A 144179-nucleotide genomic window follows, 5' to 3' on the forward strand; every position below is an offset into this window, starting at 1 on the left:
ATTAGGCATTTTTGTTTTAGCGGTTATTTATTATTGAATATCTAATTCTTAATTCTATAAAAAAAGGTATAAGCTTGTCATAGGATCCAGGGGCCTCAATATATAAGCAGTCACCAGCAGAAACAGTATATACAGTGCCAGAAATCATGTTTGAGTGCTTAATTCTGTAAATATTTCTCCCTACTGAAATTTTGACATCACCCTCAGGAGTTGTAATAAATTGCAATTGCCCACCTACAGGTAATTGGTAATGATTTAAATTATTGTTAAATATGTACAATGTTTTGCCTGTTTCATCATCAATATCTGTAAGTATGCTGTTCAGATGAATAATTAACAAGCCACTCAGTTTAGACAGCATATCAGAAGAGGGTTGTGGTGTCGGCAGCTCCATAATAGCCTGTTTTTTGAACCCAAATAAGTTCATAGGCATGTTTATTTATTTCAAATCATGCTCTGTGCTTGTGCATTGATTTCCATTTTTCAAATCACAATGACCCCATGGTAAAGTATGTATGCCACATGACAAAATGCATCTCTTATCATCATGTGGGTCCAGAGCCACTTTTCTTACAATATTTGAAGTCAGCAAGTGATCCACACTCTGAATTCTGGATTCTGATGTTTTGATTGTGGTACATGATTTGATGCAATTTTCATAATCTTCAAATTTAAGCTCTTTGTCAACAGTCACTCTGCCAATGCCCTTGGCTTTTTTGACAACAGCACTACATGTTTTAAAAGTGTACATCTTGGCACTTAACCCAGCAAATTTCACAATAACATCACCAAGTGTCTCATCTTTTAACTTGCCAGGCACCTTTTTGTTGTGGTGGTGTTGAATCTTTGTATGTTCACTGGTATCAAAGTATTGAAACAATTCAGGTTGTAACATATCTTGATAAACATCTTCTGTTTTAATATCAAGAATAAAACTATCCGTATCCATGTACATCAATTTTACACGATCACCATAAAAAGGTTTCAACACATCATAATACAATGTTAACATATGTAATTTGGACGATTCCAATATTGCAGCCCCTACATAAATAGGTTTATCAAACTTAATCTTTGTTTTCTTCATGTTGAAAAGTGCCATATTCTCATCATAAATTCTTCTGTAATTGAAGTTGGGCTTTGCAATCAATTTTTTGCTCCGGCTGGGGTCAGTAATTATTTTAACATCAATATGTTTTCTGACATTTTCAATTGTTTTGCCATATACAGAATTCACCATCAATTTAAACAAGCCCTTATCAAATTCGCTCTTTGCAGATGTTCGAAGCTCTGTATTTGTATCAATGTATGACTTCAACCATTTTGAGTTCCTGAACCTTAAGACTTTGCCAATTTTGGTCACTTGAACACCATGATGCATCAGGAACTGGAGGTTTTTGTAATATATGACATAACCCTCTTTTGGCTCCAGAGTCATCATGAGCTTCTTCTGTTTAGAGCCAGGTGAGCACTGAACCTCGGGAATTGGGGGCAGATCAGAAAATTTGTTGTGCAAATCATCAGGAATTGTCAGATCAACCTCTAAGAAGAGGCCATAGTCACTGTCATCAAAGTCCTGAAGATCTTCAATATTGAAATCTTCGACCCACTCAAGCCCTGCATATGGCAGTTTTTGCATCATGGCGTGACCATAGAGGTTGTTGGCATCTACATACGCTATATAATTTGATGGCCGTGCTGGATCATAATCAGGCAGCATAATATGCTTGATATTTGATCTGGCATATCTCTGGGAACATTGCACCATCCCTCCTCTTATATCTTTCTCCATAAACAGATACGTATCTTGATCTTGGATCAGATCCAATTGCATGTTGGTGTTCAAAAACATTGCAGCCCATGCTAGGCCCGGGGCACTGTAAAAATACACTGGGTCCAGTCTATAATTTTGCATGGAAGATTTTCTGAATGCCTGCATTATATCAGCTAAGAGGGTCACATCAAGTTTCGAATATGCCTTGTGATAATCACCAAATGTCTTGCATTTTAAATTGTTCCACACCAACTGGGCATGGTGATAATCTTCATCAGTGATTCCAGATCCTCTGATTCTGCTGTAAAACTCTTCTTGCGGTGGCAAAGAACACTCATCAAATTTAGAAAAATCTGTAACATAGTCATATGGATATACACCCTTCCGCCTAATTAATTGCAGGTCCTGATTTGGAAACGAGGCACGTGTAATTTTTAAGTCATCATCAGGTAATTGACTGGCTAGTGTAGCCAGGCTAGCAGATAAAAATCTGTGAGAATCAAGAAATCTTAATTGAATAGGAACACCATCAACTTTAATTATCTTGGTAATGGCAATATATTTTTCATCATTTTCAGCTAAAATATTTAAATTCTGCTTGTCAAAACCCTCGTATCTGATCAGATGATGGAAATCATAATTGGATGCTCCATGGCAAAATATGGGGATAAATCTTGGTCTCTTGATCTGAATATTGCAGCTTTTACACAGGGCCATTAAGAATTTACCATCTGTATGAGAATGGTGATGTACCTTGATATTTGCATCTGAAAATTCAGAATCACATACCGGGCATTTTTCTGCATTGTTGAAATCTTCAATCTGTTCCTCTGTTAAAGGCAACATAGGTTTTGATTTTAATAAGATGTTAGATGCTATGTCACGGCACTCATTTTCTATTCTTTGTGCAAATTCTTTGACGGCATTTGGTCCCATGTATAAGCACAGCTCACCAGCTACACCACCCTGTACAACCATATAATAAAAGGTGGAAGGTTCATGTAACTGGTATGGTGTAATTGAGGATTCTTCAGGATCTGGATTGCAGAATGCAAGAGGTTTGAGGTTCGATTCAAAATCATAGACAATAAATGCTGGGTGTTCCAACAAGGCTTCAAACTTTTTGAATTTGCAATTTTCACTTGGATTGGGCATCACCATATGAACAGGTTTATGATTCCCACAGTATTTCAGATGCTCAATTAACTTGTTTTTGGCAATTTCTGCACTCTTTTCACGAACCCCCTTCACCATTTTTTGACCATCAAATACAGTTAAACATCTTCTGCACAACTTGAATATTGTATGAGTTTTGTCTAGTTGTGTTCTGACTAAAGCTTGAAGATTATGTATCAGAGTGTAATGATATGTACCACCCCCCTCAATTAAGAGCAGATCAATCGGAACAGCAGATTCATCATCAAGTGTACTGATTCTGAGAGGTGCTATCGAGCAATTGCCAGTGGAACAAATAAATACATTAATATATAATTGTTTACCGTTGATGTGCCTGGCCCTTTTTTCAAATTTATCAATATTCTGGACAGACATTGGATATTCTAAACCCTCCATTGCATCGTCAAAAAGATGTTCATGTTGTTTGTAATAACTTATTCTCTGAGGATTCCTTGAAACTGGAAACAAAGCAGCTAATATACACCACAAAAAGCATTTCTGGTCGGTATTTTTTATATTAACCACGGCTTGTTTGTTTTTGATATTGTCAGGTAATGGCAGATAAGTGGAACCTTGTAATGGAGTGAATTCTGAAATATTAACATATAACTTGTGTGAAGATCCGCATAGGCTCCATCCTGACTCTTTTGCTGCAAATTCAGAGTGTTTAATATTCAATTGATTTATCAAGCTACTTATTATTGTGTCTGAATTTGCGTTTGAATATACAGGTACAGTTTCTGTTATGTGGGGCTGTGTAAATTTTGTGCCATTTGGTTTCTTATATTGTGTAAACAATTTGAGGGAGAGCTTATAAGAACCATTTTGTGCATTTAGAATTGCCTGGAGATCAGAATTTATACTGTTCAGAAAATTCTCAATCCCACATCTTGGCTCTGATACAAAGCGATAATCCCTAAGTTGGCCGTCAAAACTGCTACGGATGGGTTCATAGCGTGGCTGCTTTGCTGCTCTGGCATTATGAGGTGCTTCGTGCTTTCTTTTCAGACCAGATGTAGATGGTTGTGTTGATGATTGTGCAGAGCAAGTATCTTTATGTTTATATGTGAAATATTCCATGTTATATTTTCTATTGCATTTGGGGCAAGTTTTTGTGGGAGTTCTATATTTGTCTGGGTTACAAATCTTTTGGTGTCTGGCCCAATTAGGGCTGGATATATTTTTATTGCACTGATTACAATGTTTTTGAATCGGCATTTTTGTTGTTGTTTATTATATACAATTTCCTGGGATTCAAATCAAAACTTTATACTGAATCAGTTGGGTTCAGCACTGTGCTTTGTGTGTGTGTGTATGTGTGTAGGTGTGTATACACTTAATATTTTTAGCTTTGGTATTTATATACAATTTCTTGGGGTCCCCCCCCTGCCAAAAATTGGCTTTTATTGCATCAGTATATATTGTCTCTATGACCTTACTTGGGTTATTCCGCCAAATTATATGCTTCAAGTCTCCTATACTTTGGTGGAGCCTGTTCAGGTTCTGCCCCCCACTTGTGGGTTCCACTGCCGATCCAGCAATGGTGAAGAATCTGCACTGTGCCCTGGCTTATATAGATTTACAGAGCCAATAGAAACACTGCTTATTTAAACGTAACACATAATCGCATTATGTCATAAGCAACCAATCAGAAAACACCACATAATCACATTATGTCATAACCATTTAATCAATTAATATTGTACAACATGATGCAATAGAAGTGGACCGGGAAGTAAATATGTATGGATGTGGGTGGGTGGGTGTGTTGGGGTGGGTGGGGGTGTATTCAGAAACATGAGCTATTCTCTAACATTTTTGCCGAAGTACTTTCTTCTGAGTGTATCCCGTTTTTCTGCTGAGCGTACATGCAATCCCTACCGCAGCGCCATTGCCTCCCGGCGCGGCGGTGTGTGCGTCTGGAACTAATCGATGTCAATAGGGAGAACCGCGCTGCGGCGATCATTTGATAGGGAGAAATTACAGTCAATAGAACTGCCGCTCCAAATATTGATCCCATTGCTTTGGGGCCGTCATGCGCACATATTGTTCAAGTATTGATCTTATACCCTCTCGGTGCTTGATTTTATATATGAATAGATTACAACAAACAAACTGAATGTAACAAATGCAAAATATCCCAGTTTCAATTCAATCCATTTATCTGAATTGAAGAAACCGACAATTCACATATCCCCATATCATTGTATGCTTGCCTATTAGCCTCTTTTGCTGTTGTGCTCAATTAATTTTCACTAATTGGCAATTTTTTTGAAGAGGCCTAATAGAACAAGATACGGCGGTATGAGAAATATGTGAATTAAAGATATTTTAGCAATATACGACGTCTTAAGAAAGGCATATTCAGCTCCAAAGTACTTTGTTTAACACTTACTACCAATCCCTATTACTGGCAAAGAGAGTATAAAATGATGTAGTATTGAAAAAAAAAATTGACTTGTTCCCAAGTGTTCACCGAGTTCAGACATTTGCACATAGATGGCCCCTGTTGTTGTTGCTGCTTATCTCTAAAATTCTAGAAGAATTGAAGCTGGTATCCAATTGAACTTAAACCAGAAGTAAATATGTATGTGTGTGTGTGTGTGTGTGTGTGTGTGTGTGTGTGTGTGTGTGTGTAGGCAACAAGAGGGGCATATTTTTAACAAATTTATGGACAACAATCTCTCAGAAGTGCCTTTTGTAAGTGTAGACAAATTAATCTGAGGGGAGCTCTTCCATTCCGAAAAAGCTCTTCCTTTCCGAAAAATATTTGAGGGCATTTTTACAAAATTCTTGGGTTATGCAGAGTACTACACTTGAGCAAAAAGCTCATATGCTCATGTTGAGCCTGTTTTAAGTGTAAGCAAATCTGCTAGAGGAGAACTCTTCCTTTCCGAAAAATTCTGTTCTGGTTGTAGCATCAATACCCACTACTCCGGAATTTGGCCAAGGCTCGTTACGCGATTTTCGTCCGAGACCAGAATGACGCCAAGCCAGGAGTCTGAAGTGGCCGTGTGGTGGGTTGGGTTTAGGTGACAGATTGTAAGATTTAAGGCCGAGAACGTATCGCGGAATTGCATAGCCTCCTCTTTGGTGGTACACAGGTCGACATTCATGTCTCCCAAAACAATTGCGTGAGAATATTTTGGTAGAAATGTTGCGATATCGTTTTCGAAGTTTTCGAGGCGAGTGGTAGGTGGTCGATAGACTACGGCAAGGAGGAGTTTCTGTTGACAGACGGTAGTTTCCATAATTATATATTCGGAAGATCGGTCGTAGTCGCCGGGTGATTCCGAAAGGATTTTGGCAGGAATATCTTGGCGTAGATAAATTGCCACTCCCCCGCCCTTCTACCCGATCCTGTCTCTTCTGAACAGACGAAAACCTGGAAGGTGCACCAGTTCACTCGAAAGGCTCTCCTTCAGCCACGTTTCCGACACGAGCAGAGCATGCACGTGTTTGTTTATTTGGGCAATATTTTGGACTTCAAGGAGATGCGCGAGAATGCTTTGTGCATTGACGTGGATGACGTTGAGACTGCCCAAGGGGAGGTTCAGCTGCGGTCCAGAAGGTGGGTCGCCCATTTGTGGCACCGGGGTTGGGGAGCGAAGGTCGTTGTCGCTTGCTGGGGAAATGCAGATATTTCTTAATTGACTGAAAAATGCCGACGTCGGTGTTGCCGGGAGGTTACCGGCGGGCAAACAGTTTGAGGGGTTGGGAAGCGAGTTTACGGTCCGCCGCTGGAAGTGGGTAGGGGGAGGTTAATGGCAACTGAATAGGAGGGGGGCAGGTTTTCAAGTTCTACAGAAGCACCGGGTGGGGGCGTTGCCAGATTTACATCCACCAGAATATCAGTTTGAGCCATTGGGAATGAGAAGATAATAAATAAATAAAATTAAAATTTGTCGCTACGTATACTGAACACAAATTATTGGAAATTGGAGATTCACTTACCAAGCCAGCGGAAGTGATGTATTTAGAACCTGCAGGGCACCGAAAACTGGATTCTATATACTTACGCACGCATACGCACACGCACACACACAAACACAAACACAAACAGACACGACCATAACGGTTAACGTAGTAACATAAATACCAATAACTAACATAATGTAGTCACAAACACTAATACACAAAAATAACTGAGTTTACGCAATAACGTGGCGGAATTTGATGCGCCCTCAGTAGGCAAAATAAACGTTCTGAGTGGCTGCTTATTCCCTGCACGTCCTCTTTTTCCCCTCGCGTTCACTCCACTTTGTGTAGTTCCTCCAGCGTGGTGACGGAGATCTTCCGATTGTTCTTTAGTATGACAATTCTGCCATCCTGAGTCCACACGTTCCTGGGGCCATGCTGCTCCTTGGCCTTCTGCAGCACTTGCTGCCTGGCTGCAGTCAGGGATTCGGTGATGAGAACTCTCGTTCCCTTCAGCGCCTTCTTGTTCTTCCAGATGGCGTCCCTGGTTCGGTAGCTGCAAAGCCGAAAGATGATGGGCCTCTTCCCAGTTTTGATCGCATCCGCCGCTGTTCTCCTCCGGGGGCCGATGAGGTGACAGCGCTCGATGTGGTCCAGGGTTACGTGCTGCAGATAGAGGTGTTTGTGCATCGTCTGGAGGACAAGCTCGTCCGTGTCCTCGTTGGCCGTCTCAGGAATGCCGTGTAACAGCAGGCAGTTCCTCCTGGAATACATTTCTATGTCGTCGATCAATGTGAAGTTTCTTTCTGTGGATTTCTGGAGTTCCTGGATATCCAGCCTGACAGACTTCAGCGTGTCCACCGCCTCCCGTTTAAATTCTAGGAAGGCCGCGCTGAGATCCTGCAACGCCGCCTGGAATCCCTTCTCCGTGCTTTCAGCGGGTGGTTGCTGACCGGTGACGTTCAGAAGTTGGCTCTCGAAGGCCAGAAGCCTCTCCTCCACGCTTTCCACGCGGCTGGCAACTACGTTGATCGAAGCTTTAGGCATAATTATGCGATTTAGTAAGATTCGTTAGCTGTTAGATCACCACCGAGGTGCTGGAAGTGATGCTTTCCTATGCTGACACTAGTTTGTTCTGGTAGTAATGTATGAGTAATGCATGTGCCAGCGAGACTGGGGGGGAAATCGGGAGCTCTTGCTACACGTCCGCTACTCGTCCGCCATTCACTTAAAATTTCAAAATATGAGCATCAGAATTTATTACAGAGGCAAGGTATAGAAATTTGAGGAGAATGACGACGCAATCAGTCATTTTTCAATTACGTTTAAAAATGTGACAAAAGACGTAAAATATTGCTTTTCCAATTTAGTGTCGCTATTGGATTAGTCAAATATTTATAAAGCTCCAATTCCACATCCCTGTGAAGTTGATCCGACCCATTTTCGTTGCCCACCTCAAACCTAATCAGGACGTTAGTTCTTCGTTAATGGTGAGAATGCCCCTTTTCATGTCCTTAGCAACCCGTTTCCACGGGCATTTCTTTTGCTCACATTGTCTGAATCTATCTTCATTATTAAGCTACATTATTTCTCACAGATGAATTAACTTCTGGTTTTCTAACGGTGCTTCAAACAAGAGTTACATCTACTTAAGAAGGAGATTCAAACCAGATACAAATAGATATTGCTATACTCAATGCGAAAATATTATCTACATTGTGGTTGATTGATTGAGTTGGTGTTTTAAGTCCACTTTATGCACAATAAGGCTAATCGGGACTGAACCTACAGTTTAAAGTGGAATCCGAACCACTATGAGCCTCCTCCGGGTATCGAACCCGCGACCCCTTGATTACAAGGAAATGACGCTACCACTGCGCCATGGGGGAGGCCCTATATCTACATTGTACTAATATTAAGTAAATGTTTAGAGGAGGTATTATAACAAACAATTCTTTAGAGTTTGCCGTGTTTGTTGTTTACCATGGAAACGGACGTTGCTAGGAAACTTAAAGACAGTATATTTTCACCCCGATAACTACGGTAATTGATTTGTACTAGACTTTTCCTATTTCAAAATATGGGCGGCAGAATTTATTACAGAAGCAAGGTAGGAATTTGAGGTTAATGACGGATAACAACTATTTTTCAATTACGTTTAAAAATGTGAAAATGGCAAAAGAAGTAAGTATTGCTTTTCCAATTTAATGTCGCTATTGAATTCGTTTAAATAAAACATGAAACTAACTATCTTGAAACGGTTTACCCAGTTTATTATTAAGATAATGCACAATATTTTGAATATTTGTACCATATTTGAGCCCGTACACACATAACGTTACGTTCAAAACTTTTCAAACAAGCGAACCACGTTGGCGAGGGCCACGACGAAAGTGTATGAGTCAGAAGGTCTGTGCATCCCTGTGTATCGTTATTGATTGATTGGAAGAAGATTGACAGATGTGTCAGGTTTATGTCCCTATTCAATCACCACGGTTTCCCTTACATGTGCAACAAGTGTTGCAAAGTATTGTCGACTCAATCAATTGCAAATGTACTCACTTGCCTCCCACTGGAAAGCGTTTTCATCGCTGAATTATCTCATTGCTATTTTTTTATAAATATAATCCACATTTGTGCACAGAAATTAAGTAAAGCAGTTTCAAATATTGCTTGGAAGAATGCTTTGAAAAATCTACATTTACAGTAAATAACCTGTACTTATTGTTGACTAAAGTCAATATTCAAAAGTGTTTTACACATAGACTAACATTTTTTGGTTTCAAAGAAGTTGATATATACTGTATTTATCGTAAACGTAAAGTACATTTATATTTAAAAATGCATAAAAATCTGCAAATGGAAAACAATCTCAAATTTCTTGTTTTAGGATAGAAGTCCTCTTGATATAATATTAGGTAAGACATTTTATTAATCTACAAATTTCACAATAACCTCCAATTTGCTCTTTTCGGTGCTATCCGTACATATAATATTGTCAAATTTAAAGAAAGTGCCCTTACAAATTCCTACACTTCAGTGGCACCTATTTTTTAATATTTTTTTTCAGTACGAACATCAAATTGGAGTCTCAAGGATTAGCTCATTATATCCGTTCTGTACGCAATAATTAATTAACTTTCTGTGAAAGTCAGATGTAGTGTTCAAATTATCTTCTTCATTTTTCATTAGCGGAATATTTTTTCAAGATGCCTATAATGGACGCTGTATGCATCCCCCACCCCCAAATAACTCCCTATTAGGTGCTACTATCTGGTGGTAACGTGTGGAATAGTTGTTTCAAAAATTTAAATACTTAGTACACTTCATTTCAAGGTGCTTCTGTAATATCACCAGCAAGGGAGTATACAACTCTACCCAAATGAAAATGTTAATTAACTGAACCGTGTAAAATGGATTGGTGAAGATTTAATGTAATGAATGAGAGTTTATTTTGAGAAATCCTGTATCTAAGTATTGTAATAATAACTCCCCCAAGAACAATTATTTTATTTTTGTTTATGGTATTATTATTTAAACTTTATGTGTGTAACTTTTTCTTCATACTACTGTCTGCATTTATATTGCTACACAGTTCTAGTAAATGTACGTTTGGGTAAGGATGTCGAATCGACCCTTCCTAATAGAAACATGTATCATACATCCTTGGAAAGTGTATGAATCAAGGATTCCAGAAATGTAGGATTTATGGTGAGGAAATTATTGGAAGTGGAAAAAAACTACTATGAAGTTTGTGGAACCTCCATTATAAATGAAACACAATGAGCCTAATTTACGTTCAAATGAAAGGCTAGATGCCTAATTTGTTATTTTGGGCTTGTTGGTTTTAGTTATATTCGCATAAATAATACATTTACAGTGTATGTATGCTAAGAGAAGCAAACCTAACGGACATAACCTAATAACGAAAGCATTCCTAGAGTGACGTAACAATTTTCAAGTATGTTCTTACTTGGTGCGATAAGGGAGACAAGTGAAGTCAGGATCTCCCTTATCGCACAACGCTAGAACATCTTTGGAAAATAAAATCACCAAAAACCACTTATTTCCCAAACAAATTGATGAAAAACAATTTAAATGAACGAATATAATTTACAGCTATTAAAAAATAAAAACTTCAATATCCAAAAATAAAATGAAAATCATAAAGACGGATAAAAACACGAAATAAATAAAGTTGAATCCTAGTGGAAATTGGAATACATATCCAGGTTAAAAACCAAAGTTCGACCTGGCAATACTGTGTGTTTACAACATGAAAATACGATAAAGGAAAGCTCGTATGGTAAGTAATGTAAGAAAGTTTATATTATTTAACAGACCAGGAACTTCTAATTGAAAAATGCACAGCGCTAAATCGAAGCACGAATTGAGTGCTACCAGCGAACATATTTCTTTTTGACGGCGAAACTGTAAAACACAAGGGTCGATTGTGCAGTCTAGCGAAGTAGTAGAGGAATGAGATAACGTCTGTCGCTATTTAATATTCGCAATTCATTTGTATGTATTTATAACTAATTTGCACGGGTTTTAATTAATTTGCACGTACTTAGAATTCAATTACAAGTACTTAGAATACTTTATATTTATGTATTTGCATGTTTATAACTTTTTATGAATATATAATTATTTATTTTATGAAAAATATGTATATAAAAGGTAATTAGAGGTACTAAAGACTATGCATATGTTTTGATATTCATTACTGCAAAGTATGTAATGTATAAAATGTTAATATTAATGTTTATAATATTGAAAATAAGTTTTCTATGGTTTATGAACCGCTATGAAAGGTGGTAATGGCTGTAGGTACAGGTTCAATTACGATTGGGGACGGTCCCGGTACTCGAACCCGCGATATGTAATATTATTAATTAGTACTATGTAATAATGTATGTTATTATGTTATAAAACACGATGATCTCAGACGCTAGACAGAATACTGTTTCGACTCGGCGGTGAAGGTAGACGAGAAAGGAATTTCGACTCCGCTCTGATCCCAGACAGAGAGAATGAATTAATATTCAGCGCAGGTAGCCGAGAAAGGAATTTTGGGGAAGCGCGTTCAAGGTCAAATGACGTCACAACGTCAGAACAAAGAAGGAACCCGATTGACCAATCAGAGATCGCGTCGGTAGGTTTTCAGAACCGGTTTTTTTTTTTTCAAGGTTAACCAGTACGCAAGAACAGGGGAAAGCTATGCAACCCTGCCAGGGAGGGGAGGGATTCAACCAGACAACAAAGAATGTCTGAGAATGCGCAGCAAGGGTCAAATGTTTTGAAACTGTGCCTCGCTTGCATGCTACGACATGTTTCTGTCAAAGTATGCCAAGGTTACCGAGAACACTAGAACAAAGGATGATGGGAAGGAGTTCAAGGTGAACTAGAACGCAAGAACAAAGAAAGCGTCGATTTTATTTCAACCAATTAGAAAACGCGTCGGTTTTATTTCAACCAATCAGAGAACGCGTCAGTTTTGTTTATGAAGTATAAAAAAACGCGTAAATGCGAGAAGATGTTAGTTTGAGAAGAATTTCTGAACCATTGTGTCAGAAAAGATATCAACTTGTGATTATTGTCTGAGATTTGAAGACAAAGAACTCAAAAGAAGCTATAATTAAGGTAAGTGTTTTTATTATATGGTGCGTTTTAAATAATGCGTAAATGCAAATATTGAAACCAAGCAAGAAACAAATATGCGTAATGTGAACAAGTACTACAACTAGTTTTTCTATTTTTTACAGGTGATTCTATTGTCTGTGTGCGTGCGACTGGAAGAATCTATTAGTGAAAATGGCGTCTACAAGCTCCACAAACGAGGCTAACCACACTGCGGTGAGTACTTCGAACGAAATTATATGTAATTTTCATTCTGGAAAGTATACTTCCCCACTTGAACTCGTTAATGCATACTATGATATGTGTGACAGAGTTATTTTCCACGACGATATCCCCTCATGTGATCCGACTTTTTTCTGCGAGACAGTGCAAACAGCAATGTGTCAATTAGGGGTGGGGGCAAATCAGTTTTCAATTGTGGATGAAAGAGAAAGATATTTTAGGCGGTTCGGAATGCTAGGGCGGGAGGTATCCATTGAAATACCTAATCAGGTTGTGGGGGACCCTGAATATTTGGTGGGGTCCATGTTTCAATTTTTGATGAAAAAGATTTTCTTTGATGTGGCACCGGACAGTCAGGTTGGTTTGATTATTTTCGGCAATGAAACCAATAAGGATATTTATATCCCTTGGCGCCCACTTTCGGCATTAAATCCTAAAATTATTCAACACTATGTGACCAAAGTGCTGAACAGCAATGAATCCTTTTTTGTAGATAACTCTCTGAAATGCATGGCGCATATTGTCGAACCCAAGCGCGGTAGAGGGAAGAACAAGTACCCCCTTTACAGAAAGTACGCCCCTTTACTATCAATAAACAACGCGAACCAGAGACAGCGGGCTATCACTGTTCTGACTAACGATGACAATTTATGTTTGCCGCGCGCTATTGTATTTGCCCAAGCCAAAGTCGACAAGAACACAAACAACATCCAATCGTTTCGAAGATACGATAATAAACTCAAAGAAGCCGCTATGCGCTTATGCCATGAAGCACGCGTTGATCCATCCAATGGGTGCACTGTAGAGGACATTGTTAAATTTCAGAATCATTTGGGACCAGAGTACCAAATTGTTGTGTTTTCAATGAAAGAGGGAGAAAGGGAGTATGAAGTTATCCGGTCAACACCGTTCGCCCCTAAACAGATTAATTTATTGTATCACGATCAACATTTTGATATAGTTAATTCTGTCCCCAAACTTATTGTGAAAAATTATTACTGCCCAAAATGTCAAGTCGGATTTTCTAAAAAACCTGAACATACTGAATGCACTAGGTATTGTTCATTGTGTGAATACACTCACGGTGATGAATACAGTAACACTATCCCCAGAAAATGCACTGCATGTAATAGGAAATTTTTGTCCCCGGAATGTTATGAAAATCATTTGCGCACCGAAGGGCGGAAATCAAGTGTTTGCCAAACTATACACCAATGTAACGTTTGTTACAAAGTAGTGAACAAGAGATTGCGCAAAACACCACACAAATGCGATGAATTTTTTTGTAAAAGCTGTAATGCTTTTGTTGACCCAGCACACAAATGCTATATTCAGCCTATTAAGCCTGAACCAAGTACAAAGTTTCTTTATATTTTTTATGATTTTGAGTGTATGCTGGTAGAAAGAGAAAATGACCAGAAACACGAAGTCAATCTGGCTGTTGCTAAGCAAGCTTGTCATGTCTGTAAAGACACTGATGTAGATTTCTGCGAGACGTGCGGTCCCCGTGTCCATATTTTCCCCAATATTCAAGAATTTATGCAATACATACAAACTCCGAGGGAAGGGTTTGATAAAATCGTGTGTATTGCACATAATGCAGGACGATATGATTCACATTTTGTTTTAAATTACCTGATTACTAAAGAGAATATTACCCCCTCCGTAATTATGCAGGGTAGGAAAATAATAGAGATGTCTATTACCAAGAAAATAGTGTTCAGGGACTCCTTGAATTTCATGCTCATGAAATTGAAGGACTTGCCTGCAAGTCTGGGACTAGCGGAAGATTTGCAGAAAGGCGATTTTCCGTATTTGTTTTCAACCCCTGCAAATCAGAATTATGTAGGTCCATTCCCAGATATTCAATATTATGATATAGATTCCAAGTCCCCCAAAGAAAGAGAAGAGATGCTAAAATGGCATGAGGAAACGGTGCAAGCAGGGAAAATTTTTGATTTTCAAAAAGAGTTGCGCGAATACTGTATTAAAGATGTGGAAATTCTTGCTGCTGCATGTATTAAATTCTCTAATCTGATCGAAGATCTGACTGGAATACAGTGCTTTGTTCGCAGCGAGACTCTTGCGTCGTTAGCGTCTTTGATATTTAGAAGTAAATATCTTAAAGAAAACACTCTTATTAAAGTTCCGCCATTTGGATTTCGGGAACAAGACCATCAGTCTCTAATTGCATTAAAGTGGTTAAAGTGGGTAGAAAATACTGAAAAGATCACTCTAAGACACGCAGGGAACCTGGGGGAGGCTAAAATAGGACGTTATAAGTTGGATGGGCTCCATGAAGAAAGCAAAACTGTTTATAGTTTCCAAGGCTGCTACTACCATGCTTGCCCGATTTGTCTTCCTGAAAACAGAGATAAGCCTCTTAACGAGACTGGCGAGACCCTAGACCATAGGTACGAACGTACTGTTACCCGTAAAGAAATATTAGAGCAAATGGGGTACAAGGTTGTAGAAAAATGGGAATGTGAATTCAATGAGGAAATTAAAAAAAATCCAGAATTACGCAAATTTATTGCTGAGAATTGTTATTCCCTGAATAACCCACTTATCCCAAAAAAAGCTTTTAATGGGGGACGCACTGAACTTTTCAGGGCAGTCTATGAAAAACAAGAGAATGAAAATACGAGCATGAAACTGCTAGACGTAGTTTCCCTTTACCCTGCAATGATGAAGCAAAGAAAAATGCCTACAGGGAAACCAGTGATTTACACGTCAGAGTTTCCTACCTTGGATAATGTGTTTGGGGTTGTAAAATGTGATATTCTCCCCCCTAAAGATTTATATTTACCAGTACTGGGCATGTCATGCAATAACAAATTAATGTTTGCTTTATGCAGAACTTGTGCACAAAGCGAGAATCAAGAACAATGTACACACGCAGATAAAGAAAGATACTTACATGGCACCTGGGTATCGGAAGAACTGAAACTAGCTGCAAAAAAAGGGTACAAAATACTCAAAATATATGAAATTTGGGATTTTCCTTCAGCTAACCAGAATGATAATGTGTTCAAAGACTATGTAGACACGTTTCTTAGACTGAAACAACAGTCTTCAGGATATCCTTCCGGCTGCAGTTCAGAAAATGACAAAGACAAGTATATTCAAGATTATTTCGATCGTGAGGGAATTCAACTTGTAAAAGATGAAATTACACCTAACCCTGGACTTCGTTTTATTTCCAAAATTCTGCTGAATTCAATTTTTGGTAAATTTGCCCAAAATCCTTTAAAAACTAAGTCTATTTTCGTAAATACTGAACAGAAATTCCATGATATAGTGTTTAATCCACAGTATGAAATCAGTAATGTTGTTCCTATTTCCGAATCTTGTTTATTAGTGAATTATATTGATCTGGAAAGCAAAAATGAACCGTTAGTACTTTCAAATGTACTTGTCTCTGCGTTTATTACTGCTTATGGAAGAATGCACTTATATTCTTTTATGGACAAAGTCAAGGAAAGTATTCACTACGTGGATACGGACTCTGTGTTCTATGTAGAAAGAGAACATGAAAAACTTATTCCTACAGGCTCATTTCTTGGTGAAATGACGGATGAGATTAAAGAGCCCTACCAAATTACATGCTTTTTGGGTGGTGGTCCCAAAAACTATGCATATAAAATGGTGAACAAACATGATCCTCAGGATGAGAAACATGTTATTAAAGTAAGGGGCATTACCATGAATTACAGAACTCGACTCCAGATTAATTTTGATTATTTTAAGCAACTGGTCAAAGGGGAAATTGAAAAGCGAGTTGTTGAGAACCCCCGTAAAATTAAACGAAAAGCCAATTTTGAAATTGTTTCTGAATCTGAGCAGAAAACACACCAAGCAGTGCACACAAAACGAAGAAAAATTGAAAATTTTGAAACGGTTCCATATGGTAGCTAAATAAAAAAACGAGTGTTTTTTATTTTTTTATTGTTTTTTTTTACAGTCCTAAGACCCTTCTTAGTGCCTCAATTTGTGTATTTATCCAGGGGCACTCCCCCTCGATTCTCCGTCTTCTGCAGACACTACATCTCCCCTCTCTTCTTCGCCTCCGGCGCGACGAGGGAGGGGAGACCGGTCGAAGTCGGTGAGCGGTTCTGATGTGGTTCATAAGGGCCTTCTTCCCCCTGAACCCCACCTCCCAGCAGATATCACATTCGCGTTTAATTTCATCCTGAAAAGAAAAGATAAAATTAATTTGTGGTATATATTTGGGCCATTGTGTGTCTGCGCTTCAAGCAGAGAACGTGTGTTGTTCAACATGGAACTGCGTTTTACACACCCGTTTGCAATGATGGTTTGCGGGCCCTCACAAAGTGGAAAAACCACTTTTGTGGATAAGCTTCTATTTTATAAACATAAAATGTTTACACAAGTTCCAAAAACAGTAATATGGGCGTATGGTGCGGTTCCTCCCAGATTAAAATTAAGCCAAAATACAAATATTCAGTTTATTGAAGGAATCCCTGATGTAGCAAATATGGATATTGAAACTCCTGGATTAATTGTCATTGATGATCTAATGAATGAAAGCAGCAAAGATTCCGCTGTTGCAGATATATTTACGAAATATTCTCATCACAAAAATATAAGTGTTATTTTTATAGTACAAAACTTATTTCACAAAGGTGCTAAAATGAGAGACATAAGCCTCAACTCACACTATCTTGTGATATTCAAAAATCCACGTGACAAACACCAAATATACCATTTAGCACGACAATTCAAACCTGACAATAGTAAAAGTGTTTTGGAAGCTTTTCAAGATGCAACTGAAACAGCACACAGTTATTTAATGTTTGATTTAACACAAAATACACCTGAAATTTTACGTATGAGGGCGCATATTTTCCCCGATGAACAAATGGCTATTTATGCCACTGGAAAGCATGTCAACAATCCATTTCTTGTGCGAACGTCAGAATGACATCACAACTAAAAGAACATGCTCCGGCACTTAAATTATTGTGTAAATTAAAACCTATTCAACGGAAACGCCTTTTGCAACGAGCAACACCAGGACTAGTTCGTGTACTAGGACAATGTGCAGCCAATACAGTACGCGGTAATATTCCGCTTTCAGGGGTACAAAAAACTAAGCTTCAAAAGTATAAGGCCAGTTTGCGTAAACTAGCGGCGAAGGGCACTTCGCTCAAAAATAAAAAGAAAATATTAATTCAAAAAGGCGCCGGCTTTTTGCCATTTTTAATCGGTCCTATTATATCAGCGTTAGGTAGTGCTTTGTTTTCACAATGAGCGTGAGAAAAATGATTCTTGTTCCCGAGGACTTTGCCACTAATATGCATGCCTCCGTTGAGAAAGCTCAGAGACACGAATCAAGATTAGATTCTAATATTCGTACAATATTAGCACGTGAAGATATAGGGGAAAGTGAAAAATGGAAACTTTACCAACAGGCACTTCGACAATTTGTTAATTTTACTAAGCCTATTCCCACACACCTACCATTGATCGAAGAAGAAAATAAGCTGCCACAAATAAGTGAACCAGTGCAACAAGACGACCCCCCTCCTAGTGTTACTCTCAGGGAAGAAATTCTTGCTTCAGTACCGAAAACTGTTCAGAAGAAAACAGAACTTTTACTTAAAAGACTATTCTCTTCTCAATATATAAATTGGGACACATATGGAACAGTGTACATAAATGGAAAAAGAATTCAGGGTTCAAATATCATAGATCTGATTAATGATTCTGTTCGCCCCCGTAAGAAAAGTAGAGATCCTGTCGGGAGAGATCAGTTCCAATCTATCCTTCATTCTCTAAACATACCCAAAGAATATATAGTTACACGCACGCCCCCACCCCCTTCAAGAAATAGGAAAGCTGAGTTTATATGGGAAGATATATAAAGTATGGATCTTAAAACATTGTATTATACACATGAACTACCGACTTCATTTTCCAATACTGAAAAATTATCCAAACATTCTACGCAATCACGAAAGAATATTTCTGAGTGGCTATCAAAACAAGATGCATATACTTTACATGTTCCAGTTAGAAAAAAATTCCCACGTAAACGTTACGAAACCACTTTTCCCCTGGAACTTATGCAAATGGATTTGGCAGATATGCAGAATATCGCCAAATACAATGAGGGTATGCGCTATATACTTTGTGCAATTGACGTGTTTTCAAGGCAAGCGTTCTGTATACCAGTGAAAAGCAAAACGGGTGAAATTATGGCAAAAGCAATCACTAAGATTATAAACATGTTAGAATATCCTCCTGTTTACTCCCAGACAGATCAAGGAAAAGAGTTTTATAACGCCCAAGTGAAAAAAGTGTTTGACAAGTACAATATTATTCATTATAGCGTTTATTCAGAACTAAAGGCAGCAGTAGTGGAACGATTTATTCGTACTTTAAAATCAAAATTGTATAAACACTTCTCAGCCAATAATACATATCGTTATGTAGATATTCTCCCACTTGTAGTAAAATCATATAATCACTCGTATCACCGTTCTATAAAAATGGCTCCTGTTGAAGTGAGCGAAAATAATGCGCTGCAGGTTTGGTCTCACTCTAGAAACAATACAAGTCAAAAAACCAATAATATCAAATTTAAATTTAATATCGGTAACTACGTAAGGATAAGTAAAGCCAAAATGAAATTCGAGAAAGGATATCTACCTAGTTGGACAGAGGAAATTTTTATAATTAGTGATCGTATGAGTACTGATCCCCCTACATATCGTATAAAAGACTGGAGTAACGATCCTGTCAAAGGCATTTTCTATGAACCAGAATTACAAAAAATTACACTTGATCCAGACAAGTCATTTACTATCGAGAAAATTCTAAAACGAAAGGGAGACTTTGTTCTAGTAAAATGGAAAAACTACCCCCTCGCATGTGCAAGTTATGTACATAAATCAGATATTACGCGTGTTTAGGTTAGTTGCCATTATGCCGCTGGACGAATTCTACGTTACATTACCTTCCAATGTAAACTTGAACTTGTTTCCTGATAATAAAATAGCACATTACCGTACTAAGCTGAGCGAACCAATAGAATTAAATGAACAATGGGTGGTGGCGGCCACAGAGCTTCATTTAACTTGGAGTTTTTATAATATTGTTTCCGATACAAATAGCATTTCATATCAATTTAAACCGAAAAAGAAGGACCAGATTTTTTATAGTAAAAGTATAGTTCCTAAAGGTTACTACTCCAATATTCAATTATTATTAAACAATATTCCCCCTTCAAAAAGAAAACTGCTTGCTCAACATGTCCGATTTGGCTATACTTTGTCCACGCATAGTATGTATACACAAACAACGCTAGAGGAAGATGAAATTATGAAATTGTATATATCTCCACAATTAGCTCCAGTGTTTGGTTTTTCGTTGGATACTCCTAAGTCAGAAATATCTATACATTCGGTTATTGGTCCAGGTACGGCAAAATCAAGTTCTATTTATCCTTGTAATTTAGATTATCATATCCCCCGTGAAATCAACATATGCACAGATATTGTCAAATATCAAGCAAATATAGGTCCCGTAATACGAACGGTTAGTGTGGTTGATTATGAATATGGAGCAATAAAAAGTTATATATTTGAGCCCAGGCAGTATCTAAAAGTAGAGAAGCGTTACTTTGAAACAATTGAAATTATATTAAAAACAGAGCATGGAACTTTGCTTCCATTTGAGTTTGGAGCGTCAAGCGTTACATTACATTTTAAAAAAGTGGAATAATGATTTCTGAAGGCAGTGATAATGATTACTATGTTACTTTGGTTTCAAATGCATCCAAAAATATTTTTCCGACTAATACACCTTCTCATTTTTTAACTAAACTTTCTAATGCTGTTAAGCTCGAGTCTGGAGGCTGGTTAGTGGGTCTGTCTGAAATTCATTTCACAAACAGTCTGTTTAATATTCAAAAAGGACAAAATGAAATTATGTGGACTTATTATAACCAAGACTCGGATCAATCAAGTAAACAGAGCGGTAAAACAATCGTTCCCCCTGGATATTATTCAAGTGTGGAGTCTGTTTTACAAGTTTTAAATCAAGATCATATTGGAGAAGGGCTTTTTCGATTCGGTTATAACCCGTCCAGCAATATTGTTGAGGGAAAATACAATGCACAATTATCTACACTGAACTTCTCTGATATTTTGGCTCTGCAGTTAGGATTCGAACCAAATAGAAATCTTGTTAAACAACAGCATAGTTCGAAACAAACCAACCTAAATATTGGTTATCCCCAGCAGGTTTTAGTATACACTAATGTACTCAGTTACCAGTTTGTAGGAGATACAAAGGCACCTCTTTTAAGAATGTTTACATTTTCTTCGGTGCCTTATGGCCGGTCACAATCTATAATATTTAACCCCGTTCATTATATGCCTGTATCGAAATATTTATTTGATACAATAGAAATAGTTTTAAGAGACAACACAGGTCGTAAACTCTCATTTGCCTTCGGAGATCTGAGTGTTAAACTACATTTCAAGCGACAATGAGATACGATAGACGACAGTTGTATCGAGATTATTATCTCAACCAGGCGGGAACAGGTTTACCTTATTTTTCCGGTCCTCCCTATCAAAAAGGCCACGGAGCCCTCGGTTCAATATTTAAAAGCTTGTTTCGTTTTGCGGCGCCTTTATTAAAACAGGGTGCTAAAGCAATTGGCCAGCAAGCTTTACATTCGGGAATGGAATTTGTTGGGGATGTTTTACAAAACAGGCCTCTCAAACAATCTTTCAGAGATCGCGTAAATCAGGCGGGAGAAGCTCTTCGTGAAAAAGGCGAGAGAAAAATTTCTCAGATTCTTTCAGGTAAAGGCAGACAAAAAAGAAAAGCTAAAAGTATAAAATTCGAACCACCCTTTATTACCTGCCAGTCACGCAAAAAAAGGCGAAGGGTACACAGAGATATATTCGCTAATTAACTACCATGTCGTTAGTAAACTGTAACTCATCGGAATGCACAAATACAGAATTGGATTTGTTTTCTCTACCATTAACTCAAACTAGCATTGAAAATTCTTGTTTAGTGGAGTATCGTCCCATTTCATCTTTAACTAGTAACAGTCCAGTCGAGTTTGCCATTACTGGAGACAGTGGGGAATACATTGATCCAGCACACATTTATCTGTACCTAAAATGTAAAATAACTAAACCAGATGGTACGGCCTTAGCTGCCGATAACCTGGTTGCCCCCGGAAACAATTTTCTACATACAGCATTCAGTCAGGTCGACGTTTCGTTAAATGACAAATTGATTTCGTCCTCTGCAGGGTGTTACGCTTACAGGGCATACATTGAAACATTACTCAACTATTCTAATGAGGCTAAAAAATCTCATCTCACTGCTGCTCTCTGGTATCGCGATACGCCTGGGAAATTAGAAAATCTAACTGAAAATAAAGGAATTGAAAAACGAATGAGTCTTGCTGCGCAAAGTCGGTCATTCGACATGTACGGGCGACTGTATTCTGATTTTATGTGCCAACCTCGTCTTCTCTTGAACAATGTGTCCATGAGAATTAAATTACATAGATCAAACGATGCATTTTCATTGATGGCCGCCGAGAATACTTTGTATCGTGTAGAAATACAGGACATTTCTCTTTATGTAAAAAGAGTTACTGTATCTCCAGATATAGGTCTTGCTCATGCAAATGCTCTTGAAACTACTACAGCTAAATACCCAATTACACGCGTGGAAGTAAAATCAATAACTATCCCTCAAAATATTACTTCTTATAATCTAGATAATATATTTTTAGGTACTGTTCCTAAACGTGTAATATTAGGTTTTGTTGAAAATTCAGCTTTCAATGGTCAAATACATAAAAACCCCTTTAATTTCCATCATTTCGGATTGAATAAAATTCAACTCCAAGTTGGAACTAGAACCATTCCAAACCAACCTCTCTGCCCCAGCTTCACAGACAAAAATATTATCCAAGCATATTACAATTTATTCTCTGGAACGGGAATACATTACCAGGATACAGGAAACGGTCTCTCCCGAGAAGATTTTGATAATGGATTTGCTTTGTATCCCTTTATTCTTTCACCCACAATGGAAATTGACTCTACTTGGGACATATTACGCGATGGGAGTGTAAGTGCTAAACTGTCATTCTCTGCGCCGTTGCCTACGGCAGTCACGTGCATTATTTATGGAGAGTTCGATTCTCTGCTCCAAATCGACAAACATAGAGGTGTTTTCCCAGATAATACAAAATAATAATCAGTTGAGTACCAGCCAGGAAGGAGTACGGATCACAATATGAGGGCTGTCGTTGATTTTCAAGGATTCCGAGACAATTCTGGCAACTTTATTCCTAAAGAACTAGCTATAGTCGATGCAGACTCAGATAGTATGCAATCATGGATATTTCTACCACCTTACGAATGGGATACTTTAGATATTGGAGCAAAAAACGAAAATATGTGGCAAACACAAAACAAGCATTCTCTCGAATGGCCTATCGGTGAACTTTGCTATTCGAAATTGGTTTCTGTACTTTCCCAGTACACCGAAAACGCATCAGTTATTTATTCTTTTGGAGCTGATAAATGCAAGTTTCTGATTAAAGTACTTCACCGCACTGTGGTTAACCTCGAGGACCTAGGATGCCCTAAAGCGTCACTGTTAGCCTTCCCTGCACAAAATTGCTGTCGCAATTATCACAGATTAAGGACAATCAAATGTGCTCTTAGAGACGCACATTTATACGCATCTTATCTCCGTAGATTCATGCTTCAACAACATATTATAGGAGAAGCCACAAGGACTGCACCTAAACAGAACACCTCAACATCAGACAGTGGATATTCTTCATTAGCTTCGTTTTACAACGACGCATCAAATGTGTATTACTTATCCGAGCAAAATTGCTCTTCCAAAAATAGTGCATTTTCGGATAGTGAACAATGAATAACATTGAAATTGAAAAAACTGTTCAATCAGACAAATGTCTGTCTTTTATTTTTCGAGGTGTTTTTGCTAATAACACATTGCCAAAAAGTGTGCAATTGCCTGCTGCATTGATTATTAACACCGACAATGAATCTGGACCAGGGATACACTGGACAAGTTTGTTTATAAACAGTGATAAGGAGGGCATGTACTTTGATAGTTTTGGTCAGCCTCCTAGTGCAAATGTACTAAAATTTATAAAAAAGAACTGTATATCATGGTGCATCAGTAAAACGGTGGTTCAAAACCCGAACTCATCCATGTGTGGAATTTATTTTATTATGTTTTTACATTATATGTGCCATGAGTTATCCCTAACCTATTTTCTGTCATTGTTTGGAACAAACTTAAAAAGAAATGACAGAATTGTATGGACAAAATTCTCAAGTGCCTTTAATTAATTTACAGTGCGCCTGCAGTGAATACTGCATCGAAGACCAGTGTCTTATTTTCTCTATTGCACAAGCAATAGTAGAAAATTATCCCAACCCTACATGTTCTAAATATGAACTTGGTGTGAAAAAAATGAAAAACTTCTGGCGTGTCAAGCTTGACAGTCCAGAGAAAGAACTTTCTATAAAACTAACACTGTCATTTGAATATGGTTTACATGTGCGGGTACATAACAAAATGAATGAGAAAATGAAAAGCGTTGTGTGAACGCTATGTATTACAACATGTGTACAAAATGACTTATAAAAAACTGTAAAGCGTTGTGTTAACGCTATGTATAAATAATTTGTAAAATTACTTTGACTCTGTATTTATTTTGTAGTAGATTAGTTTTAGAACAATAAACTTGTATGTAGTAGACTTGTGCGTTTTATTTCTTTTTAAAAAATAAAAGTTTTATAGTTATATGTAGAGTAAAAAAAACTAATATTGATGGTGAAAACGGTCCTAGGTTCGATCCTTGTTACGGATCTTGTACAAATCTCAAATACATTAATCGCGACTGTAACTACAATTCACATTTATTCCGTCTCGCCACGCTAAACACTTTGCCGCTAAAACAAATAAACACAACCGAGATAGAACTTGACAAGTTAGTTTGTATTTCGGATAAAACACTAGTCAAATTCCATTCTCGTATAACACTTGTACTTAGATAAAAAAAAATGCAATACTTACAACATGGATCATCATCTTCAAAACAGAAAACTCAGCAGAAAACACAGAACAAACACCGTAGAAAAAAGTAGAAATCTGAGGACAAATTCGGATTCCCAAGTTTAAATACCCCACAATCAGGCCTCCCCTATTTTCCATACTGGAAACTAACATTCCCTTTAAATTCACGCTGCCTCGTTAACTCTACGAGTCCAAATTTAAAACCCACAGCCTCACTTTCCATTAGATAAATTCCTTACGTCCACCCGCCTTGAATTATATCACCTTCCACTCATGTCCCTTTAACTTAAAATCCTTTTTTTCGTCCAAATTCTCTACCTGGTTTGGCGATTACTATTTTAAAGTCCGTATCGCCCCACCACACCCACACAGAGAGGGAGTTTCCGCTTAGCGGGAGACTTTTAAAATTAGCATTTTACAATCTTTTGTTTTCTTTCAAGGGACACAATCACCCCGTGATACATTTTCTTTTTCCACCTGAAATCGAAGCGGTTCGTTTCTCTAACCAATTTATTTTCTCCAAAATAACTTGTCGTGTATTTCTCCCATCACAACAACAACCCGTCTCATCCACAACCCTTTCGCCTTGACCTACATTAACAGAGGCTTCATTCTTGATACCTGGGCGGAATATTAATTCATTCTCTCTGTCTGGCATCATCGCGCTTCCCCAAAATTCCTTTCTCGGCTACCTGCGCTGAATATTAATTCATTCTCTCTGTCTGGGATCAGAGCGGAGTCGAAATTCCTTTCTCGTCTACCTTCACCGCCGAGTCGAAACAGTATTCTGTCTAGCGTCTGAGATCATCGTGTTTTATAACATAATAACATACATTATTACATAGTACTAATTAATAATATTACATATCGCGGGTTCGAGTACCGGGACCGTCCCCAATCGTAATTGAACCTGTACCTACAGCCATTACCACCTTTCATAGCGGTTCATAAACCATAGAAAACTTATTTTCAATATTATAAACATTAATATTAACATTTTATACATTACATACTTTGCAGTAATGAATATCAAAACATATGCATAGTCTTTAGTACCTCTAATTACCTTTTATATACATATTTTTCATAAAATAAATAATTATATATTCATAAAAAGTTATAAACATGCAAATACATAAATATAAAGTATTCTAAGTACTTGTAATTGAATTCTAAGTACGTGCAAATTAATTAAAACCCGTGCAAATTAGTTATAAATACATACAAATGAATTGCGAATATTAAATAGCGACAGACGTTATCTCATTCCTCTACTACTTAGCGATTTTGTTAATTATTAAAATGTATTTGTATAAAAATGAAGTCGCATTTACATTATTCATTCTATAAATTTTAATTTTGATGGTTATTCGTGATTTCAGTTCTTGACTTATTTATGCACATGAGGTACAATGAATTACTGAGATATATGCAATAGAAAACAATACCCAAACTTTCGCATAAAAGCGGTGCAGCCCCTACCGAGACGAAATCCTGAGAAGACACAACTATTTCTCTTCTTCGTATTTCGCCTTGGCTACAGTGGTATGATACTTGATGCACCACTCTGGATAAAGATTTTATTGTAGTGGAAAATTTATAAATTGTTTCAAAATTATCTAACAAGGGAATTAAGTGTTCTTTAGTAGCGGGACCTGATCCACTGGATGATAAGTTGTAACATATGTTGACTAAAGGTCTTTTCTACTGTTACGGCGGCCGATCCTAAGGGAAGTGGGGAGCGGGGAAGCGACCAATCCAGCACGATGAGAAACGCAGCAGCCAGTAGAACGAGGTTCACGTAGTACTTCTTCCCGCCGCGTCATAACTATCGGTTGGTTTGGTTGGTCTGCAGCGTAATCCCCGCTCCCCACTTCCCTTGCCAGAAGTAGGACCGACCGCCATAAGAGTAGAAAATACGTACAGTTACGTGTTATTTTTAAGATGCACTGAAGAAAATTCAAATATTGTAATTAGTGTGACAGGATGATTGCTAGCGATGAAGGTGTTGAGGAGTTTTGCCATTAGACCCAGGTGTCAAAGGATCTGCCAGGGATGTTTTTATATGTCTCTCTTTATATGTGCATTATACGAACACGTCATTTTCTTACATTATATAAGATAACATATATATACACATATACATATATAAGATAACATATATACTTATTTCTATGTACTATATACACATGCCATTTAATTCAACTTATATTCATATTATTCATATCATTATCTCTGTAATTGGAGATATCCTTTCTGTCTAGATTACAAATGAAAAAAGAATAGCCCCATCAATAATGATAACCATTTGTAGCAAATGTTTTGCTAATGTAAACTTGCTCAAATCAACAAGAACTTTCTCGTACAAGAATGGAATCACTGAAAAAGAAACGGTATGTATCCTAAAATTTTGAACAATGTTCCAAGTGTTTGTTCATGCCGGCTAAGAAAGGTGATATCAATTAATAAATATCTATATCAAACGTTTGCAAGTCAAGAAAATGTAAAGACACTAAATTAATAGGTGGAAATTTTACATAAGAAATTAGTTAATTGTAGTAAAGTTTTCATGATATTTCCAGTCTCCTGTAATTTAATATAGCTATAATGTGAATTTAATTTTTCACATCAGGCAGACACTTGAGAAAAAGTGGGAATATAATCAAAATGTCCATCAGCTATTCATTGATTTCAAAAAAGCATATGATTCGGTCAAAAGAGATAAATTATATAATATATTAGTCGAGTTTGGAATACCTAAGAAGCTTGTTAGTATGATAAAAATATGCAGCAGTGAAACAAAAAGTAAAATTCGTGTGGGTATTAGTATGTCTGACAAATTTACAATTCATGATGGGTTAAAACAAGGAGATGCATTATCTCCATTGCTCTTTAATTTTGCCTTAGAATATACTGTTAGGAAGGTAAAAGAAACTAAAGAAGGACTAAAATTAAATGGTGTGATTCAGTTGTTAGCATATGCAGACGATGTAGACTTACTGGGGGATGATGTGAATACAATAAAGAATAATGCTAAAATATTTTTCAAAACTGCTAAAGAGATAGGTTTGGAAGTTAACAAAGAGAAAACTAAATATATGCTTACAGGCCGAAACCAAGTGTTAGGTAATAATCAAAATCTAATTATTGATAACAACTCGTTTGAACTAGTTTCCAAATTCAAATACTTAGGAGTAATATTAACAAATGAAAATGATATTAAAGAGGAAATAAAAAGTAGGCTTATTCAGGAAATGCATGTTACTTCTCTCTTCATAAACTTTTGTCTTCTCGTTTAATATCTAAGAAACTAAAAGTTAAAATATACAAAACAGTAATTTTGCCTGTAGTATTATATGGGTGTGAAACTTGGTCCCTTACATTGAAAGAGGAACATAAATTGAGAGTATTTGAAAATAAGATCCTTAGGAAAATCTTTGGACCTAAAAGGGATGAGGAGACAGGTGAGTGGAGAAGGTTACATAATTTCGAACTACATAATTTGTATTAATGTCCAGATATTATTAGAATAATTAAATCAAGAAGACTTAGGTGGGCCGGCCATGTGGAACGAATGGGAGAGGAAAGAGGAGTTTACAGGATTCTTGTTGGGAAACCTGATGGTAAGAGACCTATAGGAAGGCCAAGACGAAGATGGAGGGACAACGTTGAGATGGACCTAAGGGAAATCGGTAGGGATGGAAAAGAGTATATAGAACTTGCTCAAGATAGGGAAAGATGGAAGGACTGTGTTGCTGCAGCCATGAACCTTCGGGTTTAAGAAGGCTAGGGAGTTAGTTAGTTAGTTAGTGAATTTAAGTATTATTTACCTAAAATATGATCTGTATGACTCAGTATATTAATTTTGTTAATATTTGTCTCGTAATACATTAGAGAGAAAAGATTTATAATGTGGTGAAATTTTTGAAAGCTTCAACGTTTCTTTAACCATTCAGCCCCGATCACGGATAGCGAATTTCTTTAAGGGGTCCTATTAATAGAGCAGCTGTTGTTTGTAATGTGGAGGGGTCAATTTCATGGGGGGTTTCAAATTGCATTGTTTCTCATTCACCCCACATTCAACTCTATGTTCAGCCCAAGCTAGATTATCTGACATTAAGGCAGACTTAGTTTGAAAATGAAACCAAAAGATAAGTAGAATCATAAAAATATTGATAACGCAGTACTAAATAATACAGTACAAAGATGACATTAAAACATAGGCGTAACTTGGAGTTTATATTGGGGGTGGAGCTCCAAGCTCATGGCTGAAATATATTTTAAACATTTGAAAAACGTCTCTCCCTTGTAGGAAAGTTGTAGTGGAAATGATACATGCATATTCAGATTCCTAGCTAGAGATTTCTGTATCCGTGGCGAGAATAGATTTTTGCAGCTCTTCTCCCACGTTTGAGAAACGTGTGGTTTTCATAACTTTCGCTTCACTTTAAAATTGTCTTGTAAGCCATCCATGGGAAAGGAAAATATCATTTAAGTCTCAAGTGTCTCTAGTTATTCTATCTTGTGTTGGTCGTGGAATCTCGCATTCTCTTCTAATCAGCTCCAACTGACTATAAACCGATTCGTCGAGTGATTCTCCCAATCCTGTTTCACCTTCTCATAAGAATTCAGTGTTGACCATTTGGTGACAGACGAGATCCTAGCCTAACGAATCTTAATTTCTGCAAAATATGTAACTTACAACAGAAAATCGCAAGCATGTGAATGTAGTTATTTTTCCACATATTTAAATGAAGGATAGATGACGTGTTGTATTATATACGGGTAAACACTCCCGATAAATATCTTACGTTTGAAGTTTAGGAAACTGCAAAAATACCATAGATGATGTATAAAAAAATTCTGCTTAATTGAAAGATTAAAAAAATGGCAATGTTCATTGTTGCATAAAGAACAAGTACTTCTATTATTATGTACATATTCACTGCAATTTCCAGTTTCATTATAAAATATATATATTTCAAATCCAATGGTGTTTGCAGAAAATTATAATATGAATATACTTTTCAATCCAATGTTTCAACCTGTCTTGATTGGAAATAGAAACAAGTTTCTGTGAATGAAGATAAAAAATGGTACCACTCATTATAATAATTTTTTTATTTTAGAGGCGGACTCGGATGTAGACAAGAGGAAGTAATAACAATTTATATCGAACGAAACTAGTGAATTTATTTATATTTTTTGTTAGTGTTGACCCATGACTTGGCTTTCTCCGTCCCTAACGATGGAGAAATGTATACATTACGAGAATGTAGAATCATTGTGTAACTCAGTAGAAACGTAGTTTTCTCCTGAATATTCATTTATGGATTTAACATCAAAGACACGGAAGAATATTTGCGAATATTGACTAATTACATTAGGGACTACAACTTTCTCAATTTCAGCATTTTGTAAATTTTTGCAAAAATGTCGAGAATAATTGTTTTGGTTGCATTTCAAAATACTTTAAACAATAAATACGAAACGAAAAATAAAACAAAGAATTAAATTTCTCTACTGTCGGAACACGCAGAAATAATAGGGCTACCTGTTTCTTTTATACTCTACTGTCAATGTAACGAAGAATTTTATTGTGATACGTTTGAAGAGAATTTCATATCACCTTTTATCCATTTTGTATATTATTGTCTTCTTCATCTATTTCATTTCTTTATATTACAGGTCAGATTACGCCTGATTCTGGTAAGCAAAATTAGTGATATACCAAAAGAAGACAAAATGTGTAATTAACTGTATCTATAACATAATGAGTTCATTGAGATATCCTAGTTGACATGAAAAGTAACGGTGGGAAAATATTTAAACATGAACACTTATCGATGATAGTACCCAACTGTATGTCTGTCCGTGTTAACTATCAGTAACTTAGAAACTATAGAATCAACGGAGACATAATATGCTGGACTAAAGGACCTACCATATTACACATCAGTAGAAAATGAACAAACTCTCATGTCTCACCGTGACAAGCGACAGTCGATAAAAAAAACTATGTATCGATATCTGGTTTCTAAAATGTGATTACTAACAATGATATATTAACAGTAAATTGCATTTCTCTATTCTAAGAGGAAGTGTGACATTAGAATATTTTTAATATTGGGGGAAGGATTCCAGTAAATGCTGGAAATACAAGGAAATTATAAGCAGCAAGAAATCTTTAAAAAAAAAAAATAGACACACAGAGCGGAATTCGTTTTCCCAGCTCCTCTCCCACAAATTCAATTTTGCTTTTGTACATATCACTACTAGAGAGTAAATGCCAGTTTTTTCGACACCATTCGAAGATTCAAGAAAAATATTTTTTCAAACGAACGTGCTTGATGTATAAGTTTTACTGCATATCAACAAAGTACATTTGTCTCTGACACAAGCTCATTTTCCAATACATTTGTTGTCTACAGGACAGGTAATTTAGAAGTAATATTCATTCAGACGAGTGTATTTTTTCGTGGCGCTGAGAAATATGCGGAACTTCAAATGTAAACTATTTTCAATCCGCTGTTGAATTCATTTTCGATAAACCCTTAATTGCATATTTGGTAAATGTATATAATGTAAAGGTTCATACACTGCCATTGTTAGTCAAGGCCATGTAAACTACAATTAATGAATGGGTTAACTAACGTTTTGTTTCTTTCAGGAATATTAGGCGAAAACTTTGGCTGTAAGTAGTTAAAAGACGTATCTTTTTCATTCAAATTAACGTAACGTGTGCTGAAATTCCAACTCATTAAATTAGTTTGTAAAATTTCAAATCGTATGGTATTCAGAATTATGTGATTTAAAGATTGATTAAATCCACGTGTGGAAATTGTGGTGAAATTATAAGTTTCTATTCTTGAAAATTGTCTACAAAATTTAACCTTATCTTTAATGTAAATATGTGATACATCAAATATACTCCCAAACAGGTTATATGTAGATACGTAGTTCAAAATGCAATTGTCGACATATATATTTTTATTCTAGTGTATTCGTTAGTATCTGTTATTTATTTCTCATTAATATCTTACATATCTATTTCTTTAATTTCAGCAATGTCTACATGTAAGCACTAACAGTGGTGTAGAACTGTGATATCTATGTTTATAATATATCCAGAAAACAAACCATATTTAAGAGAACGATACGATTTTTGAAAGTGAACGCATTGAGAAATTAAGTTTGAATTGGTGTATTGTTAAAAAACTGAAAGATATATCTTATATAATTTTCGTGTCAGCCCGGTCGTTTGTCGGTGATGACTATTGGCAAAGTTGATAATAACATAAGATAAACTTAATAATTATATCCTACTAAAAACTGCCCCTAATGATTATTAAAATAAAGAACATGTCTAAATATGTGTTAACAAAAAATGAGACATTTTTCATCACAGGTAGTTCGAAAGACGTCGGGACGGACATCAACTGCCCTACTAAATCGGGATATTCGACAGACTTAAAACTAAAATGACCAAATATTGCAAATTACAGACTCCTGGAGCCTGCCTCCACATCCTTATATCCAAGAGAAGAATTGAATTTCTTACTAATTGGAAAAAATAGAGATGCTATATTTGTAGCTTCTTAGAGGTTTACATTTAAATATTTCATAGTTCGATGGGCTGCCCCCATGGCCCCTCCGATGGGTATGAACCTGATGTGCTGTTATTTGATAAGTAGTTCTTTTATCATATTACCATGAGAGATAGTTGCATGATGTCTTTGTGCGTATTTCTCTACGAATCTTGAATCATTTGGCAGCATTCAGATAGAATAAAGTGCTGCAATAACAATTATTTCAAATATCTTTTGTCTTTCACAAAGTTTTAAAGAACTGTTTGTTCATCTCTTTCGCAAGTCTGAATTTCTCTAATTCTAAATTCTTGATTTTTATTTATATACAGATGGCCAATAATAATTAAAATAATGAGAAAGTATTTTTTTATCTTTACAAGCGCAAGCCAAAGGTAAGTGGATTGTAAATTGAAACATTTCATTCATATAATGGAAATTAATTTTAAAATAACTGCTCGGGGTGTCAGTGGAGATCCATCCACGTAGTACACCCAATTGTCAACCTCACTTCCACGTAGTACACCCTGGACGGAATTTGGAGACTAACGAGGCTCTGGCGACTGGTCCAATGGCCAGTATAATTCTGTGTTGTCCTGTCTTTGTCCTTATTTGAGCCTCGGCCATTAACCAAGATAAGTTACACTATCGATCAGTGTAATAGGAAAATGAAATTTGATTATTTTATCTTTACTCATCACAATTATACCGGGTGCGTCAAGAAACTTTGAAATGTCAGAGAAAATTTATTTTCCAATCTACAAAGTTAAATTTCTGGGAAAGGCTACAGTCCAGTTGAAAAATAATCGTACTTTCTGATCAAAATGAATGTTCCAAATTGTGGAGAAGTAAATGCTCAGAATGATAGGTTTCAGCTTCGATACATTTCTGAGTACGAAACACGACTGATTTCGTAATTTGCACCAAAGTGTCCAATGGGATTTCTGCACACACCGCTTGAATCTCTTCCCAAAGTGTGTCCAGGTTACGTGGTTTACGACTGTACACCTCATATTTTACCGTGCCCCGTAAGAAAAAATCGAGCGGCGCAAGGTCTGGAGAGCGTGCAGGAAAGTCCATTGGTCCCCTGCGTCCTATCCACTGGCCTGGTACATTTTGATCCAGATCCCTGTGATAGTGCGGCGGGGCGCCATGTTGTTAGTAATAAAACCTGTAGTTACCGTGTATTGCACGAATGGCAGGAAAATTGAATCAGCAAGCATTATTAGGTACTTTTCTCCACTTAAAATACCTTCAAAACGGAAAGGACCAATGAGTCCCCTAGGAGACAAACCACACCACACATTTTACCCAGCCACATTCACAGCCTTTTCAACAGTAATGTGGGGATTATCTTCAGCCCAGTACACACAATTATGCCTATTGACAGTTCCATTAAATGTGAATTGATTGTACGTCCGCCATGTTGATGTTACTCTCTTGACACTAACTGGGTTGCGCAACTAGATCGACGATTCTGCTGCCACCTGTTGAGGAAACACAGTATGTAGCGGACTCAGTCACGTCGAGATGGATGTGTTCATGAACACACACTAAGGTCTTGGCAAGAGAGAAGTTATGTAATCGTTTCACGTTGCCTTCTGTTACCTCTCGAACGCTAGTTCACATTTACTTATTTCTTTCAGTGCTCCTAGTGACAAATTCATTTCAACAATAATGCTCCATAATGATCATTGCTAACAGTGTATGTTCTAATATTTTTTCTCAATGCGAGAAATCGTTTTGTACGCTTGTAATTGTGGCAGAAATCTGTGTAATTACGTAAATTAAACAATGAAGGTAATTTTTCTTTAATATAGGCGCACAGTTTGGAGGGTTGTTGACACCGGGTAAGTGGAATAGTAAACTAAGTATTTATTTAATGTTTTTTTAACAATAGACACATAAGTAAATAGAGTTGGTAAAATTATTTGCTTGCTACACGACGAAATTACATATTTTCAAGCATGGAGAGCGAGAGAGAGCCAGCAAAATTGTGCACGTTGAAGATATGCTTTATGTGAGGTTCTGAATAAAATCTTTAGAACACAACGTTCCCTTCCTCTTACAAGGAATTTACAACTAATATTGTTAGACATGTGTTTATAATAACAATCCTATTGCATTGGAGGTTATACGTGGTACCATATCTTACTACTTTGAGCTTGAACATTTTCAATTATTTCGGCAAAAAATAATAAATTAATTCTTTATTTGTTGCTACCCGAAATAACCTTTTAAACATTTAGTTAATGTAATTATAACAAACCACCAGTAATGAAAGAATAACTATAATGTAGAACATTCTTGACAGATTTTTCACCCTCTATCAGGAGAGAACTATGCGTACATCTGTGAATGGATTTTTGCAAAGGAAAAGTAGCTTTTCCTCCCGATAAATATCTTACGTTTGAAGTTTTGGAAACTGCAAAAATAGCGTAGATGATGTATAAAGAAATTCTGCTTAATTGAAAGATTAAAAGAAATGCCAATGTTCAGTCTTGCATAAAGAACAAGTACTGCTATTATTATGTACATATTCACTGCAATTTCCAGTTTCGTTATAAAATATATCTCTTTTAAATCCAAAGGTGTTTACAGAAAATTAAAATATGAATATACTTTTCAATCCAATGTTTCAAACTGTCTTGATTGGAAATAGAAACAAGTTTCTGTGAATGAAGATAAAAAATGGTACCACTCATTATAATATTTTTTTTTATTTTAGAGGCGGACTCGGATGTAGACAAGAGGAAGTAATAACAATTTATATCGAACGAAACTAGTGAATTTATTTCTATTTTTTGTTAGTGTTGACCCATGACTTGGCTTTCTCCGTCCCTAACGATGGAGAAATGTATACATTACGAGAATGTAGAATCATTGTGTAACTCAGTAGAAACGTAGTTTTCTCCTGAATATTCATTTATAGATTTAACATCAAAGACACGGAAGAATATTTGCGAATATTGACTAATTACATTAGGGACTACAACTTTCTCAATTTCAGCATTTTGTAAATTTTTGCAAAAATGTCGAGAATAATTGTTTTGGTTGCATTTCAAAATACTTTAAACAATAAATACGAAACGAAAAATAAAACAAAGAATTAAATTTCTCTACTGTCGGAACATGCAGAAATAATAGGGCTACAGGGCTACCTGTTTCTTTTATACTCTACTGTCAATGTAACGAAGAATTTTATTGTGATACGTTTGAAGAGAATTTCATATCACCTTTTATCCATTTTGTATATTATTGTCTTCTTCATCTATTTCATTTCTTTATATTACAGGTCAGATTACGCCTGATTCTGGTAAGCAAAATTAGTGATATACCAAAAGAAGACAAAATGTGTAATTAACTGTATCTATAACATAATGAGTTCATTGAGATATCCTAGTTGACATGAAAAGTAACGGTGGGAAAATATTTAAACATGAACACTTATCGATGATAGTACCCAACTGTATGTCTGTCCGTGTTAACTATCAGTAACTTAGAAACTATAGAATCAACGGAGACATAATATGCTGGACTAAAGGACCTACCATATTACACATCAGTATAAAATGAACAAACTCTCATGTCTCACCGTGACAAGCGACAGTCGATAAAAAAACTATGTATCGATATCTGGTTTCTAAAATGTGATTACTAACAATGATATATTAACAGTAAATTGCATTTCTGTATTCTAAGAGGAAGTGTGACATTAGAATATTTTTAATATTGGGGGAAGGATTCCAGTAAATGCTGGAAATACAAGGAAATTATAAGCAGCAAGAAATCTTTAAAAAAAAAAAATAGACACACAGAGCGGAATTCGTTTTCCCAGCTCCTCTCCCACAAATTCAATTTTGCTTTTGTACATATCACTACTAGAGAGTAAATGCCAGTTTTTTCGACACCATTCGAAGATTCAAGAAAAATATTTTTTCAAACGAACGTGCTTGATGTATAAGTTTTACTGCATATCAACAAAGTACATTTGTCTCTGACACAAGCTCATTTTCCAATACATTTGTTGTCTACAGGACAGGTAATTTAGAAGTAATATTCATTCAGACGAGTGTATTTTTTCGTGGCGCTGAGAAATATGCGGAACTTCTAATGTAAACTATTTTCAATCTGCTGTTGAATTCATTTTCGATAAACCCTTAATTGCATATTTGGTAAATGTATATAATGTAAAGGTTCATACACTGCCATTGTTAGTCAAGGCCATGTAAACTACAATTAATGAATGGGTTAACTAACGTTTTGTTTCTCTCAGGAATATTAGGCGAAAACTTTGGCTGTAAGTAGTTAAAAGACGTATCTTTTTCATTCAAATTAACGTAACGTGTGCTGAAATACCAACTCATTAAATTAGTTTGTAAAATTTCAAATCGTATGGTATTCAGAATTATGTGATTTAAAGATTGATTAAATCCACGTGTGGAAATTGTGGTGAAATTATAAGTTTCTATTCTTGAAAATTGTCTACAAAATTTAACCTTATCTTTAATGTAAATATGTGATACATCAAATATACTCCCAAACAGGTTATCTGTAGATACGTAGTTCAAAATGCAATTGTCGACATATATATTTTTATTCTAGTGTATTCGTTAGTATCTGTTATTTATTTCTCATTATAATATCTTACATATCTATTTCTTTAATTTCAGCAATGTCTACATGTAAGCACTAACAGTGGTGTAGAACTGTGATATCTATGTTTATAATATATCCAGAAAACAAACCATATTTAACCCTCGGATGCATGTCACTTTTTTTTTACAACTTTACATATGTGGGGTCAATTTGACCCCAATACAATTATGCATTGAAATAAGTACGACAGAGTAAATAGTTCAGCTAGTATGGTTTATTGATCAATAATTTCTCTGAATATAACATAGGAAACAATTACCATTTCATTATTATTATTTAAGCCCCCCCAAGAAAATAACAATGTATTGACAATTCACTGTGCTACATATTAATGGTAGTTACACTTCGCTCGCAATTATCAGAACTTCAGTTGACCTGAGGAACAGTATTTTAGAGATAACACAATGCAGCACTAAATATTATTTTATGTAGAACAAATAAATTTTAAAAAAATAAAATAAAAAATAATAGAAAAGAAATAAAAAGACGAATGTGCCGGCCTCTCATGGCAATTAAATACACCTCACTCGCATTCTGAGCACACCACAATGCTGTAGACCTTGCACACAGGTTTCCCACATCTTCTGCAACATTCCGTCGTCTTCCTGCCCTCTTGTCTTGTCCAGAACTGGCATCTTACTCTTCTCTTTGAAGATCTATCCTACAGTCTGTGTGCCTGCCTTACTTTACTATGCCGCAAAGTTTCGTTGCCTCGGTTACTGGTTTCTTCAGGTTCAAGCTTTGGCACATCCTCCGCATGTGAGGAAGAATCAACTCATTCGACAACTCGATAAGGAACATACGGCGTCTGTGACTGACGCCTTAATTGTAATCAGAATGCTGTGACAAGTAGCATGTGTATGCATTGAGAACGCCTACATTGATTACATTATAGAAGAGGGCTATTGGCCATCGACGTGTCTGTATTCTGCAGGTGTATATTTGAACCAGTTTGTCCATGGCGTCCACTCCACTCTTTGTTTGGTTGTAAAACTTTATGATTTCTGGCTTCTTCTTAGAATCATCATCATCAATGTGTATGTCATGATGCATGGTGCTGAGTAGAATAAAATTCTTGTTTTTCTTTGGCACGTAGCTTACCAGGGTTTCATTTTCATGGAAGGCGAATTGTGATGTGCAAGGCTGTCTTGTCTTGATATTGGTAAGTGCAGGTGGGATTTCACGTTTGTTTTTCTTTACTGTTCCAACAATGGTTACATTTTGTAACCATTTTGTAGCAAAGTCATGACTTGTGAAGGATTCGTCAGATGTGATATTTCTTCCAGAGTTCCGCAGTGTGTAGCACAGTTTCTACACGACGTTGCTGACGAGGTTCTTTTGAACTGGCTCTCCTGGCTGTCGTCCCAAGTAGATTAGACCGTCTTTGTCGTAAAAGTTATCAGCATCGCACAACCAGAAGATCTTGATGATGTATTTGGCCGGTTTACTTGGTATGTATTGCACGAACTTGCATCTCCCACGGAAAGGCACTAACTGTTCATCAATCGTAAGAAAGGCGCCGGGTACCATGATTCTAAGACAGTTTTTGATAAAAAAAAGTGTCGAGATATATCGAAATGCAGCTATGTGATCAGTCTCCAGACGTGCAGCGCCAGTACGTTTGTCATCAGATCAGAGCAGTCTTCTGATGTCTTCAAAACGATTTACTCCAAAGGTTGCTTTGTACTTCGGGTTGGAGAATTTATTGAGAAAAAGCTCACGAACAGGAACATCCCAACTTCTCTCAGTTGGCCTCGATCCGCGCCAAATACATCTGCGCATGCGCACTTTGCAGTGAGTCATTGCAGGGTATGTGGTTGACCTTGAGATGATTGCGTTTAGTTTGGGCATAATTGAACATAATATGTAGGATCAATTTCCCTTTATGAATGTTTTCCTGCTGTTTTCAGGCTGGGGTCAAAATGACCCCACACATGGAAAGGAAGGGTATTGTTAAAAAACGTTAAAAATATAATTTAAAATAAATTGTAAGAAATTTATTTATACATGTTCCTATAGCTGAAGGAGTATGGTAAGATGTCACAGAAAATCAGAATTATTTATTTAGATTTTATTTTAATACCAGGAAATAAACAGACAGTGGGGTCAAAATGACCCCACACATGCATCCGAGGGTTAAGAGAACGATACGATTTTTGAAAGTGAACGCATTGAGAAATTAAGTTTGAATTGGTGTATTGTTAAAAAACTGAAAGATATATCTTATATAATTTTCGTGTCAGCCCGGTCGTTTGTCGGTGATGACTATTGGCAAAGTTGATAATAACATAAGATAAACTTAATAATTATATCCTACTAAAAACTGCCCCTAATGATTATTAAAATAAAGAACATGTCTAAATATGTGTTAACAAAAAATGAGACATTTTTCATCACAGGTAGTTCGAAAGACGTCGGGACGGACATCAACTGCCCTACTAAATCGGGATATTCGACAGACTTAAAACTAAAATGACCAAATATTGCAAATTACAGACTCCTGGAGCCTGCCTCCACATCCTTATATCCAAGAGAAGAATTGAATTTCTTACTAATTGGAAAAAATAGAGATGCTATATTTGTAGCTTCTTAGAGGTTTACATTTAAATATTTCATAGTTCGATGGGCTGCCCCCATGGCCCCTCCGATGGGTATGAACCTGATGTGCTGTTATTTGATAAGTAGTTCTTTTATCATATTACCATGAGAGATAGTTGCATGATGTCTTTGTGCGTATTTCTCTACGAATCTTGAATCATTTGGCAGCATTCAGATAGAATAAAGTGCTGCAATAACAATTATTTCAAATATCTTTTGTCTTTCACAAAGTTTTAAAGAACTGTTTGTTCATCTCTTTCGCAAGTCTGAATTTCTCTAATTCTAAATTCTTGATTTTTATTTATATACAGATGGCCAATAATAATTAAAATAATGAGAAAGTATTTTTTTATCTTTACAAGCGCAAGCCAAAGGTAAGTGGATTGTAAATTGAAACATTTCATTCATATAATGGAAATTAATTTTAAAATAACTGCTCGGGGTGTCAGTGGAGATCCATCCACGTAGTACACCCAATTGTCAACCTCACTTCCACGTAGTACACCCTGGACGGAATTTGGAGACTAACGAGGCTCTGGCGACTGGTCCAATGGCCAGTATAATTCTGTGTTGTCCTGTCTTTGTCCTTATTTGAGCCTCGGCCATTAACCAAGATAAGTTACACTATCGATCAGTGTAATAGGAAAATGAAATTTGATTATTTTATCTTTACTCATCACAATTATACCGGGTGCGTCAAGAAACTTTGAAATGTCAGAGAAAATTTATTTTCCAATCTACAAAGTTAAATTTCTGGGAAAGGCTACAGTCCAGTTGAAAAATAATCGTACTTTCTGATCAAACTGAATGTTCCAAATTGTGGAGAAGTAAATGCTCAGAATGATAGGTTTCAGCTTCGATACATTTCTGAGTACGAAACACGACTGATTTCGTAATTTGCACCAAAGTGTCCAATGGGATTTCTGCACACACCGCTTGAATCTCTTCCCAAAGTGTGTCCAGGTTACGTGGTTTACGACTGTACACCTCATATTTTACCGTGCCCCGTAAGAAAAAATCGAGCGGCGCAAGGTCTGGAGAGCGTGCAGGAAAGTCCATTGGTCCCCTGCGTCCTATCCACTGGCCTGGTACATTTTGATCCAGATCCCTGTGATAGTGCGGCGGGGCGCCATGTTGTTAGTAATAAAACCTGTAGTTACCGTGTATTGCACGAATGGCAGGAAAATTGAATCAGCAAGCATTATTAGGTACTTTTCTCCACTTAAAATACCTTCAAAACGGAAAGGACCAATGAGTCCCCTAGGAGACAAACCACACCACACATTTTACCCAGCCACATTCACAGCCTTTTCAACAGTAATGTGGGGATTATCTTCAGCCCAGTACACACAATTATGCCTATTGACAGTTCCATTAAATGTGAATTGATTGTACGTCCGCCATGTTGATGTTACTCTCTTGACACTAACTGGGTTGCGCAACTAGATCGACGATTCTGCTGCCACCTGTTGAGGAAACACAGTATGTAGCGGACTCAGTCACGTCGAGATGGATGTGTTCATGAACACACACTAAGGTCTTGGCAAGAGAGAAGTTATGTAATCGTTTCACGTTGCCTTCTGTTACCTCTCGAACGCTAGTTCACATTTACTTATTTCTTTCAGTGCTCCTAGTGACAAATTCATTTCAACAATAATGCTCCATAATGATCATTGCTAACAGTGTATGTTCTAATATTTTTTCTCAATGCGAGAAATCGTTTTGTACGCTTGTAATTGTGGCAGAAATCTGTGTAATTACGTAAATTAAACAATGAAGGTAATTTTTCTTTAATATAGGCGCACAGTTTGGAGGGTTGTTGACACCGGGTAAGTGGAATAGTAAACTAAGTATTTATTTAATGTTTTTTTAACAATAGACACATAAGTAAATAGAGTTGGTAAAATTATTTGCTTGCTACACGACGAAATTACATATTTTCAAGCATGGAGAGCGAGAGAGAGCCAGCAAAATTGTGCACGTTGAAGATATGCTTTATGTGAGGTTCTGAATAAAATCTTTAGAACACAACGTTCCCTTCCTCTTACAAGGAATTTACAACTAATATTGTTAGACATGTGTTTATAATAACAATCCTATTGCATTGGAGGTTATACGTGGTACCATATCTTACTACTTTGAGCTTGAACATTTTCAATTATATCGGCAAAAAATAATAAATTAATTCTTTATTTGTTGCTACCCGAAATAACCTTTTAAACATTTAGTTAATGTAATTATAACAAACCACCAGTAATGAAAGAATAACTATAATGTAGAACATTCTTGACAGATTTTTCACCCTCTATCAGGAGAGAACTATGCGTACATCTGTGAATGGATTTTTGCAAAGGAAAAGTAGCTTTTCCTCCCGATAAATATCTTACGTTTGAAGTTTTGGAAACTGCAAAAATAGCGTAGATGATGTATAAAGAAATTCTGCTTAATTGAAAGATTAAAAGAAGTGCCAATGTTCAGTCTTGCATAAAGAACAAGTACTGCTATTATTATGTACATATTCACTGCAATTTCCAGTTTCGTTATAAAATATATCTCTTTTAAATCCAAAGGTGTTTACAGAAAATTAAAATATGAATATACTTTTCAATCCAATGTTTCAAACTGTCTTGATTGGAAATAGAAACAAGTTTCTGTGAATGAAGATAAAAAATGGTACCACTCATTATAATATTTTTTTTTATTTTAGAGGCGGACTCGGATGTAGACAAGAGGAAGTAATAACAATTTATATCGAACGAAACTAGTGAATTTATTTCTATTTTTTGTTAGTGTTGACCCATGACTTGGCTTTCTCCGTCCCTAACGATGGAGAAATGTATACATTACGAGAATGTAGAATCATTGTGTAACTCAGTAGAAACGTAGTTTTCTCCTGAATATTCATTTATAGATTTAACATCAAAGACACGGAAGAATATTTGCGAATATTGACTAATTACATTAGGGACTACAACTTTCTCAATTTCAGCATTTTGTAAATTTTTGCAAAAATGTCGAGAATAATTGTTTTGGTTGCATTTCAAAATACTTTAAACAATAAATACGAAACGAAAAATAAAACAAAGAATTAAATTTCTCTACTGTCGGAACATGCAGAAATAATAGGGCTACAGGGCTACCTGTTTCTTTTATACTCTACTGTCAATGTAACGAAGAATTTTATTGTGATACGTTTGAAGAGAATTTCATATCACCTTTTATCCATTTTGTATATTATTGTCTTCTTCATCTATTTCATTTCTTTATATTACAGGTCAGATTACGCCTGATTCTGGTAAGCAAAATTAGTGATATACCAAAAGAAGACAAAATGTGTAATTAACTGTATCTATAACATAATGAGTTCATTGAGATATCCTAGTTGACATGAAAAGTAACGGTGGGAAAATATTTAAACATGAACACTTATCGATGATAGTACCCAACTGTATGTCTGTCCGTGTTAACTATCAGTAACTTAGAAACTATAGAATCAACGGAGACATAATATGCTGGACTAAAGGACCTACCATATTACACATCAGTATAAAATGAACAAACTCTCATGTCTCACCGTGACAAGCGACAGTCGATAAAAAAACTATGTATCGATATCTGGTTTCTAAAATGTGATTACTAACAATGATATATTAACAGTAAATTGCATTTCTGTATTCTAAGAGGAAGTGTGACATTAGAATATTTTTAATATTGGGGGAAGGATTCCAGTAAATGCTGGAAATACAAGGAAATTATAAGCAGCAAGAAATCTTTAAAAAAAAAAAATAGACACACAGAGCGGAATTCGTTTTCCCAGCTCCTCTCCCACAAATTCAATTTTGCTTTTGTACATATCACTACTAGAGAGTAAATGCCAGTTTTTTCGACACCATTCGAAGATTCAAGAAAAATATTTTTTCAAACGAACGTGCTTGATGTATAAGTTTTACTGCATATCAACAAAGTACATTTGTCTCTGACACAAGCTCATTTTCCAATACATTTGTTGTCTACAGGACAGGTAATTTAGAAGTAATATTCATTCAGACGAGTGTATTTTTTCGTGGCGCTGAGAAATATGCGGAACTTCTAATGTAAACTATTTTCAATCTGCTGTTGAATTCATTTTCGATAAACCCTTAATTGCATATTTGGTAAATGTATATAATGTAAAGGTTCATACACTGCCATTGTTAGTCAAGGCCATGTAAACTACAATTAATGAATGGGTTAACTAACGTTTTGTTTCTCTCAGGAATATTAGGCGAAAACTTTGGCTGTAAGTAGTTAAAAGACGTATCTTTTTCATTCAAATTAACGTAACGTGTGCTGAAATACCAACTCATTAAATTAGTTTGTAAAATTTCAAATCGTATGGTATTCAGAATTATGTGATTTAAAGATTGATTAAATCCACGTGTGGAAATTGTGGTGAAATTATAAGTTTCTATTCTTGAAAATTGTCTACAAAATTTAACCTTATCTTTAATGTAAATATGTGATACATCAAATATACTCCCAAACAGGTTATCTGTAGATACGTAGTTCAAAATGCAATTGTCGACATATATATTTTTATTCTAGTGTATTCGTTAGTATCTGTTATTTATTTCTCATTATAATATCTTACATATCTATTTCTTTAATTTCAGCAATGTCTACATGTAAGCACTAACAGTGGTGTAGAACTGTGATATCTATGTTTATAATATATCCAGAAAACAAACCATATTTAACCCTCGGATGCATGTCACTTTTTTTTTACAACTTTACATATGTGGGGTCAATTTGACCCCAATACAATTATGCATTGAAATAAGTACGACAGAGTAAATAGTTCAGCTAGTATGGTTTATTGATCAATAATTTCTCTGAATATAACATAGGAAACAATTACCATTTCATTATTATTATTTAAGCCCCCCCAAGAAAATAACAATGTATTGACAATTCACTGTGCTACATATTAATGGTAGTTACACTTCGCTCGCAATTATCAGAACTTCAGTTGACCTGAGGAACAGTATTTTAGAGATAACACAATGCAGCACTAAATATTATTTTATGTAGAACAAATAAATTTTAAAAAAATAAAATAAAAAATAATAGAAAAGAAATAAAAAGACGAATGTGCCGGCCTCTCATGGCAATTAAATACACCTCACTCGCATTCTGAGCACACCACAATGCTGTAGACCTTGCACACAGGTTTCCCACATCTTCTGCAACATTCCGTCGTCTTCCTGCCCTCTTGTCTTGTCCAGAACTGGCATCTTACTCTTCTCTTTGAAGATCTATCCTACAGTCTGTGTGCCTGCCTTACTTTACTATGCCGCAAAGTTTCGTTGCCTCGGTTACTGGTTTCTTCAGGTTCAAGCTTTGGCACATCCTCCGCATGTGAGGAAGAATCAACTCATTCGACAACTCGATAAGGAACATACGGCGTCTGTGACTGACGCCTTAATTGTAATCAGAATGCTGTGACAAGTAGCATGTGTATGCATTGAGAACGCCTACATTGATTACATTATAGAAGAGGGCTATTGGCCATCGACGTGTCTGTATTCTGCAGGTGTATATTTGAACCAGTTTGTCCATGGCGTCCACTCCACTCTTTGTTTGGTTGTAAAACTTTATGATTTCTGGCTTCTTCTTAGAATCATCATCATCAATGTGTATGTCATGATGCATGGTGCTGAGTAGAATAAAATTCTTGTTTTTCTTTGGCACGTAGCTTACCAGGGTTTCATTTTCATGGAAGGCGAATTGTGATGTGCAAGGCTGTCTTGTCTTGATATTGGTAAGTGCAGGTGGGATTTCACGTTTGTTTTTCTTTACTGTTCCAACAATGGTTACATTTTGTAACCATTTTGTAGCAAAGTCATGACTTGTGAAGGATTCGTCAGATGTGATATTTCTTCCAGAGTTCCGCAGTGTGTAGCACAGTTTCTACACGACGTTGCTGACGAGGTTCTTTTGAACTGGCTCTCCTGGCTGTCGTCCCAAGTAGATTAGACCGTCTTTGTCGTAAAAGTTATCAGCATCGCACAACCAGAAGATCTTGATGATGTATTTGGCCGGTTTACTTGGTATGTATTGCACGAACTTGCATCTCCCACGGAAAGGCACTAACTGTTCATCAATCGTAAGAAAGGCGCCGGGTACCATGATTCTAAGACAGTTTTTGATAAAAAAAAGTGTCGAGATATATCGAAATGCAGCTATGTGATCAGTCTCCAGACGTGCAGCGCCAGTACGTTTGTCATCAGATCAGAGCAGTCTTCTGATGTCTTCAAAACGATTTACTCCAAAGGTTGCTTTGTACTTCGGGTTGGAGAATTTATTGAGAAAAAGCTCACGAACAGGAACATCCCAACTTCTCTCAGTTGGCCTCGATCCGCGCCAAATACATCTGCGCATGCGCACTTTGCAGTGAGTCATTGCAGGGTATGTGGTTGACCTTGAGATGATTGCGTTTAGTTTGGGCATAATTGAACATAATATGTAGGATCAATTTCCCTTTATGAATGTTTTCCTGCTGTTTTCAGGCTGGGGTCAAAATGACCCCACACATGGAAAGGAAGGGTATTGTTAAAAAACGTTAAAAATATAATTTAAAATAAATTGTAAGAAATTTATTTATACATGTTCCTATAGCTGAAGGAGTATGGTAAGATGTCACAGAAAATCAGAATTATTTATTTAGATTTTATTTTAATACCAGGAAATAAACAGACAGTGGGGTCAAAATGACCCCACACATGCATCCGAGGGTTAAGAGAACGATACGATTTTTGAAAGTGAACGCATTGAGAAATTAAGTTTGAATTGGTGTATTGTTAAAAAACTGAAAGATATATCTTATATAATTTTCGTGTCAGCCCGGTCGTTTGTCGGTGATGACTATTGGCAAAGTTGATAATAACATAAGATAAACTTAATAATTATATCCTACTAAAAACTGCCCCTAATGATTATTAAAATAAAGAACATGTCTAAATATGTGTTAACAAAAAATGAGACATTTTTCATCACAGGTAGTTCGAAAGACGTCGGGACGGACATCAACTGCCCTACTAAATCGGGATATTCGACAGACTTAAAACTAAAATGACCAAATATTGCAAATTACAGACTCCTGGAGCCTGCCTCCACATCCTTATATCCAAGAGAAGAATTGAATTTCTTACTAATTGGAAAAAATAGAGATGCTATATTTGTAGCTTCTTAGAGGTTTACATTTAAATATTTCATAGTTCGATGGGCTGCCCCCATGGCCCCTCCGATGGGTATGAACCTGATGTGCTGTTATTTGATAAGTAGTTCTTTTATCATATTACCATGAGAGATAGTTGCATGATGTCTTTGTGCGTATTTCTCTACGAATCTTGAATCATTTGGCAGCATTCAGATAGAATAAAGTGCTGCAATAACAATTATTTCAAATATCTTTTGTCTTTCACAAAGTTTTAAAGAACTGTTTGTTCATCTCTTTCGCAAGTCTGAATTTCTCTAATTCTAAATTCTTGATTTTTATTTATATACAGATGGCCAATAATAATTAAAATAATGAGAAAGTATTTTTTTATCTTTACAAGCGCAAGCCAAAGGTAAGTGGATTGTAAATTGAAACATTTCATTCATATAATGGAAATTAATTTTAAAATAACTGCTCGGGGTGTCAGTGGAGATCCATCCACGTAGTACACCCAATTGTCAACCTCACTTCCACGTAGTACACCCTGGACGGAATTTGGAGACTAACGAGGCTCTGGCGACTGGTCCAATGGCCAGTATAATTCTGTGTTGTCCTGTCTTTGTCCTTATTTGAGCCTCGGCCATTAACCAAGATAAGTTACACTATCGATCAGTGTAATAGGAAAATGAAATTTGATTATTTTATGAAGTTCACGAATCTTTACTCATCACAATTATACCGGGTGCGTCAAGAAACTTTGAAATGTCAGAGAAAATTTATTTTCCAATCTACAAAGTTAAATTTCTGGGAAAGGCTACAGTCCAGTTGAAAAATAATCGTACTTTCTGATCAAAATGAATGTTCCAAATTGTGGAGAAGTAAATGCTCAGAATGATAGGTTTCAGCTTCGATACATTTCTGAGTACGAAACACGACTGATTTCGTACTTTGCACAAAAGTGTCCAATGGGATTTCTGCACACACCGCTTGAATCTCATCCCAAAGTGTGTCCAGGTTACGTGGTTTACGACTGTACACCTCATATTTTACTGTGCCCCGTAAGAGAAAATCGAGCGGCGTAAGGTCTGGAGAGTGTGCAGGAAAGTCCATTGCGTCCTATCCACTGGCCTGGTACATCCAGGTATGCTCGCAGATCCCTGTGATAGTGCTGCGGGGCGCCATCTTGTTAGTAATAACACATGTAGTTGCACGAATGACAGGAAAATTGAATCAGCAAGCATTGTTAGGTACTTTTCTCCAGTTACAGTACCTTCAAAACGGAAAGGACCAATGAGTCCCCTAGGAGACAAACCACACCACACATTTTACCCAGCCAAATTCACAGCCGTTACAACAGTAATGTGGGGATTATCTTCAGCCCAGTACACACAATTATGCCTATTGACAGTTCCATTAAATGTGAATTGAACGTACGTCCGCCATGTTGATGTTACTCTCTTGACACTAACTGGGTTGCGCAACTAGATCGACGATTCTGCTGCCACCTGTTGAGGAAACACAGTATTTAGCGGACTCAGTCACGTCGAGATGGATGTGTTCATAAACACACGCTAAGTTGGTTTGGTGTTTTAAGTCCACTTTATGCGCAGTAAGGCTAATCGGGACTGGACCTACAGTTTAAAGTGGAATCCGAACCACTTGTGCCTCCACCGGGTATCGAACCCGGGACCCCTTGATTACAAGGCAATGACGCTACCACTGCGCACACACGCTAAGGTCTTGTAAAGAGAGAAGTTATGTAATCGTTTCACGTTGCCTTCTGTTACCTCTCGAACGCTAGTTCACATTTACTTATTTCTTTCAGTGCTCCTAGTGACAAATTCATTTCAACAATAATGCTGCATAATGATCATTGCTAACAGTGTATGTTCTAATATTTTTTCTCAATGCGAGAGATCGTTTTGAACGCTTGTAATTGTGGCAGAAATCTGTGTAATTACGTGAATTAAACAATGAAGGTAATTTTTCTTTAATATAGGCGCACAGTTTGGAGGGTTGTTGACACCGGGTAAGTGGAATAGTAAACTAAGTATTTATTTAATGCCTTTTTAACAATAGACACATAAGTAAATAGAGTTGGTAAAATTTTTTGATTGCTACACGACGAAATTACATATTTTCAAGCATGGAGAGCGAGAGAGAGCCAGCAAAATTGTGCAGGTTGAAGATATGCTTTATGTGAGGTTCTGAATAAAATCTTTAGAACACAACGTTCCCTTCCTCTTACAATATTGTTAGACATGTGTTTGTAATAACAATCCTATTGCATTGGAGGTTATACGTGGTACCATATCTTACTACTTTGAACTTTAACATTTTCAATTATATCGGCAAAAAATAATAATTTAATTCTTTATTTGTTGCTACCCGAAATAACCTTTTAAACATTTAGTTAATGTAATTATAACAAACCACCAGTAATGAAAGAATGACTATAATGTAGAACATTCTTGACAGATTTTTCACCCTCTATCAGGAATCTGTGAATGGATTTTTGCAAAGGAAAAGTAGCTTTTCCTCCCGATAAATATCTTACGTTTGAAGTTTTGGAAACTGCAAAAATAGCGTAGATGATGTATAAAGAAATTCTGCTTAATTGAAAGATTAAAAGAAATGCCAATGTTCAGTGTTGCATAAAGAACAAGTACTGCTATTATTATGTACATATTCACTGCAATTTCCAGTTTCGTTATAAAATATATCTCTTTTAAATCCAAAGGTGTTTACAGAAAATTAAAATATGAATATATTTTTCAATCCAATGTTTCAATCTGTCTTGATTGGTAATAGAAACAAGTATCTGTGAATGAAGATAGAAAAAAATTATCATATTTTTTTTATTTTAGAGGCGGACTCGGTTGTAGAACAGAGGAAGTAATAACATTTTAAATCGAACGAAACTAGTGAATTTATTTCCCATGACTTGGCCCTCTCCGTCCCTAACGATGGAGAAATGTATACATTACTCGAATGTATAATCATTGTGTAACTCAGTAGAAACGGAGTTTTCTCCTGAATATTCATCTATGGATTTAACATCAAAGACTCGGAGGAATATTTGCGAATATTGACTAATTATATCAGCGACTACACAACTTTCTCAATTTCAGTATTTTGTAAATTTTTGCAAAAGTGTCAAGAATAATTGTTTTGGTTGCATTTCAAAATACTTTTAACAATAAATACGAAACGAAAAATAAAACATAGAATTAAATTTCTCTACTGTCGGAACACGCAGAAATAATAGGGCTACCTGTTTCTTTTATACTCTACTGTCAATGTAACGAAGAATTTTATTGTGATACGTTTGAAGAGAATTTCATACCACCTTTTATCCATTTTGTATATTATTGTCTTCTTCATCTATTTTATTTCTTTATATTACAGGTCAGATTTCGCCGGAATTTGGTAAGCAAAATGAGTGATATGCCAAAAGAATATAAAATATGTAATTAACTATATCTATAACATAATGAGTTCATTGAGATATCCTAGTTCACATGAAAAGTAGCGGTGGGAAAAAAATTAGACATGAACAGTTATCCATGGTAGTATCCAACTGTATGTCTGCCCGTCCGTCTGTCCGTGTTAACTTTCACAGTAACCTAGAAACTATAGAACCAACGGAGACATACTATGCTGGACTAATTGACCTACCATATTACACATCAATATAAAATCAACAAACTCTCATGTCTTACCGTGACAAGCGACAGTCGATAATAAAAGCTATGTATCGTTATCTGGTTATTAAAATGTGGTCACTAACAATGATATATTAACAGTAAATTACATTTCTCTATTCGAAGAGAAAGTGTGACATTATAATATTGGGGGAAGGATTCCAGTGAATGCTGGAAATACAAGGAAAATATATGCAGCAATATGTCTTAAAATAAAAAATTTAGAGACACTGAACGGTATTCGTTTTCCCAGCCCCTCTCCCACAAATTCAATTCTGCTTGTGTACATATCATTACTAGAGAGTAAATTCAAGTTCTTTCGACACCATTCGAAGATTCAAGAAAAATATTTTTCAACGAACGTGCTTGATGTATAAGTTTTACTGCATAACAGCAAAGTACATTTGTCTCTGGCACAAACTCTTTTTGCGATACATTTGTTGTCTACAAAAAAGGTCATTTAGAAGTATTATTCATTCAGACGAGTGTACTTTTTCGTGGCGCTTAGAAATATGCGGAACTTGTAATGTAAACTATTTTCAATAGCTGCCTCTAATGATTATTAATATAAAGAACATCTCTAAATGTGTGTTAACAAAGAATGAGACTTTTTTCATCACAATCTGTCCGAAAGAAGTCGGGACGGACACCAACTGCCCGACTAAATCGGGATATTCGACAGCCTTAAAAGTAAAATGACCAAACATTGAAAAATACAGACTCCTGAAGCCTCCATCCACATCCTTAAATCCAAGAGAAGAATTGAATTTCTTTCAAACTGGAAAAAATAGAGATGTTATATTTGTAGCTTCTTAGAGGCTTACATTTAATTATTTTATAGTTCGATGGGCTGCCACCCATGGCCCCTCACATGGGTATGAACCTAATGTGCTGTTATTTGATAAGTAGTTCTTTAATCATATTGTCATGAAAGGTGGTTGCATGATGATCACTCTGTTCGTATTTCTCTACTAATCGCGAATAATTTGGCAGCATTCAGATAGAATAAAGCGCTGCAATAACAAAGAACTGTGTGTTCACCTCAACTGAAAAATAAAGTGTTTCATGTTCATGAATCATCTCTGTCTCCATGTCTCAGTTTTCGAACAAAATACTGGATTACATAATATGCAATCATTTCATACGTCAGTATTTTATTTTACCATTTACAACTCTATAATAATTAATGATCATATTTGATAAGGAAATAGATGCTGATTGGAATTAATTTATTTTTGGCCATGGCTCTATTTATACAGATCACTGTACTCTACTGCGTTGATAAATTTAAATTTTACTTCATATTTTCTGATTATTAATAATAAAAATTGAATTATTCCATTGAAGTAAACAATACTTTTATTTCTCACATATTTATTTTATCGTTCAGTGTAATAGGAAAACGAAATTTGAATATTTTATGAAGTTAACTCATCACAATTATACCGGGTGCGTCAAGAAACTTTGAACTCTCAGAGAAAATTTATTTTCCAATCTACAAGGTTAAATTTCTGGGAATATAAAGTCTACAGTCCATTTTGAAAAATAATCGTAATTTCTGATCAAACAGAATGTTCCAAATGGTGGATAAAGTAAATGTTCAGAATGATAGCTTTCAGCTTCGATACATTTCTGAGTACGAACCACGACTGATTTCGTACTTTGCACAAAAGTGTCCAATGGGATTTCTGCACACACCGCTTGAATCTCATCCCAAAGTGTGTCCAGGTTACGTGGTTTACGACTGTACACCTCATATTTTACTGTGCCCCGTAAGAGAAAATCGAGCGGCGTAAGGTCTGGAGAGTGTGCAGGAAAGTCCATTGCGTCCTATCCACTGGCCTGGTACATCCAGGTATGCTCGCAGATCCCTGTGATAGTGCTGCGGGGCGCCATCTTGTTAGTAATAACACATGTAGTTGCACGAATGACAGGAAAATTGAATCAGCAAGCATTGTTAGGTACTTTTCTCCAGTTACAGTACCTTCAAAACGGAAAGGACCAATGAGTCCCCTAGGAGACAAACCACACCACACATTTTACCCAGCCAAATTCACAGCCGTTACAACAGTAATGTGGGGATTATCTTCAGCCCAGTACACACAATTATGCCTATTGACAGTTCCATTAAATGTGAATTGAACGTACGTCCGCCATGTTGATGTTACTCTCTTGACACTAACTGGGTTGCGCAACTAGATCGACGATTCTGCTGCCACCTGTTGAGGAAACACAGTATTTAGCGGACTCAGTCACGTCGAGATGGATGTGTTCATAAACACACGCTAAGGTCTTGTAAAGAGAGAAGTTATGTAATCGTTTCACGTTGCCTTCTGTTACCTCTCGAACGCTAGTTCACATTTACTTATTTCTTTCAGTGCTCCTAGTGACAAATTCATTTCAACAATAATGCTGCATAATGATCATTGCTAACAGTGTATGTTCTAATATTTTTTCTCAATGCGAGAGATCGTTTTGAACGCTTGTAATTGTGGCAGAAATCTGTGTAATTACGTGAATTAAACAATATGGGTAATTTTTCTTTAATATAGGGGTACAGTTTGGAGTGTGACACGTCCTTTCCCATTGCACAAATATTTATTGTTAATATTTATTGTTATTAATTATCGTTTCTTGTGCAAATGTTTATTATTCTTTAATATTAATTTCTGTAATTTACCTATCACTGATAATGTCAGGATAGTGACTAACCTGTATATAATTATCTTGTTAAGAGCTGTTGCCATGGCAATTACGAGTGTCTTTTGTCTTGACTAAGGAGTTCGGGCTTCAAGTGAAAAAAAGAGTGGTTAAGTTGAATTGTAAGAAGCTGTTATTTCTTTGACTGAAGTGGATTTTATGCACATAAGTATTTATTTTGCTAAGACGTAAAATATAATTATTTTCTCTTAGCGAAAACTTGACTTTGATTTGTTTTGACCAACGAACGAAGAGAGATATTACCCCATACCCTGAGAGGTATCACGTGTATGCTTTCGAGTCTTTCATGTGAACTTATTATTTGTTCTTTTACTTAAATCATGTTCTTTTGACTAAAGAACGTGTCAATATTTTGGCGCAACAACGGGGGGCCCGAAATCTGTTGTTTCGTTAGTGGTGTTCATTTTTGTGTGTTCGTGAAGAGTAATTGATTTGTGATTGTGATGGAAATTCTGTGCTAGAAGACTATGGATAAGAAGATGTTGAGAAGTGCAGGTAAATCATCGGCTGAGGAAAATGAATCTCCAGTGCAGTCAGTTCCAGTTACAGCAGACCTGCTTTCTTCAATACGGATTATGTTGGAGGAAAGTACAAGGGCTATGGAAACTAAAATTTAGGGAAACATTAGAGAAATTTCCAGCAATCTGGAAGCAAAGATACAAGAAAACGCCATTGCTTTGGATTCTCTGGAATCAAAAATTAAGGAAAACATTAGAGAACGTTCCAGCAATCTGGAAGCAAAGATCCAAGAAAACGCCATTGCTTTGGATTCTCTGGAATCAAAAATTAAGGAAAACATTAGAGAACGTTCCAGCAATCTGGAAGCAAAGATCCAAGAAAACGCCATTGCTTTGGATTCTCTGGAATCAAAAATTAAGGAAAACATTAGAGAAAGTTCCAGGAATCTGGAAGCTAAGTTTCAGGTGAATGTAGCCATGTTGGAATGCAGTTTGAACTTAAAGTTAGAGGAAAGTGGTAGAAATCTGGTGGAATCACAAAGGCGCTTAGAAGAGAAGTTTTCACAGGGTTATTCGAAACTCACAGAATCTGCTTTGGAGATGGGACAGAGACTGGACAATTTGACTGTAAAAATGGAAGAAAATCAACAGAAGATAAAAGAAAGCATTCAAATAGAGATCGTTAACTTACGTCAGACATGTGAAGCAAACTCTCTACAAGTGGAATCAAATGTGCAAAAAGAAATTGCCCTGTTGAGAGAAGAGGTTGAACAATCTCAGGGTAACTTTCGTAAGGAAATCGCTGAAGAACAGAGCAGTTTCAGAAAGGAAGTGTTTGAAAATGTGAATCACCAGGTAACTGTTATCACAGATAAGTTAGAAGATACCATTAATCACAAAGTGGCAGACAAACTTGCTGAGAATATAAATGAAACCGAGGGATACCGAAAAGCTGACGAAGAATGGAGGAAAACAGTTGAAACTAAACAAGACAAATTTTCCTCAGATATTGGTCATATCTGTAGTGAAATTGTTCATATTTCTGATCAGCTGAATAGGTTACAGATCCAGACGAACTCTGATCATCCTAAAATCCACCGTGTTGATGAAGGTTCTGGAAGATCGACATTTTATCCCATCTGTTCAGATGAAGCTTCAAACCTACAAGGAAAAACGTCACGGAAGAAGAGGTACGAGAAGATGAACGAATCCAGCTCCTCAGACAGTGAATCAACTGCTCGCAGCAGAAGAAACAGAAGAGAGCCTTCTTCACGCATTGTACACACTGGGGTAACTCCTAGGATGTCAGACATCAATTCCATGAGAAAGTTCGACGGCACTATTGTCGCTACTTCAGTTGAAATATATTTAAAGGAATTGAATACAAACTTTGAAATTCTACAGATTCCTCAACATTATAGGCTTGAAAACATTCCACGTTTGTTAACTGGAAAGGCCTATCACTGGTTTTATTCGCATAAGAACGATTTCCGCACTTACTCTGATTTTTGCAGAGAATTCAAGAAGCGTTTTGCTTCAGCAGAAGCGAAAGAGAGAGAATTGTCGTCTGTGAGGACTAGGCGGTACAATAAGCAGAACGATAACAGTGTGGAGGAATATATTTGGTCTGTGTACTCTGCCTATAGGAATCTGAGTAATCATTACACCGAGCAGGAAGTAGTTAACCTAATCATCGGACAGCTACCTTTTAGAGTAAAGCAATTGTGCTTGGCTCATGCTCCGAACACCGTGGATCTCTTAGCGGATTTTGTTAAGAGATATGAGCAAGCAGAGGAACAAGATGCTTGACGGTCTACATGGAGACGAGAAACTGGCTCTCAACAAAACAGCAGAGATGTTCAAAGAACGTCTAGAATTCGCTTAGTTCAGCAACAAAATAGGAGTAACCCAGCTGAGAGTCCATACCCTAGAAATGGAAATAATTACCGTCAACAGCGTCAGTTTAGATCACGACGAGAATATCCAGCTTCCAGAGGTAATCCTTACGATAGACCGTATCCTAACAACGGGTTTTCCTCCCCGAGTCAACAACGTTTATCTCCACCGAGAGATAGCAATAATGCTCCCGGGAGTCAAATGACGAGCAGTGGCGTGCAGACAGACATTGTTGAATCATATCCCAGCGTTGAGCAACAGCGTAGTGTGGCAGTAACGAGGAACTTCTGTTGGGATACCGGATCTAATCTGGATCAGGTGCGGGACTTTACCCCTCGCCTAGCATAGAACTATCCTTTATGTTAGGCAGTCTCGGAGGGAACTGGTTGCAAGAAGAAAGATTTTACAGTCTGGTGACAAAGATATTATGCTGATATTCATAACAAATCAGAATTTACCTGTACTTTAAGGCAGATCGTTCAGTATAAAAATTCAGTGAGCTAGAACTAGAATTCAGAACTTGAATTTGTAGGCAAGCGTAACTCGTGCTCGAAACTACTGTAAGCACCATTCTAATGGAAATTTTAATTGTTAAAGATTTACGATATGAGCTGCTGTTGGTTAATTGTTTCTGCGAAAGTATAAAACTGAGTTCAGTCTTAAACTATGAAAAGTATATTTAATGGTGGATGGAGTGTCTATTTAAAAAGGAGCTAGAAGAGAATAATTCCGTAGACAAGTAAATAAGGGTCCGGAAATTTAAAGCTAGCCATTAGAAATGGATTCCTTCACCAGAAGATATGAAAAAGAAGATTGATTCCAGTAAATTTACTGAAAATGGAACGAAGAACCGATTTAAGTTGATATCTTCACGATCAATAGAAAAGTGTCTTTGGAAAGGCCTGGCACTGGAAACGTTTTCTATGAGTTTGTGGTTACGACATGTTGTAGAACGAGAGCATATTTGAATAGGCTGCTGAATGTTTATTTGATCTGGTCTTCTTAGTTGTATGAAGTGTCATAGTTTATTTATGATGTATCAGAAGTCCCATGCTGTACAAAAAGTTGAATATTTCTTCAAGCATCCAGTTTTATCTCGGAACCTGTGAACTAAAGACATGAAGAATTGTAGACTGTTTTCCAGAGATTGAAACCAAAATCTCCTAGACTGTTCAAAGTATCCCAGTTCGTCGTCGATTTTGATTTTTCTTCGGAGGGGGCAATTGACACGTCCTTTCCCATTGCACAAATATTTATTGTTAATATTTATTGTTATTAATTATCGTTTCTTGTGCAAATGTTTATTGTTCTTTAATATTAATTTCTGTAATTTACCTATCACTGATAATGTCAGGATAGTGATTAACCTGTATATAATTATCTTGTTAAGAGCTGCTGCCATGGCAATTACGAGTGTCTTTTGTCTTGGCTTAGGAGTTCGGGCTTCAAGTGAAAATAAGAGTGGTTAAGTTGAATTGTAAGAAGCTGTTATTTCTTTGACTGAAGTGGATTTTATGCACATAAGTATTTATTTTGCTAAGACGTAAAATATAATTATTTTCTCTTAGCGAAAACTTGACTTTGATTTGTTTTGACCAACGAACGAAGAGAGATATTACCCCATACCCTGAGAGGCATCACGTGTATGCTTTCGAGTCTTTCATGTGAACTTATTATTTGTTCTTTTACTTAAATCATGTTCTTTTGACTAAAGAACGTGTCAAGTGTTGTTGACACCGGGTAAGTGAATAGTAAATTAAGTATTTATTTAATGCCTTTTTAACAATAGACACATAAGTAAATAGAGTTGGTAAAATTATTTGCTTGCTACACGACGAAATTATATATTTTCAAGCAAGGAGAGCGAGAGAGAGACAGCAAAATTGTGCACGTTAAAGATATGCTTAAGTGAGGTTCTGAATAAAATCTTTAGAACACAACGTTCCCTTCCTCTTACAAGAAATTTAGAACTAATATTGTTAGACATGTGTTTGTGATAACAATCCTATTGCATTGGAGGTTATACATGGTACCATATCTTACTACTTTGAACTTTAACATTTTCAATTATATCGGCAAAAAATAATAATTTAATTCTTTATTTGTTGCTATCCGAAATAACCTTTTAAATATTTGGTTAATGTAATTATAACAAACCACCATTCTTCACAGATTTTTCACCCTCTATCAGGAGAGAACTATGCGTACATCTGAGAAAGAATACTTCAGGCAAGAAACTGAATTTCGTTCGAGTTCTAGACTTTGCGTATCATAGCATAGGCTCAACCTTTTTCAACTCACTGTAGTGAAGCAAGAATGCATTTTTGCAAAGGAAAAGTAGCTTTTACGCCCGATAAATATCTTACGTATGAAGTTTTGGAAACTGCAAAAATAGCATGGATGATGTATAAAGAAATTCTGCTTAATTGAAAGATTAAAAGAAATGCCAATGTGCAATGTTGTATAACGAACAGTATGGAATAAAGAACAAGTTATTCTATTATTATGTACATATTACCTGCATTTCCAGTTTCATTATAAAATATATATCTTTTAAATCCAAAGGTGTTTGCAGAAAAATTAAAATATGAATATATTTTTCAATCCAATGTTTCAACTTGTCTTGATTGATAATAGAAACTATTATCTGTGAATGATGATAGAAGAAAAAATATCATATCTTTTTTATTTTAGAGGCGGACTCAAAAAAAAATTCATATCATTTCATATCACCTTTTATTCATTTTTATATTATTGTCTTCTTCATCTATTTTATTTCTTCATATTACAGGTCAGTTTACGCTTGGATCTGGTAAGCAAAGTTGGTGATTTACCAAAAGAAGACAAAATGTGTAATTAACTGTATCTATAACATAATGAGTTCATTGAGATATACTAGTTGACATTAAAAGTAGCGGTGGGAAAAAAATTAGACATGAACAGTTATCGATGGTAGTATCCAACTGTATGTCTGTCCGTCCGTCTGTCCGTGTTAACTATCACAGTAACTTAAAAACTATAGAACCAACGGAGACATAATATGCTGGACTAAGAGACCTACCATATTACACATCAATATAAAATGAACAAACTCTCATGTCTCACCGTTACAAGCGACAGTCGATAATAAAAACTATGTATCGATATCTGGTTACTAAAATGTGGTCACTAACAATGATATATTAATGATATATTATACTGTACTTGAAAGTCTCTTCCTAGCCTGCGTTGTGTACAGAAAGAGTTGATATCTGACGGATGGAACTCCACACTTCGGCCAAGGTCGTCGCTGATGCGGTCTTCTGCAGCGTGGGAATCGTGCTTTCCTCAGCTTTGCAGCGAACGGTAACTTCGGAGTATCTGCCGGGCAGCAGCTTCACATCGTAGTGCCCCTAGATCTTCGTGTAATCTCGCTGGTTGGCCGGAGTGGGTTTTTCTTTGTCTGCCAGGGGCATGTGGTCGTTCTGTAGTTTGGGCTCCTTTGCATTTTTTCCTTGTCTGGGGTGGTTTGTCTGGTTGCGTCTTGGGGGGGGGGCTTGGTACAGGTTTTCCTGGTATATAGTTTCTAAGGGGGTGACTCTGGTATGGGTTGTTCTGCTGTAGCCTCTCTGGGGTGGATTGCCCTTCTGGTCTCATCTGGGTGGTTGTTCTCGTCTGCAGGGTTGTCGTCCGGGGTAGTTCCTCTTATCTGTGGCGCTTCGCCATTCGGTGGTCAGGTGTCCGTGCTCATCGGAGAGGGGGGGGGGAATTCATGGAAGGAGGTTCTTATTTATGATAGCCGTTGAGAGTAGGCTAGTGTGTACGGAGTGAGTTGTTGTATGGTGGTTTGGGATGCAGTATCCTTGTGGGGATGGTGGTCGGGAGTTACTTGGTGAAGGTGTGTGTGGATGGGGACCCTGGTGGATTGGAGGCAAGATCGACCTTGTAGGAGGCGGCGGGGGTGGAACTGGGGGCCGAATTTGCTTGTTTCAGATGGGGTATGCTACAATAATGTTGTGTTTTCGGCTGGGTGGGGGCGGTTTTTTTTTTTTTTTTTTATGAAAAAAATATTTTATGGTCGAAGGCGTCTGTTTTGCGCAGGCATAGAAAAAAGGGGATGATATGAAACACTTTGTGTTGATATAGTAGATAGAGGGTGATAATAGATTGCCAGATAAAGCTAATAATGGTTGGAAAATCTGTATGAAGGAGGTAGGGGGTCTTGGTTTGTATTTTAAAGGTCTTATATTGAGTTATGTTGAGGTGGAGAATGTGCCAAGTCCAGTCGGGATGGTATAATTTGGTTGCATTTAGAGTAGGAGAAATTTTATAGTAGTCATTTATTTAGAAGTTTAAATTGTTGGCTGTTGCAGCTGGGAGTACGTGAATTCATCGTTGTGTGGCTGAGGGTTCGAGTCCACAAGGCTAAGAAGGATGTATTCGAATTTCCTTGGTGATTTTTACATCTGTGCTAAATGCTACGTGAAGCATAATAGCCCCATGTTCTTTATATGTCAAAATGTTTATATTGCTAAAGGTGCCGTTGGCGTATTTTAAAGTTGTTGGGGGAGCTGGGGTGTTGATTATTAAATTTAGTAATTAAAATGAGTAAAATGTGAGTAATGGCAAACATATGCGCAGGGGTCCATTGTGTCTTTTACAGTTGCTTTTTTTTTGGAAAAGCAGTAGTTTTTTCCGTGGAATGGTAATAGACAGAACTTTTGCATGTGGATGTGTGTGGCAATTCTCAAGATCCGTTCCAGTTATTATTACAATGTTTTCATTAAAATCTAAAGCAATATACCAGGTTGAGTCAAATGATTTTCCGTTCGTTCACATTGAAACAGTGGAACCGGTGAAAATTCCTGGAAAGCTAAGCAAACAGCTCGCGGTGGGCACATGATTTGCACACCACCTGGTACATCCATTCAAAAAGGCACAACACATTTCAACAAGACACAGTGCAATTTCGGCGGTTCGTGATGGAGGTAGACAAATTAGCCGTGCTTATCTTCTTACGACATTATTGGAAAAAATGTGTGAAACCTGCGAGTGCTGCTAGGGAAATATGTGTGGTGGAAGGTGAGGGAGCAGGTAATATTACGACAGCACAGAAATGGCAAAAGCCGTGTTCTCGTCTGGGGACATGGGTGTGGAAGACAAACCCCGATGTGGGAGACTGGATTCCATGAATGCAGATGACCTGCTACAGCACATGGCAGCCGATGCAAGCGTCAGTACACGGCAAGTGGCACGACAGGTTGGATCGTCCCAAAGCACCATGATTCGCTCTCTTCACCAAGTGGGTTTTGCCTCTCGATGGCCTCGACTTGTGTTTCACGAGTTGACACCACAATAGATTGAATGACTAGTCTCCATCTGTGATCAATTGCTTCAAAATCGACGGGACGACAGGTTTTTGCATTGAATTGTCCAAGGTGACGAAAAGCAGAACTTCCCACGAAATTCTGCCAGTGGTTTGCAGTGGTTGCAGCCACCGCAATGTGCAATGAAACTTCTTCAACGAGGACGGTTTGAAAGGAAGGTCATGTTGTGCATATGGTGGAACATCGTTTGTCCAGTGTTCTGGAACTTGTAGCAGATGGTCGTGGTGTCGATGACAAATTTTACGTTATACAATTGCATCGGGTCCATAATGCTATGTTCCAGAAGTACCCATCATTGTTGGATCAGAAGAGAGCTTTGTTGGAGGTCAATAACGCCCAATTCCACCGTTCACACTTTTTTTTACCCAGAAAAAGCAGGAATTGAAGTTGTACTTGCATTTGACAGCATTCAGATAGAATAAAGCGCTGCAATAACAATTGCTTCACATATATTTTCTCATTCAGAAACCATTAAAGAAATGTTTGTTCACCATAACTGAAAGAAGAAAGTGTTTCATGTTCATTAATAATTTCTGTTTCGAGATCTCAATCTTCTTACTTTCATATTCGATCGGAAGGGGTATTCCTAGGCATAATTCTCTCGCTAGTCTCAATTTCTTTATTTCTAGAAATAATTAGTTTCAATTTTTTTAATTCCTTATGTCGTGATTTTAAATTATATACAGATGGCTAATAATAATTATAATAATGAAAATGTGTTTTTTAGCTCCACAAGCGGGAGCCCAAGCAGTACTAGGTAAGTGGATTTCATTCACATCATGGAAATTAATATTAGAATAACTACTCCTATCGTTTATCGCCTTTGGAATCATTTTTACTATGAGGTATAATGTATACTTCTGGACAAAATACTGGTTGACAAAATTGCAATCACTTCATACGTCACTATTGTTTTCTACTATTTACAACTCCATGATAATAAATGCTCATACTTGAGAAAGAAATAGATAGATGCTGATTGGAACTAATACAGTATATTTTTAGCTATGTCTATTTATACAGATCACTGTGCTCTTCGTCGTTGATAAATTTAAATTTTACTTCATATTTTCTGATTATTAATAATAAAAATTGAATTATTCCATTGAAGTAAACAATACTTTTATTTCTCACATATTTATTTTATCGTTCAGTGTAATAGGAAAATGAAATTTGAATATTTTATGAAGTTAACTCATCACAATTATACCGGGTGCGTCAAGAAACTTTGAACTCTCAGAGAAAATTTATTTTCCAATCTACAAGGTTAAATTTCTGGGAATATAAAGTCTACAGTCCATTTTGAAAAATAATCGTAATTTCTGATCAAACTGAATGTTCCAAATGGTGGATAAAGTAAATGTTCAGAATGATAGCTTTCAGCTTCGATACATTTCTGAGTACGAATCACGACTGATTTCGTACTTTGCACAAAAGTGTCCAATTTGATTTCTGCACACACCGCTTGAATCTCATCCCAAAGTGTGTCCAGGTTACGTGGTTTACGACTGTACACCTCATATTTTACTGTGCCCCGTAAGAGAAAATCGAGCGGCGTAAGGTCTGGAGAGTGTGCAGGAAAGTCCATTGCGTCCTATCCACTGGCCTGGTACATCCAGGTATGCTCGCAGATCCCTGTGATAGTGCTGCGGGGCGCCATCTTGTTAGTAATAACACATGTAGTTGCACGAATGACAGGAAAATTGAATCAGCAAGCATTGTTAGGTACTTTTCTCCAGTTACAGTACCTTCAAAACGGAAAGGACCAATGAGTCCCCTAGGAGACAAACCACACCACACATTTTACCCAGCCAAATTCACAGCCGTTACAACAGTAATGTGGGGATTATCTTCAGCCCAGTACACACAATTATGCCTTTTGACAGTTCCATTAAATGTGAATTGAACGTACGTCCGCCATGTTGATGTTACTCTCTTGACACTAACTGAGTTGCGCAACTAGATCGACGATTCTGCTGCCACCTGTTGAGGAAACCCAGTATGTAGCGGACTCAGTCACGTCGAGATGGATGTGTTCATAAACACACGCTAAGGTCTTGGCAAGAGAGAAGTTATGTAATCGTTTCACGTTGCCTTCTCTTACATCTCGAACGCTAGTTCACATTTACTTATTTCTTTCAGTGCTGCTAGTGACAAATTCATTTCAACACTAAGGCTGCATAATGATCATTGCTAACAGTGTATGTTCTAATATTTTTTCTCAATGCGAGAGATCGTTTTGAACGCTTGTAATTGTGTCAGAAATCTGTGTAATTACGTGAATTAAACAATATGGGTAATTTTTCTTTAATATAGGGGTACAGTTTGGAGTGTGACACGTCCTTTCCCATTGCACAAATATTTATTGTTAATATTTATTGTTATTAATTATCGTTTCTTGTGCAAATGTTTATTGTTCTTTAATATTAATTTCTGTAATTTACCTTTCACTGATAATGTCAGGATAGTGACTAACCTGTATATAATTATCTTGTTAAGAGCTGTTGCCATGGCAATTACGAGTGTCTTTTGTCTTGGCTTAGGAGTTCGGGCTTCAAGTGAAAATAAGAGTGGTTAAGTTGAATTGTAAGAAGCTGTTATTTCTTTGACTGAAGTGGATTTTATGCACATAAGTATTTATTTTGCTAAGACGTAAAATATAATTATTTTCTCTTAGCGAAAACTTGACTTTGATTTGTTTTGACCAACGAACGAAGAGAGATATTACCCCATACCCTGAGAGGTATCACGTGTATGCTTTCGAGTCTTTCATGTGAACTTATTATTTGTTCTTTTACTTAAATCATGTTCTTTTGACTAAAGAACGTGTCAATATTTTGGCGCAACAACGGGGGGCCCGAAATCTGTTGTTTCGTTAGTGGTGTTCATTTTTGTGTGTTCGTGAAGAGTAATTGATTTGTGATTGTGATGGAAATTCTGTGCTAGAAGACTATGGATAAGAAGATGTTGAGAAGTGCAGGTAAATCATCGGCTGAGGAAAATTAATCTCCAGTGCAGTCAGTTCCAGTTACAGCAGACCTGCTTTCTTCAATACGGATTATGTTGGAGGAAAGTACAAGGGCTATGGAAACTAAAATTCAGGGAAACATTAGAGAAAGTTCCAGCAATCTGGAAGCAAAGATCCAAGAAAACGCCATTGCTTTGGATTCTCTGGAATCAAAAATTAAGGAAAACATTAGAGAACGTTCCAGCAATCTGGAAGCAAAGATCCAAGAAAACGCCATTGCTTTGGATTCTCTGGAATCAAAAATTAAGGAAAACATTAGAGAACGTTCCAGCAATCTGGAAGCAAAGATCCAAGAAAACGCCATTGCTTTGGATTCTCTGGAATCAAAAATTAAGGAAAACATTAGAGAAAGTTCCAGCAATCTGGAAGCTAAGTTTCAGGAGAATGTAGCCATGTTGGAATGCAGTTTGAACTTAAAGTTAGAGGAAAGTGGTAGAAATCTCTTGGAATCAGAAAGGCGCTTAGAAGAGAAGTTTTCACAGGGTTATTCGAAACTCACAGAATCTGCTTTGGAGATGGGACAGAGACTGGACAATTTGACTGTAAAAATGGAAGAAAATCAACAGAAGATAAAAGAAAGCATTCAAATAGAGATCGTTAACTTACGTCAGACATGTGAAGCAAACTCTCTACAAGTGGAATCAAATGTGCAAAAAGAAATTGCCCTGTTGAGAGAAGAGGTTGAACAATCTCAGGGTAACTTTCGTAAGGAAATCGCTGAAGAACAGAGCAGTTTCAGAAAGGAAGTGTTTGAAAATGTGAATCACCAGGTAACTGTTATCACAGATAAGTTAGAAGATACCATTAATCACAAAGTGGCAGACAAACTTGCTGAGAATATAAATGAAACCGAGGGATACCGAAAAGCTGACGAAGAATGGAGGAAAACAGTTGAAACTAAACAAGACAAATTTTCCTCAGATATTGGTCATATCTGTAGTGAAATTGTTCATATTTCTGATCAGCTGAATAGGTTACAGATCCAGACGAACTCTGATCATCCTAAAATCCACCGTGTTGATGAAGGTTCTGGAAGATCGACATTTTATCCCATCTGTTCAGATGAAGCTTCAAACCTACAAGGAAAAACGTCACGGAAAAAGAGGTACGAGAAGATGAACGAATCCAGCTCCTCAGACAGTGAATCAACTGCTCGCAGCAGAAGAAACAGATGAGAGCCTTCTTCACGCATTGTACACACTGGGGTAACTCCTAGGATGTCAGACATCAATTCCATGAGAAAGTTCGACGGCACTATTGTCGCTATTTCAGCTGAAATATATTTAAAGGAATTGAATACAAACTTTGAAATTCTACAGATTCCTCAACATTATAGGCTTGAAATCATTCCACGTTTGTTAACTGGAAAGGCCTATCACTGGTTTTATTCGCATAAGAACGATTTCCGCACTTACTCTGATTTTTGCAGAGAATTCAAGAAGCGTTTTGCTTCAGCAGAAGCGAAAGAGAGAGAATTGTCGTCTGTGAGGACTAGGCGGTGCAATAAGCAGAATGATAACAGTGTGGAGGAATATATTTGGTCTGTGTACTCTGCCTATAGGAATCTGAGTAATCATTACACCGAGCAGGAAGTAGTTAACCTAATCATCGGACAGCTACCTTTTAGAGTAAAGCAATTGTGCTTGGCTCATGCTCCGAACACCGTGGATCTCTTAGCGGATTTTGTTAAGAGATATGAGCAAGCAGAGGAACAAGATGCTTGACGGTCTACATGGAGACGAGAAACTGGCTCTCAACAAAACAGCAGAGATGTTCAAAGAACGTCTAGAATTCGCTTAGTTCAGCAACAAAAGAGGAGTAACCCAGCTGAGAGTCCATACCCTAGAAATGGAAATAATTACCGTCAACAGCGTCAGTTTAGATCACGACGAGAATATCCAGCTTCCAGAGGTAATCCTTACGATAGACCGTATCCTAACAACGGGTTTTCCTCCCCGAGTCAACAACGTTTATCTCCACCGAGAGATAGCAATAATGCTCCCGGGAGTCAAATGACGAGCAGTGGCGTGCAGACAGACATTGTTGAATCATATCCCAGCGTTGAGCAACAGCGTAGTGTGGCAGTAACGAGGAACTTCTGTTGGGATACCGGATCTAATCTGGATCAGGTGCGGGACTTTACCCCTCGCCTAGCATAGAACTATCCTTTATGTTAGGCAGTCTCGGAGGGAACTGGTTGCAAGAAGAAAGATTTTACAGTCTGGTGACAAAGATATTATGCTGATATTCATAACAAATCAGAATTTACCTGTACTTTAAGGCAGATCGTTCAGTATAAAAATTCAGTGAGCTAGAACTAGAATTCAGAACTTGAATTTGTAGGCAAGCGTAACTCGTGCTCGAAACTACTGTAAGCACCATTCTAATGGAAATTTTAATTGTTAAAGATTTACGATATGAGCTGCTGTTGGTTAATTGTTTCTGCGAAAGTATAAAACTGAGTTCAGTCTTAAACTATGAAAAGTATATTTAATGGTGGATGGAGTGTCTATTTAAAAAGGAGCTAGAAGAGAATAATTCCGTAGACAAGTAAATAAGGGTCCGGAAATTTAAAGCTAGCCATTAGAAATGGATTCCTTCACCAGAAGATATGAAAAAGAAGATTGATTCCAGTAAATTTACTGAAAATGGAACGAAGAACCGATTTAAGTTGATATCTTCACGATCAATAGAAAAGTGTCTTTGGAAAGGCCTGGCACTGGAAACGTTTTCTATGAGTTTGTGGTTACGACATGTTGTAGAACGAGAGCATATTTGAATAGGCTGCTGAATGTTTATTTGATCTGGTCTTCTTAGTTGTATGAAGTGTCATAGTTTATTTATGATGTATCAGAAGTCCCATGCTGTACAAAAAGTTGAATATTTCTTCAAGCATCCAGTTTTATCTCGGAACCTGTGAACTAAAGACATGAAGAATTGTAGACTGTTTTCCAGAGATTGAAACCAAAATCTCCTAGACTGTTCAAAGTATCCCAGTTCGTCGTCGATTTTGATTTTTCTTCGGAGGGGGCAATTGACACGTCCTTTCCCATTGCACAAATATTTATTGTTAATATTTATTGTTATTAATTATCGTTTCTTGTGCAAATGTTTATTGTTCTTTAATATTAATTTCTGTAATTTACCTATCACTGATAATGTCAGGATAGTGATTAACCTGTATATAATTATCTTGTTAAGAGCTGCTGCCATGGCAATTACGAGTGTCTTTTGTCTTGGCTTAGGAGTTCGGGCTTCAAGTGAAAATAAGAGTGGTTAAGTTGAATTGTAAGAAGCTGTTATTTCTTTGACTGAAGTGGATTTTATGCACATAAGTATTTATTTTGCTAAGACGTAAAATATAATTATTTTCTCTTAGCGAAAACTTGAATTTGATTTGTTTTGACCAACGAACGAAGAGAGATATTACCCCATACCCTGAGAGGCATCACGTGTATGCTTTCGAGTCTTTCATGTGAACTTATTATTTGTTCTTTTACTTAAATCATGTTCTTTTGACTAAAGAACGTGTCAAGTGTTGTTGACACCGGGTAAGTGAATAGTAAATTAAGTATTTATTTAATGCCTTTTTAACAATAGACACATAAGTAAATAGAGTTGGTAAAATTATTTGCTTGCTACACGACGAAATTATATATTTTCAAGCAAGGAGAGCGAGAGAGAGACAGCAAAATTGTGCACGTTGAAGATATGCTTAAGTGAGGTTCTGAATAAAATCTTTAGAACACAACGTTCCCTTCCTCTTACAAGAAATTTAGAACTAATATTGTTAGACATGTGTTTGTAATAACAATCCTATTGTATTGGAGGTTATACATGGTACCATATCTTACTACTTTGAACTTTAACATTTTCAATTATATCGGCAAAAAATAATAATTTAATTCTTTATTTGTTGCTATCCGAAATAACCTTTTAAATATTTGGTTAATGTAATTATAACAAACCACCATTCTTCACAGATTTTTCACCCTCTATCAGGAGAGAACTATGCGTACATCTGAGAAAGAATACTTCAGGCAAGAAACTGAATTTCGTTCGAGTTCTAGACTTCGCGTATCATAGCATAGGCTCAACCTTTTTCAACTCACTGTAGTGAAGCAAGAATGCATTTTTGCAAAGGAAAAGTAGCTTTTACGCCCGATAAATATCTTACGTATGAAGTTTTGGAAACTGCAAAAATAGCATGGATGATGTATAAAGAAATTCTGCTTAATTGAAAGATTAAAAGAAATGCCAATGTGCAATGTTGTATAACGAACAGTATGGAATAAAGAACAAGTTATTCTATTATTATGTACATATTACCTGCATTTCCAGTTTCATTATAAAATATATATCTTTTAAATCCAAAGGTGTTTGCAGAAAAATTAAAATATGAATATATTTTTCAATCCAATGTTTCAACTTGTCTTGATTGATAATAGAAACTATTATCTGTGAATGATGATAGAAGAAAAAATATCATATCTTTTTTATTTTAGAGGCGGACTCAAAAAAAAATTCATATCATTTCATATCACCTTTTATTCATTTTTATATTATTGTCTTCTTCATCTATTTTATTTCTTCATATTACAGGTCAGTTTACGCTTGGATCTGGTAAGCAAAGTTGGTGATTTACCAAAAGAAGACAAAATGTGTAATTAACTGTATCTATAACATAATGAGTTCATTGAGATATACTAGTTGACATTAAAAGTAGCGGTGGGAAAAAAATTAGACATGAACAGTTATCGATGGTAGTATCCAACTGTATGTCTGTCCGTCCGTCTGTCCGTGTTAACTATCACAGTAACTTAAAAACTATAGAACCAACGGAGACATAATATGCTGGACTAAGAGACCTACCATATTACACATCAATATAAAATGAACAAACTCTCATGTCTCACCGTTACAAGCGACAGTCGATAATAAAAACTATGTATCGATATCTGGTTACTAAAATGTGGTCACTAACAATGATATATTAATGATATATTATACTGTACTTGAAAGTCTCTTCCTAGCCTGCGTTGTGTACAGAAAGAGTTGATATCTGACGGATGGAACTCCACACTTCGGCCAAGGTCGTCGCTGATGCGGTCTTCTGCAGCGTGGGAATCGTGCTTTCCTCAGCTTTGCAGCGAACGGTAACTTCGGAGTATCTGCCGGGCAGCAGCTTCATATCGTAGTGCCCCTAGATCTTCGTGTAATCTCGCTGGTTGGCCGGAGTGGGTTTTTCTTTGTCTGCCAGGGGCATGTGGTCGTTCTGTAGTTTGGGCTCCTTTGCATTTTTTCCTTGTCTGGGGTGGTTTGTCTGGTTGCGTCTTGGGGGGGGCTTGGTACAGGTTTTCCTGGTATATAGTTTCTAAGGGGGTGACTCTGGTATGGGTTGTTCTGCTGTAGCCTCTCTGGGGTGGATTGCCCTTCTGGTCTCATCTGGGTGGTTGTTCTCGTCTGCAGGGTTGTCGTCCGGGGTAGTTCCTCTTATCTGTGGCGCTTCGCCATTCGGTGGTCAGGTGTCCGTGCTCATCGGAGAGGGGGGGGGGGAATTCATGGAAGGAGGTTCTTATTTATGATAGCCGTTGAGAGTAGGCTAGTGTGTACGGAGTGAGTTGTTGTATGGTGGTTTGGGATGCAGTATCCTTGTGGGGATGGTGGTCGGGAGTTACTTGGTGAAGGTGTGTGTGGATGGGGACCCTGGTGGATTGGAGGCAAGATCGACCTTGTAGGAGGCGGCGGGGGTGGAACTGGGGGCCGAATTTGCTTGTTTCAGATGGGGTATGCTACAATAATGTTGTGTTTTCGGCTGGGTGGGGGCGGTTTTTTTTTTTTTTTTTTTTTTTTTTTTCGGAAGCATGATGGACAGCAGCATGTGCATAATTTGTAACGTGTGTGTGGTAGGCAGAGAGTAATTAAGATAGCGAATAGAATGATGCGTACAATGAAGCATGTCCGGGATATTATGAAAAAAATATTTTATGGTCGAAGGCGTCTGTTTTGCGCAGGCATAGAAAAAAGGGGATGATATGAAACACTTTGTGTTGATATAGTAGATAGAGGGTGATAATAGATTGCCAGATATGAAGGAGGAAGGGGGTCTTGGTTTGTATTTTAAAGGTCTTATATTGAGTTATGTTGAGGTGGAGAATGTGCCAAGTCCAGTCGGGATGGTATAATTTGATTGCATTTAGAGTAGGAGAAATTTTATAGTGGTCATTTATTTAGAAGTTTAAATTGTTGGCCGTTGCAGCTGGGAGTACGTGAATTCATCATTGTGTGGCTGAGGGTTCGAGTCCACAAGGCTAAGTAGGATGTATTCGAATTTCCTTGGTGATTTTTACATCTGTGCTAAATGCTACGTGAAGCATAATAGCCCCATGTTCTTTATATGTCAAAATGTTTATATTGCTAAAGGTGCCGTTGGCGTATTTTAAAGTTGTTGGGGGAGCTGGGGTGTTGATTATTAAAATTAGTAATTAAAATGAGTATAATGTGAGTAATGGCGCAGGGGTCCATTGTGTCTTCTACAGTTGCTTTTTTTTTTGGAAAAGCAGTAGTTTTTTCCGTGGGATGGTAATAGACAGAACTTTTGCATGTGGATGTGTGCGGCAATTCTCAAGATCCGTTCCAGTTATTATTACAATGTTTTCATTAAAATCTATAGCAATATACCAGGTTGAGTCAAATGATTTTCCGTTCGTTCACATTGAAACAGTGGAACCGGTGAAAATTCCTGGAAAGCTAAGCAAACAGCTCGCGGTGGGCACATGATTTGCACACCACCTGGTACATCCATTCAAAAAGGCACAACACATTTCAACAAGACACAGTGCAATTTCGGCGGTTCGTGATGGAGGTAGACAAATTAGCCGTGCTTATCTTCTTACGACATTATTGGAAAAAAATGTGTGAAACCTGCGAGTGCTGCTAGGGAAATATGTGTGGTGGAAGGTGAGGGAGCAGGTAATATTAGGACAGCACAGAAATGGCAAAAGCCGTGTTCTCGTCTGGGGACATGGGTGTGGAAGACAAACCCCGATGTGGGAGACTGGATTCCATGAATGCAGATGACCTGCTACAGCACATGGCAGCCGATGCAAGCGTCAGTACACGGCAAGTGGCACGACAGGTTGGATCGTCCCAAAGCACCATGATTCGCTCTCTTCACCAAATGGGTTTTGCCTCTCGATGGCCTCGACTTGTGTTTCACGAGTTGACACCACAATAGATTGAATGACTAGTCTCCATCTGTGATCAATTGCTTCAAAATCAACGGGACGACAGGTTTTTGCATTGAATTGTCCAAGGTGACGAAAAGTAGAACTTCCCACGAAATTCTGCCAGTGATATGCAGTGGTTGCAGCACCGCAAGGTGCAATGAAACTTCTTCAACGAGGACGGTATGAAAGTAAGGTCATGTTGGCATATGGTGGAATATTGTTGGTCCAGTGCTCTGGAACTTGTACCAGATGGTCGTGTTGTCGATAACAAATTTTACGTTATACAATTGCATCGGGTCCATAATGCTATGTTCCAGAAGTACCCATCATTGTTGGATCAGAAGAGAGCTTTGTTGGAGGTCAATAACGCCCAATTCCACCGTTCACACTTTTTTTTTACCCAGAAAAAGCAGGAATTGAAGTTGTACTTGCATTTGACAGCATTCAGATAGAATAAAGCGCTGCAATAACAATTGCTTCAAATATATTTTCTCATTCAGAAACCATTAAAGAAATGTTTGTTCACCATAACTGAAACAAGAAAGTGTTTCATGTTCATTAATAATTTCTGTTTCGAGATCTCAATCTTCTTACTTTCATATTCGATCGGAAGGGGTATTCCTAGGCATAATTCTCTCGCTAGTCTCAATTTCTTTATTTCTAGAAATAATTAGTTTCAATTTTTTTAATTCCTTATGTCGTAATTTTAAATTATATACAGATGGCTAATAATAATTATAATAATGAAAATTTGTTTTTTAGCTCCACAAGCGGGAGCCCAAGCAGTACTAGGTAAGTGGATTTCATTCACATCATGGAAATTAATATTAGAATAACTACTCCTATCGTTTAGCGCCTTTGGAATCATTTTTACTATGAGGTATAATGTATACTTCTGGACAAAATACTTTTTGACAAAATTGCAATCACTTTATACGTCACTATTGTTTTCTACTATTTACAACTCCATGATAATAAATGCTCATACTTGAGAAAGAAATAGATAGATGCTGATTGGAACTAATACAGTATATTTTTAGCCATGTCTATTTATACAGATCACTGTGCTCTTCGGCGTTGATAAAATTAAAGTTTACTCGATCAAAGTGTGTTTTTATTCCCTGATTATTAATAATAAGAATTGAATAATTTCATTCAAGTAAAGAATACTTTTACTTCTCACAGACTTATTTTATCGTTCAGTGTAATAGGAAAATGAAATTTGAATATTTTATGAATTTCACGAATCTTTACTCATCACAATTTTTATAAATATATATATCTATATATATATATATTCGTGAGCGTGACAGAAATTGGAGGACGTAGATAACAATTACCAAATAAATAATCAGAAATTTTACAGAGAAGATGAATATGCTCCTCGCACAATTCCTTCTACTCCTCAGTATAGAATGAAAGATGAAATGTTTGACTATTATGATTTAGGAAACAAGTAGATACATTTTGGCATCGTAAATAAACGATCATATACACCATAGACAGTTTAAATTGTTGGCCGATGCAGCGGGGAGTACGTGAATTCATCGTTGTGTGGCTGAGGGTTCGAGTCCACAAGGCTAAGTAGGATGTATTCGAACTTCCTTGGTGATTTCTACATCTGTGCTAGATGCAACGTGAAGCATTATAGCCCCATGTTCTTTATATGTCAAAATGTTTATATTGCTAAAGGTGCCGTTGGCGTATTTTAAAGTTGTTGGGGGAGCTGGGGTGTTGATTATTAAAATTAGTAATTAGAATTAGTATAATGTGAACAATGGCAAACATATGCGCAGGGGTCCATTGTGTCTTCTACAGTTGCTTTTTTTTTTTTTGGAAAAGCAGTAGTTTTGTCCGTGGGATGGTAATAGACAGAACTTTTGCATGTGGATGTGTGTGGCAATTCTCAAGATCCGTTCCAGTTATTATTACAATGTTTTCATTAAAATCTATAGCAATATACCAGGTTGAGTCAAATGATTTTCCGTTCGTTCACATTGAAACAGTGGAACCGGTGAAAATTCCTGGAAAGCTAAGCAAACAGCTCGCGGTGGGCACATGATTTGCACACCACCTGGTACATCCATTCAAAAAGGCACAACACATTTCAACAAGACACAGTGCAATTTCGGCGGTTCGTGATGGAGGTTGACAAATTAGCCGTGCTTATCTTCTTACGACATTATTGGGAAAAAATGTGTGAAACCTGCGAGTGCTGCTAGGGAAATATGTGTGGTGGAAGGTGAGGGAGCAGGTAATATTAGGACAGCACAGAAATGGCAAAAGCCGTGTTCTCGTCTGGGGACATGGGTGTGGAAGACAAACCCCGATGTGGGAGACTGGATTCTATGAATGCAGATGACCTGCTACAGCACATGGCAGCCGATGCAAGCGTCAGTACACGGCAAGTGGCACGACATGTTGGATCGTCCCAAAGCACCATGATTCGCTCTCTTCACCAAATTGGTTTTGCCTCTCGATGGCCTCGACTTGTGTTTCACGAGTTGACACCACAATAGATTGAATGACTAGTCTCCATCTGTGATCAATTGCTTCAAAATCGACGGGACGACAGGTTTTTGCATTGAATTGTCCAAGGTGACGAAAAGCAGAACTTCCCACGAAATTCTGCCAGTGGTTTGCAGTGGTTGCAGCCACCGCAATGTGCAATGAAACTTCTTCAACGAGGACGGTTTGCAAGGAAGGTCATGTTGTGCATATGGTGGAACATCGTTTGTCCAGTGTTCTGGAACTTGTAGCAGATGGTCGTGGTGTCGATGACAAATTTTACGTTATACAATTGCATCGGGTCCATAATGCTATGTTCCAGAAGTATCCATCATCGTTGGATCAGAAGAGAGCCTTGTTGGAGGTCCATTACGCCAAATTCCACCATTCACACTTTTTTTACCCAGAAAAAGCAGTACTTGGAGGGAATTGAAGTGTTATCTCATTCCCCTTACAGCCCTGATCTTGTGCCATCAAATTTTGAAACCATTCTGAGACACTAAGTGACCAAGATCAGGGACTTCAGTGTAACAGAAGATCCATTTCTTTGTAGATAGTTTTAATTTTGCTTGTCTTAGCCTGATGAGTACACATTATATTAAACTCAGCATAGAATGTAGGTCATTACTGTATAGGATGATGTCATCCGTGTATCATTATTAGCTCTGAGCTATCAGTAGACCCTTAAAGCTAGCCCGGCGACTAAGTTCATAATTTGCGAGCTAGTTTTGAGGTTCTGGTGCATTAATTCGAATTCGAAGCTACCGATGCCGCTGATTGGGAATTCTGTCATTCTTTTTGAGCATTCTGAAAGTTGTACTTGCATTTGACAGCATTCAGATAGAATAAAGCGCTGCAATAACAATTGCTTCAAATATATATTTTCTCATTCAGAAACTATTAAAGAAATGTTTGTTCACCAGAACTGAAAGAAGAAAGTGTTTCATGTTCATTAATAATTTGTCTCGAGATCTCAATTTTCTTACTTTCATATTCGATAGGAAGGGGTATTGCTAGGCATAATTCTCTCGCTAGTCTCAATTTCTTTATTTCTAGAAATAATTAGTTTCAATTTTTTTTAAAATTCCTTATGTCGTGATTTTAAATTATATACAGATGGCCAATAATAATTAGAATAATGAAAATGTGTTTTTTAGCTCCACAAGCGGGAGCCCAAGCAGTACTAGGTAAGTGGATTTCATTCACATCATGGAAATTAATATTAGAATAACTACTCCTAACGTTTAGCGCCTTTGGAATCATTTTTACTATGAGGTATAATGTATACTTCTGGACAAAATACTGGTAGACAAAATATGCAATCACTTAATACGTCACTATTGTTTTCTACTATTTACAACTCCATGATAATAAATGCTCATACTTGAGAAAGAAATAGATAGGTGCTGATTGGAACTAATACAGTATATTTTTAGCCATGTCTATTTATACAGATCACTGTTCTCTTCGGCGTTGATAAAATTAAAGTTTACTCGATCAAAGTGTGTTTATATTCCCTGATTATTAATAATAAGAATTGAATAATTTCATTCAAGTAAAGAATACTTTTACTTCTCACAGACTTATTTTATCGTTCAGTGTAATAGGAAAATGAAATTTGAATATTTTATGAATTTCACGAATCTTTACTCATCACAATTTTTATAAATATATATATATATATATATATATATATATATATATATATATATATATATATATTCGTGAGCGTGACAGAAATTGGAGGACGTAGATAACAATTACCAAATAAATAATCAGAAATTTTACAGAGAAGATGAATATGCTCCTCGCACAATTCCTTCTACTCATCAGTATAGAATGAAAGATGAAATGTTTGACTATTATGATTTAGGAAACAAGTAGATACATTTTGGTATCGTAATTAAACGATCATATACACCATAGACAGTTCTATGCATTTTGTATAATACTTGTGGATTACATGAACAATTCTTAAATGTTTATTCTTCATTAAATTGTATTTTTTTTATGATTTCAAAAATTATGAAATTATAAAAAATAAATTCCTTGAATTGGTTGTGTTATTACGTATGCAATAAGTCAATTGATTCTCTTTATAGCCTCAGGAATAGCTACGGATTTAGAATGTAAGTGATGGAAAGGTGGAAACATTTTATTAACTTAGCGAAATTATGTGTTATATATAGTATTTCCATGTATTGTACAGATTTGAAAAAGTTCAAATGAATACTACCAAAGGAAAAATAATTCAAAATTATCTAAATTAAATTATTTAAAGACTGAAAAGAAATAAATTACAGAAATCAAATTGTATTTGTATTCCAGCTCTGTGTGTGTTTATACTTTGAGTTTTGTTTTAAGTCCACTTTATACATAGATAGGTTGATCCATGTATGTTGTAAACATACAGTTTAAAGTGGGGTCCGAACCACTCTGTGCCCACACAAGGTATCGAACCCGGGAACCATTTATTACAAGGCGACGACGTTAACATTCCGACATCGGCGAGGGCCAGTGTTTATGCATAACTTACACTCGTAGCAAAATCAAGGTAGTCAATTTGAAAACAGTATCGAAATACTCGGAGAATTGAAGAAAATGACCTCCTCAGGTACCAATCATTTTATGAAGCCACTGAGTGCTTGGGGAGGGGGGCGGGTGGAGGGTCATAATTGCCTCCGCACGTTTGGAGTATACTCAAGGCAGTCGCCATTCGTTTTGACAGTCGAAGGACAGGACATTGTAGCGTTTGTTTTAAAATATACAAATGTTCTAGTGCATTGAGGATAATTACTCCTGGGTCCCACCGTAGGCCCTCTGGAGCAGATCCTTTTTTGATGACTTGGAGTTGTTAAATTACTGGGAGCTCTTTCGAATTGCGAAGAGCAGTGCTTGCTCTCTGAAAGCATAAAACTTATAGACATACTACGTCAAATTAAAATTCAATGTGTCTATGCATGCTTACCACGCCAGCAAGTTTACAAATAGAGGAGGAAGTTTTACAATGGCTTCAGTCCGCACGCAGATGGGTGGAAAGACCTTCGCGGTGGCTCACATGTTGCTGCACAATGATTCCAAATATTCATCTTCTTGAGGTTTACAGGCACTACTCAGACTTGAAAATATATGTGAATCAGCAATGGGTCTACGCTAAAATGCAGCAAAGTTGTGCAACCTTATTTGCAGAAATCTACGTAATAGATAAAAACAATAAAAGTTTTCATTGGACAGGGAGACCCTGAGAAAAGTTGCTTCTGTTCCCACTCACCCTTATTATCCTCTGTCTCTCACGAACTTTCAATTTCATCAAATCTTCCCTTAAATTAATTTCATAATCAAATTTGCTTTATTTATTCCGTCTTCCTTACATTGTTATAATGTCCATATTTCTCTCGCAGCCATGTTTCATTCTTACTTTCTATCACTCTCTCACTGTCCTTCAGCCACCCACTTTATACTTCTCCCCTTAGACAAACGTGTATGTGTTTATTGTTTTTGGATACTTTCCCAGGGTCGACAAACGACGTGGATACGTCCCTTGTGTTCCCATTCTAAATGTTCCTACAAATTGAAAAATCATTATGATCTGTTTAATCCTATGAAATTAAAAGAGCCAGCATACAAGTGAGAAAATTTGGGAATATATCAAACAGGCATTGATTTATTTATGTCTTCAGAAGGTTTCTCTGGGTGTTAATATTCTAGAACTTGAATAGTAATAAGCACACAAGTGATATTTTGAAACGGTCGTATGTGACCCTGACTCAGGACTAATCAAAATGTAAGAATTGAAGTAATTCATTACTAAAACAAAGATACTTAATTCTAATAATTCTGTTGTTTAGAAATATGTCAATTCCGGATAAGGTAGCTAGCGAATAATTGAATTCAATAATAGAAAAACATGATATCAATTGCATTTATGACAAATCAAATATTTCAACATAAACTTATAACCCATATGTTGGTATTTATCGCAAATAGCATGGAATTGGAATCAGAAGAGAAGTCCTGCAATTTTCCATTAATGCCAGATTCTTAAGTCCACCAGTGTTTTAGAGTGCTAATATTTGAAACTAATATTAATATGTGTAAATTATCAACCTATTTGTTGTTCCTTCCAGACGGGTACTATTCATCAACTTTCAGCACAAGCTATGAACTAAAAGCGTGAAATTTTAAAGATTTGAAGTGTGTTTTATTACACTGAATTTCACGGATAATGTTTCACATGCTTTAATTTTTATTTGAGACGTTTTGAAACTTTGAACATTATTTAATATGAGCATGTACCCGTTACTAAGTCTTGTCAAACCCTACGCATTGTTACTGTCTTTTCAGAACAAACAAATAATAAGAGTAAGTATGTTAATTTTACAGTGCATGAAATACTTTCAAGAATAAACAAGAAATGAGAAGATTTAATGCATATTAATGTTGCATGTTAAATCCTTAAGAGTACTTTAACAAAATGTAGGGAAACAACAGAATACTCTTTCAATTTGCAGAAATCCGTTTCACGTTTCATCATAAAGAGAAAATTTATTCTTACATACTTCAGATGACACTAACGTTTCTTGTATCTATTATGTTATATTCGACGTGCATTATATTGTTACTTATACTTACCTTTTTACATTTTAGTGCAGCGTAGTTGGAGGCACAGCATTCTATCACCGTTGATTACACTATTATCTATGCACGTACACAATGTATGAAGAGTTGATACAATAAAGAGATTGAGCATTTTAAAACATTCTTATTATGTTACTTTTTTATGACAAAGAACGCAAGCAACATGTTAAAATTTGAGAAAAAAGTATTGCGTTTCGATTATACTTTAAACATTATACAGGGTGGCCCGTAAGTCCCTACCCATTCATGTATCTTATGTATAGTGTAGGCTATATAGTTTTCTGTGTGCTGTTGCCCGTACAATTACGCGATGCCATCCATGTTCTGTGAGACATTTTCCGCACGTAGCAGTTCCCATCCATATGTAATTATATAATGTTATGTTATTATTCTTCTGTTCGTCTCATTATGCCCTCTGTGTGCGTGAATATCTCAATGATACTTTTCCTAACAAATAGATAGGTCGTGGTTCTGAAATATCTCCGGCGCCTATGAAATGGCCCGCAAGATGTCCAGACTTGACAACGTGTGATAGCTCTCTTTGGGGATACATAAAGGACATTTTGTTGAAATAACGTTATAATTCCAATGATGAGTTGAGGGCAGCTGTTACAGCGGCATTTGGAACAATAATACCTGATATGTTGCAAAAAATGCGTCACAGAACATGGAGTTGCATTCTTTATGTAGTTTACAACTTCAATAATTTATAATTATTTATTGGAACCACATACAGACTTGGATTATATGTCATTATGCAGCAAAACACTTCACGTTTTTTATTAGAAATCTGTTATGGTTCAATGTGTGCACCGTTGGTCATCCTGGACACATCCCAACGAAAGTCAATTTCCTGCCAAACATTAACCAGCATTTCAGGGGTAACATTAGCGATGGCTGTTGTGATGCGATCTTGAAGTTCATGAAGATTATGAGGTAGGGGAGGTGTATACAACCTATCTTTCACAACCCCCCCCCAAAAAAAAAATCGAGTGGAGTGTAATCTGGAGACCGTGGTGGCCAGGCAATTGGTCCACCACGACCTATCCACTTGTCTGGGAAACGATGATCAAGGAATTCCCTTACCTCTGTCAGGTAGTGTGGCGGGGCGCCATCTTGTTGCCACCATATGCGCCCATCATGGTCATATTCATCCAACTGTGGAAGAAGGAAGTTCTGAAGCATATCCAGATAGACTTTGCAGGTGATGGTGCTCTCAGCAAAGTCGCCATTTTCAACGATAGACCGGCGGCGCCGCATGTGATCAACTCCGTAACTACACACTACGTGAGTCAAAACGTGAAGTGTTTTGCTGCATAATGACATATATACCAAGTCTGTATGTGGTTCCAATAAATAACTATAATTTATTGAAGTTGTAAACTACATAAAGAATCACCCTGTATTATGCAGCGAGAATGAAGGACAGCACACAGCTACACTGGACACGTATAATATGTGAGCGGGTAGGGACTTATGGGCCACATTATAGAGTGTGGAAGATAATATGTGGTGAAAAGCTTAATGTTTTATACAGTATCTATGAGTATTACCGCTAAAATTGTCCATGGTTATTTTCATTAATATTTATCCTACATTCTATGTGCTTATATGCGATGGATTTACTGTATATGTAAACTGGTGCTGAAGTTGTCAACAGCTTGTTTTGAGTTTTCTTTTAATTCTTGAAGCTCTTAATGGGTCGAATAAAGAGCACGAACATGGTGATGGACAATTTGCACGGTAATACTCATGGATCCCACTGTATTTGTCCTTAATTATGTCTACGTTTACAAGTAAGTTCACGTCCAGATGTGTTCGCAAAGACGAAGTAAGAAGGAAAGGGCATTTCGACCAATAATGAAACATTATTCGCCATGACAGTACGATTTTTCCACGCAATAATGTAAATTATCCGAGTTTCTTCAACTGGGTCATTCTCAAGGCAACAAGAATGTTGGGGACAGTCAGTCACTGGTTGTTGCTTTTGATCCTATTAAGTGAGAGGTGGGGTGGAGGTTTGAAAGAAGTATCTACATTGAAAGTTTCATTTTTTATCCATCAATGTTCTGATGTACACTCTTACAATATCCTTACACGATTGTACATACTTAAAAGTGAATGAGGTGTAACGATTTCTTCACAAGCATACATCTGGACTATTGTATTTTACATTAGGTGTTATGATTAATTGTCTGTTGAGATGGTAATAATAAATTCACAAAAAGTACACTCTCCACAAAACAGATGATAAATGAATCAGTATGACTTTTCCACTTTTTTATGCTCATCGCATTTATTCTGAATATTGTGACATAATCTTGATTTGCACGGTTAATTTTAATCTTGCTGATAAACTTAATAATAATATTAAAGACCGTCGTCGCCTTGTAATCAAGTGGTACCGGGTTCGATACCCGGTGGAGGCCATGGCACGGTAGTTCGGATCCCCCTTTAAACTGTAGGCCCAGTCCCGATTAGCCTAACTGTGCATAAAATGGACTTAATACACAAATTAAAATCTAAAATCAAATCTTTTGTCTGAAGAATATCATTAAACGACAAACAACAATAAAATAGGTAGTTGTTATTGCTATTTGCAATCTTTAGAACTAAGTACACGGTTGTTATTAGTTTTCCCCTATTTGTGATAATGTGTAAACATACTCACCTACCCTAATTGATTTTAAGTTGCCATAGTAAATATATTTGTTCATGAAGATAGAAGTATGAATCAATATTGTTAAAATTTCAAATCTAGTTTTGTGAAAAGTGCTGTGAATTTGGTATTGATACGAACTCCATGATCATACAGTTATTTATAAATTCCATAAATCTTGGAATTATTAATGGTGAACAGAAATTAATTAATATTATGCATATCGTCAAGTCTCATGTTTGAGATTTCTTTGGTGTTCAAATTATACAATATGCAAATAAAATTCATATTAAATTTATCCTCGTGTTCAAATTCTGCACGGATTATTTCCACTTATCAGATTAACCGTTCCTCTGTGTTGGGGAGATTTCACATCAAAGAGACACGCGACACGTGTCGTTTGAGTCTTTCACCATACGGAGTGCAACGTTGCTGCTAATTTACTCGTTCCCAAGCGACATGTGTCGTGTATCGCTTCGGTCTGAAATCTCCCTTAAACGTTATGAAACCATTTTGACACATAGAATGGTAAATATTGAATAAAATGTATTTCCGAATCAAAAATACTGATTTGATTGCGCATTTTATTATAAGGTAATAATTCTACGACTGAGCCGATAGTGATGCCGATGTATCGAAAAGTATCGATTGGAATTTATTTGTCGATACAGGTCGATACTTTACCGCAATTTTGATCTTTCACGGGCTCCGCAAAAATTCCTCTCATCACTTCCGAGGGGAATTATAGAAACAAATTTATTTTGCACCAGTTTTGTGTGAAAAAAATGTGATAACATGTAATTTATTATTCTCATATAAATCATGAATACTTTAAAGCAAAAAATTAATAAATTTATGTGTATTAGTTGTTAATGTTAGTGTGCAATACTTACACGCTAATATTAATCAATGTTTTGATGAATATGGATGAATTTATATTTGCTCCAGGAATCTTTTTTCCAGATGAATTTAAATTCGGTCCTGGAACCTTTTCTCCAACTGAATGTAAATTCGGTCCAGGAACCTTCTTTCCGGATCAATTTAAATACGGTTCAGGAACCTTTTTTGAATGAAAGAATACGTACTTGAATCGAATTTAAATTTCGCGAAGAAAAAGCTTCCAGTTCATGCAGCGGAATTCAATAGAACCCATTAAAATTTATGGGTTGCTAGACCTTTAACAACACTGCTCTCTAGGTCTTGATAGCAATTAAGGTTGATATGTGCTTTCACGTACGTGAGAAGTACCCGTTGATTATTTTGGTGAAGTTGTAATGTTGCTTTTTACATCAAGGGATCTACCGAAAAGATGAACATGACTGAAGGCAAGGGGAATTGTCTTAAGACATTTGTATTTTGTATTATAAACTGGATCATAACAATATGACTCATGCTATCCATGGACGTCCGCAGGATTTCTTTCCAGGGAGGGGTAAGTAAGGTATTTTTCCAGGGGGGAGGAGAAAGGAGGCATATTTTCTCCTCTAATAGTGATGCCTTCTCAATGCTTCAGTCTGAAATTATCATGTTTCATCAACGCCCTTATAATAATTAACATAAATTACTGTGACAAATGATATGTATGAATTATATATATAATTTTCAGGTGGACATTCATTTCCCAGGGGGAGGCGTGGCCCCTTGTTCTCTCCCTTCCGGACGTCCATGATGCTATCTGAATTGAAACAATGATCGCATTGAGAATACGTAACGAGATGAGGAGGTAGTTTGGCGCCTCCCCAGTTGGTGTAGTGGTAACGTCGTCACTAGATACTCGGTGAAGATACATAGCAGTTCGGATTCAACTGTAGGTCCAGTCCCGATTAGCTTATTTTTAAAATTTCAATTTAAAATTTAGGGTGCGTCAACACTTAGGCTATTTTGAACCCGTCAGCCAGTTAGCTGAATTAAACTGTAACTAGTAACATGACTGTAACGTTGGAAGACTAAAATATTCTGAGTTAGGTTAGGTTAGGTTAGGTTAACAGAACTAAAATCTTAGATTATTCGGTTAAAAGCTGAGGTTGTAAACAGGCAATCAGCACACATAAGGACAAGACACAGGACAAAAGACAGATTTATACTGGCAGGGGCCAGTCGCCAGAGCCTTGTTCCCTGCAAAATGCAGTCCAGGGTTGCAAGATCAACCCCCTTTTGGGAGCTTCGCCTCGTCACTCGTTCGTTAAGTTTATAATCACCTCGGCTCCACACTCAGTAAGCTTCAGGGCTTGAGACTTATCGTCTCATAGTTCGGGTATACTCAATGAAAGTTAGTTCCAGCTTAACCAGTTTATTACTCTGGGTAAATGTATATATATATATATATCAGTGGCGACTCGTGACTTTTTCGGAGTGTAGGAAGAATGGTAAACCGAGGAAGGATAGAAAAATGCGTTCAATTACATTCACACGTATCGCTTGTACTATCCTTTGCCTATGCTCAAGGCAGGGCAAGGGGCCCTTGCTCCTCACTTTGAACTATGAAATATTTAAATGTGAACCTAATAAACCGACGAAAATAACATTAATGATATTTCAGATTTTTCAAGAATTTCGATTTTCTTCTCCCTCCCTGTCGTCGATTGGATTCACGATAACAAAAAGTGCTGCTAAAACTTCTTAATTATGCTAAATGTTTCTTGATTGTGCTACGATTTATTATTAATTAGTTTTTTCGGATAATCGTAATTCTGCATCTACTTTTCTAGAGTTTTCAACTTGCGTTACTTATTCTTAACAGTTATGTAATAGTATAAATTTTACCTCAAAATAGTATAGAATTGTGCAACAAACAACATGAGTTCAACATGGAACTTAAAAAGATTAGAGAAAATTATTTACCTCCAAATTTCCACCAATTTCCTAACATAAAATCTCCTGACGAACTAAATCGGACAGGATGAAAATATAGAAGATGGATTGTGAAATGGTTGTAAAAAAGCTTGCCGCTGGATCGGCATACTCCCTTTCGTTTGAAACATGTCCGCTGGTGAAGTAGAAATAAGATTTGGACATATTATTATTTCTATTTCCTGAAAACATATTCCATTGAATTTGATTTCTCCTCTCCCAGGGACTGGCGTTTGTAGATTTTACCATTATGTCAAAAGCAGGGTGCTAAGTGCCAACAAATATCAAACTGTGCTTGGTTTAGTACCATTTCGCAGGGATTGGCAACGCTGTTTGAGGAATAACGTACTGGTCCCTCAGTCCTCGCTGAACTTCCCCTTCCACCCCTCACCCATCTGTTTGTAGGATGACCACCGTGGTTCCTCAGCGAGCGGCAGAAAGCCTGTGGCCATCGTCTTTCGGATGCTGCTGGTGCGTGCGAAAGCAGTCAACTTTTGACAGTAGCTAATCTAGTCAATTGCGCTCATAATTTTATGACGCATTAAACTCCTAAAAAGTAGAGAACTCGAAAGAAGTACAAATGATCTGTTGGAAGTTCCTCACTTCCTACATGGACGAATCTCCCCTGATATATATCCACACGGAACGATGGACCAAATATATCCAAATGTAACACTGTCATTATGTCTCCCGATACAACCTCACTGCGCTGCACTTCGTCGATCCTGAAGATCCAAGATCGAAGCTCCTCTGCTTGAATTTTGGAAAGGGAGGACAGGGACCATTCAATTTTTCCTCTTTAGTGGTACCAGCGGGTAATAAGGGACCTTATGTTTCTTTAGAGCATCAATTTAAATGTTGCGTTAACATTCCTCTTCTGGAATACAACTGTGTTGGCATATAGGGGACAATAGGGCATCAATTTTGTGACTCAAGGAACATTTAAGCTGCCTTCCTATTAACCCAAGATTAATATCAAAGATCAAAATGAATTTATAGTTAAGGTTTATTTAACATTAAATACTTTAATTAATTATTTACTAATAGAGCTAAGCTAACTGCAGTAATTAATAAACTGCTTAATTGCCCTTAACGATGAACGTCATTCTTCGTGTAATCTACCTGGTAGGCCGAGGGATACTGCTATCCCTTGTTTCCGTTCTACCAGAGTAGGCCACACTGTAAAAAGCCCTCTTATATCCCTAAGCATCCGTGTGTTTCCAAATGCTGGGCTATTTTTGCGGGAGCAGAGCTCAACCAAGAGTCATCGTAGAACCAACAAATAGACTGACGGGCCGGGGCCGCGTTGCTGTTTATATACAATTCTGAGCGCAGCACCAGCGCCTCTTGTGGATACTCGAGAACTCTGAGAGCGCTGCTTAACAATGAGTGCCATCTATACCGGATAACAATAAAGTATTAACACAGTAACGCTCCCTAGAGGAAAACGATAGAACTACATTGTTTACCACGTATTGCAGTGAAATCGTATGAGAAGAGATAACATAATAGATAAGCTTACACAATGCCATTTTCAACAATGGCAAGAAAAAGAACATAGAGTGGAGTCCTCAAAATCGGATCACTTTCAAATGAAACACACATAAAATCGAAAGTAGTCATTTTTTTCGACACGAACTGAACTGCATCCGACAGGTACATCATTGCTACATATGTTCCCGAAACTGTTTTTTACATTTGCATATTAATAAAGTTACATATTGAAAACTAAAGGAACCACAAAATATTTTTTTGTACAAATGTCCTGCAAACCGGATCACGTGTCCTTGAAAGCCGATCATAGGGTAGCAGCTGAAATATAACTGCAGTGACAAACATATTTGTCCAAACTTTCACTAACACCTTTCACTACACAAAACACCTTGTACTACTGAATACACTATTCACCACACAAAACACTTTTTCCTACACAACACACTTCCCACAAATGAATGTATTTTTACCTTGTGCTCCAACACATTATTCATGGTACCACTCTGAGCACCGCATGCAAGAAATGCAATCGCCGATAAAACTGTAATTTTAATCTGAGTACGTAGGTTGTTCGCTTTATATCCGACCATTTTTGATTCGGTGCTGCCACCTGACGTATCATGCTGGAACTATGGGTCTGCTGGCGGGAATAGTGTTGTGTCTGACCTTGTAGGTGTGTGAGTGTTGGTAGTGAATGTTATCAAATTGCGCCGAAAATCAACCGGTATTGGGAGGATTACGTAATTGCCTTTTCCATGCTAAGTTTTCATACGTACGCATTGTGAAACAGTGTCGGGAGAATGGGTTAACACTCGGGGTGACTACTGCGAAAGCTATTGTGGCCCGTTACACACAACAGGCTCTCCTTGCGAAACTTTCACCCACGAAAACCACCAGAAGAAGGGCTGCAAGCCGTGTACACCACCGTCTACCGCGTCACATTGCCGAACGTTAGACGAACTGCAGGAAACTGTGTGAAAAGTACCTGGCGGGTTACAAATTGAAGAAAGTTGTCACAATGGATGAATCATATGTCCATCTCACTGCTGGTGGTGACATTCGGGCGATCACATACCGTGACATTGACAGCAAGGGGAACAGCAACTTTGTTCGTCAGTGCAGGGAAAGTTTCCCTCGTGGCTTTATGGTTGTGACGGGATTCGGATATGAGGGTAAGTTGATGATACGCAAGGTGAATGCCAGATACTTCCAAGACTCCATTCTGACGCCTATCTATCGGAGAGACATCACACAATTGTATGGAATGGACGCGAACCAGGTGATGATCCATATGGACAAGGCTTCGAGTCATACCACCAGAACATCACTACGTTTTTATACGTTTTTATCAGGAAATGGCTGAGGAATTAGGAATTCGTGTCATTCCGTTTGAAGACATTCCTGTGAAAAGCCCAGATACCAGTCCAATGGATTTTTGCACATTTGGACTGTTGAAACGACGTGACTTTTAGATGCTGCTGTAAGGTTTCGTAATTGTCTCACATTTTTGGGCGATGTGACATGGGCGTTTTTCTTCTTTTGTTTGTATGCTCTTTCGTGCTGGAGTTGGTGCTTTTTTGGTGAGGGTACGATGTTTATATATATATATGTGTGGTGTGTGTGTGTGTGTGGAGGGGTGTTATATATCCTTTTTTTTCCTGTTTTCTAACATCTAATCATACATTCTGTTTACATATTGTGCTATTGTGTGGTGATCAGATTTGCACTACTTTTTATGATCCGATATAAAGGATTAGTATACGTACTGCAAGTACAGCCTACACCAGGAACAGCAACAATGACCATGAAAAAGTCAATGACATCGTATTTGTGTACTATAACACACAAACATCAACACCTATTACAACAATGCTTACCTTATGAGCTTAACCAAGAACTGAAGAAATATTTCACAGCAGTAAACACACACAATGGCTGACGTCAACGGCATGTTTCGAATCGCTTTGTCACAATGAAAACAGAGTGAGCACTGTACCTATCCGCTACTGCCTGCACGAGGCATGGGGTCACTCAGTAAGAATAGTAAAATACATCACCACGCCATATGTTCAGCGCTGGAGACAGTAAACCTTAGCGCGATCCGGTTTGCAGGCCGATCCAATTTTGAGTACTCCACTCCATTCATCGATCTCGGAGGATCGTTACAGGGTGTACTACGTGGACGTGATGTTTACAATTGGGTGTACTACGTGGAAGGTCACCCCTTACACCCCCCCCCCCCGATTACCTTATCTCTGCTTAAAGTGGACTTACAAATTCAAGCACAATAAGATGGCTCCTTATGAAATAAGCACTAGGCAACAGTTCCTCATGTCGGAGACACTTTTCTTCAAATTTACAGGAGAAACTACTTACGGAAATCAGTTTCTGTAGCATTGTCGAAGTTCTTCGAGGTATTTTCTTTCATCTTTCAATCTATTTCAGCCGGAAATCAATTCCCGTTGCTTCAATTTAAGCGAAAACGTAACCATGTTTGCCTAACCTAACTGAACCTAAACTAACCTTCTGTGAATGGTCCGTGGGGCTATCCGGGAATGGTTTATGGGGCTATTCGTGGATGGTTATACGATCCCAAATGGTTTGTGGGGCTCGCACCATGACGTGCGTTCCGTAACACTTCGAGAAATGGCTTATTGTAGCGTAAAAAATGTTTCTAATCGTGTGAAAACCTTAATGGCACCTTCAAATATGTTCCGCAATACACAATTGGTAAGTACGAACTATACGAAACACAAAATATCCGATTTTAAAGTGTCTCCGATATAACGAATTGATACCAAACACTAAGCTCATGTGAGAATATTAGTATTTATTGCATAAATTACATAAAGTACTAGTATTTCAAACTTATGGTGAAGCTAAACTTTCCAGATTGTATTATGCTTAACCAACATGTAACACCTGTTTTTTTGTGTGTCTGGAACATAGAAATGTCCTTACAATAATGTCTATGCCGAATCCATATCATTATTTGAACTTTCTTGAGTTGTCTCGAATACCGTTTCCGCCAACTGTACTTTTGGAGAAACCAGGAAGTGGAATTCCATATGCGTCAGCCAGTGACTGAATTCCCTTCATGTTGTCATCAGTTTTCTTATCCGCTTCGATGCTAGCAGCGTTCTGAAATATATTAAGAAATTTCGTTAATAGCATATGCATTTGGGTACCAAACTAATTATTTTTTTATTTTGATTTGGTGTTTTAAGTCCACTTTAAGCACAGTAAGGCTAATCGGGACTGGACCTACAGTTTAAAGCGGGATCCGAACCACTATGTGCCTTCACCGGGTATCGAACACGGCACCCCTTGATTACAAGGCGATGACGCTGCCACTGCGCCATCGTGGAGGCCCTCTACTAATTCGTTTTAGTGGTGCAGATTTTGTAAGAATTCATTATGATTTGGACTAAAAAATGACCTGCAGAATGATCTTAAAATTATAAAAAATAACTACATTTTTAAAAAAAATCCTGAAAATTATTTTTGCTTGATTTTTAATAGATTACAAGAGAGGAGTGCAATATCTCAATAAAACTCGTTATTTGGTGGTTTAAATTACCGAAGGAGAGGGAAAGATCAATTAAGTGCTAATGCAGTTTTTTGTATTTTTACTTTTACGTAAAACACAAGTAATTCACCTTTCAGAGTGGATTGCACGATGCAGTAGTCGACCAGCATTTCAAAATATAGTTTGGTTAGGCGTGTGTCAGATTATAATTTCCCCTTGTGACTAAAACCACACCAATGGAAACTCAAAGTATTCAAAGTTTTCATTCAAGGGAGCCTCGCATCCCATATGATTGGTACAAAAATGTAATAAATGGAAGTGAGAAAATATATTGAAAATGCTATATTTTTGGGTAATACAATTAGAGGATTCTGTTTTTATCTGGCTTTAAATTCTAGTTAAACGTTATAATTTGAATGAATGCATCAAACCAGAGGCGTAACATACATTCCGTAAGCCTAAGGGGGTCAGAAAAAAAAGTAAAAATTATTATCGTATTTCTCATGTGAAACATTTACGCAAGAATTGAAGATAACTTGCTTGGTCATTTTTACCGATTCATTCTTTTCTTGAATAAGACGCACTTTGTCTTTCCTTCTTTCTCTTGACCTTATACTCCCGATTTTAATTGTTAACAATAAAGAAACTCCAACGGCCACGAAGCAAGAGTGTGAGACATTTAAATGCTTGCGGTTGTTTTGAACTCAAGAATGGCATTTAGATTTCAGCGCCAGGAAAAATAGAGAGATTTTTTAGGGTAAGTGAAATTATTAAATATCATTTTCGTTAGTAATTTATTATTATTTTTTAAATATGATAATTTCATGACGTATCCCTGAATATTTTGTATCGATTCACATTGACATTTCAAATTTAAAGAACGGATGGGGGCTCGCATTCTAATCTCGCCCAGGGCGTCGCGATATGTTGCTACGCCACTGATTGCACTGACTATATTTTCAATGAATGGTGTAAATTTTTGGAAATTTAAATACGGAAGTTATGCTAGCAAATACCTTAAACAACAGGGAACTAACAAAAAGAAAACTGAAGAATTATAAGAAGCGCAACAAAAATAACAAAATATACAGAAAAATACATAAAAGCCAAAAAAACTAGAAAATGCAAAGCAATGCAAAATATGCATCAACCCTACGATGAGCACAGCTCAAGGGTTTAACCGTAGATCAAAAACTCTCACCCCAATGCACACTGAATTCGACTTGAAAAACATAATGTAACCTATTCCAAAAAATAAAGTACAGTGGGATCCATGAGTATTACCGTGCAAATTGTCCATTAGCATGTTCGTGCACTTCATTTGGCCCAATAATAGCTTCAAGAATTAAAAGAAAACTCAAAACAAGCTGTTGACAACTTCTGCACCAGCATACATAAGAATCCATCGCTAAAAAACACATAGGACGTGAGAGAAAAATTAATGAAAATAGTCATGAACAATTTGCACGGCAATACTCATGGATCACACTGTACTACGAAACAAAAGGTATTGGAATTTTACTTCTAATTTACTTGTAATTTACCTGCAATCGTATAACAATATTACACATGTAGTGGTTTGGTACGTACCATGATCAGAATAAAAGCCAAGAGTAGAAGAACAGAATGAAGCCTGCTTGCCATGTTGTAGGGAGCGAAGCACTGTAAGAAAGATAGAAATCACAGAAAAATCTACATAGAAAGTGGTGGACATTTTACACACATCTCAATATGTTGGAATTTATACAGGTAGATCCGTTGTTATTAGAGTTGTGCATGAGGCCACTTTCGATCGCTTGTACAGTGGGATCCATGAGTATTACCGTGATAATTGTCCATGACTATTTTCATTAATTTTTCTCTTTCATCCTATCCGTTTCTAAGAGATGGATTTTTATGTATGCTGGTGCAGAAGTTGTCAACAGCTTGTTTTGAGTTTTCTTTTAATTCTTGAAGCTCTTATTGGGTCAAATAAAGTGCACGAACATGGTGATGGACAATGTGCATGGTAATACTCATGGATCCCACTGTACTCGTTCAAGTCTTCCACCCTCGAGCGAATACAATAGATTATTATTTTAATCGTAGACACATAGAAGCAAAATGGCAGATTCGGCCCACAACCATCTGTTTCATTTTCATATATCACTCTACAGGTATGATAGACTGAACTAACTTTTAACATTTAAATGATGACTATGTTTACTTAAGTGTCAATTTCACTGCGTCTTACACCTCACGATCCATGTTTTAGTGTCCACTATCACAGAAAAATTACGGTTATACGTGTATTACTGGGCTTCGAGCGTATAACGCTCGTTTTGCCTGTTCGAGTGTTATTCGCTCGAATGAAGAAGTTCTCTTTCTAAAGACGTTTTCACGTTCAGAAGACACAACGGCGCTTATGGAGAAACCGCACAGTGTTGCCAATACAGCGCTAGCTCATGTCGCCGGGAAATGATGACCTTCCTTCACAATGAAGGTGTTACGTATTTTGTATATATAATGATAATTATATGTAAATATTAATATTATACTGTGAACGTTACAGTTACCCTTTTTACTATGATCCATTGCGATCACTACGCGAGTGTAATGCACGAATATGACACTTCAGAAATCACTTAAAAAAGTAAAAATCACTGAGCGCTCACACAACTGAAAACACTTTTTCAAGATAGGAAAAAAGTCTAAACAGACCAATGCAGATCTCTCACTCAAGTAAGGGGAACCTGGCACATGGGTTAGATTCAAGTTGCAACCCACACAAACAAATGAGTTATGGCCCACGTGAACTGATAAGACGTGAATGATTCAAGCAAGGCATGTCATATTTCTATCTTGAAGCCCCATATTTTGTCACGTGTTGGAAAGCCTTTCAAAGGTTAATATGGTGTCTATGAATTTATGTGTACGTTGGAAACTGAAAAGTGATCTTCATTTCAGTATTAATGTCGACAGTAATGTAAACAAAAACAACGTGTATTTGCGACAGGACTAATGTTGCTCACATCAGCAGCATTGGAAATAATTGTCAATTATTAAATTTAAGTAATTTCAATTCTATTATAACAAACTGCATGAAGTTCATATTTTTACTGAATGGAAATAAAATGACAACTCGAAAACTTGGTGGTGATTAGCCGGAATGCTGCGGTGAGCCAGCTCAAGATGGCCAGACAACGTCTCCTTACTTCGCGCGCGGTTCGGATTAAAAAGAAACTCCAAATGCATGGAAGTAATATTTCTGGGAACCTTTGAGTGGTTATAAAAAATAATTTCATTATTTTCTCCACAACTTTGTCGCTGGAAGTTTTTACTTGGAATTACAGAACAAAAAATGGCCAGCGACGACATTTTCTACTGCACGAATATAAAAAATCTCCACATACTTTATTTGAATATTTTTTAATGCAAATATGCTTTAAAGTATTGATAACTTCTGAGTACCACCGTCACCTATAACAATTAAAAAACAGTGTCAATTTTTTTAATAATGAATGCTTCAATTTTAAGGCATGTTTCAACGTTAGGAATGAAAACAATGTAAAAATTGTGTTTTCACAGAAAATTTGCGTTTTTAATTTATCTAAAATTATGTAAGCAAGTTACCAGTTTTTTGTGTTCACCATCGTATTCTCTACAAAAGTTCCTGCAAAACTGCAGGTACCGATTTTACTTAAGCTAAATTTTTAAATCCAGAAATTTCACAACAGCGCGCTCGTATTTCCCATAAGAAAAGCATTGCCCATAAGAGCCCATTGTGTCTTTTGAACGTGAAAACGACTATAGTTGGTATATTAATTTTAAGAATCGAAGTAATTGTCACTAAAACAACATTTCTCATTCAAGATTCACTAAAGATACATGGACATGGTTTTTTTAGTTCTACAATAATATCCAGTGAAGCTATCAAAAATTATTTTAAAATTTGCTGCATTTTTACACAAGTATTTTCAATTATGTTTAATGTCATGCTATACCTTTCTGTAATTTTTCGGCCTTTCACTGTGGTATACGTTTCGGATAATATTGTAGACGCTTAAATACTTAGAAACCATGCAAATCTTGATAGGCAAGTTCGTGTGGAAGAACGGGGTGCTCCTATGTCAGACAACCATGTGCCTACGTGGAAGTTGGCCTTGAATTGATAAACATTCATTTGAAATATCAAGCACTGTTTTGTGATAGGTTCTTTTCATGTGATTTCGGTTTATTGGTATATATCAACATTGCCTTCTTCCTTACGTTATTACTTTTAAGCAATTACGGAATTGATATATTGCCTCATAAGAAATGAAGATTCAACACAAGTTAGTGTATGCAATTTCCGAAATAGCTTCAGTTATTCTCCTGATATTTTATTTAAATTCTTCTAGTGTATGGCTTCAGGTTCAATAGCTTCGCAGATAGCCATGCAGACGTCATGCAAATGTCTATTTCTTCTGTAATGCGTCTGAGGAATTTTTGAAAGGAGTCGTACATAAAAATGCGTTGTTTTAAATTGTACGGGGCATTATTAGACAGCAGAAAAGCATCAGTAATACGTAAACCAAAAAGAAAACAATTTAAAACACTTTTTAACACCTTAACACTTCACAAACACGTGCAAACTGGACACCAGCTATCTGGATTCTGAAGCACTAACGCGTCCAGTTCCAAGGTCAGCGTACAGCTGTGGGTATAAATGCCGGCGGACGTCCTCCCACATCTTGACTTGTTAGCCGCAGTTTCACGGAAGACTCGACAGTGAGAGGCACTGTATAAACTAGTATTGTACAAGATATTCCTATATCTCATATGATGGAAACATATCCAAATTACAACTGTGCAAAAATATGGAAAAATATACATGCGTGTCATTTCACCAAAGGTCCAAGGATCTTTATTTGGGCTCAGAAGTTGATGACCAAAAATGTCTTTAAAAATGACCTGCAGAATGACCTTAAAAAAAGTTAGAAAATTATAAAAATGACCTAAAAATAATTTTCACTCTTAAAATGTTTTTTTTTTCAGACAATAGCACAGAGTACTTGAATTAGACAAAACCCATTGTTTGTTGTTTTAAACTACTGGAGCAAAGGACGTAAAAGCAATTAAGTGATAATTTAGTTTTCTTTATTTTTACCTCAAGGTTTTTCTGTGTAAGTCATTCACCGCCTTTCTAACAAGACCATGTCAGAAAATTTAAATGCATAAATTATGCTAGCAAATGTATTTAAAATTCACGAAACAACACGAGACAAAAAAATAAACCTCAAAAATGAATAAAAATATAATAAAGGTGGCAAAAAATACTGAAAAATGACCTAAAAGCCAAAAAGGCTTTTTTCGCTGAAATTTCTTCATATTGCATCTCCAGTGTGTTCCAAATCGTAACGAGATTTACATTTCTACGCTGGGAGAAACCATGTGCAACGTGAAGTCTACAGTGTTTCAAAAGCAACAGTTCCCTTTCTGGTGGCACTGACAGAAATGACTCCACACTGTTTTTCATTGATTCATTAATTTATTTTATTTTACTTCACTTTCTGCGCCACTTTGGCTAATTTGCGGATGAGTGATGATATAATGAAATTGATGAATAGACACTCACAAACATCCATGCCCAGGCCGGGATTCGAACCCGGGACCCCTGGCGTTGTGCTAAACAATCCGCCACGGTGGGCGGCAATTCCACACAGGTAACACAGCGACAGCGAAAAATCAGGTGAAGCCGTCCAGATCGGTAGCTCAGTCGTAGAACAATGACACGGTGTGCCAGAGACTCGTCGAGCATGCATTTTTCACTGAAATTTCTACAAAGAATGTTCTTACATAAAGGAGCTATGGATCTCACCTAGGATGTAATCAATGGGTTCTTGAGAAAAGTGATTGGATTGTGGTACTGATCACCTCAAGAACTTCGCAAGGAATACCTGCTATGCAATCGTAAAAATACATTGACAATATTTGTTTACTAACTAGCTGTCGTGGAAAATTAGAAGTAAATAATAGTTATTTATTTTCTAACACTGACAAGTATTTACCACCTTAATACCTACCAGAAGGAGATGATTGTAATCTGTATCTACAGGGTGACACAAAAGTAATAGCGAAAACTGACACAGGTAAATTTTCGGTTACAAGCCGTAATTGATTGCATTTTGTATACACCGAGTGCTTTACTCCTTGCGTGGTCCGAGGTTTGTTCTTTGTTTACAAAACAGAACATTTCCGAGAGGTGGCGTTGTAATCAAACTGGATGGATACCATCAGTACACAGTCTAATCGTATTGTGGGAGTCACGTCAGTTATTCTGTACTGCTTAGTGAAAATTGAACCTTACAGCAACGAAAAGTACATTTTACCAACTAGGACGAGGTTTACAAACAATGCAGTTAGTGGCGGCTTGTAACCACACATTCGCAATTATCTCGACCCACGTTTACTGAGCCTTTTTACTTCTATTATCGTGTACTTTCACCTGTGTCATTTTGCGCTATTACGTTTGAGACACCCTGTATATACAGGGGGATCTTCTTAGTTTGGGAGTTTCAGCTGGTGACCTTTGCCTCCTGGCTTCTTTGATGTGTGATAATTGGCGGTTTTTGGAACATTGATGTTTGGTTGATGCTGCACAACTGTCCCGGGCGAGTAGTGGTTATCTGGAGCTTTATACTTCTTGATGGTCTGAAGGAAAGAGGCACCGCGCTCCTTCAAAAGCAGTCACCCATTCTAGTACCATCCCGGCGCAGAGCTGCTTGACTTTGAAGATCGTTGTATAATGTCCTTTTCTTCACTGGAGACAGGGCAGCTTGTGTGTTCTCCATGCTGGTTGAACGTGTCCTAGCAGTTGCATTGGATTTGATTTGGATTGGATTGAGTTTGTATTTTAAGTCCACTTTATGCACAGTAAGGCTAATCGGAACTGGACCTACAGTTTAAAGTGGGATGGGAACCACTAGATATGTGTCTTCACCGGGTATCGAACCCGAGACCCCTTGATTGCAAGGCGACGACGCTACCACTGCGCCATCGGGGAGGTCCTAGCAGTTGCATTGTAAGTTTATTATATTATTATTATTATTAATAATAATTGGCATTTATTGAGAGGGCGTTCTTACGACAAACCCTCGTGAAATACATATTACATTACTGAAAATCACCGTTGCAGTAGAAAAATAATAAAAAAGACATTCTGAAGGTACAGAGTTAAATCTAAAACCACATTTAGAATACAATAGAACTAAAACTAAAACCAATACCTCATTCCCATTCATTACGGAAAAACAAATCCAGACCCTATTGTTTGATCCGTAGATGCTTATTTAGGTTTATTTTGTGTGTTGCAGGGTGGGGTTCCCCTGAGGTCAGTGGTGGGCGGAGTTCATTCCATTTTTTTTATTGCAGTGACTATGAAGGAATTTCCACAGAGTGTTGTTCTGGTTCTGTGTGTGGGGATCGTGAATTGTGTTTTTTGACGAAGGTTAATTTGTTTCCCCTTCTTCTTGTACGGGGCAATTTGATCATATACATATTTAGGTTCCTTATTGTTCAGAATCCTGTGGTGGTGCGGGTGCATGGCCCAGAATTTGACTTTCTCACGCATCATGAACTCGAGCAGCATCTCCTGGTCGAGATCGTCGTGGATCTACGCTGTGCTTGCGCCGTAGATGATACAGAGATCTCTGTTCTGCGAACATCCATCGAGGATTTATATAAGACGGCCAAGGACAAATGTACATTACTTCATTTCCTTTTGGGGCAGTTTCAGGTCATTAATACACGAACACATAATGACGCTTCAAAACGTTTTAATGCGACTCATTAAGAAGATTGATTGATTGATTTGCTTTAATTTTACTACGCTTTTGTGCCACTTTTGGCTAATTTGCGAAGAGGTTAATGAGTGATGACATGATGAAATTGTTGAATTCACACTCACAAACACCTCTCCCAGGCCGGGATTCCAACCCGAGACACCTGGCGTCGTAGCTTGATGTGCTCATTGCTGGAAGGGAATCAGGAAACTGGGACAGATCTTTTGCCTCCGCATTATGCTAAACCATATCTACAAAGGAAAAGAAACTGTCTTTGCCCCTCCAGTTTTGGCGTTTTGGCGTTTTGGCACCTTGCTACCCCTGGTTTTCGAACCCAATCTCCCAGCCCCATAGCTAGATATCTTGGCGCCTAGACAGGGATGTAGTTCACCCCTACACTCACTACCAAGCACAGATATTTATGCCTGTCCTTCGATATTTGTTTCTGATATTTACATTCTACAAATTTTGAAATGTGGAAGTAAAGAGAAACTTAGTACAAATAATACGTATAGGTCACAATTGAAGATTCATTATTAAAAAATAAGAAAAAGCGTGATTAAAAAAAGTTTAGCATATTTTAAAATATTTCAGTTGAAAATGTACTATTACTACTAACTAACTAACTCACTAGCCTTCTTAGACCTTAGAAGGCTTATGGCTGCAGAAACACAAGCTTTCCATCTGTCCCTATCCTGGGCAAGATCAGTCCAATCTTTTCCATCCCTTAGGTCCATCTCAACGTTATCCATCCAACTTCATCTTGGTCTTCCTACAGATCTCTTACCATCAGGTTTCCAACAAGAATCCTGTAAACTCTTATTTTCTCTCCTAATTGGTGCCACATGGCCTGCCCACCTAAGTATTCTAGATTTAGTTATTCTAATAATATCTGGAGAGGAATACGAATTGTGTAATTATACATTATGCAACTTTCTTCACTCACCTGTCTCCTCGTCCTTTTTAGGTCCAAGTATTTTCCTAAGAATTTTAATTTATGTTCCTCTTTCAATGTAAGGGACAAAGTTTCACAGCCATGTGAGTACTATTACTACTAGAGGAGAAGGTCTAAATATGGGCGAAGGTTTAAATATGGGTCTTGGAGTTATCAGCGCTCCCCGGTGCTGCAGCCTCGCAGAGACTATGGAAACTGGTTATCTGTCAAGGACAAAGGTTGCGGTGCCAATTCACAAGAGAAAGTGGTGGTTAGTTTCGGCCTTGGACGCTGTTATAGAATTGCGACCTCCGAAAACTTTTTTGCAGGTATGTTTTATTTCAGCGTTTTCTGAATTCTCATCTGCTTTGTATAGGTTATGATATTAGCGGTACATAAAACAAATGTGGGCTTTTATAATGCCATGATTTGTTTGCGAAATATGTACCACAGAGAGCGAAAATAAATTGAAGGTGAAAAATAGCGTGATGGTCAAACTATGGGCTATGAAATGAGGTCTAATGTTAAGATCACATTTTCAACAAATATTTGGATGTTTTCTTAATTTCGATTTTTACCATTCCGCGTGATTTTCAAAACAACAGATTATTCATACATATGAATTTTATAATGTTTCAGCGATAAATGATTGTTTTTTAAATTTTAATTGCTTTTTGTTATATTGCCAGTAGTAGCCCATATTTAGACCACAATTTTGAAATACGTCATTTTACCATTTTTTGGAAATTGCTTTCTTTTTTTAAAAAATGGAGACCTTCTATACTTTAGCATGCTATTACATATAAATATACAGAATATTTCATAGATATGCATTTTAAAGGCAGATGCTTGATATATTAATTTTTTCCTCCGAAAATGACAACATAAAAAGGGGGGCCCATATTTAGACCTTTTACTCTACTTTTGGAAAAAAATTCAAAGTGTAAATTTCTCCATCGTTTATTCTGACTTTCTTACATTTTTAATTTTTTTTTAAAAGCTTTAAATGGCGCCGTCTGTGCAGGGCCTCTTAGGCTTCAGCCCCCCGTAGTCTACCCTCGCTATGCGCCTGTAGTTTTCCCATATATAGATGGACGATGAGCGTAATATAACCTTGGATAAACGTTAATTTTTTTAAAAAAATGTGCAGGTTGGTAGTATTTTCATTAGCTCTCCCATTTATTAGGGAGATTTTTTTGTTTGTCCTATTATTAGTTTTCACTATTTGCATTGACACGAATTTGCGGTTGTATCTATATATTAATAAATTTTTCTTGACCGCAGTTCTCTTAAATGTCGCCGCAGAGAAGGGGTTAAAGTAAAGATTTTCTACCGTGCTTTAGATATTCTAGTAAGTCAAGTATATTTTTTATATATATAAATGTATATTTGGTTGTAGCTTTTCAGCTATGCACCAGTTACATTTGTTTTAGATTTCGTAATTTTACAATTTCATAATTTTATAAAACAATATTTTCTCTTACAATATAGTTGGTAAGTACATATATTAGTTTCTTAGTCGGGTTCCTCAAAAGTGTTGATAAGGCGTATGCGCCATTATATCCTGCTTCTTTTAGATCTCTTAAGAAATAATCACACGTAGTTCCATTAAGACGACATTCAAATACGATGATCAGGTGTTCCTTCAGTTGCACCACACTGACAGATTGGGGATTGCATAATTTTCCTAGTGTACAAGTCTTTAGGGGCTAGGGTGTAATTTAGCCGACATCTAAGAAGGTTTGTTAAAGGGTTTCTTGAAAGATTAATGTATTGATACCAAGGTTCTTTAGGTATAAGTGGTTGAATTGAATAATATTATTTCCCATTAGTCTTCCTTGTAATTGTCCATTGTTTCTGCCAATTTTTCAACAATTCTGGTTTAGCATTAAGTCAAATAAACAATAGATTTCAGAGTATGAAACAAATCAAAGGAAGCTTCACCTTTTGAAGCCCAACCACCCTAAAGGACAGACAGTTAGTGGAATCCGAATGACACTGTTAAGTATCGAAGGCAATCGGGCTCGAAATCTGGACATGATCAAACTAGCACAAGAATTTGCTTCCATCAAAGAAAGTAGTGTACTAGTAATTTGCATTGAACAATATCGTCATTTCTGCATAGGTCTACAGTGTATTTTATAATATGTATTTTTTTTTACAGTTTGTCTGTTGTCAACCTTTGGTATATTGCTAATATAAATGTAGACGTGAATTAATATTTTAGAAAAGATAGTTTTTTTTAACGAGTAGGGGCACACAACTGAAAGTTGCTGGGGGTGCAGAGCGTGTTAGTTACGATACTGTCTAACTGGTTTTGAGTATTTTTTTACTCACCTTGCATATATGAAAGTGATATTAGCATAAATTCGCTTGGGTTAAGCTAATGTTGAGCAAGGTAGAGAATATAGTGTCATGCAGGAAGTGAATTTGATCACCAATGTCAATTTAACTTAATATTAATCTTCCTGTGTCATCCATCAACATGATCATGAAAATTGGACCATTTTCCACTCCTTGTCTCTCCAAGGTAGGAGCACTGATTGAAATAAGAACGGAAGTTCAGAAATTCAAATCGCACTTCCGGTAATATATGTCAACTTTCGCGCGCATCGAATCATTAAGTTTTCGAGAACTTCCGACAGATGGCAATTACCTCAATTTACCATGTCACTTCAGAGCAAGTACTGGTTTTGTTGTTTACTTTTGCGACAGTGTAAAACACTCCCACGTGCAAGTGGATGTGTATAAATATGCATATTTTCTGCCCTCTGCTACATTCTTCTCTCGTGTCGTTTGAGTAGCGATTTGTGTGGAGTTAAGGCAATATGGAGTTCCGAAGCTTCGCAGTTATCTTCTACATGTTTGTGTACTTCGCAGTAAGTAAAGGATTCATACACTAAGTATCTCTTTCTTTCTGGCTTTCTTTAATCTTGATTCTTACTAAGGTATTAACCTTACTACTTTTTATAGAAAATATCATCACGTTGGCGCGTGTGTGTCAGAGAGTGATATCAGCACTGAGAAATCCCTATAGTCAAGAAACAGTAACGTTATGGTAATTTGTTTAGTTTGGATTAGGGTAAGGATGTCGAATCGACCCTTCCTAATAATAATAATCGTTTATTTTAAGTGTCGAGCACAGTATGAAACCTAATACAGCACTAAGTCAAATACGAAAGTACAAAGTTACACGAATAAAATACATAAGCTGTAGAATAACATAACATAACAAGTTAGCATATTTACACTTCAAGTTACAGTTTTCAACGAGATCTATTATATCTCTGATACTAATAATTGTTTATTGTTATATAATATTGTGCAATTAACTGTGTATTGTTCTAATAATAATAATAGTCATATTTATTTAAGTGATGATAACGATTAAACAACCAGGTATATCACTATATCAAAATTGGTTATACAAAATAAAAAACATTGAATACATAATTATAAAATAAAACAGTGGATCCTACAATATTATACATCAACATAAATTCAAATTGTAGGTTTCGACAAGATCAGCTACTAAACCTCTGGCCTTGTTTAGGCATGTGAGAATTGAGATATAGCTATGGGAATATCTGGGAACTTTATAAGCTATATTATTCAAAAAGTATTCACTGTCAACTTGGAAAGTCAATATCTTCTCTACAAAATTTGTCCTTTTCATTTTTCTTCTTTCTTCTAAGGTTAACATATTCAACTGTGTTAACCATTCAGAGTAATGTTGGTCATAGTAATTTTTTTAAAACTTTGTGCATAATAACCTGATAAAACGTTTTTGAACTGATTCAACTTTTTGAACTGATTCAACTTTTTGAACTGATTCAACTTTTTGAAGGTGACTGGTTGCAGTCAGAAATCATAATTCATTTACATATTCAAGAATAAGACGAACTATCGTTTTATACAGATATAGAAATATACATATATATATAATACATCGTTGGAAAGGGTATGAACCAAGGATTCCAAAAGTGTAGGATTTATGGTGAGGAAACAATTAGAAGTGGGATAAAACATAGCATTAAATTGGAGAAACCTCCATTATAAATTAAACATAATGAGCCTGATTTACGTGCAGATGTAAGGCTAAATGCCTAATTTATGTTAAGCTTGTTGGGTTTAGTAATCTTAGCTTAATAATAAATTAACAGTGTCTTTATGCTAAGAGAACGAAATCTAACGGACCTAACCTAACAACGTAGGCATTCCTCAAGATTGTCCTCATGTTGTGCGATAAGGGAGACAAGTGAGGCCAAGGTCTCCCTTATCGCACAACGCTAGGACAACCTTGAACATTAAAATAACCAAAAAACAATTTTTTGCCAAACAAATTTGAGAAAAGCAATTTAAATTAACGAAAATAATTTACAGCTATTATAAAATAGAAACTTCAATATCAAAATATAAAAGGAAAATCATAAATACGGATGAAAACACGAAATAAAGATAGTTGAATCCTAGTGGAAATTGGAATACATATGCACGTTAAAAACCAAAGTTCGACCTGGCAATTCTGTATGTTTACAACATGGATATCGATAAAGGAAAGCACGTACAGTGGGATCCACTAGTATTGCTCGGCAAATTGTCCATGACTATTTTCATTAATTTTTCTTTTACATTCTATGTGTTTTAAGCGACAGATTTTTATGTATGCTGGGGCAGAAGTTCTCAATAGCTTCTTTTGAGTTTTCTTTTAATTCTTGAAGCTCATATTGGGTCAAATAAAGTGCACGAACATGGTGATGGACAATTTGCACGGTAATACTCATGGATCCCACTGGTAAGTAATGTAAGAAAGTTAATATTATTTCACAGAACAGGAAGTTCTAATTGGAAAATGCACAGTGCCAAATCGAAGCACGGATTAAGTACTCGAAGTGAAGACATTTTCTTTTACGCCGAAACGGTAAAACACAAGGCTCGACTGTGCAGTATAGCATGGATGAGAGCTAGAGCTTGTAGCTACTTGTATGCTTTCACCGAGAATTGCACCAGAGATCTATAGATTACAAGGCGACATTGCTAACTATAACACTGTCGGTCAAGGGCGAATGTAGGAAAGCGTTGAGAATGACAAAAGTAAGTATTTCCTATGTGCACTTTAGCATAAATTTCGTTTTACTTTCTTTTGCAGACACTTGGAGATGTGAATGGCATTCCAACACCGCATACCCCGTCTTCAAACCATTCTGAACATCATAATGCTGGAAACTCAAGTTTCAAAGGTAAAGAAATCAGTTTCTTGTCTGCATGTATATTAGGATGTGTTCTGTCGCGTTGACTTTGAATTGGTTCTAATAAACAGCATAATTGTAGAGCTTTCATTATTTCTTTATACAATTAAATAGTCTGTTGATCAAGAAAAATACATTTCTATATCAAGGCATCAGTTCTAATATTTCTTGTGACTTTCGAGCAATAAAATAAATTTATTCGGGATATCAGTCAGTAGTTCATTACAGGATATGCTTCCGAGTTTTCGAAAACTGACGTCAACATGTGCCCCCACCCCCTGAGATTTCTGGAAAGAGTTAATGCAATTCGAATGGTGAAATTGTAGAGGTAATTTATAACAAAATAGTATTGTTTTCTGTGACTTACAGGCCGTAAGTTACAGCAACTATTATTATTATTATTAATTGCAGTAGGGTTACATTAAATTTACATTATATTTTACAGTGATTATAATAATTATCTAACTATGAGAAACAGCTTTTCGTCCTACATGAATTAATGTTAAGTATACAGTTATGCAAATTGTATATAGATACACAGAATATGAAAATTACAAATGTATGTACTTTAAAAAAACATAAGTAGTAGTAATAATAACAATTGTAATAATAATAATAAAAAGTTTCTGTTACTACGTCCCCTGAGAAATTTATCTGCGGACGTCCTTGGACGTCACCCTTATCTTCAGGGTCTGAGAGCGTTGTTGTAGAACGACGATTCAGAGTGACGTAAGTTCTGGAAAACTCACTAGTATATCCGGGAACTGGTACCACGATAGAATCTGTACATTAAATCTAATATCTAAATAGAGAACATTTCATAAATATCATGAATTATGATTTTAAAATATAGGCTTGTATGAAAATAACATTTTCTTTTTATCAACAGGTCAGTCATACGTAAACCACGGTCGTCCCGAACGAGGACTTAGGGTAAATAGTCTTTAATCTGTAAAATGATCAAAATTTCCATGCATACTTACTGTAAGTTAGTAGTTTTGTTTGATTGATCGATTTAGTTCTTTTTACTTCGCTTTTTGTGCCACTTTTGGATAATTTGCGAAGATGGAGATGTGTGACAATATGATGAAATTGATGAATGGACACTCACAAACACCCATGCCCAGGCCGGGATTCGAACACGGGACCCCTGGCGTCATAACGCGATGTTCTACCACTCCGTCTCGGGGGCGGGCATAAGTCAGTAGTTCTCAACCTTCATGAGACCGCGTTCAGGTAACTTAGAAAAAAAAGTCGATGCCCCAATCTAAAAAATTTTGCTGGTAAATATTTTCTCTTTTAATTTTATTCGTAATTTGTAAATAAATAATAAATAAATAATAAATTCTGCCATAATCATAGAGAGTATTTCTTCGATTATATCTAGGCTTGCTGACAAATATAAAATTTTCTTTAAATCAGTTGACAACGACTTGATCTAATGGGATCTTTTAGATACCTCTGGCCAATATCATTAAATTAATTTGGTAAGTGATGATTTTTAATGGCTTGTTCCATTTCGGACACCGAAAAATTTCAAACCATCACACAAATTGCTGCATTAACTACATTCACCTTAGTACTCGTCCGTCATCCAGCGGGAAGCAACCCTTTCTTCCTGTCAGATTGTTGGAACATGTCACCACCACTGCCAAGAAATGTTATTGCATTGGATACCTGCAGGGTGTGAAATCCCGGGGGGACGGGGGGAATCCCCCCACCAACAATCTTGGCCTGAAATTCCCCCCGCAACAAATTCTTCCGGGGAAGAGAGTTCTTGTTTTAACAACAAACATAAACAATTAGTTTGGGATTGGAATATACTTGACTGGAATAATATCGAAAACATACAAAAAGAACGGACAACAAAGAGCCTCATCTCTTAGGACACTAAACCCAGCAATTCCCAGAACACAGAAATTAGACCGACTTGTTATTTCTTCTCCATTTCTCATCGCCTTTCGTTAGCAACCACGAAGTATATAAACATATTAATAAAACACGTAATATAATTTATATGTGAATTTTATACAGGAAACTATTATCTTCTTAATGCATCTTAATTTTTGCCCCTCCTCCCTTACGCAAATCATCGTTCATAGCATCAGTAGTACATTACAATTTGCAATTCCATTTTCAATGAAAGACAGTCGATCTATATTGTATATTTTATAATATAATTTGATTATTTAATAATTGACATACATATACCTATTGTGTGTATGTTTGTGTGTGTGTCTGTCTGTCTGTCTGTCTTTCTGCTCCTTCCCCCACCAATCTGCAGTGATTTCACACCCTGGATACCTGAACGAATCGCTATCTGAAGCATGGGCGTTGGGAGGGGGAGGGGTCGAACTTGTCGATGGACCATCCCCCTGGAAATCGTTCATTTAAAGACACAAGAAAATCGAAAGTTTGTTATACTTATTGTTAAGAACAGAAATGAAATTCATTGAGTTAACATAATAATCAAAGTAAAAATGCATTGGATGTAAAGTATTGAGTGAAAAATACAAGAACAAGGTTATATTTTACCATTTCATGCAGAGAACAAATGGTTCCACAGTTTTAAAAATCTATTAATTACAGTTGTAGGTGAGAGGTCACCAACAAACTTTTTGTAAAAAAGAAAAAAAAAACATTTAAAGTCTTTTCTTGAATGAGACGTGCAAAAGTAATATCAAAATGCATTTCAGATACTAACTACATAAAATGCAAAATCAATAATGGAAAAATGGTTGTCCTGGTATTCACTCGTTTCGATACTATATTTAAAAGTGTATTTGAAATTGGATTTGATTGTAATGTTATCGAGTGGATCGAGTCTCCCCATTTATATAATAATAATAGTAATAATAATAATTAATAAAAATAATAATCATTATTATTATTTGGAATTAAATTTATTTGTTAGTTTATAATATTTATTATTGCATAATAACATTTATAACGAGATAATAATATTTATTATGTTTCTACTATTCAACTTTTTCATTTGTCGGACCCCGACCCCTGCAAAAATTTCTGGCGACGCCCATGATCTGAGGTGATTGCCAGTTGAGGCTGCAAGTCGCTTCACCCTTCCGGCTCTAACTCGAAGAAAGACCCAACCGTTAAAATTCAAATTTGGAAGTGTGACAGTCCCATCTCAGCGGCTTTGATTCCTCACCTCAAGAATTTCCTGTCATCGTTGGTGAATCACGAACGAAAGGCCATCTTTCAAAGTTGTTTGCCAGCTATGGCTGCAAGTCGCAAACTTCAGGAGATACACCGCTAAAAGAAACAAAAAACTAATAATATTTATAGAAATTTTAGACCGGCGGGAAAGATAACAAGTGTAATTTCAGTTTGTGCGACAATGCCGCTACTGCATTGCTACCAAATACTACAAAACTTTTGTTAGTCCTAGTTTTTTAGATAAGTTTTAGCTCTTTTATGGCTCATTTCTACTAGATCTAGTCCAATGGTGACGATGAGGATAAATTGATTACATATGATTACATATGAACAACTACAGTATCTTGCCCAATATCGATTCCAAAGACCCTAACATCTGAAGCTGACTATTGTTACTTTTGCGCGATCAAAATACGCGTACAAAACTGTCTTAAGCTAAATCGAATAATAATGCCAGAACATTCAAGTGTTGTTCTTTTCTTCAAGCCTCGGACAAAATATTGTACGAATTCTCTGAGTATAAGCAAGCTATGGAATTTTATACAGAGTGAGTTTTCAGTATGTCAAAAAAGTACCGCAAACTTGAATATATATTATCACTCAGCACGTTTTGCGTTTTAAAAGTACATATACTACAATAAGTCTTAGATATTCGTCTACTCGAATTACTCGAACTAACGGATCAATCGCCTTGAATTTAGGTGACCCGACAGCTCGACTTGAACCAAGCCACAAACACGTTCAAAAACGCAATGGACACGGTAAAGAATACAGCAGAGACAATGGCTAATTCCGCGAAGGAGATGATGGACACCGGACTGAACCAAGGAGGCAAGATGCTCCAAACTGCTTCCAGCGCGGGAACGGGACAAATTCAAAACGCAGCCAATCAGATGAAGACAATGGCCGAGTCTGCAAGCACAATGGCGCAAGGTAAACTGCCAGTTTTAACAGTTAATTTCACACTTACAATTGTAACAATTGTAACATTTTCACATTAACTCTAGCATTCCTATGCTGTTATCTGCTCTTTCTGTCAATGTACGTTTTCTAAAATACTGTTCATAATTATTCTTCAACAGATCTTCATTTGTATGCAATGTATTACTACGCACGTAACTTCCATGTATACATCAATATTTTGCTTTAATGTTAAAGTATTTAAGTATTCATTTGTACGTTTGTAAATATGATTATTTTTAAATTTCAAGATGATGTATGATTATAAAGATATATACTTAACTGATTAAGAAAAAACATACAAAGATTGACTTAATCACTAACGAAGAACGCATTATAACTCACCTGACACGAAACAATTAACGAACTATACTAATTACATTCATTTTACTCATGAATTGAACATAATGAAGTTAATGACTGTAGATATTATTATTTATAGTCTCTTTGATATTCTTTGTTTTCTCTTTTCATTCTAGGGATTGGAAGACAACAAAGATCGCTGACACGAGTAAGTACGAGAGTCTTGGAAGTTAACTATGGGGTGGTGGGGGGGGGTAATGGTGGAGTGAAGTATCGTTATAGTAAAAATTCTAAAATGAACATTAGAACTGAATGTATAGTGTTTATTTATGTAGATCAGTTTACATATACTCTGCTTGGTGTGTTATTCCTATGGTAGTATGCATAACGCCTGCCATGAATTTGTGGGATGAGTGTGGCAAATATTATCACCAAAGACTAATAGTGAAAATAGATCACTTTGTTACTCAATGTGGATCATAATAATAGATAGCCAGTGGCGCAACAGCCCTTCCGTGCAAGGGCCTCCCTACGGACTGCTGGCCTCTCTCCCACATGCCTCAGCTGAGGTGGCTGGTCATCCAACCAGTTAACGGGAAATAAACAGTACAGTGATTGATAAGGAACAGATATAGGTGAAAGCAATGATTTATTTGAAATGCTTTTACATTTACAATATATAACTGAAAAGTTATATTTCATTACATAATTCTTCTTACTTTTTGTATTTTATCTATTAAAGTAACAAGTATTACTCATATCCCAGAACATGTTTTTGTTGTAATCCTATTTTGTTATTTTTTTCAGTCAAATTTGGCTTTCGTAAATAAACATTATTTATGTATAAATTATGCTTCCACATGAAGGTTTTATACTACAAATGAATTAATAATACATTTGAATTATATTTCCTGAGTAAATATTTTAGTGTAGTACGTTGCGTTACTTCGATACTCGTTGGGAGCACATTGCATAGTTCGGATCCCACTTGAAACTGTATGTCCTGTCCCAGTTGGGATATATGTGCATAACGTGGAATTAAATCAACAATACAAACATTACTCATCCTCATCTTCGCGATTAGCCAAAAGTGGCAGAAGGGGAAGTGAAAAAATCCAATTTTAAAACAAATACTGTATGTAAGAACAAACCGAGAACTTGAATATATATCATTATTGAGCACGTTTTGCGTTTTAAAATTTGATTACACAGTAAGCCTCAGAGATTCATGTACCACTCTACCTAATATAATAATGTCCCGTGGCTCGACGGCCCTCGAAGGGCCTTGGCCTATCTGCCGACTGCCAGTCTCCCTCCCACAATCCTACCTAGAGGTGTGGAGATCTTCAACCGGTAATGGGGTGACGTGGTGCCAGAACATCGAACCCCCAGCCGATATAGGAGATATGCGTGACCGGGTTACGCTACTCACTCGTAGCTTCCAAATTTCCTCACGATGGTGGATTGCCACCATATGCACAAACCGAAAACCCAGAGACTGAACCCAGGCTGACTCAAACCCATGCCGTTCCGCAGTCGGAGACCAAAGCACAGCGCCTTAGAACGCACGGCCACGAAGGAGGACTGTACTCTACCTAAATACACATAAATTAAGAGTATCGTTTCGTTGAAACTAACGGATCAATCGCCTTGTATTTAGGTGACTCGACAGCTCGACATGAACCAAGCCACAAACACTTTCAAAAACGCAATGGACACGGTAAAGAATACAGCAGAGACAATGGCTAATTCCGCGAAGGAGATGATGGACACCGGACTGAACCAAGGGGGCCAGATGCTCCAAACTGCTTCCAGCGCGGGAACGGGACAAATTCAAAACGCAGCCAATCAGATGAAGACAATGGCCGAGTCTGCAAGCACAATGGCGCAAGGTAAACTTCCACTTTTAACATTTCATTTCACACTTATAAGTGCAATATTTTCACATTAACTCTAGCATTCCAATGCTATTGTCTGCATAATACATAGTTTAAAAAAGGGACATGGCTCCTTGGGCCCATGTGTTTATCTTTTCATACTGTTCACAATTATGCTTCAGCAGAACTTCATATTTATACAGGGTGTCATTTTAATGGCGCCCACGGACCACAGATTCGTATAGAGGACATCAAAGCAAACAACTTTTCCCAGTAACATTTTCCTTGTTGGTGCGTCGATTCGACGCCACAGCCGTTCAAAAAAGACCGTTTTGCCGCCTGGATGCTGACAACCCAACACAACATTTGATCGTACCTGTGACGTCATATCCTGCAGCGAAACAGCGCACGGCAGAGTTGCAAGGAACACACAAATTTTATGAAAAATGACAAACTACCAACCACATTATTAGCTGTAAAACGAAGCGAGAAACGCGTCCAGCAGACCGAACATCATAGCCTACCAGCCAGAAGATCAGCAGTCATCTCAGGAAAGGGGGAAGTGAACCACCGATAAGAGAAATGGTAAAAAACATATTCAAAATGAAATGTCAATCTCGGATTTTGTCTCAGACTACATCTAAAATATCAACAACAATAAATTTTATTGGACTTACAGCTTACACGTGGCTGTTTACGCCCAACTACATGTCAAATATTTTCAAATCTCGTTTCAAGGTTGATATCTACAGGTTTGTGTCCAGATGCCTTATGGTACTTTTGTGCTGATAACGGAAGTATCCGAGGTTCACGTTGTTACATTACGGCTAAAACAAGTACATCCACAGTAACAATCTAATGATGAATCAGTACCGAATATACTGCCCTGTTCACATTTGCTTGTATTACTACTACTTATATCCCTGTATTTTCAACCATTTTTACCACTTGCCTCATAATGCTCTGATATTATCTGTTGCTTACCTTTGGAATTTTGAGTTCTTTCATTTCTATTTTGCCATCTGTTCAGTGTGTCACAGACAACTAGTATCAGAAGGAGAAGTGGATAGACTAAATTGTAGATGCCAACTTGTTAACTAGATTTGCAAATATTTGACATGTAAGTTGAGACAAAATTCGATATGACCACTTTCACTTCAATTCTATTTTCTTTCTACTATTTTTCGTATCGTCTGTTTACTTCCTGTTAGGTTACAGAACGTGTTTTCACGTTTTGTGTTACGGTACATAATATGGCTGATTGTAGCTATGTCATTCTTCACAGAGTATGTGTGTTTCTGGCAACCCTGGAACGCATCGCTTCACGACGGGATATGACGTCACAAATGCAATCAAATGTTCTGTGTGGTTGCCAGCATACAGGCGGCAAAACGGGCCTTTTTTGAAAGACTGTAGCGCCGAAACGACGCTCCAACGAGAAAAATGTTACCGAAAAAAGTTATTTGTTTTGATGTCCTCTATACGTTTCCGTGGTCCGTGGGCGCCATTAAAATGACACCCTGTATAATATACTATTACTGCGTACGTAACGTCCATGTACGTAGGTATACATCACATTTTTGCTTTAATGTTGAAGTGTTTAAGCAATGTATTCTTCTTTATTGACAAGTATAGGTTTGTAAAAATGATTATTTATAAATTTCAAGATGATGTGTGATTATAAAGATAAAAATTGTACACTCGCTCGTAATATACTTGCATGTTTAATAGAAAACATACAAGGATTGGCATTTAATCAAAAATTAATACACTAAACCAAGAACACGTTGTGACTAGCCTGACACGAAACCATTAACAGACTATACGAATTATCAAAAGCCCTTGATGTATGAATGGACCGTATTGAACTTATTGATTGTATATATTATTATTAATAATAATATGAATATTATTAATAGTCTCTCTCATATACTTTTTTCTTCGTGTTCTTTCTAGGTATTGGAAGACAACAAAGGTCGCTTACAAGAGTAAGTACTAGTTTCTAGGAAGATTACTCCAAGAAAGAGAAGGAGTGTGGACATATGTGAAATAACTTAATGTACTTTGTGTTTAATATAATAAGGTAGTCTATAATTTTATGTGTATGGTTGAGTGGAAGAAAATGCTTTGTGCGGTCTTAAATCCGACATTTAAAACAAGGCGTTAATAAATAATAATGATGGGGTTAAGAACAATTGCAGTAACATTTTTAAAATAAAAATTAAAACTGAATATAGTGTTCATTTCTATAGATCAGTTTACAAGTTTGTTGTTTATTATGTATTTCGTATTTAGCGTGCACAGTGTCTGCTCTGAATTGGTGCGGAGAGTGTGACAAATATTATGATCATTCATTTATTTCAGGTTGCACGAGAATCAAGTGACGATGCGATTGAGGAAGACGAAGACCACTCCTCAACAAATGAAGAAGAACACTCAGAAAGTCATGAAGAAAGTGACGAAGATGACGAAGAGACGGGTGAAGAAATGTCTGAGGTAATCTCGTTACGACAGATATGTTTAATGTTCACAAATACGCATAATAATAAGGTCTTGCTTTTCCTGAAATACATATGTAATTTTTTTGACGATTTTATAATACATACTAGTTTCACTAATATTGAACAGGCACATGATATTACCACCATGTGAAAAAGGGATGTTTGAAGCTTTGTCTTACGCGTGTGCCCCACGTGTGACACGGCAGATGTCTAGGCAGTACTACCATTCTCACCAAATTATTTTTAGTATTTTTTACACAGCTTTGTATTATTAAAACAAATAATTAAGCGCAAAGAGCATGAAACAAACAAATCACGATAAATTTGAGTTGACATGTTAAGTCTACTTTATTGGTTTGGTTTGAGTTGGTGTTTTAAGTCCACTTTATGCACAGTAAGGCTAATCGGGACTGGACCTACAGTTTAAAGTGGGATCCGAACCACTTGTGCCTCCACCTGGGATCGAACCCGGGACCCCTTGATTACAAGGCAATGACGCTACCACTGCGCCATGGGGGAGGCCAAAGTCACGATAAAGAATGCATAGTTACACAGGTACCATGGGTGCGAAATTTCCCTCCCTACCGAACACTGACCGAGAAACGTACAATATTTTCTGTGGATAGTTATCACTAGAGCCCGGAAGTTCAGGCATTTATTTTCGTTAAAATAGGCAGGCAAAAAGGCATTTATAATGTGGAAAATAGGCACTAAAAATGAAAAAAAGGCAAAATAAACCGAAAAAAGGCACATTTGGAAGTCGCGTACTTTTATCTATAATTTCTGGCAAAATGTTAAAATCTAAATTGGGAAGAGCATTTCAATTTTCTCCGTCTTGATTGCACATAACTACAAGGTGCTTTTTAAGTTCTCAACATTCATTGATAGTCGTCTGTCAGAGAGAGTGATTTTCATAACATAAAATGATCTTTCTACTTCGACAGAAGTTATTGGAGCATACATAAAAAAAGCTAATGTAGCTGGACTCATTTCGGTAACAGCATTTTTACCTTTAAGAATATCACAAATTGTTTTCAATTGTTTCAAGTCCTCATTTGCACTCACTACCCGTTTGCACTTTTCCGCAACAGCTGACCCCTTTTCTCCTGGCACTTCCATCATCTGCTGCATAGATTCCTCGAAGATTTTCATGGATGCTATAATTGTACTGGCAATGCACCATAATGTGCAAAAATAAACTTGAATAGCACAGGAGTTTTTTCACTTCACGAATTGAAGCCGCTTCATTTTCTGGAAGAGCATCGATAACCTCACTGATTTTTTGCAGGTTGTTAGCATAATATATAGCTGCTGATATCCAGGTTCCCCATCTCATCAAGACTGGTTGCTGAGATAAACTAAGCTCAATCGCAACTTCCTGGAATTTTCTTCTTCGAGAGGGAGATTTCAGAAATATCTTCTATGTGTTCGAAATCAACCTTCAGCAGTCAATCATGCACAAGAAATGTTAACCGAAAGGCAATATCCTAACTCAGCATGAAATACTTTTTTCTCACACTTTTCTCCTTCAGCAATGTTGAAACATGCGTGAGTTCAATATTACTTAAATAAGGCGAAAATTATTCACATAATAAACGGAAGAAAAATAAATGCCAACAACGTTCTTTGGGAGAAAAATAATGTATATACACATTTTTTTTAAAAAAAATTGTCAAATTTAATTGAAAAAGGCAAAAAAAGGCATTATAATTAAAAATATGCAGTGGGGTCCGAAATAGGCAAAATAGGCAAAATGAAAAGGCTTCCAAAACATTCGAAACAACATAAGAAACGTATATCCGGAAAAATTTTATCAATATATGCAGTAGATAAAAAGAGGCATTTTGTCAAACTTCCGGGCTCTAGTTATCAGCAAACGTTAAAAGAAAATACAGCAATGGGCACCACTTAAACTTGAGTTGTTTTGAAGACAAGCAGTTTTATTTTATGGTACCCAACACGGGTTGCAACAGTTAATGTTAAGAAGTAATTACATATTTTAACACCATTAGGCCTTGTTTCCATGATATGAAAACTCAATATGCTGACCAAGGCAGAAATTTATTTTATTATAAAACATAAACTAAATGTAACGTTTCAACCTTCTAGCATATTTTCTTCCATCTAGAATGTGGTTGGACTCTTTATCTCACTCTCTTTTTCCTTTCTTTCTTCATTCCTCTTCCTTCTTCTCTCCTCTTTCTCTCTCGTCCTTTCCACTCTTTCTAACACCTTCTTCCATTCTTTGTTTATCTTCAGTCTCCCATTCCAGTTCATTGTGTCTTCTTCACCTTTCTTCTCTATTTCCTTGGCCTCCTTCCATTTTCTCACTAGTATTCTCTTCTCCCTTCCTATGTGCTTAGCCTCATCCCACTCTATGTCATGTCCTGTTTCTCTTGTGTGTTCAACCACATTCACTTTCAGGTGAAAGTACAGTTGACAAGGGAAAGCCATCTGCTAGAATGTTCCAGAACAACTTTCTAATAGTCTGGAGGGGAGTATTTTTGTGTGTATATATATATTGTCCTGTTGTGTACCTTGTTACATTTGTACTTGGTGCAGAGTCTGAAGAAGACCTTGCTAGAAGGTTGAAACGTTATGTTTAGTTTACGTTTTATAATAAAATAAATTTCTGCCTTGGTCAGCATATTGAGTTTTTCATTACATATTTGCAATAGCCAAATGCAAGCGACATTCATAAGATAGCCACATCTAAGTAAATTACGAACGCAATGTTTCCCTTCCCCTCTTTATCGCGTTTATGTTTGTTTCATTGTCCCTATGAAAGGTTTTTAATTTTCTTCAAATTTCATTTCATTTTCTGCTGTTTATACCCTTTAATATTTCTTATATACTTTGCCTTATCTCCTCTTTATGTTTCTCGTGTTCCCTTTTCCGGTTATTTTATGCACTTTTCTTCGTTCCATTGTGCATCTTTACCTAAATGCTCTCTTTTGTTCCCTTCCATTTTCGATTTCTTTCCATTTCCTTTATCAATGTTCCTCCACAGAGTCTTGAAATTTTACAGTTGTGGGTTTTTAAGTATTATTCAAATATTATTCTATTTTAGGAACCACCAAAAGCTTCTACGTTCGATATCAAAATCCCTGCGGATAACATGGAAAAAAGAATTGGAGCCAAATTCCAAGGTATTTGAAAAAAAGAGTTCAATTATTTATAAATCCCCGGATGAATGCTTTTTTGTCGTATCTCCACTTTCCACCGGAGATGAGTTGATGACATTATCGTGTTCCCGACAGGTTAATTTGTCATGTTCCGAAGCACCGCATATGACTGTCAAGTAGTGTGAATTATGAACAATAATGAAATATTTGCGCAAATCTTGCAGTGTATTCAAAATGCACATATGTCAAACTTTAATCAGCTCTTCTGCAAAATCAGTGCAGATGGATAAAAACAACATCGTATTCAGCCGCCGAAATTAACCTTAAGCATCATAGGCGTGCGCACGGTAGGGATGGGGCGGTGGGGACCAGTTGCCCCTCCGAATACTCTCACTTAGAAATTTAGTGTAGAAAAATCTTATTACCGTTATTTAACAATATTATTATCTTTAAAAGTAAACATTTTTAAGCAGACAAAAGTTCCAAGTAATACGGCGGGTTTGTTTTCTATGTAACTGGACCATCTCACTTCATTCTCCAGCAAATTACTTGTTATTAAGCCTCACACTATAGTTATGTTCCATTACACCTATGTGGTCGCAGAATAAATTGGTCAAACATTGGAAATTAATACATTTTGTGTAGTTGTTTTGAATCTGCTGTACGAAATCATGCAATTGTGTAAATTAGTCTGTACCACAGAGAAGTAAAATAAGGGGGGGGGGTTACAGCATTTTTGTGAAACTGAAGCTGGAATTCTTCTAATAGAGTGATATTCGGTGGGTCCCGATACACAATATATACGTGCCTGTTTACAATACAATAAAACAGTGAGATGGAATGAGTTTTTCTTTTCTCTCACGACTGAACTTTTCATCAATGCTTTTGCACCCCTTTATCAGATGGGCTGCGCACGCCTATGTTAAGTATGTATGATATCTGACTTTTAGTTGTGTAGATATAAAATGTAATTTGGTATGTCAACGACAATTGACATTCCCTATATGCTTAGAGGTGTGCAATTCTATTGTCGTTCTAGCTTTACAACTCTAAGTCAAGGTCCTAATAAATGAACTGGCACTCACAAAACCCGTCATTATAAGACCTTTGACCTTCCTTCGATCTATTACCAATTGTTACGTGAACGTTTCACAATAAGTGCCAGAAATAATATAAAGAATAGGTTCATGAATCAACGTAGTCACGAAACAAAACTACTCCAAACACTATCCTATTACTTTGTCATTATGTAACCTTTCACATAGCAAAGGTCCTATACCAAATATGGAACGCATCTGTCTGGATGGCTACATTCACATGTATGTATTTCATATTAAGCCTTACGTATGCCGGTTGAGAAATACATAGACTAGATCTAAACGTGTATTTTCTTTGCTACTGAGCTTGCAATAAAAATCCTAGAATGTGACAACATTATGTACAGTATTATTTGTTTCATATAAATTTAAATCGAGGAATGTAATATTCTTTCTTTATTGTTTTAGGACCTGGAAACCATCAAGGATTTATAAGAAGGGTGAGTGTTCATGTCCATCAACAGAGAATTTATAGTAAAATTCAAATCAATAACAGTCATGTATTTTTAGATAATTTAACTGCATTGTATCCACGTTTCGACAAATAAGCATGTGCTTTCAAATAATATAAATTTCCATTTTCTTTGAAAATATTCCAAAAATGATGGGAACACAAACAATCTAATGGACCCGAATTAGATGTAAATCTCAGCCCAAATATTTTGCGTCACCCCTTACATGATCATTGTTCGATTTCTTTTGAACAAACTTTAGTGGAATTGGTTTGTAAAACATGCTCGAGCGAAGATAACATGGCAATATAGGTCAGGTGGGGATAATGCAAGTTAATTTCGTGTGTAGTGGATTAATTCTAATTGAATCTCGTAACAAGTCCCTGTTCTTACGTAAATTCTTATGTATTCCTGGAATGTCTGCATGTTGTGTTCCAGATAAATAAACAAATTGTGTATTGGGTTCAAACGAAACAGCATGAACATACGTACACTAATAGTCTGTTGGACAATTCGTGAAGAGCCATATGGGTAACGAACCTTAAGTTATTCAAAATTTCGTTCGTTGAATAGCAAATCACTTGGTATCTCTGTTTCATAATGTTAATAAGTTTCTCAAAATTTATTTGTAATTGTAAATCAACAGTCATAAAGTACTTTGAAGTGATTTGTTTTAAATAAAGAAACATTTATTGCAATTTAGAGTAATACATTCTTTATGTAAAATTACTTTCTTTTACGAAGCCGTTAGAAAGTATCTGCTTATTAACTCTCGTCACAAATGTCAATACAAGTTAGAAAACCTATTACAGAAATGTCTTAGAAAAAGTAAAGTAGATTGTTTGGATGCCAATACCAATGAAACTGTTTAAAAGTAAAAAAATATATATTTCATTCATTACGTATCTTAAATAGAAATTAAATGCGAAAGAAACTGGATGAATAACTACGGCTTTTTAATTTTCAACTTCCAAACAGAACATTATACAAATTTTGATGGCTCCGTTTTTCTTGATGATGTTATTGACGTTTCGCAGGTATTTTTCAAAAAGAATCCATGATTTAACTTGATTTATATGGTTTTACCATTGCAATATGACATGTTCAACGATGAGTATTTTAGGATTGGATTGCTCAAACATTTGCAAGAGATCATACTTCCAACAGTTATATTACATGGCTTAATAATACTATTGCACCAAAATGATCGTTTTACTATTTATGTCCCATACGTTCACAGGTTGTAAGGGGATCAAATGACGAGTCCAGTGAGGAGAGTGAAGAAGGCGAAAGTGACGAAAGTTCTGAAGAAAATGGGGAAGAAGAAAAGGTAATTGAAGTTTTACAACTCGTTCCGCTGATACCCTAATATGTCAAATTTGAAATATCTTGCTTTTTCTGCAACAACTAAGACAGATCGTCATTATATAAACTTGCTGGAAAAAAAATTATAGATACTCGAGTTTGGACTTAAAATTTAAGCAGTACACCTAGGGTGAGCCAAAAGTCCCATTTCCCAGTAGGTATGTAAGTCTGGGCTGTGGTACTGGTTCGTAGTGTAACTTAGTGGTTGTAGTGGTAGTAGTAGTTGTGTACAGATAGTGATGTACCTCAGAGCAAGGTGGAGCACCAGTCCATTATTCGATTGCCGTGCGAGAATATCTTAATAGTGTTTCGTAACAGATGGATTGGACGTGGTCTAATCATATTAAAGGCAATATTAGCTCATAATCTCCTTATCAACAGCGCAAAGCTATAACATGCCAGTAAGATAAATCTTCATAACCCAAAGAAGTTGCAAGTCGCAATATAACAGTAAATAGTATTGCCCCTGGGTTTATAGATACTAAAATGACTGACGTTTTAACTGAAGAACATAAAGAAAGAGCAAGAATATCAATGGTTTATAAATTCAAACATCTGCAATAAAAATGACCTAATGGGCGCTTAAATTTAAGCAGCAGGCCTCCCAGACGTCCTGATCTTTCATCGTGTGATAATGCATTGTGGGGCTATATAAAACAGCAAGTTGTCGGCACACGTTACCACACAACTAACGAACTGAAAGAAGCCGTTCGGCACGCATTTGCCACGATCAGTCGCACAATGCTGCGTAGAATTTCACACCGTGCCGGGAGGCACATAAATCTCTGTTATGAAAATGATGGTGTCCACACAGACATTCTGGACTAAATTGTTGTCTGTAACCTCCTCAGCTAACATGTCTTGTTTCTTATCATACTCTATTTACTTCAGATCCATAACCTTCCCTCGTCGCAAAATACATAGGGGGTAATGGGACTTTTGGCTCACCCTGTACAGTAAAACGAGTTTCATCATGCTAACCATTTATTTTTCAAGTATGCTTTCTATTTTTTATTGTCGTGAGAACAAAAAGGGGCCTGTTTTTTTTTCAAATTATCGCTATTTTTGAAATTCTGTAAATCAAAAACGGGTTGTGCGATCGTTATGAAATTTTAGTAGGGTGCAGGCAGAAAGGTTTATAAACACAATTATTAATTTTCAGGTTTTCAAAATTTCTCAAAGAACAGTTTCTAGTAACGCTCGATATCATTTTAATATGACAATAATGCTAGACACGTACAGTGGGATCCATGAGTATTACCGTGCAAATTGTCCATGACTATTTTCATTAATTTTTATCTTACATCCTGTGTGTTCTTAAGCGATGGATTTCTATGTATGCTGGTGCAGAAGTTGTCAACAGCTTATTTTGAGTTTTCTTTTAATTTAATTTTAATTTCTACGAATTCTTTAAGCTCTTTTTGGGTCAAATAAAGTGCATGGTGATGGACAATTTGCATGGTAATACTCATAGATCCCACTGAACATATAAAATATCCACATTGGCGGTTTCAGCCCACAATCATCTACTTTATTTCATATGTCACTGCGTATTGGTAACATTCACTAGACGTCATTTTAACATGGATATGATGACTTTGTTCACTTAAGTTTCAATGTCACTTCGTCTTTCACTTCAAGGTCCATATTTGAGGTCACACTACCACAGACAAATTACTGTTATACATGTACTTCTTGTCTTAGAGCGTATACCAATCTTCTTGCCTGTTCGAGCGCTATTGTCATTTATGAAAGATGTAATGAAATTACATGTAGAAAATATGAAATTTGATCGCGACATTTAGATTCGAAGGGGGCCTTGATCTCCATTACCACTCCAGACGGCAGTGGCTGTTGACGGCATTGCAATTTACTATTTACCTTGTTAATGTAACATGTGTGAGACATGTAATTATATAAAATGAATAAAAGTTGAATCTTGTGTATGATTTCAGCCATGCCAGCCCAATTTTGAATCTACAACAGGAGTAACATCTACGATGAACATCTGAAGCCTACGGAACACATGAAAGCACGTTCAAAATTCTAATTGTATTTTTTGAGTGTGCATTGTGAAATAAAGAAGAATATCTGATTTTACTGGTTATGATTATGACTGATTATATCATTATTGTTATTATTTTTCAGTACCGTTCGCCAAGTAAAAACATGGATCATAGGTACCATGAAGGACAGTAGATTAAATGGTCTCTGACTCTGATTGTGAAAAAGTACAAAAAGAGAAAGAATTGTTCATCAAAAAAGTGATAGGTTACATTTTTATTGAAAGGAATATAAGCGAATCCACTTTCTATCTGAATAGTACACTCAAGTCTGACCTTGTGTACAACACCAAAAAATAAAATAATAATAAACGTTTCTATGACTCTGCCCCTTCCTGAGAAAAACACCCTGCGGGCGCCATTGTTATAGAGTACACGAATATTGTCTACGAAATTGTAATAATATATATTAGACTCGCTGATTTTCGACGTGGCCTTTGGCCACGTCTTGTGCGCTTGCATGCATGACCTTCGGCCATGTTGTGGACGTTTAGAAAGTAACTTTATGTGTATGGGCTCTAATAAGGTACAAATATTCAAAATAGTATTGTCTATTTTGTTAATAATGAACTGAGTAAGTAATAACCGTTTCAAAATAATAAGTTGGATGTTTTGCATAAACGAATTCAATAGCGACATTAAATTGAAAATGCAATATTTAAATCTTTTGTCATTTTCACATTTTTGACCGTAATTGGATAATAACTGTTTTCCGTAATTTTTAAGGCAGTATATTGTTTGAAATAAAATTTTCCAAACCATTTAAGGGGTAGAATTACATATATTGTCAACTGACCCCGCACATATAGTCAACTCACTCCATGTACGGGGCGAATTGACAATACTGACATGTTTCGAAAAAAAAAAATACTTTACAAGTTTTAGCATCATGGTGTAATAAAAATTCACAGTGGTCAAGGAAACTACAGGTATTGCTCCTAAAATTCCTTCATAGCAAATAGTAATTTATAAGGTCTGCAGAAATTAACACATAAAAACATGCTCAACTCACCCCGGTCTCCCCTATTATAATGAAACTAAATTAAGTGGAAACACCACACATAAAATCCCGCTTCTACTATAAAAAGTAATAGGTTTGAAACAATAAGATATTTAAAAGCCATGAAACTAATGTTTGTATTAATAATTCCAAATTCTTCACAGTTTTCTCTTTAATTTCATCGATAATAAGTGATATTTTCATTGAAAATAAATTAATCTAGTTTGTCCACTTTCACATGGAATGGCTCTTATACTAAATTTACTACTCTACCTACTATTACAGCAAAGAGGGAATCAATATATATATTTAATGCTTAATATATTTTATTGAACATAATGTGTTAGCAGCTGGATATATAATACATTTTATTTACACAGATTTCATTATAACTAGTGCTAGGAAGTTGATGAAATATCATCTTTCTTATCTGGGGCTTATCGGGGGGTGAGGGGGAAGTTGCCCCTCCCCCCACTTCTCGTCACTTTTGCCCCCGCACTATGTTAAACCCTATCTACAAACGGAAATATACTGTCTTTTTCCCCCCAGTTTTGGCACCTTACCAATTTGCCTGCGAACTGAGGCCATTGTCGAATTTTCTCTTCCATTCCTAAACTTGCTGGTGTGGTAAGCATGCACAGTGACACGCACCTCTTGCCTGTAGGGCTTTATGTTAGTCCGGTTATAACCCCTTTATCGGACTTCTCAATGGCTTCTTAGGGGTTAGTAGGACCAAGTCCTTGCGAGGTCTGTGGTGTAGGATTTAATTTTAATTATCACCTATGCAGGTTGAAATGAAAGATCCTTAAGATCTTTTACTCCAAGATTTATTTAAACTTTTATACAAACACTTTTCCAAACAGACAATTCACCCGGTATAACTTGTAGGCCTAAACCTATTAGTTATACCGAAGTTTATAACCCTGGTCTTTTGATGATGCAGGAGAACACCTTATTCAGAGTTGGGTTTGTAGAATATCTGCCAAATGGAGTACAAGTACACCAGCCAATCCAAAGATTGAAGCAAGATATTCCCCAACGTCCCCTGAACCATCAGCCTTTCGGCAACCAGGAGAATGTCCCACAGACTTACAAAAATCTAGCTCTTTTATATCATAATTTTGTTTACAATTTACCAAGGTTACTACATAGTTGTTTAGTATTTCCATAGTTTCATCATTTTTCCTGATTTAAGTTCAACAATTCATTACATTAACAATAACACATTTTTAAAGAAAATATTCCAACATAGATTAATATAATACAGATTGAATAGTTTAGTGCCTGAAAAAGCATGTGTTTACAGGGGCGACACAACAGAGATATTGAATTTTCATTTGCTGAGAAGTTTCTGTAATTTTTATGTTGACAGAGGGCAAGAAGCTACTCCTCTTCACTGGCGCAAGTGTGTATAGGAGGCGCCATCTTTAAACTAACAAGAATGACGTTTCGAAGCTCACTTGATTAATGTTGCAGCCTTGAGGTCGTTTTGTAAAAAAAAAAAAAACAGTTGATGGTTCATGTAAATTTGAGTTGTATACAGTCTGTCACAATTTTTATTTGACCTTTAAGGTTTTCATTTGAGACTTGTAATAAATTCATATATAATTATAATTTAATTTCTTTCTGTACAGTACGTCTGAGGGACAAATACCATCTCTGTACCCATATTGATACCACAATATATGTACAGACCTGTGCATTGTAGATTTGAATGAGTTTTCGTATTTTCCTGAAGTTATAGCCACATAGCGAACACCCTGTGGACATCTGCAGTAGTACTATAATATGACCTCGTTATTGTTATCGGAAACAAATTGCGCCCAATCTGTATTTTTATGCTGCATCGTATAGATATGGCCCGTAAACACGCAGTTGCCATCATCAGCTAGCCTCCGTAAAGCGCCATTGTAAATGGAGGTTACAATAGGGGCAATCATTTGTCCTTGAATTCTTGCCACGTGTTTGTACCTATATATTCTGTCGTATGTGAGAGATCTGTCACAGAATTAACTAGAGAGGTAAGTAGCATAAGTCTATGGTTGCTGTGTCAAAATGTATTGAGTTTTTTAGAATTCTTCTAGTGATTTAAAGAACAATCTGTAAGTCATCTCAATGGTAGTACGTTATCATGTGCCACGTGGATAAGGAAAATAAAGTTACGTATAGCAAAGTCTGAAGGTTGTTTTGAAAATTGCGAATTTAGTGGAATGTTCGTTAGATTTAATACTTTCTGTTTAAATAAGGAAAGCAATTCGGATGCAGAGCAGTAGCGATTCTCAGGTTGTGTATGTTTTAGATGTCATTCACTATATAAATAGTTAGTAGTAGTTTTTCTCGCATCGGCCTCGGTCGCAATAGCCATTTACTTAAGTTAATTGGCGATTTACTATTAGTTTTAAACGCATCGCAAAATGGAAGTGAGGGAATAAACAACAGTCATTACGAAGGAACGGATATAACATTACCAATCTTAGAAAATTGAACTCATTAAGCTCTCCCTTTCGTTAGAGCAATGTAGAATCTAATGTTGTACTGCTTAATATAATTGTGTGCGTATGTTATAGCTCTTTTCAGTTCTTACGGCGGGCGCTCTAGAAGCTGGCAGGGGAAGTGGGGAACCGACCAATCCAGCACGATAAGAAACCTAGCGGCCAGTAGAACGAGTTTCACGTAGTGCTTTTTCCGGCCGCGTGGTGTCTCTCGGCGCCACTGCTGTTGCCTGGTTGGTCTGTTGCGTAAACCCCGCTCCCAATTCCCCTGCCAGCTTCTAGAGCGTCCGCCGTAAGAACTGAAAAGAGCTATAGTATATCGAAATAATCAATATTTTAGGTGTGTAGTGAACAGCATAAACAATACATATCTTAAATAACATTACCTACAACACCCTGAATCCATTTATATGAAATGCGAATTAGTGTGTGTGTTAAAGGAACTTATGAAGAATAGCTTTTCTCCTCGTCTCCATCTCCTCTTCCCTCCTTGTTCTCTGCTTCTATCTCAATATGGTCTCCTGTTCTCGCCTGTTCCACCTCACTCTTGTCCACTATTCTCCTGTCTTCGATTCTTCACTCCACTGCACTTTTCTCCTCTCCTCTTTTACTCTTCTCTCCACTCCCTCTTCTCATCTTGTTTTTCTTCTCTCTTCTCCTCTTTTCACCCTTTTCAACATGTCTTCCTCTTATCATCCTTCCTTTCCTCTCATTACTCATTCGTTCCTCTTTTCTTTCCTTCTCTGCCTTCCTATTCTACTCTCGCCTCCTCTCCTCTTCCTTTCATTTCTTCTCTTTCGATCTTCTCCCCTCAACTTTCCTCTCTTCTCATCTTATCCCCTTTCCTTTCCCCTCGTCTCCTCTCTTCTTTCGTTTGTGTAGACTCATCACTATCGCTCGGAAGTTGAGGAAAAATCCTTTGTTTTCCCCTTAGTGTCCGAAGACGAGGCCCAACATAATATATGTTCATTTTGGGTCATTGTAGGCCAGACAAAGGTGGGTTTTATTTGTCCTTTTTTTGCCTTTTTCGGTGTTTTTTTTGGCGTATTGGTCCTTTTTTAGCCTTTTTTAGGTCTTAACGGCCTTTCTTTGCAACTTCACATTCTTTCGACTACGTTTTTACTGCCAATTCTCAATTCGAATCATCATCAGTTCATCATTTCTTAAACAACCTTTGTGTAGTAAGGAAATAATATGTATGTATGTATATATATATATATATATATATATATGGATAAAAGCAAGGAGGGCCAAAAGGGCTAAGTAAAAATCAAAAAAGGTAAAAGGAAACACTCACCGGACAGTAGAAAAATTCAAAATTTTTGCTAACTTCGTAGCATCACACCGATGATGCTACGAAGTTAGCGAAAATTTTGAATTTTTCTACTGTCCGGTGAGTGTTTCCTTTTACCTTTTTTGATTTGGACTGAAAGAAGATGCATTTCATTCATATAGTTTTTTTGCACTGTCTGTTCCATACCACCATAATTTTGTATTCTTTTATTCATTAAATATGTAATTAAAACTGAAGTTATTAATTAATTTGGATCACATTTATACGTCCTTTTATCCGTTTTTAGGTTCCTTTTTGATATGTTTAGGTCTTTTTATAGCTCTTTTTTGGCAATTTATAGGTCTTCAACTTCCGAGAACTACTCATCAGTGTTGAAACAGTAGGAAATCAATTTCCTTTAAGTAGAATAACAATATTTTTGTCTAAATGTTATATAATACTGATTTTTTTAAATGTATTTAAATGCATAATACTCTATCTTATTCCTATTTTTCCCCAAAGCTCAGTGTAGATAATTTCTTCACGAGTTGTTCTACTTGCAGTGTTCTACTTCCAAACCACGTGGTATACAAAATGTCGTCCCTGCTGCTTGTTGTGACTTTTTGTCTTATGGTAAGTAGAAAATTCGAACGAAGCTCCAAAAGAGAAAATGGATGATATTGAGCGAACAACTAGCCCCACAATTCATTGCGCGAAATCACCACATTTCGGGCAAATAGATCAGAACCTGCATTGAAAACATAACGGGTAAGCATGTGGTCTTTGACGAAGTGACTGAAGGTATGATTATCATGATCAAATGAGGAATGTGTAAGTATAGAACATCGCAAATCTTATCGCTGTAAGATGCCTTCTCATATGCTTTCCTTAACACGCACCAATCTGTTTGACCGACTTCATACAGCTTCTTCCCAAACACTCTGCGTGATGACGTCAAGTTGAATATCATTCACAGGAGTAATATTTTCCCCAAAGTATAGAGTAAGGTGGGGCAAGACTGCGCAGTTTGAGTTCATAATTTTATATTCAAGCTATGAAACTACAGACACATACGAAAAAAGCAATACCCATTGCACTATCCTTTGCTAACTCACAGTAAATTTCCGAAAGCTGAATGAACAATATTTCTGCATGAAACAATTACAAAACTGTGACCATGCAAATGCGTAGTCTTACCCGCACCGCGGGGTAAGACTGCGATCAAGTTCGGGTAAGAATGCGCACTTTCTACACAGAGTCACGTTTGTATAAAAAGAAACACAAATCGCCTAAAAAAGCTCTTCTATCATATGGGATACATTTCTCGTGGCATTCTCACAGTAGGCATAGTGAATCCCGTCCTTCACTTGCTATCACAAATAAAGGTTCCTGTTTCATACGAGGTGCAATTTTCATGCCACCACTCGTCACATGTGGAACACTGGATCCAATCCTCTACTGGAGGATCGCTGTACTTCTCATTACAACCTGGGCAATTGTACTCTTTCTTCTGGCGTTTTCTGCTTGCTACATTACTTCAACAATGATGTTCCGTTTCTCTTTCCCCTGAACTTTCTTCTTACTCTTCTCAGCCAAGAAGGATTCCAAGTTGACTTTGAATGGAGATCCAGTTAACACATGAGACTGCCTTCCCTTTCGTCGGCGGTGCTGAATATGCTCTGCACGTATAAGTGGTGATATCTGGTTAACGGAAATGTGCCCGTATGATCCAGTATTGTTAACCCCACTTGTTGAAGGCTGCTCAAATGGAGTTGGAGCTGATACATTTGTCACAGTAGAGGGAAGAAACTCGTCCTCAGTGAAGATATCTCGATTGAAAGGGCATAATCCAGTCACTTCAAAGCCCTTCATGGCATTCCCAACTGTAGCTGCCTTCCCATATGCCTTTGTAAAAATGGATGCAACTTGGAAAACTGTGATTTGGCGACCCGGATGGATACTCATCCACTTATCACACTCAGATGAATAAAACGACTTCAATGGACCAAAAAATGATCTATCTAATGGCTGGGCCTTGCAAGCCACACACTTTAACCTGCAAGCCACACACTTGTGGGGCAAAACTGCAAGTGCGCAGTCGTGCCCCGTGCTGCATTCCTGAACAAATCAAGTGATGCTGCCCAGTCATTGCACAAAGCAATGGAAACTAATACGCAGGTGGACTCGGCATTAACACAGCTTCCTCTATCCATCAACGTCGTAATATTGTATACCTTCACAGTGACGTAGTACTCAAAACACGTAGTACCAAAATAAATAGCAAACACCCTCAAAATCTTTTCACTTACCTCTCTCAGCACAACGAATTTCAAACGTATCTTCACCACTGTCCACAGCTAGCTATCATCTTGGACGAAGTAACAGTGGGGCAGTGGTGCCAACTGTGTGTGATTTTCACCTCGAAAAACCGGTGCGCAGTCTTACCCGCCGCGCAGTCTTACCCCACCTTACTCTATCATCTGCGCTTTGAAAGAAAGTCAAGCAAATAGTGCAAATAGTCCTCTTGACTGCAAAAAGAGACTCCAGGTTCGAATCCCGGCCCTGCTATGGGTAAATCATTACCGGTACAGAGACATAAATGTAACTTCATCTAAAGTAATTACTATCGTAATGATTAAGCAAAGAGTCAAACAGGATCCTCAATACCAAAAATATAAGCTGTCATCGTATTAGATATATATATAGGTCCATAGCCTCCCCGATGGAGCAGTGGTAGCGTCGTCGCCTAGTAATCAAGGGGTCCCGGGTTCGAAACCGGTGGAGGCACATAGTGGTTCGGATTCCACTTTAAACTGTAGGTGCAGTCCCGATTACCATTACTGTGCACAAAATGGACTTAAAACAACAATTCAATCAATATATAGGTCTATAGCATGCATTATATCAGAGGGTCCTTCATATAGAAGTGCCCCTGGACCTCAATTTTTAAAATTAAATGCAAAGCTGAAACATTATTATATCTTGTGAGTAAACAATCAAAAATTGCCATTTGAATAAAACTTCCAGTATTATACATAAGTTGGATGGTAGAAGGTATTTTACATATTATTTTAACTTTTTGATTTACTTGCGTTTTGTATTGTTCTCCACCCGTGACGTCAGAAAACAATTAATTTCTTCTTTAACTGTTACATCCCCCCTTTCAACTCCACTAGACTATTCAAATGTTAATCCCCTTTCTCTTTGTCTCAAATAATTTATTTTTAATCATTTGACAATTCACAGAAATTAAAATACATTTCTTATAAAGTGAAGAGGTAGCTAGTGTTTCGTCTGTCCCACCAGTGACACAAAATTATTCACTTGTAGCTACAAATCTGGCAAAGCATTTAAAGCTAGTTATGTTTATCAACACTGTTATTTTTCATATTTCATTGCACAGAAACTGTAAGAAAAATATTTGCTTAACTATGAGTGCAATAGTTACTTTAATATAAAAAATGTAGTCCGCATAATGCTAAAATATTTTTCAAAACTGCTAAAGAGATAGGTTTGGAAGTTAACAAAGAGAAAACTAAATATATGCTTACAGGCCGAAACCAAGTGTTAGGTAATAATCAAAATCTAATTATTGATAACAACTCGTTTGAATCAGTTTCCAAATTCAAATACTTATGAGTAATATTAACAAATGAAAATCATATTAAAGAGGAAATAAAAGGTAGGCTTAATTCAGGAAATGCATTTTACTTCTCTCTTCATAAACTTTTGTCTTCTCGTTTAGTATCTAAGAAACTAAAAGTTAAAATATACAAAACAGTAATTTTGCCTGTAGTATTATATGGGTGTGAAACTTGGTCCCTTACATTGAAAGAGGAACATAAATTGAGAGTATTTGAAAATAAGATCCTTAGGAAAATATTTGTACCTAAAAGGGATGAGGAGACATGTGAGTGGAGAAGGTTACATAATTTGGAACTACATAATTTGTATTCATGTCCAGATATTATTAGAATAATTAAATCAAGAAGACTTAGGTGGGCCGACAATGTGGCACGAATGGGAGAGGAAAGAAGAGTTTACAGGATTCTTGTTGGGAAACCTGATGGTAAGAGACCTATAGGAAGGCCAAGACGAAGATGGAGGGATAACGTTGAGATGGACCTAAAGGAAATTGGTAGGGATGGAAAAGAGTATATAGATCTTACTAAAGATAGGGACAGATGGAAGGTCTGTGTTGCTGCAGCCATGAACCTTCGGGTTTAAGAAGGCTAGAGAGTTAGTTAGTTAGTTAGTTAGCATGTTCCATCCGTGACAATGAAATGCTCCATACATATGCATGTATATATTAATTCGTTTTTTTCTTTAATAGTATGTACAGGACCAAGCATGCTGTGACTAAAATTTCTCTTCTTCTTTACAGATTGTTGTCTTCACTTCAGCTACATATAGCGACGAACAGCGAGCAACTTGGGAAGCGTTGAAACCATATCGTTACCATAGTTTTTACACTCCCTCGAAATATATTTAAGATATATTTGAAGTAAAATTTAAGATATACATATTAAGGATATGTCACAGAAAATGAAGTCTTGCAGAAATTGATGTACCTTATTTGCAGTTAAGAGAGCAGCTAAAAATTCCAAGAATGTTAGATTAAAAGAACCACATGAGAATGGAAAGAATTACCAATAATGAAATTTCAAGCTTTGATAAATTCAGCATTCTCGCTGAAAGTCATTGGAATCTACAGTTTCAATAATACCATATTACGTATTTATGCAATAAATTGATGCCATTAATATTCGATGTTGCAGTATTTTCATTCCTAATCAATACTATTCCTTACTTTTTATTTAGAGGGTCAATTGTTACGTGCATCAAAAGATATGTAAGCTAGTAGTATAAAAGTATATAGGATGAGGACACACATAGCGTACAAATGAAGAGGTCATTTGATTAAACAGCCCGATTTGGCTACACTTAAAATTATGCCAAGATGCCCATATGCCCCAGTTCTTCAAGTGTGATATGCTCTTAATCCCAAGAACCCTGAATTCTAGTGTATAAATGAAGAACCCTCAATAGACAGATTTGCCTACACTTAAAATTAAGCCAAGTACCCATATGATCTTATTGCTTACAGTGTGCCACTCTGTCAAAATTCCAAGAATCCTGAATTCTAGTGTACAAATGAAGAACCCCCCTCAGATTGATTCGGCCATGTGTGCAAAGGCTGAATCTGCCAGATTGTTGTCCATAAGCTTGTCAAAAATATGCCCCTCTTGATATTATTATTGCTACACTTAAAACTAAGCCAAAATACTTATATCCTCATGCTCTAACAATTTATAGATCTAATTCAATATAGGATTACCTTAGACAAAGGCAGTTGCAAAATGAATTGTTACGTGCTTTTTTTCTAATCTTTGATCAGTTTCATTGCCCGGGGTAAGCAATTACTACCCCGGGCAATAAATTATGCACGCCTAGGGGCTTTCATCATTATTGATAGCATGCATGGGATATAATCTACACAGCTAAAAGGGGGCATTATTGATATTTCTGTGCCCTTTCAGGGAAAATTCCCTTTGCATGATAGCATGTATGGGCCTGCATGCCATTGACTCCAATTCACTGGAAGAGCATAAAACTTCAATTAATATTTCTGTATAATAGAAGGAAATTCTTAGTAAAAGAACATTAGCCTCTTGCATGTTGTCATGTATGCCTGAATCCAATTCAGGTTTTGCCTTGCTCTGATAATATATGCACGAGTGAGATATTGAGAATATTCATTGCACAGTTAAAATTCAATTTTGACTGTATTTAATTGATATATAGCTTATAACTCCTGGGTTCTGATGCTCAGTAGAATGTGGACATAGTCCCATGGCTTAAATGCTTTATAATCAAAGGCTTCTGGGTTTAATACCTCTCCATGGAGAAGGGCTAGTCTTGCTGCCTTGTAATCAAGAGGCCCCCAGGTCTGAAACCTGGTAGAGTGTGTGGGCCTCCCTGATGGCAAAGTGTTGGTATTATTGCCTTGTAATCAAGAGGCTCCGGGTTTGAGACCTGGTAAGATGTGTGAGATTGAAATACATGTGGCAGAATAATATCCCCACACATGAGATTTTGAGAATATTCACTGCTAGCTGATATACAGCTGAGGTTTGATGCCTGGTAAAGTGTGTTATACAACAGCATAATAGAGCAAAATTATTTTATATTGGGGATCACCAGAGCCTAGTTACTGCTGTTGTCTGGGTATAAAAGCACCAGCTCAGCCACTAACTGCTGTTATAATTGTTTTGGCATATTATCCATAGTTCTGTTTTTTTGGACCAAGAAATTTTATATAAACAAACAATAAAAATGCCAAACTTGTAATATTGCAATCAATGCAATAAAAATATATCTAGTTCTAATTGGGCTAGGCACCGGTTTAATTGTGACCCTAAGAAATGCAGAAAGGCTACTAAATTGTGCCCAAGATGCCATAAAATATTAAGCAAGGCATATTACAAAAGGCATAAGTGTACTTGTTATGTACAGTCATCAACATTGCTCTCACAGCCATCTACATCTGGTCTGAAAAGGAAGCATGAAGCACCTGTTAATGCTAGAGCAGCAAAGCAGCCACGCTATGAACCACCTATTCATAGCAGTTTTGCTGGCCAACTTAGGGATTACCGGTTTGTATCAGAGCCAAAATGTGATATTAAGAAATTTTTGAACAGTATAAATTCTAATGTGCAGGCAATTCTAAATGCACAAAATGGCTCTTATAAGCTGTCCCTCAAATTGTTTACACAATATAAGAAATCAAATGGCACAAAATTTACACAGCCCCACATAACAGAAACTGTAGCTATATATTCAAATACAAATTTAGACAAAATAATAAGCAGTTTGATAGAGCAATTGAATATTAAACACTCTGAATTTGCAGCAAAAGAATCAGGATGGAACCCATTACAAGGTTCCACATATGTGCCTTTACCTGCCAATATTAAAAACAAAAGAGCCGTGGTTAACATAAAAAATAATGATGAGAAATGTTTTCTGTGGTGTATTTTAGCTGCTTTGTTTCCAGTTTTAGATCATCCTGAGAGAATAATTTATTATAAACAGCATGAACATGATTTTGATTATGCTATGGAGGGCTTAGAATATCCAATGTCTGTTCAGAATATTGATAAATTTGAAAAAAAGGCCAGGGATATCAATGGTAAACAATTATCTATTAATGTATTTATTTGTTCTACTGGCCGTGGCAATTGCTTGATAGCACCTCTCAGAATCAGTACACTTGATGATGATGATGCTGTTCCGATTGATCTGCTCTTAATTGAAGGGGATGACACATACCATTACACTCTGATACACAGTCTTGAAGCTTTAGTCAGAAAACAACAAGACAAATCCAATACAATATTCAAGTTGTGTAGAAGATGTTTGACTGTATTTGATGGTAAAAAAATAATAAATGGGATTAGTGAAGTGAATGCAGAAATTGCTAAAAACAAGTTAATTGAGCATCTGAAATACTGTGGCAATCATAAACCTGTTCATATGCTTATGCCTAACCCAAGTGAAAATGCCAAATTCAAAAAATTTGAAGCCTTGTTGAAACACCCAGCACATATAGTCTGTGATTTTGAATCAAATCTCAAACCCCTTGCATTCTGCAGCCCAGATCCTGATGAATCTTCAATTACATCATACCAGTTACATGAACCTTCTAGTTTTTATTATGTGATTGTACAGGATGGTGTTGTTAGTAAAGAATATTTATAAATGGGAGCAGATGCCATCAAAGAATTTGCACATAGAATAGAAAATGAGTGCCATGACATAGCATCTAATGTCTTACTAAAATCAAAACCTATGTTGCCTTTAACAGAGGATCAGATTGAAGATTTCAATAATGCAGAAAAATGCCCGGTATGTGATTTTGAATTTTCAGATACAAATATCAAGGTGAAACGCCATTCTCATACAGATGGTAAATTCTTAATGGCCCTGTGTAATAGCTGTAATATTAAGATCCAAAGACCAAAATTTGTCCCTATATTTTGCCATGGTGCATCCAATTATGATTTTCATAATTTGATCAAGTACGAGGGGTTTGACAAGCAGAATTTAAATATTTTAGCTGAAAATGATGAGAAATATATTGCTATTAGCAAGATAATTAAAGTTAATGGTGTTCCTATTCACTTAAGATTTCTTGATTCCTACAGAATTCTGTCTGCTAGCCTGGCTACACTGGTCAGTCAATTATCTTATGATCAATTCAAAATCACATGTGCTTTGTTTCCAAATCAGGACCTGAAATTAATTAGGCGGAAGGGTGTATATCCATATGATTATGTTACAGATTTTTCTAAATTTGATGAGTGTTCTCTGCCACCACAACAAGAGTTCTACAGCAAACTCAGAGCATCTGGAATCACTGATGATGATTATCACCATGCCCAGTTGATGTGGAACAATTTAAAATGCCAGACATTTGGTGATTATCACAAGGCATATTTAAAACTTGATGTGACCCTCTTAGCTGATATACTTCAGGCATTTAGAAAATCTTCCATGCAAAATTATAAGCTGGATCCAATGTATTTCTACAGTGCACCAGGCCTAGCATGGTCTGCAATGTTTTTAAACACTAAAATGCAATTGGATCTGATCCAGGATCAGGATATGTATTTGTTTATGGAACAATGTATAAGAGGAGGGATGGTGCAATGCTCTCAGAGATATGCCAGAGCAAATAACAAGTATATTCTCAATTATGATCCAGCACTGCCATCAAATTATATACTGTATGTAGATGCCAATAGCCTCTATGGTTATGCTATGATGAAAAAACTGCCATATGGAGGGCTTGAGTGGGTTGAAGATTTCAATATTGAAGATCTTAAGGATTTTGATGACAGTAACTATGGCCTGTTCTTAGAAGTTGATCTGACAATTCCTGATGATTTACACAACACATTTTCTGATCTGCCCCCAATTCCTGAGGTTAAGTGTTCACCTGGCTCTAAACAGAAGAAGCTCATGATGACTCTAGAGCCAAAACAGGGCTATGTCTTATATTACAAAAACCTCCAGTTCCTAATGCATCATGGTGTTCAAGTGACCAAAGTTGGCAAAGTTTTGAGGTTCAGGCACTCAAGATGGTTGAAGCCATGTATTGATACAAACACAGAGCTTCGAACATCTGCAATGAGTAAATTTGATAAGACTTTGTTTAAATTGATGGTCAATTCAGTGTATGGCAAAACCATAGAAAATGTTAGAAAACATACTGATGTTAAAATAATTACTGACCCCAGCCGGAACAAAAAATTGATAGCAAAGCCTAATTTCAACTACAGAAGAATTTATGATGGCAATATGGCACTTTTTAATATGAAAAAACAAAGATTAAGTTTGATAAGCCTATTTATGTAGGGGCTGTGATATTGGAATTGGCCAAATTACACATGCTGGAGCTCTATTATAATGTGTTGAAGCCTATTTATGGCGATTGTGTAAAACTGATGTACATGGACACAGATAGTTTTATTCTTGATATTCAAACAGAAGATGTTTATCAAGATATGTCTCAGCCTGCATTGCTTGAATATTTTGATACCAGTGAACATACAAAGATTCAACCCCACAACAAAAAAGTGCCTGGCAAGTTAAAAGATGAGACACTTGGTGATGTTATTGTGGCATTTGCTGGGTTAAGGGCCAAGATGTACAGTTTTGAAACATGTAGTGGTGTTGTTGCAAAAAAAAGCCAAGGGCATTGGTAGAGTAACTGTTGACAAAGAGCTTGAATTTGAAGATTATGAAGATTGTCTCAAAACCAGAGTTCAATCAGAACATCAGAATGCAGAATTCAGAGTGTGGATCACTTGTTGACTACAAATGTTGTAAGAAAAGTGGCTCTGGACCCACATGATGATAAGAGATGTATTTTATCATGTGGCATACATACTCTACCATGGGGTCATTGTGACTTGAGAAGTGGCAATCAATGCCCAATTACAGAGCATGATTTGAAATAAATAAACATGCCTATGAACTTATTTGGGTTCAAAAAACAGGCTATTATGGACCTGCCAACACCAGCACCCTCTTCTGATATACAATCTGTAATATCTAAACTAAGTGGTTTGTTAATTATTCATCTGAACAGCATACTTACAGATGTTGATGATGAAACAGGTAAAACATTGTACATATTTAACAATAATTTAAATTATTACCAATTACCTGTAGGTGGTCAATTACAATTTATTACAACTCCCGAGGGTAATGTCAAGGTTTCAATAGGCAAAAATATTTACAGGATAAAGCACTCAAACATGATTTCTCGCACTGTATATACTGTTTCTGCTGGTGACTGCTTATATATTGAGGTCCCGGGATCCTATGACAAGCTTATACCTTTTTTTATAGAATTAAGAATTAGATATTCAATAATAAATAAGCACTAAATCAAAATGCCTAATGATATATTTGGCCATACAAGACATGAAGATCACAGTGATGAGATTCTGATGCTTGATTCAGAGTCAAAAAATTAAGAAATGATTTACAAGCTTTACAAACCACACTCAATGCCAGTCTTCAACTAGAAATTACAAATTTACAATCGCAATGCATGGACCCTCTTCTTAAAATTGATTCTGAACTCAAATTGCTGCTTCAAAAATATACTGACTTGGCCACATTGGATAATTTTCAAAGTTTAGAGGAGGCTGTAGCAGCTCTTCAAGCCAAATTTAAGACCCAGGCCACCAACTCTGAGCAATTGAAACAACAATTGGAGGAGCAGATAAATAATGTCCAGACACAGCTCCAAACAATTGTCAAAAGCATGAAATCACAAGAAGATTTTGATCTAGTGATTTCCACTCTAAAAGAACAGATTCAATCACTACAGATACCTAATCTGGACCCCTTGAACAATGCCATAGCTGAGGTTAAAGAAAAAATTGAGACACTTGAAAATTTTATGAACAACTTGCCATCTTCTGATGCTCTGAGTGCTATAACTCGTAGTGTTGCCAACATCAAGCTGCAACTTGAAACATATGAAGATTTTGGAAAAATTCAGAGTACCATAACTCATCTTGAGGGTACAATAGCAGCAGTGCAAAGTGATTTGACAAATGTACAAGAATCTCTAGAATCCCGCCTGCCTGGTATTGTAGACACCCTTGTCAGTGTCCAGCAACAGATCACAAAACTTGAAAACCTCAACACTGAATCTGAGCTATCTCATTTTCATCACTTGATCGATGATATCCAAACAAAGCTTGAAATTTTACAACAATCAACACCTACTCAGGCAGACATAACCCTGCTTCAAGATGCTATGTGGTTCATGCTTCTGAATAAAAAGATGTGAAATTGGCACTTGAATCTTTGCAGAATACTGTATCAAATCTGCCTACATCACAGGAACTTAAAAATATTAAGAGAGCTGTAAATCGCATATTGAAATCAGAAGATATCAAGAATATCCAGACAGAGATCAAACAACTTAATCAGACAGTGGCCACTCTACCAACTAATCAACATATTAATGAACTGCATGCCCTGTTTGAGGATATCAGAAGACAAGTCCATGATCTTACTGCTCAAAATTCAAAATTGGCAGTTGTTGAAAATTTGCAGCAAATTGTAGCTAATTTCAAGCAACAGCTAGGGACCATGGAATCCAATCAAGCAAATGCTCTGTCTGTTTTTGCCACCCAGCTTCAAGAAATTGTGCAACAATACAAAAACTTGTTGTGGACATAAAAATCAAGCCAGGCCATGATGATGTTGTTAGGACTATCAATGAGCACCTTGAATCTGTAACAAGTAGATTGCTTACAGCAGAAAAAGAAATAACTGGCATAATTGAGAATCCTAAACATACAGTAATTATTGAATTGTACAGTATCCCCAACAAAGAATATGATTCACCATTTACACCAGGTGGCAAAATATATATGCTGTCCCCTGCACAATTTTATTACCAGTTTTTTCTTGGGGGCACACTTAGACCAATCAAGATCAAATATTGGCTACAACCACAGGCACACCACTACCCTACCTTATCAATAACAAATGCTGATAACAAAGCAAAGGTCACCAGTGTAGAGTTAGAGGATTTTACAGACCCCAATACATTAGAAACATCTTATGCTGAAGATGATAGCTCTCTGGAATTTAATATACAAATAGGAGACAAACTGTATTTAGAAAATCCTGTAGTATCAGCTGCTGAACACCCTATAGTTGCAATGTTCTTGTTTACATACTATGTCTAGACAAATTATTGTTGATGAATTACACAGACAAGCCAGACATAATTATAAGAGACTGCCAGTGGTTACAAAAGGCATAGATGATTTATGGCAGTGTGACTTGGTTGAGATGGCAAGTGGACAGCTGAAAAACTTAGACAAAATCAACAAGGCTACAAGTATCTACTCACTGTCATAGATACATTTTCAAAATTTGCCTGGGCTGTGCCACTCAAATCCAAGACTGGAAAATGTGTTACAGAAGCCTTCAGGACAATCATCAATCAGAGTGGAAGATCACCGCGCTATTTGCAAACAGATAATGGCAAAGAATTCTATAATTCTGTGTTCCAACAATTTATTAAAAGCCAGTCAATACAACATTACTCGAGTTACAGTGATCTCAAGGAATCTATTGTAGAGAGATTTAAAAAAAACCTAAAAAATCATATGTATAAACAATTTACACTTCAAGGTAATTATAAATGGCTTAATATTCTTCCAGAACTTTTAGATAAATATAACAACTCGGTCCATTCCACAATCAACATGAAACCCTCTGAGGTAACTTCATCTGATGAGCAAAAATTGATCAGTACTGTTTATTATCCTAGATACCAGCCAACAACAAGAAAAGCCAAATACAAGGTGGGTGATCAAGTAAGAATCAGCAAATATAAGCACTTATTCAAAAGAGGCTTTACCAGAAACTGGAGCACTGAATTATTTACAGTGGTTCCAGTTAAACCTGGGACCCGATACACATATATAATAAAAGATCACCGAGGAGAAATTCTCAAAGGCAGGTTTTATGAAGAAGAACTCAGCAAAACTAAGCAGTCTGACACATATCTCATAGAAAATATCATCCGCAGAAAAGGCAACAAGATACTTGTCAAATGGCTAGGTCTCCCAGAACACAGCTGGATCGAGGCAGACAAAGTGATACTATGAACACCTGGGATGTTATAAAGAGGCTGCAAGAGCCTGAACAGCAGAATAAGAGAAATGGAATGCTGCTGCCTGATAATATTAGATGTCTTATTGTTGGGCCATCGGCTTGTGGTAAAACTACACTAATGATTGATAATTTTTTATTGGCACCCAACTGGTTAGACTGGAAAAACAGGCACTTGTATGTCTTCTCTAAGAGCTTGGAACAATTAAAATATCAGCAGCTGATGAAGCTATATGATGGACTGGATATAGCCACTTTTGAATCAGATTTTAAGCCACTCCATGACTGTCTCGATAACTCTGTTGTTGTGTTTGATGACTTTATACTGGATAATCAAAACAAGGTTAGAAATTTTTTTACACAGGGCCGACACAAAAACATAGATTGCTTCTACCTGGCACAGACTTTTCTAAAATTCCGAAGCAGCTGATCCGAGACAACATCAATTTTATATGTGTGTTTCATCAAGATCATACCAACCTCAAACACATACATGATGAATATTTAGGTGGGGACTTGAGCTACAATGATTTTTCCAAGTTTTGCAGCAGGTGCTGGAACCAGGACAGCTATGGGTTTGTCACAATTGATATGACAAGGAAACCCAATAGTGGCAAATACAGAAATAAAATCAACAATTTTCTAGACATTGAAACATATATAAATAACCATGAAAAGGCCAATCATTGATGATCTTAAATTAAGAAATTATCTTGTAAAAAGATTTAAAGGATGGAAATCAGAGAACCGAGGAATCTATGAAAAACACAAGCAAACAGAACAGCCTATTATTGATGCTATTAGTGAATTAGGTAAAAATATCAAAACTGTTACAGAGCAAAATCAAAATTTGATCACAGAGCTTGTACCTGTAGCTGCTAGGAACATATTAGATTACCCAATCACCCAAATTTCTAGTATTCATACACCTAGTCCTGTTGCTCCTCGAAGAATTGAAGCTACTCAGGATCCTATTGAATTGGGGCTTCCTGCTCAAAAATATTTAAGCACACCTAAAGACAACAAAGATGAGGTGTTTGGCTTATATGCTGACACAGAGCGTGATGGTAGCATCATACATAGAATTGGCAATTTCAGAGTAACATTTATGGGAGATGATCTGATTGTATATTCAGAATCTCATCTTGGAGAAAGAGGTGCTCTTGTTAAGTATCCCGGCACACCTGGATTGTGGGAATTGATGACTAGGAAAAGGCCTGGCAACTATACAGATCAAGATTATGAACATTACAAAGAAATATTAATAAAATCAGATGCTCTATACCAGAACAATGATCCCACACAAAAAAGAGTCAAGTCTAGCAGTGGAGCAAAATACAACAACTTAATCAAGCCCATATGGTCACAGATCAAGACAGGTAGTGGAATCAAACAATACAACACCCTGCCTAAAGAATTTGTGTGGGTTGATGATGTCAGGAAACTTGTAGATAGGTTGCTGGTGATAGCTGGGGAGGAAAATGCTGGCAACCACAATTTTTACAATGAAAAGTTTGGAATTATGGACATGAAAAGCACCAAACTGTCTAATTTTATAGTGAATGACACTAAGGGGATTGGATATCTTATAAAAATTATTAATACTCTACCACCTAAATTTTGGAATATCTCTGAGGGTCGGGGGTTGGTTAATGACATGATAAACAAGCTGCCATTTGAACTACACATTCCAGGCTATCAGTATTGTGGTCCCGGTTCAAAATTGGACCATAGATTAAACAGAGGTGATCCTGGTGTTAATCCCCTAGATGCTGCTTGTAGAGACCATGACATAGCATACAACACACATTCTGATCTTGACACGAGACATGTTGCAGAGAAGAAATTAGAAGAGGCTGCATTTGGTAGATTTGTAAGCAAAGATGCTTCTTTAAGTGAAAGAATAGCAGCATTGGGGACCACCATAGCTATGAACACCAAACAAAAACTGGGGTGGGGGTTGTGAATATACATATAATAAACCTAGGATGAAGGCCAAGGGTGTTATGTATCAGATACCTTATGCAGGTCTTAAATCTCTTAAAACTATTGATAGTCTTTTAACCAAAAACAGCGCAAGAAAAAAAATTCTTGTCTTGCCAAGGGCCATGGTATGAAATTATAACGTAGTACCCCCAATTAAAAAAATTACAGCAATCTAGAAAAAAATTGCATGCATTCATATTTACTATCCCGGCCATCTTAGCAGCACTTGGTGCTGTTGGGAGCTTGGCTGGGGGATCAGTAATAGATGCCAAAAAAAATAAGGCAGAATTAGATGAACAAAAGCGCCATAATCTTGCCATAGAGAAACAAGGCAAAGGTGTTAAGAGAGCCACCAATAAGTTTAAAAAAAACAAGAGCCGCTTACAAACCAAGATATTGAAGCTTTAATCAAGCCACTGGGCATCAAAAATTTTAGAGGTGTGTACATGTCTGATTCTTTACCACAACAACCACTCAACAAAGAGTGTGGCATAGTTAATTTGGATAAGTACAAAAATCAGGGCACTCACTGGATCTGTTATCTTAAATATTTAAAAGATGAGGCATTTGTGTTTGATTCATTTGAAGGTATTCCACCTGAAAATTTAGTAAAATATCTAAAATCAACTAATCTTTATTACAATAATGCCCGTGTTCAAAATTTCAAAGATGTTAATTGTGGACATCTGTGTTTATCTGTTCTTAGATATCTGTCTCAAATAAATAAACCATCAATTGAAGATTTTCAAAAAGCCCTGTGGTATTTAAAACATCATGGGGGTATTCCATCTCAAAAGCCAAAATTCAATATTGAAACTTAGATTACATGATGATATAGTGTATCCCAAAACAATAGCTCTCAGAGCATTTTATGGCATGTACTTGATCCCTAATATTACACACCACAACAACACAATTGCAGTAGGGGATCAAAAAATTGTCATCACTCCAGGGCAATATAATCTATCTACTTTAAATGCTCAGTTACCCAGAGGTATAGTATTAACTCAAAATTCTGTCACTCACAGAGTAGAGATTGTGTCTGCTACAGAAACAGTGGATCTGGGTACTATAGGAGAGCTGTTAGGATTTGAGAACAACACAAAACTTGAACCAGCCATCAAACACACTGCTATTAATATACCTAAATTCTTAGCCATAGAAACTCTAAATATTCACTGTAATGTGGCCGAGGGTATGATCACCAAATCAAATGGCATAGGCACTCACAAACAAACTGGCATCATTGCAACATTCAAACCTAACTCTGAATTTATGGAGCCAATCATCTACACTCCATCACCAACATTATATTTTCCTGTGTGCCATAATAGAATAGATTACATTGAATTGATGGTCACTAATGAAAAAGAAGAATTAGTTGATTTTGCTGGAGCCACAACAACTGCAATCATAGAAATTAATATTTAAATAAAAATACATACAAAAAAAATGGAAAATATTGAGAGTTATGAGCTACAATCATTCCCCCCAAACAGGAGGACCTTTGCAAATTTAAATCAACCCAACACAGAGATTGAGGTTGATCTTGATGTAGGGGATGGCTTTATACACCCCCACAGAGCAGATCTATACATCAAATTTGATGTTGTAAAGCTCGATGGTACAGATTATCCAGCAAATTCAAATATATGATTGGTAGACAATTTTGTGCCACATCTGTTCTCTGAAATTGAGATCAGAAAACATGGTGTTGTTATAAACAGAGTAGATTACCCCGGCATTACCTCTACAGCTTTGGCCACATTAAAATTATCCAAGACCGAGGCTTCTTACTACAAAATAGGTGGATTTGAGGCTGGTGATAAAATAATATCTAAGAGTCACACAGTGCTGTTTCCCATGCGCCTGTTGCCAGGATTCTTCTCAGATTACAAAGATATTATGTGGAAGGGTGGTTTAAGAATCACATTTAGAAGAGCTGCCAATGATAATAATGCTTTGATGAGGTACAGTACATTAAACTCTACTGGGGCAGCTCTGCCTAATACCCTACCTGATGAGGGCAAGTGCCTTATTCAGACTATGGAGCTAAGAATTCCAGTAGTTGAATATGAAGCCAGTTATGCTCTTAAATACAAAGCAGATATAATAAAAAATCCACAAATTCCTTTACAATTTTATACATATCAATGTGTACAGAAGCCTGCCACTGGTACCTATTATGAGTTTGATGCTACAAATTCATTCTCCAGTATACAATATGACATGCCAGATTTTGCGGTGGTACTGTTTCAGACTGGAAGACACAATAATCAGGAAAAAATTCAAGTAAATTTGATAGCTGCAACATCAAGAACATATATCTTAAAAATGGCAGAAATGAGGTGTTCCCCAGAGAAAATTATAATTTAAACATGTCCAAGGATGATTTCCTCAAATTATATGAAGCATTTACAACATACAAGAGGGTCACTACTGGCAATACTGACATGTATTACACACCAGATGAATTCAAAGCACAGAGGCCCATGTTTGTCATCAACACCTCAAAAAGGAAACAAGTTGTGGTTAATGACAGGACAAACATTAAAATTATCTGTGAATTCCACGATACACTTCCTGATGACACTATATGTAGTGTTATTCTTATAGGTGAAAAATCATATGTTTATGATGTAAGAAATGAGAGAGTCTCAGAGCAATTCTAGAAAGCCTCTGCATATTACCGGACCGGAAGTAAATATAAGTGGGTGTGGGTGGGTGAGGGTGGCTTTTATGAGCATTTTTGGTTTAGTTTTAAGTGTAGTCAAAACAATATCAAGGGGGGGGCATATTTTTGACAAGCTTATAGACAACAATCTGGCAGATTCAGCTTTTGCACACATGGCCGAATCAATCTGAGGGGGGTTCTTCATTTGTACACTAGAATTCAGGATTCTTGGAATTTTGACAGAGTGGCACACTGTAAGCAATAAGATCATATGGGTACTTGGCTTAATTTTAAGTATAGGCAAATCTGTCTATTGAGGGTTCTTCATTTATACACTAGGATTCAGGGTTCTTGGGATTAAGAGCATATCACAGTTGTAGAATTGGGGCATATGGGCATCTTGGCATAGTTTTAAGTGTAGCCAAATCGGGCTGTTTAATCAAATGACCTCTTCATTTGTACGCTATGTGTGTCCTCATCCTATATACTTTTATACTACTATTGTTCTTTTAAGCGTAAAATTCAGCACAGTACTTCAACGAGGCAGTTAAATTTTAATTTTACAAAATTTTAACAATTTTGTTTTGCCAGTAGGACAAGTCCCTCAGCTGCATAACTAAGAAAACGTTAGTTTAACAAGATATATATATAAATGTAGCGGCAAATGATTGTTGTATAAAGTTTACCATGCAGGTCATAATTTATATATACTTTTGAACTATCAGTTCTCATGGAATAAAATAGACAGCAAAGAAATAAAAGCAATTTAAACAGCAAATCAAGGCCACTTTGCATTTCTCAGAAAAACATTAACAATAGTCAAATCCAATACAACGCCGCTGTTGCTAAAATTGTTCAGAAATGTACACAAGCTTGCAACTTTTTATTTTAACAATAAGTACATGTCTGATCACACCACATACAAACCTCTTTTTCTTGTTAAAGAAGCCATCTTCAATTTTCTTATTTTTGTACTTCTTGTCTTCACACTAAAAACAATTGTTAGCTCATGTAACGTTTTCATTAACTTTTACTATGTTTTGTGCAGTTCTGACACTTAATCAATAACACATTTTCTCATATCTTCGTCATGCTTAACTTTTGGACACTACTGTAGTTACAAAAATGATAATAATATATTTTCAATTGCTATTTATTAACAGATATTACCTCTGGAAAAATCTGATAAACGAACTGTAAATCAGAATATGGACAGCATTTTATGCTCAGAACCTCCGTAGCGGCCTCCTTGGTTTCCTGACGCCATGTACCTTCTCTTGACACATTGTCCAGCAAAACACCTAGTATTATACTTATGATTGCATGCCTCAAAATGAAGGCATCCTCCATATACATGTCTTCCCTTCATTCAAAAACCCAACGAACGTCTGAAGGAGATAAGCAGACATGGTCCATGTTATTTTTTAATGTCTTCAGAGGCAGCCATCTTTGACGTATAAGGTCACACAAACCATGTGCCACAATAGTAGGCATCAACAAAGTATCACAGTCAGTAATTATGCTTTTATATGCCGGAATGTCAAGTAAAGTGTAAAATATTGCTTAGAAGTTTTACAGAAAAGGGTACGAAATTCTTTCACTGTGTATATCTCCATAACAGTGCAAGATATGAAAAAAGAACTGTAAAAATATT

The 144179-nt window shown here is 36.6% G+C and overlaps 1 protein-coding gene and 2 long non-coding RNA genes across 3 annotated transcripts; 2 read left to right on the forward strand and 1 right to left on the reverse strand.

Annotated features, from left to right (window-relative positions):
* Positions 1–48894: 48894 nt before the first annotated feature.
* On the forward strand, positions 48895–61805 carry LOC146002612 (uncharacterized). The gene is made up of 4 exons (XR_014443728.1): positions 48895–48926; positions 50306–50326; positions 58468–58488; positions 61770–61805. It is a non-coding gene; the product is annotated as an uncharacterized LOC146002612 (long non-coding RNA).
* Positions 61806–88391: 26586 nt separating this feature from the next.
* LOC146002321 (uncharacterized) lies at positions 88392–90639 on the reverse strand. The gene is made up of 2 exons (XR_014443695.1): positions 90568–90639; positions 88392–88589 (listed from the first exon to the last, which is right to left on the reverse strand). It is a non-coding gene; the product is annotated as an uncharacterized LOC146002321 (long non-coding RNA).
* Positions 90640–100471: 9832 nt separating this feature from the next.
* On the forward strand, positions 100472–119906 carry LOC146002696 (uncharacterized). The gene is made up of 12 exons (XM_083140655.1): positions 100472–100592; positions 102863–102953; positions 103852–103895; positions 106841–107072; positions 107579–107610; positions 109063–109294; positions 111236–111267; positions 111644–111775; positions 114851–114929; positions 116411–116442; positions 117695–117784; positions 119775–119906. Exons 1-12 carry the CDS (start codon positions 100542–100544, stop codon positions 119829–119831), a joined length of 1104 nt encoding a protein of 367 aa, XP_082996781.1. The 5' UTR covers positions 100472–100541; the 3' UTR covers positions 119832–119906.
* The last annotated feature ends 24273 nt before the right edge of the window (positions 119907–144179 follow it).

The sequence above is a fragment of the Lepisma saccharinum genome, chromosome 18 (assembly GCF_977018435.1).
Source record: "Lepisma saccharinum chromosome 18, izLepSacc3.1, whole genome shotgun sequence".
NCBI lineage: Eukaryota > Metazoa > Arthropoda > Insecta > Zygentoma > Lepismatidae > Lepisma > Lepisma saccharinum.

Excerpts from the sequence above, each read along its gene's own strand:
- LOC146002696 (XM_083140655.1), top strand. The coding sequence starts at position 100,542 with ATGGAGTTCCGAAGCTTCGCAGTTATCTTCTACATGTTTGTGTACTTC. Across the intron at positions 103,896-106,840 it reads GTCCCGAACGAGGACTTAGG|GTGACCCGACAGCTCGACTT; the intron begins GTAAATAGTCTT and ends CCTTGAATTTAG. Across the intron at positions 109,295-111,235 it reads TGCAAGCACAATGGCGCAAG|GTATTGGAAGACAACAAAGG; the intron begins GTAAACTTCCAC and ends TGTTCTTTCTAG.